The sequence below is a fragment of the Sturnira hondurensis genome, unplaced genomic scaffold (assembly GCF_014824575.4).
Source record: "Sturnira hondurensis isolate 20B ecotype Veracruz unplaced genomic scaffold, ASM1482457v3 Scaffold0018525, whole genome shotgun sequence".
Taxonomy (NCBI): domain Eukaryota; kingdom Metazoa; phylum Chordata; class Mammalia; order Chiroptera; family Phyllostomidae; genus Sturnira; species Sturnira hondurensis.
The window spans coordinates 3,156,543-3,278,438 of record NW_028091156.1 but is presented as its reverse complement, the minus strand read 5'-3'; the positions used below and the strand labels follow the sequence as shown (position 1 = coordinate 3,278,438).

The following is a 121,896-nucleotide window of genomic DNA, read 5'->3' as shown; positions in this document are numbered from 1 at the left end:
AGTCACCCACATTTTAAACTGTGCAGTTCAGGGGTTCGTTTGCATATGCGGGGTCCTGGGGGTGCGACAACCATCGCCATGTCCAAGTTGAGAAGGGAAGTCACTAAAAAAATAAAGCCTTTAAAAGAAAAAATAAAGTCCCTAAAAGAAAATCCACACCTGCCCTTAGAGTCGCTCGCTCCAGAGCACACGCGGAGCCTTGGAGAGCCTTAGCCTACCCGGGGTCCCTCAGGTAACGACAGAACGTCCCTGCTGTCCTGGGCCCAGCTAGGACCGCCCCACGGAGGGGGATGAACCTGGGCGGGGTCAGCGGTGGGGCTCGGGAGACCAGCCGCGGAAGTCAGAAAACCGGGAGCCAGAGGGACAGCGTGCAGGTCTCCGCGGGAGCCTGGGAGCCTGGGAGCCTGGGAACCAACTACCGAACGTAAGATCCCGGGACGCGCAGCTTCAGGGGGGGCCCTGCGGCCAGGCAGCGCTCCTGGGGAGCTCGGGCGGGGTGGGATCCGCTGCGCGCGCAGGGTCGTGAGGGAGGGTGACAAGGCCTGGGGGCCGCGGGCGCGGGACTGTGTGGGGCCGCACCGTCCGGCAGGCTGGTGTCGTGTGCCGGCTGCCCTCCCCACCCGCAACTGCGTCCAAGATGCTGGCCCTCACGTGCCCGCGCCTGGTACCCAGCCCTCCTTTTGACTCCGAGGTCGGGCAGCGACTTCCACGGCCTACACCCGCTGGACATTGTCCCTCATCGGACACTGTCCCTCGTCGGGCACTGTCCCGGAGAGGAGTGATTCCATGGTTGCACCTAAACTTCGCAGTGTCACGCACGTGCTTGCCCCCAAAATCCCACCACCTATCTCATGTCTTCTAGTTGCAATGAGCTTTCTTACCATCTCTGCCCAGTGAGGGGGCGGGGGGGCGGGGAGGGGGGGTCCTTCTCCTGATTCTCGCTCTCCTCTCCGGAGGGCCCACCAGCCCATTCACCCCGGCCTGGCCCAGCTCCCCGCCCTGGCAGGGGGGCATTGACCCAGAAGCTATGCAACTTGGCTCCTGGCCCTTCGTGTGCCCCGCCCCTTGTGAAGCAGTGAAGCAGCCTGGGGGGCGGGAAGGTGGGGGCTCCAGCAATGCTGAAATCCTAATCTCCACGACTTTTTTCTTCAAACTGGGTCCCCTCTTCCACCACCTTCCCCTCCCCTCCAGTGTATAAACTTCAGGCTCCCCCAAACCCCTATGTACCCCTGGTGCGGGGATGGACAGACAACCTCTCCCTTCCCTGACACCCCAGCTCTGCCCTGGCAGCTCTGGGGTAGGGTGGGAGGTAAGGAAGCCTAGGCAGTTGGCATCTCAGCTCCCAGGGAGGCACCTTTGCCAGATTTGTGAGCTGTTACAGGAAACGGTTGAGGACATTGCGATCTATGCCTGATTCTGGGCCACTGCAGCCTCCTCTGAATTCAGTGTGGTTTAAAATAAACGTTTGAGAAGCCCCGCTGACGCTGCTCCAGAAAGTACCGTCATCTTCGGTGCCCTGGTTACTTCCTTTAGGGACGCTGGGCTCGGGGGACTTTGTGGGGTGCTTCCCCTGGCCTCACTGGGCCTGATTCAGCAAAGGGCTCTGGGGCGATCAGCAAACAGTTTTTCTTTCCCAAATTTCCACGCCTAGGAGGGCCATGGGGAAGGAAATAGCTCCCTCCTATTTCCCTGGAGGAGGTGAGAGTGAGGCTTAAGAACTGCTCTCTGACCTAGTCTTGGGGTCTGCAGTTACGTGGGGGAAAGATGGACACTAAACAAGATAAATTCGTGAAATGTGAAGAATGCTGGAAGCTGTGCGCTAGAAGTTCATCCTTTCTCCTTCCTCATCCAGCCTGAGAGGGAGAAGACTCCAAACTTTCCACCACCTCCCACACAGTCCTGGGACAGGAAAGTTGCCCACGGAAAATAACTGCTGTGCAAGGCAGCCAGGGGAACCTCAAAGCCACCTGCTCCAGTCCCACCCATCCGTGGGATCCCACCTGGCTCCCACTGTACCTTGAGCATCTGGTTGGGCAGACTTACAGGAGTGGATGTCATTTATGGGACCTGACTGTCGTTGGGCAGAAGGACCTTTAGAGAAAGGACATTTAGCCACTGAAGGAGGTGCAGTGCCTCCCCCACCCTCTTCCTGTGGTGTCCTGGTGTGTGCCTGATGTCTAACCCCAGCACCAATCAGAGCTCACAGGGAGCCCCCATGTGACCAGGGCCCCTCCGACCCACATGCCCAGGCTTAGTGGCTCCCCCCTTCCAGCATCCCGGCCAGCCCAGCATGGGCAGGCTGGAGCTACCCAGAATCCATTTCTTCAAAAGTCACAGACATGGACCATGGCCCAGTGTACAAAACACGGAAGGGCTAAATGTGAGCTGGAGGCCACTGCTGAAGAAATAGCTCCGAGCGCACTCACCAAGGCAGGAGCAGGCCCAGAGCGGGCCCAGAGCGGGCCCAGAGCGGGCACGTGGTGACTTGCGGGGCTTCTGGGAGCTCATGCTCACGCCCACCTCTGACAGGGCCCAGACCCCACCCTGAGGGACGCATTCCTTTGAGAGGTGATACAACGATGAGGAAAGAGAACTGGCAGAGAAGGCGGACCCAGCTCTCTCATCCCAGCTCTGCCCTTCGCGTCACCCTCCCAGGGTCTCATCCACACAAGGACGAACTCGGGCTGTCCGAGTCTCTCCAAGACTCTCTGCAGCTCTGACATGTGATGGTTCTGTGCTTGAGAAGTCCAACGGGATCTCCGGGAAGGGAATTCTGTAGGCGGGGAGCATACAAAACGCTGCTGGGTGGGCCCTGCAGTGTTGGCCGGGTCCACTGTGGGCAGCTGAAATACAGTGCAGGCCCCAGCCCCAAGGTGCAGGGGGCAAACCTCGGACAGAGAGCCCAGGCCCAGAAGAGTCACTGCCCGGCCCAGCTGGCTCCCTGGGTCACCCTTGGGTGGGCTGCCTGTGGGTGTTCTTGGCCTAGGCCCGGTGCTTTAGGCTAAGGTGGAGCAGGCACCTCAGTACTTCCCCCAAGAGGGAATCAAAGTTTTGCCAAGGAGGCAGCGGCCCCTTTCCCTGAGGAGGGAGGAGTGGTGGGTGTCAGGAGAGCTCCCGGGCACCAGGCTAGAACGGCGCAGTCCTAGCCCCCATTACATAGTTGACCCTCGAACAACACGGGGTTGAACTGGGCAGGTCCACTTATGCATGAGTCTGTTTCAGTAAATATACTGGAAACATTTGGGGAGACTTGTAACAATTCGACGAAACTCGCAGATGAACTTTTAGATTTTTTTAGTAGTGTTTTCTTTTCTCTAGCTTACTTTAGTGTAAGAATGCAGCAGATAACACATAAAACACAAAACAAGTATTCTTCAACAGCCTTATGTCTCCGTAAGGCTTCTGGTTCACAGTAGGTGTTACAAGTTTGGAGGGGTCAACGTTATGTGTGGATTTTCAGCTGCGCCAGGTGTGGGTGCCCCTGCCCCACCTTGACCAAGGGTCAGCAGCACACCGAAACACACAGTTATGCAAACAAACCCAGTTCAAAGGGAAGCAGCCTCTTCTGCCCTGGAGGTCTGTTTGTCTTTCTGGGAGCGCGGGTCAAAGTTCATTCTTTCTCCTCCTGCAGGGTTACTTCCCCTCTCTGGAGTCCCACCTACCGAAGTCCTCCAGATGGGCTCAGAGACCTGGCGGGCAAGGTCTTCACGCCCACAGGTCCCCACCCTCTGCCTTTGACTCTTGTTGCCTGGTGGGTGGGTGCGGTTCTCCCAAGGAGCGGACTTTGTGCTCGGTCCAGGCGCTGAAAAGCCACACCCGCCGGGCTCTTCAAAGCCTAAGGGAAAGTGCTTGTGTAGGGGGGTGGGGTGGGAATGTTCTTCTCTCTGAGGAGTTCAGAGACTCTCCAGAAGAGTCTAGCCGACCCAAAGAGGAGGGCCACAGGCCTGGTCCCTGGATAGGAATAGAAATTTTTCAGATGTTTTCTTGGCACTTACTAGTGGGGTTAACTCACGCAAACTACTCAGCCTCTCGAGCTTCATTTTAAATCTCTTCAAATGGAAAGAATACTCCTTCCTTCTCGGGGTGATTGTAGCACATAAGACAATGTGTTTAGTGTCCCCAGCCTCGTGTCACAGTCCAAGGATTCCTGGGGCTCCCTCAGGCTGTGGTGCCAGACACATATGACACCCTGGAAGGTTCTGAGTGTCCCCGCCATGGGCCAATCTGGCTGGCCTGAGCCCGGCTCTGGCCCACTGTGAGCCTGTGAGGGTGGCAGGGAGCTGATGACAGGAGCAGGAGGCCGAAGTGTCTGTGGCATCAGAGAGCCAGGCAGTGCTCCTCAGAGACATGGGACGGTGGGCTCTCCACCCTGCCCCAAGGGCCAGCACCTCAGGGTGCCCCTGGCAGCTCAGCCTGAGACTTGCCTTTCCCTGTGGAATGAGTGACCTTTGCTACGCGGAGTGGTGACTTTCTGGTGCATCCTCTTCTGTTAGAACTGGTGACTCATGAACCTTTTAGAAAGTAAGAGAAACAGTTTGGTGCGGGTGCCAAGCCCCACGTTTAACCCCTTAGTGACGAGGGCAGCTCAGGAAGTCTCTTGCCAAAACGGATATCCCTTCCTGCTTTCTGGTTTTTCTGCCTGTGGACACCATCGTCCCTGGGAGGCGGCAGGAGAGGCAGGCCCAGACACCAGGTGGGGGAAGCCCCACCCCCACCCCGTTGCCTGGTCTGTGCCTCCTGCCCATGGGCAGGGCTCCTCCCAAGGTCATGGTCATACTCTGTCAAGAGGGTACATCTTAATTTCAAAGCTGCGCCAGGACCTTTGGTTGAACTCCACAAGCATCTCAGCCTTTTGTGACTCACTCCGTTTTGCAACCTAGATGTTGCTGCAAACAAGCCAGCCTTGCCAAGATACCAGGAACCCAGAACATTGCTCAAAATGCCGACCCTTGTCTTCAGGGCTGTTCCCATGAAGCACCGGCCCTTTCACGGTGTCCCAGACAAGAAAAGGGCTCAGGTGACTGAGCCAGGGCCCGCCTAACAGTGCGATCCTGTTACACACTATTGAGGAAGCTTCCAGACAGGGAGCTCACGGCTGAGGACTAGCCCACCTGGGTGGAGGAAGGCGGGGTGGTGTGGCCCATGGTGGGAAAGGAATCAAGTGGGTGTATTATACGGCCCGCTCCTATTCTCCCCTGAAACCGGAGTCCTTCTCTACTCAAATAGAGAATTGGCAAGTGTTGAAATTCTGCAGAAGGTCATGCATTTTTCTCACAGGTAGTGAATTGTGTTCCACTTGAGTTTTTTTCCTCCTGTAACTTAGAACCCATGGAAAGCTTGCCAGCTCTTATTTGAATTGGCAGAATGTGACACAGAACAGGACTTCACACGAAACTCCCCAACCAGGAGCACATGGCCACTTCTGTGTGGGGAAAGTCTGCTCCCTCCTTGTGATACATAATTTCAGGCTGGCAGGTCAGGCAAATGAGTCGGGAGGGGGGCAGCGCCCAGCTCAGGGGCGTTTCTCCTTATCCCAGGCCATGCTCCCTTCCCACACTTCTGCCTTCCAGCCACACTGGGACCCTCTGCCCTGCCCTCTCACGAGGATCACCGTGTAACTTCCCATCTTGGGTCAGATGGCACTTCCTCAGGGAAGGTCCCATCAGCTTCAGACTAGGCCCCCTCCCCCCTTTATCGTGCCGTGTGCTGGCCACTCTACCTGAGTTAACTCATCAAATCCTCCCAGCTCTCTAAGGGAGGTCCTTCATTCTCCCATCTTACAGATGGGGAGACTGAGGCCTGGAGGAGTGGAGTGAGTCACTGCCCTGAGATTACGTGGCTGGCAAGGGGGCCACAGATTCGAGGTAGCCAGGATTCGGGGTAGCCAGTTAGTGCCTGACCAGCCAGCAGGATGGCTCCTGTCTCCCTGAATGGTGCCATCAGGCCAACAGTCTCAGGTTCTATCCTTTCTGTCCAAACAGCATATGGAGGGTCGGGGGGACAGGGCAGAGTCCCTCTGAGGCAGGTGGTAATGTCCCTTCACTCAGGCCCCAGAACAGGGCTCCCCTAAGAAGGCTTCCCCCTCACACTGTTTTTGGTTCTTTTACTCCCCTGCCTTTTTGCCTCTAAACCATTTTCCATTTTGCCTGGTGCTGGTGCCAGCCAGTGCTCCCAGGGCTGGGCTCCAGGTCCCACAGGGCAATAAACAAGGCCCTCATTGGTGTGGAGCCTTCAGCTCAGCCCAGCTCACCTGCATGCAGCCTCACCCCACGGTGAGTCCTGGATCGGCCACTGGGGCGCAGGGGAAGTGGCTGTGCGTGCAGAGGCTGGCAGAGGTCTGGGCTGCACAGGTCAGTGAATGCCCCCGCCAGGGTTCCCCCCATCTGTGGTGGGCCAGCCTGCCGCCCAGAGTGGGCTCTGCTCCAGTGGGTGAGCCTGGGAGTTTGAGGACTCACTTCTGGGAAGTCCCTGGGAGCCCCAGGGCCTCGGTGGCTGTCAACAGTGTTTTGGCGCTGGTGGCGGGAACGTCCCTTTCTGCGTCGCCTCGGCAGACTGGCCCTTGGGATGGATGGGAAGCCATCTTTTTTTCCCTTTTCTGGATGGTCATTTTACTTTCCCCAACGAGGGCGAGGAGGGGCCCAGGCCTGAGGAAGCACACAGACCCCTGTGCCCACCTTGCCCCCTGGCCTGGCATCCCAGGGGCACGCGGTGCCACACTTCCCCTTCCTCCCTCTGCTCCACCAGGTTCTGCCCAGGCAGGCTTCCTCCAGAAGGACCTTGTGAGTCTGACTCACAATTAGGACCATGGCAGCTGGCAGGGCAGGGAGCAGAATCCTCACGAGTATGACATGGGCCTTTCTCAGCAGGCTCAGGGCTGCGTCGTTCTGAGACATGCAGAACAGCTGAGTTGTACAGAGGTGGCAGTGGCAGCCACTTTCACAGAAAGGGTGGCCCCATTTGGGCACAGGTTCTCTGGCAGCCTCGCCAACTTTGTTTACCCATTGTCACACTGCCACCAGGACTCTGGCCCTCAGATGCCCACATGTTCCCACATTAACCATTGCCCCAAGCGCCTCTTGGCCACTAGAAAGTCACGCAGAAGGGGCCCTGGCCTCAGTTGCTCGAGTGTGTTCTGCGCAGCTCAGGAAAGGTGAGGGTGGCTGGAGTGGACTCACAGGGTCTGTCACCACTGTGGTTTCGCATATTTTTAAAAAATGCATAATTACTCTGGTTTTGAGTCGACAGTACATGCACTTCTAAAAGTGATTTTTTTTTTTAAGTGCAAAAGTTTACTCTGTGAAAGTCTATTCCCTCCTTGCGGGCAGCTCCTGTTGTGAGCATCTGGGTGGACTGCAGGGACAGCTTGCACCAGGGACGTGGGGCCTCCAGTGACCACTAATCCTGCCCATTTCTCTGTACCCCGCTGTTTTAACTTAACTATGCGTCCTAGAGATTTGTCCCTATCGGCATATAGGTTTGCCCCCTTTTTAACTCTATCTCCGTAGAATTCACCGCAGCACGAGGCCGCTGCTTATTTAACCAGTCCCCGGTTGGTGAGCATGTGGGTTGTTCTGAATCTTCTGCTTTTACAGAAGAAAAACAAAAGCGGTGAATATTCTCATCCCCATAATATTTTATGTAAATGTAAATTCAGTATTTTAAGGAGAGAAGATCCTAGAACTAGAATTGCGTCGAAGGCCATCTGTATTTTACATTTTGACGGGAATTACAAAATCGCTTTTCATTCAGGTCTGAATACTTGCAGCCAAGTGGGACCACACTCTTTTCTGTCCTCAGTAAGAAAGTGTTTATCATAAAGTATCCCAGAGATGGAACATTAATATGGCATTGAAAATGCTAAAGACCAAGCATTGTTCTTGAGAGCTGGTCCACTGGGGGACTTGCTCTATTTTCTTTTCCCCTTGACTTTCTCAATTAGCTAGGGTTATGTTAGGCTTTATAGAATAGAAAACTCAAAATAATAGTGGCTTAAACAATATAGAAGTTTATTTTGCTGTCATGCAAAGGGAATTTGAATAGTCCAGGCCTGGGCTGGTGGCTCCACAGTGAACCCAAGCTCCTTCTTTCTCCATCATCATTCTAGCAAGGACTTCTATCCTCAAGATCACTTCATGGTCCAAAGTGGCTACTGAAGTACAGCCATCATGCCTACATCCCAGATAGCAGAAAGAGGAAAGGGAAGGACAAAGGTGCCAGCTCCCCAGCTGAGTCAGCATTACATAATCTTCCACGCATGTGCAGGGCCCTTGTACTGCTGGGCAAGCTGCACACTGGACAATGTTAGGGGATGCCATTGCCAACTTGACAAATAAAAGCACAGGCTGTAATAAAAGATAAAAGGTGTTTATCTGAGCAAAGGAGGAATTGCAATCCAGGGCACAGATTTATGTAACAGCCTAAATTGCGCTCCAAACCTAAGTACACAAAGGTTTGTAAAGGGCAAAGTCCTAAGACCTGTGTTCATTTCAGTCCTCCACGAACATGAAGGACATTGGCTAGGTCAGCTGGGATTGGTTAGGCCCATTATGTAAATGGATGGATTCCTTCCAAGGTGAAGAGTACAGACGGGCTGGAGACCATGATGAGAAGGAAGTCAAGTCCATATATGTCCATGGAGCAATCATGGATCCAAGATGTATGTTGTCCAGCCTTGAGCTGAGTTTAGCAATAGGTCAGAGTTGAGTTTAGGCAATAAGATTAGAACTTAACAATAGTTTCAGAACTGACATGCCGAGGTCCCATTTCCTCAGTGACCTCCTGACTCCACTTGAAGCGACTCTCTTGGCCATGCTAATTCCATTTTACTTTCTCCATCATCACCATTCACATCGTCATCATCATTCTTTTTACTTACAACTACTTTCTAGTAGCTGGCAAGGAGGTGTCTTGTAACAAAGGCAGTATATTAGGCGAATTTTGGGAGAGTCTGTTGAGACATGGCTGTTTTTCCTAATTCACGCAAAGATAAGGCCTGGGCTCTGCCTCAAGCCCACATACAGCCCTTTATCATCACTTAATCAGTTTGTCAGACTGAGCTGCAAGGAAGGCAAAGAAACCTAGTGTTTAGCTGGGCTTCTCTAACTAAAAAATTCCGCTACTAAGAGAAAAGAGGGAAACACAGCCGACCGTCCGCCATGCTATTTCAGCCTGTTGGAATGCGTGCGGGAGTGGTCAGCTTCGTCAGGGCAGCTGGGGTCGAGCGTGGACTTGCGCAACCTGCCGTCCAGTCCTTCTTTTCCACACGCAGCCATGAAGTCCTCACATCGCCAAGTACGTTTCCTTAGTTTACTCACTCCTGTTGGCATAGACAGATGATCTGAATTGCAAACACAATTTTGAAGTTAAAACTCCTGGTTCAGCTCCATCGTGATGGAGTGATCATTTATAAAAGACATAAGGGGACTCCTTTCAGCTAATTCAGAAATAAATCAGAAACAGCTGCCCTCCTCCAAGTTCCTGACTGCCAACTCTGACACCGAACACAGACATGGGTTCTTGCAGTTCTTCACCTACACCACGCACTCTCTTTCTTTCTTCCGCACCTTGGCACATGCTCTCCTTGCTCCCTGGATCTGCCCCCCATTAAATTCTGCCTGGTAAACTCCTGTTCATTCTTTTTTTTTAATATGTTATTTATTTATCTTTAGAGGAGGAGGGAAGGAGAGAAATATCAATGTATGGTTGCCTCTCGTGAGTCCCCTGCTGGGAACTGACCAGCAACCCAGGCATGTGCCCTGACTGGGAATCGAACCGCGATCGTGTGGTTCGCAGGCCGGCACTCAATCCACTGAGCTACACCAGCCAGGGCCTCTTCATTCTTAAAAACCCCACTCAGTGTCCCGTCCTCTGGGAAACCTTTGTGGTATAACTGCTCCTGCTTCTGCATACTTCTCTTCCACATACCGCCATGTGCCTCTTATCAATGGAGCTGTGTTCAGAGAAATGAGCTGCTAGGCAATTTCATTATTGTACGAGTGTCACGGAATGTATTTACACAAACCTAGATGGCACAGCCTATTGCTCCAAGGCAACAGGCGCGTGACTGTACAAAACAACAAGACATTAAATCAAGCACAGGAAATTATGCAGTCAGGAAGTGCAGTAAACATTGTGTAAGGTGATGAGCCGTATGAGGCTGCGGCTGGCGCCCACGGCATGCTGTGTTACAGCAAACTTCTTTTTATAAAGAGTACACTCTAAAATAACAACGAAAAGCACAGTATAGGGAACACATAAACTAGTAACCCAGTCATTTATTATCAAGTATTATAGGACACACACATAATTGCATGTGCCCTATACTACAGGCAGAGCAGTGGGGTTGTTCACACCAGCACCGCCACTAACACATGAGCCACGCATAGCACTAGGTGACAGACATTTTTCAGCTACACTACAGTCGCGTGGGATCACCGTCATTCACGCGGTCCTTCGCTGACCGAAACATCCTATGCGGCACACATATTTTGTACCAGTCGGTAGAAGAGTAGTATTTGTTCATCTGTTTGTCCTACTGGGGCGCGAACTCCTGCAGGTAGAAGGCTGTGTCTTCCTCCCTGGGTCTGCAAGGACCCCTGGCCACAGTCACACACAGGGTTTGCTGAACCACCCCCTGCCCTGAAACCAAATTTATACTCGCTTTTCCAAGGCACAGATCCAAATCTCGCATTGACTTTAAAAAACAAGTGGCCCCTTGATACTCTAAAGACCACATCCAGATTACAGAAAAAGAGTTCACTGGAGCTTAAATGAATCCTATGTTTTAAAACTTGTAGTTTTGCCCGAAGCATAACAAGTTATCATGTTCGGTTATGAAACCGATACGCCTTTTAACAGTGCCAGAGAACAAAGCACCCACTTCATTTGAACTCCTACATTTAAAATTGTCCTTTGTCAGAGCCAGAGAGACTAAAGTAAACTAATAAATTGCTTTATTTGTGTCATTTGTCACTTTCAAATAGTTTACATTTAGTTGGCCTTTTAAGGGTAATGGCCAATCACGTTGCTCAGCTAGCTTTTCAACTTGAACTCATTCCTGACTTTTTTTCCCATGTTTTATAAACGCTTGCCCAGAACTTGACCTCACTGTAGAACAGGGGGAATTAAACTGCATAGAATCTCATTTCTTATCTGAGTAGTCAATTATGGCGCCTCATGTTTCCTTATAAGCTTAGCCTCCTATAACTCAATGACCACTGTCCTCTGGTTGGTGTGTTTAAAAAAAAAATAGGGTGTTTTACAACAAAAACCACACTTTCTTTACTAGGCAAGCTAATCACTTTTTTTTAAGGAAGCGTATTGTGGTTCCAAGAGGAAAAAAAATGCTTTCATACAGAAAGACTGCCCCCCACCCCAGCACCCACCCTCCTCGGCAAAGTACTTCGTCACTATTCTGGAAAAGTACACTAAAAAACAAAACCACAGTCTAACTGGATAAACTGTTTCTGGAACTTTTGGGGGGCGGGTCAATTAAGCTCTCATTCCAGGTGCTGGTATAACAAAGCAGGCACTCTCAGTTTGAAGCGTACTAACAGTCCTTGTGGGTTTTCCGTAGTGTCTCCTAAACGGCAATATATTGAAGTGATTGGAAGTCTTTTCTACCCCAGCAGGAGTGGACCACATGGAAGAGATAAATATAGCTCTCCCTGGAAAGGCAGAGGCCTGGCAAACAAAATTCTGCCCCTAATGCTGAGAATATAATTTTTATGGGCAGATAGGAAAGAAGGGCTGAGCCTGCTCCCAGGGACATGTCTGGGAAAGGGCTGGTGGCCAAAGACGTGCATGGCCTGTGCTGTCCTTCATCCTCCCGTCAGTCCTTGGTGAGGACACCTGGGAAGGACAGCAGGTGCCCCAGACCACAGGTGTCTGCACCGTGCACTTTCTTACTTCCAGCCTAACAGTACACAAAAACTGAGACAGGGCTGTGGGCCGTGCGTGGGCTACATAATCTACCAGGGACAGAGTCTCTCTGGCGTCTCTTCCAGCGCAGACACAGCCCACATAGCAAGTACGGGATCAGGCAGAGCACCGGCTTTGAACCAGGCAATCTTCGTAAACAGCCTGTGAAGTTGGTATTATCACCATTTTACAGGCAAGGTCATAGACGCTCAGTGACTTGGTGACTTGCCCAAAGCCCCCCAACTAGTAAATAGTGGAGCAAGAAGCAAGCTGGAGGTTCCTTCAGTATAAACTCCAAGGTGGTCCAGTTTTAAAGCCAAAGGTAGTCAGACTTGCTGTTTGGGGAGGGAGGTATCCCACGGAATGGGGGTTGTACATGTAAGACAGGCTGGCTCCTCAGAAGATAACGCCCAGGCAGACCACCCTGCTTCCCCAGACTCACAAGGTATTTGCATAAGACTTGCTATATAGTGGACTGGGAGGTAGATAACATGTTCCCAAGTGACCCAACAGTTACGTCTGTTTGTGGCTGACTTCTGCATCGGCAGGTCTCCCTGATCAGAGCCCAAGTGGGTTGTCACAGTTGAGGGGCAGCATACAGGTGGTGGGGAGGCCTGTCAACCGGGGCCACCAAGGCTCACAACAGAGCATCCCGGCAGAGACCACTCAGTGCACCTCTGAGCCGTGTCGGTGCACCTGCCCAAGTCTCAACCTTCAGGTCTCTCTTTTCTGGGCTGCACACCAACCTATCAGTCCCCTTTCTGTCTATTGTAATCACCGGGGACTTTCCAGTCATTATTTCTTCAAATGGATTCTCAATCCCTTGCTCTCTCTCCTTCTTGTGTCCCTATGACGCAGATGTTGTTATGCTTCCTGTTTCTTTAGAGGTCCCTTAAACCATTCTCATTTTAAAAATTAGTATTTCTTTTCTGATGTTTTGATTGGGTGATTTTTTTCTACTTTGTCTCCCAAATCGCTGGTTTGATCCTCTGCTTCATCTAATCTGCTGTTGATTTCTTCTAGTGTATTCTTCATTTCAGATATTGTATTCTTCACTTCTGACTGGTTCTTTCTTATGGTTTCTATGTCCTTTTTTATGTTTATTATCTCTTTGTCGAAGTTTTTCACTGAGTTCAGTTGTAGTTGAGTCTTGGTTGCTGTTGGCCCGTCTGTGAGTGGGAAAGGTTGACCCTCAGGCTGGCTAATTATGATTGACCCTGACCACAGTGTTCAAGCTGCTCTGTGGAGGCTGACCATACAAGCAGAATTGTCCCCAGCAGAGAATGGTGCCTGCCAACAGGTGTGTTGGTTCTGGGGCCTTCTGGGAGGGGATCCAGTGCAGGTCAATGTCAGACACTGACTGTGACCACCCCTGAGCTGTCCGTTAGGAGCTACAAAGCGATCCAGTTTGCGGCTGCCTCTGCTGGGCCTGGGTGTGTGCAGGAGGGGTCAGGAACAAGACAGTGTTGTCCACTTTCACCACTCTCATTCAACATAGTAGTGGAAGTCCTAGCCGTAGTGATCAGACAAGAAGAAGAAAAAGACATTGGAAAGGAAGAAGTAAAACTGCCATCATTTTAGATGACATGATACTGTACGTAGAGAACCCCAAGGATTCCACCAAGAAACTGCCAGAACTGATCCATGAAATCAGTAGAGTAGGAGGATACAAAATATATATTCAGAAACTGGCTGCATTTTTATATACCGATAATGGACTATCAGAAAGGGTAACTGAGAAAACATTCCATTCATGATTGCACCAAAAAAAAAAAAACCAGATAAAATACCCAGAAATAAATTTAGCCAAGGAGGTGAAAGACCTGTACTTGGAAAATTATAACACGCTGAAGAAAAAATTGAAAATGATAGAAATAAATGGATAGGAAGAATTAACATTAAAATGACAATGCCATCCAAAGCAATTTATAGATTCAATGCAATTCCCATCAAAATACCTATGGCATTTTTTATGGAACTACGACAAGGAATCCAAAAATTTATATGGAACCACAAAAGATCTTGAATAGCCACAGCAATCTTGAGAAAAAAAGAACAAAGTTGAAGGTACAACACTACCTGATATGAAACTATACTACAAGACTATAGTAATCAAAACAGCATGGTACTGGCATAAAAACAGAAAGATACAACAATGTGGTGATTGCAGGGAGTACAGGGGTGGTGGGGGTAGAAGAGGGTATAAGGGGGATAAATGGTAATTGAAAAATACAATAAAAATAAACTATTAAAAACCAGACACACAGATCAATGGAACAGAGTAGAGAGCCCAGAAGTAAACCCCACACCTGTATGGTCAATTAAACTATGGCAAAGGGGATAGAACATATAATGGAGTAAAGACAGTATTTAATAAATAGTGTTTGGAATATTGGACAGATACACATAAAAATGAAACTAGATCACCATCTTACACCACATGAAAGAATAAACGCAAAATGAATTAAAGACTTAAACATAAGACTTGAAACTATTAAACTACTATAAGAAAATGGGCAGTAAGATCTTTGACATTACTCTTAGCAACGTTTTTTCCGATATATCTTCTCCGGCAAGGGAAGCAAAAGAAAAAAATAAATGGCACTATATCAACCTAAAAAGTGCTTGCACAGCAAAGGAAACCATCAACAAAATGAAACAACCGCCTACTGAATGGAAGAAGATATTCACCAATGATGCACTGATAAGGAATTAATATCTAAAATTTATAAAGAACTCATACAACTCAACACCAAAAAATCCAATTAAGAAATGGGCAAAGTACCTACACAGACACTTACTTCTCCAAAGAGGACACACAGATGTCCTCTGAAAAGACATCTGTAGACCTATGAAAGGATGGTCAATATATATACTAACCATCAGAGAAAGGCAAATTAAATCACAATGGGCTATCACCTCACACCTGTCAAAATGACCATGATCAATAAATCCACAAACGACGATTGCTGGAGAGGATGTGGAGAAAACTGTCATGCGCTGTTGGTGGGAGTGCAGATTGGTGCAGCCACAATGGAAAACAGTATGAACATTTCTCAAAAAATCAAAAATGGAACTGCCTTATGACCCAGGGATGCCACTTCCGGGTATACATTCAAAGACACCATGGATGCACAGTCCGCAAGTTCACCTTCCCCAGAGGATCGGAACCAGAAGGGCAGCTGGGGGTATCCAGCCTCCCACGTGGAACCAACTCACCAATCTGCGGGCAGAGAGGGACTCTGGGGTTCTCTGTTCGCCTGTTACCTTGGAGACGGAGTTTTCTCCTTGCCTTTCTTCTTGATCCTGCAGAAAAGCCGGGGTTCCTCCCACCTCAGGCCCAAGTGTTCGTTCAACAGTTCTTGGTGGGCTCCCCGCACCTGCCAGAACTGGGCTCGGTGCTCACTGGAATACCTTGGAGAGCAAGACAGATGGACAAGCCTTCTTAGGGTTTACAGTGCAGTCCTCCGAGTACGGTTCCCAGCCTAGCAGCAGCCGCCGCACCTGGGAACCTGTTAGAAATGCAAATTCTCTGTCCCTACCCCAGACCCCTTGGATCAGAAACTTGATTTAACAAGCTCCCCAGGTGACTCTAACACATTCTAAAGTTGAACCACTCATCTACAGCATGGGTCCTCACCTGAGGGCAGCTGCTCGCCCCGGCCCTTCCCAGGAACATTTGGCAGCATCTAGAGACGTTTTCCTGCTTTTTGGGTTTTCACAACTGGGGGAAGAGGGGTACTGTTGGCGTCTAGTGGGCAGAGGCCAGGGATGCTGATAAACACCCTGCAACGCACAGGACAGGCCTCAGAGTAAAGAATTACCTGGTTTAAAATACCAGTTGTGCTGAGGTTGAGAAACCGTGCCCTACAGGCAATAGAGGGCAGGGAGGGCAGTGACTCTTTTCTCCTTTTATTCCAGATTTGTCGCAACTGGGGGCGGGACGCTTCCCCCTACCCCCACCTCAGCTGTGAAGTGAAGGGGTTGGACTCAAAGTTACTGATCTCCTATCGGCTCCAACCAAGCGTCTGGTCTGCCCCCTGGAGGTTGGGCTGATTCAGCCCTCTCCCTCCTCTTAGGTGCCAAGAGGCTGAGAGGGGCCTTGGGGTGAGGGGTGGAGGGCTCTGTCACCTGCTTAGTACTAGCCCATCCCCAAACCAGACTGCTGCTACCAGGGTCCAGATGGCCTTGGGTTTCCTAGTGAACAGTCCCTGCTCCCCATTGTGGGCGATGTTGCTTCCACCGGCCTAACCCCAAGGAGCCCACGAGAGCCCAGAGCTGGCCCAGCACACTCACCTGCTTTGTGCAGGGAGTGGACAGGCAGAGCAGCGCCCTCTCTCCTGAGCCTCAAACCTTCGCTGGTCATACTCTAAGTAAAGCAGCAGCCCTGGCTGGGAGTTCCAGGGCCCTGAAGTCAGCCGCAGCACCCTGGACCCCGAGGACCCGAGACGCTGCCCGGCTCAGTTCCCCTTCCTAGCCAGGGGAGCTTGAGGGCGGAGTTAACCGAGCTGCCCAGCTCTGATTGGTCGGACTCCAAGGCCCCGCCTCTTCTCGGGGCTAGCTTACTCGCCACCTCCTTACTCATTGAACAAACCTCTGCTCCAATGGGCCAGGAAGGGGAGGTTCTTGTTTATTATCATTTCATTGGGGGGGGCGGGGGGGATAGATGTGCAGGCCTGGGGGGAACGCTGGGGCAGAAGGCTGCGGGTACCATGCAGTCGTGGCTGAAAAAACGAGGCAGAGGTGACACAGGACGGGGAGGGGACATGCAGCCTGCTTGGTGACAGGGGATGAATGCTTTGGCTACAAATTCTAATCTTCACATTTTCAGTGTGATTTGGGGCCAAACTCTTGCCTGCCCTGATTCTTGCCTTAAGTACATGAAAAGGAAAAGTCAATTTTGATTAAATTTACTTCCCTCCTGGGTGGCTTTGCATGGACGGTGGTTCATGACACCCCTCGAAACCCCACTGGCCGACAGTCGACGGCTGTTACAACGGGCTCACATAGAACACCTCACTTCGTGTGGATGTAACACTGTTAAATAAAGAGCTGTTAGTAGGTTGCCGCATTAGCACACGGTAATAAAGCCTGCTTCGTACGTAACCCGAGATCTGTGGCTCTGAAGTACTTGTGAGCCGAGTAGTGACCCAAAGTGGGAGAGGGACGCTTAGTGGTTGATGTACTGAGGATGGTTCCTAACAAGAATGCTGCCCTGGATTCTAAGAAGTATACCAGTGGCCAGAGAGATGAGGTTGGGAAGCTGTCACAGTCGTCTAAGTGTGGGTGACAGGGCCCTGGTTCAGAGGAGGGGCTGGGCATGGAGGGGCCTGGATCTGAGTGGCATTGGGACTTGGTGATGGGGGTGTGGGAAAAGAATCCTGCTTCTGGGAGGAGCAAACTTCAGGGCCTCGGCAAGCCCCCACCAGGGTCCTGGGGGGAACTGAGGGCACACTAGGGTGGGTTTTCCTCACAAGGTCCTCCCCTCCTTGGGTTCCCAGGACAGTCCGGTGGACCTGGGGAGGCTGTGCTAGGCCTTGTCTGAGCCAGGGTGCTTTCTCCTCCGATTGCCCAGCAGCACCTCCTCTGGCTCTGGCATGGAGACCATGTCCGTGGTCATGCACATTTTTCTGAACTTGAACCTTCAGTGGGTTACTTCCCTGGGACTGTGAGAGATGAGGAGCCAGGAGGCAGCAACCATGGCCCTGTCTTCCTGGTACTGGTGTGTAGGGACTAAGCTCTTCTTTCTTCCCTTCTGAGAAAAAGAGACATGGGAGTCAGACTCCCTCCCATGGGGAAGGGAGTCACAGGGTGGAGAGAAGCTTCTGGAACCAAAGGGCCCTCAGAGAAAAGGAGCCTCAGAAATGCAGACCCCACACCTAGGGCTGGGTAAGAGCCAGCTCGGGTTCACATTTTCTCAATCTGAAGAATGAATTTCATAGCCCAGAAGGATTATGGGTGATTCTTGTCTCTTTTTCTGTTGTTTTTCCAATTTTCTATACTATACTAGTATCATTTTTTTTAGACCAAAAGTACATAAAATCAGAGGGTGGGTGGGAGAGGTTAGGAGTGTAGCCTCCGACCTGGGGTCAGGGCCTGGCTGGGTGGGACTGTGGCTGACAGACTTGTGCCCCCTCTGCAGGAGCCATGTGGCTGGAAATTCTCCTTTCCGTCGTGCTGGGCCTTGTCATCTACTGGTTCGTCTCCTGGGACAAAGAGGAAACCCTTCCACTTGAAGATGGGTGGTGGGGGCCTGGGCAGAGGCCCTCCACGGAGGATGAGAGCATTCGCCCTTTCAGGGTGGAAACATCAGACGAGGAGATTGAAGTAAGGCCCCTCTTTCCCAGCAGCGCTGAACAGCGGGGAGGCAGGGAGGCCTTCTGTGGCTTCTCTAAGGCTGGGACTGGGGAGGGGTCAGAACTTGGGAAATGGCCCCTCCTTGGGAGTGCCCAGGTGGGAGAGGGGGTGCCAGCTGGACCCAGTTTTGTGCATCGAAGGTCACAGAAAGCAGCGGTTTCGCCTCCTTTGTGCCCCATCTGAAACCTGGGGACGGATCATATAGGAGAAAGTGAACTGGTTGTCGTCGGGTCCCAGCGGAGATCTTAGTGACCAGCAGATCATAGTGACAGAAAATGCTGAAGCGCAGAGAACCTGCAGCGGGGCCAGCCTTGGCGAAGCGCCCACTGCGTGTCAGCCACTCGTGGTCCCCTTCAGGCCCCGCAGTAACCCTGCAGGGTCAGGTCTATCTATTGCTCTCATCTCCCAGTTGCAGAAACGGAAGCTCAGAGCGTTAAAGCAGTTTATCTGAGGTGACGCGGATCACAAGGCAGATGTAGCTTCAGATCTGTCAGACTCCAAAGACTATGTCTCCCTGGGCACAGGGAGGGTGTGACCCATCTGGTGGGCTGATCTGAGAGGTGGGCTTGAGCAGTGCCAGGAGGGGGGGTGGGGCCTTCGGTGTCCCCACCCGTTCTTTCTTTCCTTCGTGGGTATCAGAACACCTGCTGTGGCACAGGCTAGGCTGGGTGCTTGGGAGACAGAGCTCCTCCCCTCACAGAGCTCAGAGTTCAGTAGTTGAGGAAAGAAATGTGCACAGAGAAACGTTAACTAACAGATTAACTAGGATAAATGCCGTAAGCAGCTCCCAGTAAAATGTCCTGAGAGTTCTTAAAAAAAAGGGATTTCTGAAAAGCAGAACTGGGCTGCACCCATTAGAAAGCAGAAGCAGCTCTCCTGATGGGACTTAATCAGGCCTCGCTGTTTAGGACACAAGCTGAGCCCTGAGGATACTCCTTTAGTGGGTTCTGAGACTCAGAGCCTGATTTCCAAAGTATGTTTGGGGGTAACTCAAATGCCCGGGGGGACACTCTTCAAAGGACCCATGAGCTGACCTGAACTTTCTCCAGTTAGGGCTGGTCTCTCTCGGCCCAATGGACGTCCCTTGGACTTGTGCCCTCTCTCTGGTCTGTGATTTGTATCCTGTCTAAGTTATAATATATCATTCGGTATCAGCAAACCACACCTCATGGGACATATCCATCCTGTCACCTGTTTTCATACAGTCCCCATGCCAAGAATAGTTTTTATATCTTTAAATGATTGGAAAAAATCAAAAGAAGACTATTTCATGATGTGAAAATCATGACATTCAGTGTCAGCATCTATGAGTAAAGGTTTGCTGGGGCACAGCTGTCCTCCATGTGCTTTCTGTCCGTGGCTGTGACCACACCCCAGGGACAGTGTGCAGTGGTCCCAGCTTGAAAAGCCTAAAATACGGGCTATGCAGCCCCTTCTCATAATGGTTTGTTATCTCCTGTACATAGAAGCGTAGATAAATTAGAGGTGTACACTGTTCATACGTTTAAAAACCAGAGCATGAGAAGTAAACCAGAAGTCAAACTGAAGAACCTATGCTTTGGGAGCGGCCAGTGTCGTGGTAAACATAGAGGTTTCTTCTGGGATGAACTTGACGACCCAGAGCTACCGGCAGCAGACCAATGGCCCTCTCCGGCTTCACCTCTGCTGGAGGGCCGTGTCTGGCAGCCTCGGGGGTCCGCTCCATCTTCTGGAAACAAACGCTGCTCCCTGTGCTCTGCCCCGCCCACCCCTCTCTCCGCCCCCTCCTGCCTGTGGCTCCAGGATTTACACCAAAGGATCAGGAAGGCGCGTCTGACCCCACCCTTGGAGGACAGCCGCTTCCACTACGGTTTCAACTCCAACTATCTGAAGAAAGTCCTCTCCTACTGGCAGAACGAATTCGACTGGAAGAAGCAGGTGGAGGTTCTCAACAGATACCCTCACTTCAAGACGAAGATTGAAGGTATGTTTCCAAAACACCGGCTGGAGGGGGGCGGGCGTCACAGGAACAGCCTTTTCAGACGCTCGAGGTGACTTAGACAAAGCTGGGGAGACCTGGAATCCCGTCATTGGTCACTGATGTGTATTTAAAAGCATGACCTCACCGGAATGCAGAACTAACTCAAAATTGCAGCCAATGCAACATCTGGAGCCCAGGGTCACGCGCTGCCTGCCCAGCCCCCACTGTCTCAGCCAGCTGCCTCCCAGCCCAGGAACCAGCAGGCCTCCAGCACGTCTCTCTTCCCAGCTCCCTAGCCCGGGGCTGGTCCAAGAAGGCCTCCCTCCACACCCTACAAATGCTGCTGTCCTCCCAGCCCCTACCCTGACCCCTGTGTTCCGGGCTGCCTGAGGTTCAACCTCTGACCCCCATCCCAGTGTTCAGTCTCCGTGCTCACTGGCTTCCTCACTTGTCCTGTCTGGTCTGGGGTGGGCTTCTGGCTCTAACCCCGGTGACGAGCCACACCCTGCCACAGATCAGTCTCTGCAGAGGCCTCCAGGGATGTCCAGCCTGTCCCCTCGGAGGGATGGAGTGAGCTGCCCCAGTCACAGGGAGGTGGGGGGTCAGGGCCAGGTCCCCTCTCTCCAGACGTCCAGCCTGGCCCAGCTCAGCCCCAGGCCATGACCTTGCCCCACTGCCCCCCTTCACCCCCTACCAGGCCCAATGGTGGAAGCAACACTGCCTCTGAGCCCCCTTGGCTCCTAACCCAGCCACCTGGGCCTGGAGCCTCCTGCAGGCACCGCCAACTGACAGAGAAACCAAGAGAACGTTTCCCCCTCCAAAAGCAAACAATGAGGAAGGGGCTTCTAGCATTTTTCTTAATTTAAAAAATTCAAATATTTAAAATTCAAAGAGTGCAGGATACCCAGTGAAAAGGAGTCTCCCTCTCGGCCCACCCTGCCAGCCTGCAGCTTCCTCCCCAGCGCCAGCTTCTCTCACATCTCCTTCCAGCAAGCGTCCATGCACACGCAAGCACGGACGCTTAAGCATGTGCATATACATGGGTTTTGTGTTTTTTTCTAATTTTGTGCCCACAGGGTAACAGAATAGAACTTGAATTAAAAATAATCACCCATCATGCAGTGTGCTCCCCAGGAGGTAAGGTGATCTACTAAACTATAGAATGGGAGCAAATTTAGCAGCACAGAAAGATGCCCAGGATATATTGTTAAGTGGGGAAAAAAAAGATAAGGCTCCAAAATAGAAGGTATGTAGGGTTCTATTTTTGTTCAGAGGGAGTTCTGTTCTCTGAGCATTTTTGAAAAGTCTGAACCGTCACGGCAAACAGGAGACGGGACAATTAAACGTACTGTGTCCTGGATGGGACCTGGAACAGGAAAAGGACGTTCGGTGAAAACTGAGGAAATGTGAGTGGCATTCCATTGGGTGTATATGCACTATCCCAGGCGAGCCCTGAGGGCATTACGCCAGCCCCAGAGGACAAATGCCGTCTGGTTCCGTTTCTACGGGACTCTGCCAGCGTCAGGCTGGGAGAAGGGGAAACCGGGAGTTGCTGATTAATAGATACAAAGTGCCAGTGCCCAGAAATCCGCTGTACCACACTGAGACTAGAGAGGGGAAGAGTATTACACTTAAAATTCTGTGAAGAGGGTCAGTCTTAGGTCAAGTGTTCTTAAGGCCACCAAATTTTAAAAACGCGCACTTATAAATACGGACTGCAGTTATTCACGGGTCAGTCCAAGTTCACTGATTGTAACACATGTGTCGTACTAACACGGGATGTTCTGAGCAGGGAAGCTGGGTGTTGGTATGTGGGAACTGTCTGCGGCAGCTTTACTGCTTTTCTAGAAATCTAAAGTTGTTCCAAAATAGTATCTTTTAAAAGCTTTGGAAGACAACCCAGCGTTCTCGTCAGATAGTGGGATCGCATGTGATTCGTTTCACCTTTTGATGTGTATGGTTTTCTACCACAAATGCGTATCATTGGTATAATGAATTAACAACAGACCGAAATTAGCTCGAGTGGGCTGTCAACCCGCCCTCCAGGTGGAGGGCTCCAGCTGTGACGGCAGCCCTGCCGGTGCTGACCGTGACCCCCCAGGGCCACCCGGGCCCCTGGTTTGGGCAAGAGCTGCCTCCTGAGAGTGTCCACATTGGAGGAGCCCGGGACCCATCCACCTGCCCTGGCTAGGACGGCGCTCTACCTGTCCCGCACTCTGCCTTTAAAAAAAACTTCTCCACTTACAGAAAAAGTCACACGTCTTTTTCTACGATGGATGAATGCAATAGACGTCCATCGTGGAAAAGTTAGAAAGTACATGGAACACAAAAAAGAAAATGAGAAAAAGGAAAAGAAAAGAAAGCTCCTGGAACTCTCCTGCTCAGAGAGAATTATTTTCTTTACATTTTTGTAATTCATCTTTCCAGCTCTAAAATGCATATGCACACAGTACACGTGTGTACACACCTGTGGCTGTTCACAAAAACCGGGCCAGACAAGGGGCATGTCTTGGCAGTCTGCTTTCCCCACGCAGCGATCCGCGCTGCTCTGCCATCCGTCAAACGAGTACACACCTGCCCTGTCCTTGCAGGAAAGCACCTCCCTTACAGGGTGGCCGTGACGACTGAGCAAGGACACCCACAAAGCAGGAGTGTGGTCAGCGCCCGGCCAGTGTTGATGGTTATAATGGTCATTACTGTGGTGGACATGGAGGTGGCGGCAGTGGGGCTGAGGTGGCAGAGCCGGTGTCTGACCTCCGGAGGGGGCACAGCCTCACCAGATACCCTGAGACCCACGACTGCGGCCTCCCCAGCTGCAGGGTGCTGTCCCCTCATCCCCCATCCTGACGATGCTCTGTCTCCCCAGGGCTGGACATCCACTTCATCCATGTGAAGCCCCCCCAGCTGCCCTCCGGCTGCACCCCAAAGCCCCTGCTGATGGTACATGGCTGGCCTGGCTCCTTCTACGAGTTTTATAAAATCATCCCGCTCCTGACTGACCCCAAGAACCACGGCCTGAGCAACAAGCACGTTTTTGAAGTCATCTGCCCTTCCATTCCTGGCTATGGCTTCTCGGAGGCAGCCTCCAAGAAGGGTAGGGAGTGGACCCATCCCCTGGTGGACCCTCCTCGCCTGTGCAGTCAGGTTGGCCCACCGGACTCTCCTTCTGGGAGACAGTCAGGGAGTCGGCAGGGGCAGCTTCCTGCAGAGCCTGAGGAGGCGGGGAAGGAGGACAGAGAAGCGAGGAGGCTGTTCCCATCACGCAGAGAGCCCACGCGTCTTTGTAGGATCTGAGGCGTGTGGTGGGCCAGGGACCGGGCAGAGTCAGGACTCCCAGGGTCGAGGTCACGACTGTCCAGTGCTGCCTCGGGGGCCTGGGCTGGATGCCCTGAGGAGCTCTCCTCTCCAGAGTGCCTCCACCTCTGGGTGGGCCCCCAGAAGCTCACCTGGGCTGGCCGGAGCCCGTCTGTCCACTCACTCCCTGACTGCCAGATAGGCACTGGGCACCCCATTTGGGCCCCACGATTCCTTCTCTGTGTCCGAACCGCTGTTACCTAGCCCAGGGCAGGGGTGTGAAAATATTCACAGGACGTGGGAGGACCCAAGGAGCGACCTCGCCGTGACTCTGCTCTCTTCCCCTCACAACCAGGCTTGAATACAGTGGCCACCGCCAGGATCTTTTATAAGCTGATGCTGCGGCTGGGCTTCCAGGAATTCTATACTCAAGGCGGCGACTGGGGGTCCCTGATCTGCACCAACATGGCCCAGCTGGTGCCCAGGTGAGGGCCACTTCCAGGTGTGTGCGTGCAGCTGCAGGCACGGCATCTACAAGCAGAACATCCAGTGGGAACGTACGGTCATTCACACCGGGCCCTGCCTGGACTTAGTGTCTGAGCCTGGGAGCATCCTCTTGCCAGGAGGCTGTGAGCGAGGGGGGAGGAGGGAGGTTCCCTGGTGCTGAGCTCAGCCTGGGGCACTTTGACGTGGGCCTTCGAGGGAAGGTGTCACATGAAGTTGGTGACTCTGGGCCAGCTAGAGGAGGGGGAGGTCAGGAATAAACCTTTCTGATGGACAGAACAACCCTGAGCAACCTGATTGGAACTTTCTAGAAACTATTTTCTCACCAACCTGCCCCTGCCGTTTTACCTCGTTGGGCCACCCTCGAGGGGCTGATGCTGAAGGGGGCTGGCCCTGGTGGCCTCCTCCTCCTTGGCAGCCGCGAGTCTGACCCGGCCCCTCTCTGGCCCCTCTCTGCCCTCAGCCACGTGAAAGGCCTGCACTTGAACATGGCTTTCATTTTAAGAAATGTCTACACCCTGACCCTTTTCCTGGGACCGCGTTTCCAGAAGCTTTTTGGCTACACCGAGAGGGACATGGAGCTGATGTTCCCCGTGAAGAAGAAGATTTTATACAGCATCCTGAGGGAGAGCGGTTACCTGCACATCCAGAGCACCAAGCCGGACACCGTGGGTGAGCGAGTGGGAGGCGGCCCAGTTCAGCAGCCTTCTCCGCCAGGGGCGAGGGGCGGCGGCTTACGTCCATTCCACTCAGGAAAAGGCCCACCCAGGGGAGGCCTCCCCGGCCCCCAGGAACAGGACGACGGCCTCTTTCGAGGACCTCAGAGCTCTTTGACCCTGACACCACATTTGTCCATAGAAATGAGTTGGTGTGTGGTCATCAGATTCCCAACAATTGCATTTGCAGATTTAATAGTCCTAGTGGACTTGACCTCTGATCCCTCTACCCCTGGGATGGAAAGGGGTGGGGCAAGGAGGAAGCCTGGGGGCTTGGTCTCTCTGGGACTGTGGGGGCAGAGAAGGGGGTGCCCCAGGACCCAGGGGGAGACCCCATAACAGCAAGGGAGAGCCCAGCAACTGTTTCTGCCACCAGGGCCCTGTAGAAGGGTCACTTTAAAAAAAAGGCAAAAGCAAAAATAAAAGACAAAGACAAAAGACAAAGACAAAAATAAAATCATACCAATATAGAATGAACACATGTCAAAGAGTTTACTTAACTCATTATTACCATGTATTTTGTCATGTATCACGCACACTTTTCGCCCACATTTTTTAGGGGAAAATTAAGGTGTGTATTATACATGGGTCGTGTCTGAAATACCTTGTATCTGTTCTTGTGTTTAGTAGTTATTTATTACAGAAAATGGCTTGTACCATAATATGTTCAAAAATAAATGCCAAAATTCCTTTAAAGTACAAAAAACAACTATCTAAATATAAATAAATAAATAGTTGAAGCGGAAAATTAAAACGAAAGATCTTCCCCCCCTGAAAGTTTGGGCCAAAAATGTAGGTGCGCATATACAGGGCGAAATACGGTAACAAAGACATCAGTAGAATGTGAAGCAGAACAGTTCAAAGACCACGAGGAACACTGAAGTTAACGGACCAATCGCTGCAAAACATCAAATCCAGAGCAGTAATCAATGAAACCTCCATTTGCTTCTCTATCAACAAAATCGCTTGCACACCTGTCTGCAGGTGTGCAGACACAGTTTTCTATAGTTCACAGAGCTATCAAACAGCTCTAAGACAGGGAAGACAGGACCCTTAGGGAGTCAGGTGACGCTGGGAGGGCCCACAAGGTGACTCCCCAGACCCCACTCGGAAGGCACCCAGGAACAGCTGTGCCCATTTCAAAGTCTCTCAGAGCTTCTCGGGCAGCCCCATGCTCCACACACTTCAGGCAACTCATGATAAAAACAGCACTTCGTACCCAGGTTTCCCTTGGATTATAAAAGTAATCCATGCTCACTCCCAAAAAAGTGAAAGATGCGAAAAGCACAAACCAGAAGTAACAGTCTCTGGCCACCTCTCATCCTGCCCCGCCTGCCTCGTCCCCAGCCTTGAAACAAACTTGCTAACATTTTGGATGATGCCTTTTGACAGGGGGAACCTGTCGTATAACCAGAAACAGGGCATGACCCAGCAGCCCTGAAGCTCCCCCCCTGCACCCTGCCTTCCGCAGAAGCAGTCTCCCCAACCCTCCAGGGTACCACCCTGCTGACTGGAGACAGACAGGAAGTAGAATTCTAGAGCAGGAACCTCTCGGAACTCTGGCTTCTTTTGTCTAATATCACGTTTGGGAAACCCCCACGCTGCTGTCCCCACATTTTTCATGCCTGCCCAGCATTTTAGCTTGTGCGTGGACCAGTATTTATTTGTAACTGATCCCTAATGTTGGACTTTGGGGTTGCTTCTCGTTTTTTCACTAATCATAGCACGTAAACCTCAAAACCCCACCTTTCAGAAAACAGCGCTCATCTATGTCTCATTTGGATCTCCCCAAACCCAGAGCGGAAGACCCTCCTGTTTGATGGAAGCTTCCCGTAGTGCATGGGCCCCCATGAGGCTGTGGGGAGGCACTACCTCTTCCATCAGACGCGAGGACCCCAAGGCAAAGGTTAAGGGGGGTTGGGAGCCCCCACAAGTGTCAGGGCAGCACTGCGCCCCACCAAGGGCTCCCTGACTGCAGGACCACTCTGTGGGGCCTGCACCACTCCTCGGTCCTCATGGCCAGCGCCCTGTCCGGGGCCTGAGCCATGGCGGCTTCTTCCACCAGGTTGTGCCCTGAATGACTCTCCCGCGGGACTGGCGGCCTACATTCTGGAGAAGTTTTCCACCTGGACCAACACAGAGTTCCGAGACCGGGAGGACGGAGGCCTCTTGGGGTGAGACCACCCCCATGCACCTCTCACCCCAGCAGCACCTTCCTTACCCATCACCCTTTCTCCATCCTCGTTGGGTGGAGGCACTGAGCCCCCAAGTCGGGGTCCAGCAGAGCAGGGCCTGGGGCAAGCAGCTGCTGCATGGGCTTGGGTTTCCTCAAGGACGAAGGCAGGGAAGGCAAGAGGCTGGGGGTGGGCACTGAGGGTCAGGACCCTCTGAGGAGGCGGCAGCCGCAATTCAAGAGCATGGATTTGTCACAGACCCTTCAGCAGGGCTGGAGTGCCCTCAGGTCTGTGGACTGTCAGGTGGGTCCAGGTGGCACAAGGGTGTGGCGTAGGGAAGGGACACTGAAGGGGTGTCCTGGAAACTTGAGGGTCTGGGTGGAGTGGATGATGGGGTGGGGGAGAGTAGTGAGGAAAAGTGGGGGCCCAGGAGGCACAGCCAGTAGGCACCAGTGGACAGAGGGGAGGCCATGGAGGGTTCCAGGGCTCTCTGGGTACAGGGTGGGGTTGGGGAGCCCAGCACCGGGAGAACGTGGGGCTTTCCAGAGCCCATAGACCCATGTGCCAACAGTGAGAGCCAAGTGACCATTTCCAGAGTGTGGCCCTGCAGCATGGGCAGGGTCTGCCTGCTCAGCAGCCCCAGACCAGAGGAAAAAGGGGTGTCTCATGTTGAGGGGGATCTCTGCAGGGCCCCATGGCTCCCTCCTGGGGTGACCCAAGTTTGGCAGGAGGCATGTGAGCAGGCTGGGGGATTGGTGGATAAGACCGCTCCAGGAATGGCGGGTTCTGCCCCACTGCTCCCGGGGCCAGACTGGGGCAGGTCCAGGGGCTCTGAGGGCTGCCTTCAGCCCAGGTCTGCCCAGGGCCTGGCAGGGGATGTCCCATCTGGGATGGTCTGGGGGCGGTCTGCACGAGGACACAGGGCACCGCCTCTGAGCTAGTGAGCTCTCAAGGCCCCTGGGCCCGGCTGACCTCGCCTGCTCCTTCCCACCCGGGTGGAGCCCCTGTGGGTGGTGGGGGAAGGGGTGGCGAACACCACCCAGGATGACGGTGAGAACCAGCATAGCCTGCCTCATACGTGGCCAGCCCTCTGCCTTCATCACCTGTCATCACGGTGGAAGGCGATGCCTGTGGCATGGGGACAATACCCCTGACCTTGCAGCGAGGTCTGAGGAAGCAAGCCAGGTGGGCACAGGGCCTGGCAAATGCTCGCAGCCGGAAGCGGCAGCTCTTGTTCGCCGTCCATCCGACACTGAGAGGGGCCCCTGCTCTCCCAGGAAGTTCACCCTGGACGACCTGCTGACCATCATCATGATCTACTGGACCACGGGCACCATCACCTCCTCCCAGCGCTTCTACAAGGAGAACATGGGGGGCAACTTCTTGACTGACAAGCACCATCGGTGAGCCTGCCTCTGGGGGGCAGCCCTCCGAGGCAGGGAGCGGGGGGCACCTAGCCTGGAGCTCAAGGGCGGACATTCAATGCCGGAAAAGTGCAGCTTGGCCTGCAGGGTGCCCTGGGTGTGCAGGGAGAGAGCTCAGGCCCGGGGGTGTTCGGGGGAAACCCCTCTGCCTTCAGACTCTGCTCCTGGAAGGAACCCGGTCTCCCCAGGGCCAAAATGCTGGCCCTGCGTGGCACTGAGGGCTCTGGGACCTCAATGTCAGTCTTTCCTAAACTCATACGGAGACCCTCAGGACAGCTAGGGAAAAGGGACAAAGGTGGGAAGTGAGGCCATCCCATCCCTGTCTCCAGCCTGGGCAGCCCTTCCAGAAAAGGGGGTTCTTAGTGGGCTAGAAGTGAGGGGGTGGCTTTATGGCTCCCTGTGGGTGGGCCAGCTGACCCTCACCCCGTCTCCTGAACCCCCTGCTGAGGTGGACAGGCGGCCAGGCCACAGCCGACCCCCTCAGCAGTATCTCTGTCCCTTCCAGGGTGAAGGTCTACGTGCCCACAGGCTTTGCTGCCTTCCCTTGTGAGTTAATACATGCCCCAGAAAAGTGGGTGAAGGTCAAGTACCGGAAACTCATCTCCTACTCCTACATGGCCCGTGGGGGCCACTTTGCTGCCTTTGAGGAGCCGGAGCTGCTCGCCCAGGACATCTGCAAGTTTGTGGGGCTGGTGGAGCGGCAGTGAGGCCCCTCTGTGGCAGGCTCCCTCGCTGACACCTGCCCTTTCTCCCGGAGGCCGGGTACCACTACCCTCGGAGCAGGGCTGGCAGGGAGCAGACTCCACCCTCCTCGGTGAAGGTGCCCCTTCTCTGAGGACTGGGTTTGCTCCCACCCCCTAACCATCCGGGACCCCCCCACCCAGGACCTCCCCACCCCCCACCTCTGCGCACATTCCCCCACATACGTGTTAAGCAACATGGCTTTGACGATAAAGTTTTACTTCGAACAGCAGCTGAAACCAAGTGACATGCTTGTGCCTCGACCCCAAATGGAGTTCCCCTTCTGGTGCCCAGGGTGGCAGGGCAGAAGCCAGGCTACTAAATGATGCCCCAGTTCCAACCCTGCCTGGCCCACCTCTGGGGATTGCGGCAGACTCCCCACTGGGCCCCACCACCCGAGGGCCCACTGGCAACTCTGGCACCCCCTGGAGGCAGTAGGAAGGCGGCGTCTCCGGCAAGTGCCCACAGGTGTCTCAGCCCCAGGCTCCCGTGGGGAAGGAAAAGGCAAGGGACTGCCCATCCTTCCTGTGGGGTCACAGCTCAAGGGCGGTGCAGAACCCTGCACCCGGCCTAGGGACCCCTCTTCCTGTCCCTGCCACAGTCCTCCCTTGGCCCCAAAGGGAGCCGACAGATGACGTGGAGGGCTGGAGGTGGAGCCCCACGTACTGGCCCTGAAGAGGCAGGAAAGGCTGGGTCTCACGGGTCTGGCTGACGAGGCACTTTATGAGTCACTCGAATGTCCCTGACTGCTGAGGGGTGGCCTGGGCCAACCACAGTGTCACCGGCAGCACAATAGGAAAACAGGGAACCACTGCGGGGTGCAGAGGTGCGTGTGACCCGCAGGGCCTGCCCTGGCAAGTTCTGTCCCCCACAGCTGACCCCTGGGACAGGCCTGGGGTGCAAGGCTGAATACATCGGGTGGTGAGGGGCCGGAATGACCCTGACCACCTTCTGGACCCAATCCCAGGCCTGGGCCCACCACGGCTCTTTGGTTATCAGTTGGGAGGGTGGTGTCTGCGCGCTCAGAGGGGAGGTCTTCTACCTGCCACATTCTTCCCGTTACCTGAGCCTCCACAGCCAACAAGCCGGGAGGGGCGCCACTCCAATATGTGATCTTGCTAAAAATCTCCCGATGGCAGCCCTGCCCCAAACCAAGGGCCAGAGTCCTTTCCTGGCTGGTTCCATCTTTGCAGGGCGGTGGAGCTTTAAAAAGGTGGACCCAAGTCCTGAACTTGGTCAAGGTCAAGGTCAATGTCAAGTGACTTCTCCACCTGTGCCTTCTCACCTCCCAGCACCCTGAGCCCAGCCCACCCAGCAGTTTGCCTGCCCTCAGGCCTCCTGGTAGGCAGCTGCCACGCTGTCCGCAGGGCTCTGGGCCAGGCTCTGCCGGGGGATGGTCCCGCTGATGTTGTGGATGGCTCCGTACGTCTGCTGCTGCTGTGGGGACAGGGCAGTCCTCTCCGAGGCCAAGCCGTTCAGAATCCGGGGCACATAGGGCTGCCAGCAAACGAGAGTGTTAGCGCCTGGGTGGGGCAGGCACACAATGCTCGCGAAGGACACGCAAAGAAACAACGTCAACTTAGGGTGTCAGGACCCAAAGTGTGCCCACTGCAGAAGTTCCTGGCAGCCAGAGCAAAACAGAAAATGCAATCACAACCAGTTCTCATGATCCTGGAGAAAGAAGTACACACACCCGTTTCTCAGGAGAAACAAGTTTTCATGGCCCTGGATCCTAGTAAAAGTGCTCCTTTGATGAGGGAAGCAAGCCTGTCTGCACAGGACAGGCTTAGAACACCATCAATGGGACGTCAACGGAGACGCTGAACCAGTCAGCAGGCAGAGTACTTCTCTCTCCAGCCCCAGGCTCCCGCTACTGACCCCAGGGGCACAGCCCTGCTCTGCTCCTCCCCAGACCCAGGCTGAGAAGGGGTTTCCGCCATCCATCTGCCCTGTCTCTCCCCATGGCTGGCGGGCCCAGCCACAGGCGTGCCTCTGGGTAATGAGTCTTCCCGAGAACCTTCTCTGGGGCTGGTCCAAAGACAGACACTGGTCCAAAAGGGGGACTGACACCCGGGAGGCAGCCCCGGGAAGGAACACTGCCGATGTGAGGTTCACTATCCCCAGCCCTGGCCCTGCCAGGGGGCTCCCTTTTCCTTCCTAGGAGCAAGACCCTGGAGGCCACAAGTAGGGACAGCCAGGAAGGAAAGGAGACCTGGCGTGTCTCCAACACAGCACCCATTCTGAAGCAGGTGTCTCGTTCATTTGTTGAACTCCAAGGGGAGTTGGTTTTGACCCCACAGAGGACGTCACAGCTGAAACACTTGTGATAAGAGCCGACGAGCCATCAGGCCTGGCCATGTGGCCTCTCAAAAGGCCCAAACTCACGAGGCATCAAATATGCAGAGCAGGAAAGTGAGCAGGGAACTGAAACCAGCGGGGATGGGCACACTTTCTGGCACAACCAAGTCTCTTCTCAGTGAGGGGTCTGGCTTCACCTATGCAAGTTAAAGCACCCAGAGGGGCCAGGGTTCCTTCTCAAGTGACACTGATTCAGCAACCTGCCTGACACGTGACCAAGTGCCCTCTCTGTTAACAAGAGATGATCAAAGCGTGTTTGCCAGGCCTGTCTGGCTGGGGCCGCCGCAGGTGCTGGGTGCCGGGGGAGAACCATAACTTACCGTGTACGGTGGGGGCACGTGGACCTGGGCCTCACTTCCTTTGTCGCTTGCCAGCTCTTCTGTCTGCAGATTACAGCAGAAACTTCCAATGATAAACAGAACTGATCGTCCTGAACCAACGCCCTCCAAACAAGCAGACTATTAACACCCAGAATAATAGTACCAGCTGGCACCAGGCTCCCAGCGGCAGCCTGAGTGGGGGGGGGGGGCTGGAGCAGGGAACAGGGAGCAGGGAAGGGGGTGGAGAGGGAAGGCACACTTATACCCAGTTACCCACACCTTTCCTGTGGACAAATAAAACCTGGAGAAGGCTGTTGATACGGGGCTGGGTGGAGCAGGGGTGCAAACCCACACCTCCTCCCAGTTCCTAGCTGGATGGCGCCAGGCCGGGGGGGCCCTTTACCTTGTAGTTCAGAGGGCAGAGGTGCTTGAAGCACCCAAAGCAGGTGTAGCCCAGGCAGACCAGGATGGTGAGCAGCATGACCAGGAAGGTAAACAGGGTGGCAGGGGCCGTCAGACCTGGGGACAACAGGATGCCAGCCTCAGAGAAGGGGCGGGGAGTGGCTGCCCTTCGCCCTTACCCTGGGGACAGAGGGGCCCACACCTGGCACAGGAACTGTGGGTGACTGCTCCCTCAGGCAGACAATAGAGAGATGCCCCGCCCCCACCCCCTCAAGCAGCCGAGATGGTGTCTTCACAGCCAGGAGCGCAGGGCCCATTGAGCAGCTGGCATTGTGTCCACTCAGATTTCAGGCACCGGGAGGCCAAGTCAGTGGCTATTTGCCAGCTTCCTCGTTGGGTCAGTTCCTTGCAGCCTCCCGTGTCCTGGGTTGGGTAGGGCGTAGGCTCCCTCAGCTGACCGGGGCACAGTCACGCCTCTCTCCTGCCTTTTTCTTTTTCCCAAGAGGGTCGGTTTTGCCTCCAGCAGGTCCCCATGACCTGGAGGAACCTGGTACAGGGACCTGGACCCGTCCACCACTGCCAAAGAGCCATCGGAACCAGCTGCCCCATCTCCTCAGGTTCAGCCCGTCCAAAGTTGATCAAGAGACTGCCTTGTCTCTCAGCCTGTCTGGGGCCATTCGCCTGGCTTTCACCAGAGTTACACTTGAGCTTGGGCTAGCTTAGGTTCTCAACATTGCCCCCAGCCAGCCCTCACCCTGGATGCCACCTTCTGATTGGACAGTGCGTTGATGCGGTTAACGCAGTGAGGGATTTGATAGGCTGGTATGGATACAGGAATGTGAGGCTGAGGGCTGCCCACCCCACCCCGGGTCGGAAGGGCCCCTCACCCAGGCGCAGGAAGGAGAAGAAGTAGAGCCAGAAGAGGCACAGGATGGGGGCAGCCAAGGCCTGGTTCACGGCCGCGAAATGGAGCCTCTTCTCCAGCTTGGCCGGGAGGTAGGCGAAGTAGAGGTTGTGCCGGTCCACCATGTGCTTGAGCAAGATGTAGATGAGGCCTGCAGAGACCGGGCTGTCACCTCAGTCCCCTCCCCCCAGGGGTGGCTATTTGTGCGTGGAACTGGGGCTGGGGCTGCTGTTCGGCCACGCGAACCAGAAGGTGGGCAAAAGGCATAGTGTTCCGGCTGCTGGTGTTCTGAATCTCTCCCCTCGCTCCCTTCTTTCCCCTCCCCCTTCCTGGCCTCCGTCTGACCCCAAGGAGCAGAGGGTTCTGAGACTCCGAGCCTGGGGACCACTGACATTCCAGCAGCATCTCGCAGAAAGCGGCTCTTCTACACTCAGAGGCCCGGTCTCCGCTTCTTCCTGGGCCCCTCTCCTGCTGAGCACCCCCAACCCCTCCGTGCTCGCACCTGCCTTTCCTTCTCCCCTGCACGCTGCCCTCCTGCCCTCACAGCAGCCAATGGGTGCCAAGGATCTCAACCCAGGGGCAGTACCAAAGGGTGCTGCCTTTTATGTCAGGTCCTTAAAAATGGCTGGTTTGGTTTGGGAAGAGTAATACTGCATTTTAAAAACAGTACAAGAGAGTGGACAGGAAAAACTAAAACTTCCTCCTATCCCTAACCCTTAGCCATCCCTGCCAATGGTCTCTTGGGTGTTCTGTTTCCTTCTAGAGTCTTCCTTTTGCCGGCCAGTTCCTGATGTTTTATTTCAGTTGCAAGATCTTGGCCTATGAAATCGAACAGTTCTAAGTTCGAATTCTGACTCTAACCCCCACTGACACATATCTGGGGCATCAGCTGTGAGAGGGGACAGAAACCAGACCTGGCTTGTAGGACTGTGCGAGCATTAGTGTGATCGTCCCCCGGGGAGTGCAAGGGTGACCGGCCAGAGCGACAGCACACATGACAACCTTGATCGTTACCGCCCCGGCGCTGTGGAAGAACCAACCGGCAAGGAAGTGGTCAGCTGGCCGAGAAGCTCAGACCACGAGAGGCACTAAGTGAGCCCATAGCTTGGAAGGCTTAAGAAGTGAAGTTACACTGGGTGTCACTGGTGGCTCTTTGGTAGCTTGTGGCTCTGTGGCTCCCAGAGGTCCTCTGTTTGTGAGGCTCCACACTGCCCTATGGTGGCTAACTTGGGGTGCCACCCCCCACCCTGGATCAGCTGCAGGGCCACTCACCAAAGGGTGCGATGATGGGGCAGGTGATGCTATAAGCCATGATGACGGTGAACACACACAGCATCCACGCGTACATGGCTCCAAACTCAAACTCGAAGGCCTGGTTCTGGGGGAGGAGAAGGCAACAAGGTGCTTACAGGCCTGTCCCACCCCCAAACCCTGTCTGGTGGCTCCAGGTGGGGAGCGCAAAGCTGGGTGAGAAGGACTTTGGAAACAGGAGACTCACAGCTCCCTGGCCCCCTGGGGTCCTTTCTCTCCTTCCACAAGCCTCCTGGAGCTTCACTCAGCTCACACCTTGAACCCCCAAGGTGCAGGGATTCATGTTTTCTTAGGGCGTCCTGGGTCGGAATCATGTCCACCCGGCAAGACCGAGAGCCCCTGGAAGGCAGAGATGGGCCCCCGAGGGCAGACTGTGAAATCGTCCCACACAGATTTCGGCGTCGGACCCAACGTCAGCTCTGCCTCTCCTGGCCTGTGTCCTGGGCCACACACTTAACCTCCCTAGAGCTTAGTCTGCACGCCTGCCAAGTGAGGCTCCAGTGGTGCCCAGCTCCTGGGGCACGCTGGCCGTTCAATGAAAGAATGCAGCACGTCTCTGCATTCCCTCTCATGGTGCCCAAGGAGAAAAAAGAGAAGCCAAACCACCCAACTCAGGGAATAAATGCCACAAGCCCCAAATTCTGTGGACATTTGGAAGAGTCTTAAAGAGTTATGCAAATGGCTGCCTCCAGCCCTGGCTGATATAGCTCAGTGGATTGAGCATGGGCCTGTTCACAGGCAAAGGGTTGCCAGTTCAATTCCCCATCAGGGCACATGCCTGGGTTGCAGGCCAGGACCCCAGTAAGGGACACATGAGAGGCAACCGGACATTGATGTTTCTCTCCCACTCTTTCTCCTTCCCTTCCCATTAAAAAAAATAAAATAAAATAAACAGCTGCTTCCGAATTAGGAACGTGTTGTTAGCTCTGTGTGTGTGTTTGTGTGTGTGTGTGTGTGTGCGCGCGCGCGCGCATGTGTGTGTGTGATCTCAGACTGGTTAAAATGCAAAAAATCACACTCTCTCCTCCAGCCAGTGAGTGGAGCTTTGTGAAGACATGCCACTGTCACGCAGGGTCTTCGATTCGACCCTCTGCCCCCCACATAGGTGGCCCTGCCCGAGGGGTGAGAAGCACTTCGCTTTTCAGGCTGGGGGAAAGGCCCGAGGTGGGGGCGCTCAGGGGGGAGTCAGCGCCAGCCCCGCCCCGCCAGCCCGCACCTGCTTGACGTTCCTGCGGTCGGCGGCGGTCTTGGCCATGATCATGCGGAAGGTGTAGAGGATGAGTCCGGGCAGTCGCAGCAGCTCCATGCCGTTGCCGATGAAGGCCGAGGCGATGACGTAGTTCACAAAGAAGGCGCCCTGGTCGGGCAGGAAGACACACCTGGGGACCCGGGGAAGGGGTGTGAGCTGAGACCCGGGACAGCCTCGTTCCCGCCAAGGGAGGGAGGGGACCCTAGGCCCCCTGAGGCTTTGTGCTTGGTCCTCCATTCAGTACGTGCATGCGTAGCGCACACACTGAGGGAGAAACAGAGCCCTTGACCCTGCTCTCATGGAGTTGGCATCCTAGCTCGGGACGCAGACAGACATGGATGCCAGGAGGGAGGAAAAGGAAGCAGGCGGGCGATGCTCACTGTGTTAGCCAAGGCGGTCAGAGGACCCTTTCTGATCAGGTGATACTGTGCGGTAAAGAGTGAGCTCATCTAGAAACCACGGAGAGAGCATCCCAGACAGGAAATGACAGATAACGGCTCTCGGAAGTGTGCCTGGCCTGTCCATGGGACAAAAGGCAGGAGCTGGAGAAGAGCAGCCTGGCTTCAGGCAGAGGGCCAGCCCTGTCATCTGTGAGTGGCACAATGGCAGTGGTGGTGGCGGAGATGAACACGGTGGCGTTGTGGATCTAGACTGTCAGGATTTGCTGATGTTAGGACATGTGAGGGAAAGAGGGGAGACAAGCAGAACTTGAAGGTTGTTGGGGTTTTGTTTTGGCCAGAACAACCAGAAAAACGGTCATGGGTGGGGAAAACTGTGGGACCAGCAGACTTGGGGATGAAGTCAGGGGTTTGGTTTTGGGCAGGTAAAGTCCGAGATGCCCAGCAGAACCCCAAGTGCGGCTGTGGTAGGCAGTGAAGTACAAAGTCCAAAGGTGCAGACTGGGGATAAAAATGTGAACGCCATCCACACATTCTAATCCAGGGTACTCAGGTGGCATCAGAGCCGTGGGCCCAGCTGGGGTCACCCAGAGAAGGGGTGTGTACAAAGGGCTGGGCCCCTGGACGGCGACATTTATTTAGAGCCTGGGAGATGCACAAGAGCCCGCCCAGGGGGCTGAGATGGGAGAACCAGGAGAGGGGAGAACTGAAGCCTGTAAAGACAGTGTTTTAAGGAGGAAAGCACGAGAAATGTCTCAGATGGTGCTGACAGATCACGTAGCGTGAGGACGGAGAGCTGACCGTTGCACCTGGCAACCTGGAAGTCACTGTCCACCCCGACAGGAGCTGGTTGGGTACATGTGTGTCCGTCTGAGGCTGCCAGCTCCCGCATCACCGGAGTACCCAGCAAGAACCCATTAAAAATAATTCGCCCTCTCCTTCCAAAAAAGTCGCAGCCAGCCTTCCCTATAAACAGCTCTTTGGAAAACTCCATCAGGAGCCTGAGAGACTATTTCAGGACCTAAAGTTCAGTGCAGTGGGGGTGGAGGCTGCATCCCCGCTCAGTCTCTTAACTAGCTGGGGAACCCAGGGCAAGTTTTTCCACATCTCCTGGCCTCAGTCTCCTCATCTGTAAAATGGAGATGATGCTATTTACCTCCTAAGTCACTGTAAAGGTGAAATGAGAAAAAGAATAAAACACTTAGCAGAGTGCCTTCTTAAATAATGAGTGCTCCTGCTGAGCGGGCGTGGTACAAGCTAAAAATACTAACAAGGACACATGTCAGAAATAGGTCTAACTCCATTCCCCTGGCAAAAATACTCCGCAGTCCAGACAGCCCTTCTGGTTTCGATGTTAATAATTACTCTCCACTCCGGCTCTGTGGTGCCCCAGACAGCCAACAGTTCCTGCTCCCCGGCGGCTCTGTTCTCGGTAAATAAGTTTCAGAGAATGAATGAGCCTGAGACTAATTGAGCCCTGTCCTAAAAGATTAACCACATTTTCGCACACGCAGCACAAAATGGGCCAGCTCCCGCGGTGTGCGCAAAGCTTCTGCCTGGACTCAGCCCGGCCAGGAACCTGGTGGGGGGGGGGGGGAAGCCCAGGCCCTGCAGTCTCAGGGAGGAAGGTGTGTTGCGAGGCGCGGACTGCCCTCCCACGATGCAGCCCAAGCCCCCGTGGGACATTTACCCTGGCCCATGGCTCCAAAACAACCTTGGCTGATACTTACTCCAACCTGATAGAGGCCTCCGAGGAAGTTTTGTCAAAGAGCCACCGGAAGAAAAAGTCCAGACTGGAAGACAAGTGAATCCTGTGAGAATTTACTTCCAACGCTCCATGTGATCACTACACACAGTTCCTCTTTTTTCTGCTCTAAAAACATGCTGAATCTACAGATCCACGCTTATCTTTTAAAATGCCACGCACTACAGAGTAACATTCCAGGGCCTATTTTAACGGAAACCTCCTTTCTGGAGATAAACAAAGCCAGGATCAGATCCTCCCCCTAAGTGGAAGGTCATGATAAAACTGGTTCTCGAGCTTTTTAAAGATAGTGTATTTGCAAAGGAAGAAAGAGGGTGTCTCCTGGAGGACCCACGGGCCTGCACAACCCAAGTGGGTGATACAGGCTCGAATGGGGGCAGGGATTTGCATCCACCGCAAAACTGTTTCCGTCCTCCTGGGGCAGCGCTCTTCCGATGTGACCCTGCTTCTGAATCAAGAGCAGGAGGAGGTGGCGACACGTACCTGGTGAGGCCGAGGGAGGGCAGAATCAGCACCATGAAGATCAAGAATATGTACACTTTGGTCATCATGATTCGGTTTTCCCCTGACCTGCAGGAAGTCAGAGGTGAGCACTCACAGGGGACTCACGGGGTCCCCGGTGGCCCCAGTAGGCCCTGTGCCCGCTGCCCCAGGGCACGGGGGTCGGGGCGCCCACACGTACTTGGTCCAGTGAGACTCCAGCAACGTTGAGTAGTAGACAATGGATGGGAGCAGGGCTGAGAAGGACCACAGCAGGAGGGTCGGGAAGAACTGGCTGATGACTGGGTCCTGGAAGACAAGGTCCACAGCAGAGAGCTGGGGGCTCGGAGGCCGTGACCGACTGGCGTGGTGGCTCAGTGAGCTCCCCGAGTTGGGGGTTGGTCATCCTTGACCCCCAGAACTAGCGCTGTGCCTGGTCCATACTCTCGGTTGAACAGACAATAATAGCACCTCACATTCGTACAGGAGAGCGCTTTAGAGTGAGGCAGTGATTTCACACACAATTGAAGTCCCCTTGCCTTGCTCACCAGACAGACAGCCTTCTGGGCTCCCTGCAGAAAATCAAAGGCCGTGCCCGATGGAACGCTGCAGGCTCCCTCCCCAGCTGGCCTGCCCCCTCAACTCCCAGTGGCCCAGCCGGGACTTACCAGGACTTCCCGTTTGTTCCCAAACCTGTCTATGCCCATTGCACACGTCACTGTCATGACATGATCTGATGAACTTACTACTTTCCCTGATCAAATGAGCACAAATACAGAGAGAAAAATTCTTCGAAAATTAAGTCGGATACTTTGGAAAGACTCGATAAAGGCCAATTTCTTTAAAATGCTGTTGAATTAGGGGAGGATAAATAAACTGTAAAAGGCCAAGGGGAATGGAATCTTGGAGGGTTCTGTCTTCGGAATGGCTTTGCAAGTATCTTTAAGTCCTTGCTTTTCTGTAAGAAACCAAAACTGGAGCCCTGGCTGGTGTGGCTCAGTGGATTGAGCCCAGGCTGGGAACCAGAGGGTCACCAGTTCGATTCCCAGTAAGGGCACATGCCTGGGTTGCAGGCCAGATCCCCAGTGGGGGGCACATGAGAGGCAACTGCACATTGATGTTTCTCTCCCTCTCTTTCTCCTTCCCTTCCCTTCTCTCTAAAAATAAATAAACAAAATCTTAAAAAAAAAACACCTGGAATCACAAACAACGAAATAAGGGCACAGTTTGTGTAAAATTGACAGTCAGCAGATCCATCCTCAAAAGGACAGGCCTTGACCACACATCGAGAGACTGGCAAGGAAATGAACATTTCTTTAAATCTAGACAAGACTGCCTAACGTACACCATGTGTTTTTTTAATGCTATATTGAGTCAGGTGAGACAGCTTCAACCCCACATCATTATCACTCCATCACCATCACCACAGCCTCGTGAGCGTATCAGGGCAAACGTGTTGACTCATTTTTAGATGAAAACCAAGGCTCAGAACTCATCAGCCAGGGAACGACAGGCCGAGGACCGAGGACCTCAGGCCTCCAGCCCCGTGCGCCTCCCAGACTGTGAGTAACTAAATGCCAAGCGGGATTGGAGAAAAAATATATGTATTTAGGGTGATATTTCACCAAGGCCAACATCTTTGAAAGTAGATGCAATTTAGGGCATGTTTAGCTGTTTTCACATCGAGGCATCTAAAATCTATAAAAACCATTCATGGCCTACCTAGAATCAACGACTTTACAGCAAGATTATTAGAAACTGAAACGTAAAAGGAACAATGAATTCTAGGTCCTGCCACCCCAACCCAAGAAGCTGGTCTCATTCCCTCCCACTCCCTCCCCGTGGCACCCATCGCATGCCCACATCGATGGCTGCGCCCACTGCTCAGGGACAGTTTACACTCAGCTTTTCTCACAAGTCCCCAGCGTCTGCCACGAGTCTCTCCAGTTTTTCATGGGCACTGGACACACTGTCAGACCCAATGTACTTCATCCAACTCAAATGAGGCCTACTGGTGGGTATTTAGGTTAATTCCACATATATATAATTATATATTCATTACATATGTATGAGTGTATTAAGTATAATTATATATTTATTATATGTGCTTTATAGATCATGAACACCTATGTGTGTGCATATATATATATGTACATATATAAATGTCTAAATGACTAGAAGACATTATACTAAGTGTGACCATGTCTGCTTAGGGCTTCAAAGCAAAGACACAATCTATGTGTCAATTAAACCTCAATTAAAATACTTATTTGATGTTTGAAGAACAGCACAGACACGAGCGGAGCGACATGATGTCCTGGTTTGTTGTCCCCACACCCCTTGGCCCCCGTCCCTCCCCCACCCACTGTGCCCTATTGCACCAGCCCTCCTGGGACAGGCCTTGCAGAATGGTCACTCACATTCAGTGCATGGATGGGTTTGGTGACGTTGAACTTGTCCATGGTGGAGAGGATGATGGAGGGTGTGGTCAGGAAAAACAGCACCACAAAGAGCGTAAAGTTGATGCCCAGCCACTGGGACCACCAGCGGAGGCCCTGGACGGAGAGGTTCTTCCTACGGAGCAGAGGGCCCGGGCTCTGGAGGCTGCTCTCCCGGGATCAGGCCACCAGCCATGAGATCCCCTGGCTTAGTGGGTGTCAGAAGGTCCCAGTGAGACAAGCCAAGACACCAGCCTGAGGGCTCTGGCTCAGGGCTCATTTCGACCTGGGAGTACAGATGAGGTCTCTGCACTGACCTTCGGCTACAGGAAGGTCAAATTTCAGGGCCCCATGACCTCAGGGGGAAAACAAGTTATTCACTGCTGTTGAACTGATAATATTTTAGATCTACAGGGAGAGGCAATAGTATTAGAATTATTTTCAACTCTTCTTTTTACCCTTTTAATGTGTCTCCCAGGCTAACGAGGCAGGTGACACTAGACGGAAGGCTGCAGTGTCATCCCCGAGCCATGAGACACATGTGGCTACTGAGTGTGGAAATGTGGCCCTTCCCGGAAGGCGGGTGCTCACCAGCAGATGTCCTCGGGGTAAGTGGCAAAGGCGACTGTCCACTTGGAGGTGCAGAGCTCTCTGCTGTGGGAGGAGGGCTGCGGCTCCCCTCTGCACCCAAGGCCCTGGCACTTGCAGGCATTGAAGTCCTTCAGGATACTGTGGGGAAAGCAGACCTGGCTGGGGGCTTGGAACCCCAGGTGCGTACGTACGCACACAGGCCCAAGAAAGCCTGGGAGCCCCACAGTGCCCAAACTTTGTTTTACTGTTGTTGTTATTATTAATTATAATCAATGCTGTGAAACAGAGGACCTGCTTGGCACACTAGGGGGAGGATTTTGTTTAATCCTCGGAACCACCCTGCAAGCCAAGCATTAGTTATTCCCATTTCGCAGACGAGGAAACTGAGGCTCTCCGAGGCACTCTCTGCGCCCCAACTGTCTGGCTCCAGCTGCCATGCTGCCTGCACTGCCCTGTACACCGCCCCCACCACGGGACCCCGCTGCCAGGGGCTTCACCCTTCAATTCGCTCACTTACCCCCCAGGCCCCAGAGTTGTCGTCAGACCACGTTACATGAGGCATGTCCGCATTCCGATTCAGGACTTCCCTCCCTAGGATTCCCACCTCCACCCTCGCCAGCTGCAGGGTTCCTCCTCCGTCCTCTCTGACTCTCATAAAGTACCCACCCCTGCTGCTGTCTCAGAACATTCTTCCTCTTTCCGCTGGCCTCCTCCTGGCCCCAGCCTCACTTCAGGAGACCCTCCCCTGGGTCCAGGATGCCCAAGGCAAGGTAGGTTTTTGCTTGTCCACCTCTCTCTCTCATATCCCTCTCCTGGCCCCAACCCTCTGCTGTTCCCAAGGATGGGTGACACAGACATGCTGGGCATGAGTGTGCTTTATGAACCAGACCCCAGGCAGAGGTGCAACCCCTTTCCCAGGGGTTGCACAGTAGTAAGCGGCCTGGAGGGTGCAGAGGTCAGCCCAGGAGGGGCCTGGGACACTTACTAGGTGGCCATGGACTTCTCCTGGAAAGTGACAAAGGCCATCCCCAGGGGCTGGTACTGGACCCTGCACTCCTCCTCTGAGATTCTCTCCGTCAGCCTGTCCTTCGTGCACTCGTAGTAAGCGATAGCGTCCTCCTACCAGAGGGTACATCCCTGTGATGACGTGGCCCTATGCCTGGGCAGGGGGGGCCCCAGCGCCCACGGGCCTGGCCTGGGTGTGGGCCCTCACCCACTCACAGCCCTGCACTTCACAGCAACAGAACTGGCCGCAGGGCTTGGGGTTGATGAGTGTCCGCTGGCCCGTCTTCACCTGCAGGTTTGTGTAATAGGTCAGACTCTTCTCAGCCTTTTTTCTGCGTTTGGGGAGGAAGGGCACAACCCTCAGACTCTCAGTCCCGTGGCACGAACCCCACGTCCTCCATTCAGCCACCAGCCACCACCAGAACTGGGATAAGAAAAGGGCAGAGCCCCTCCTCCTCCCTTCCCAGTGGGGGGATCCAAGGTGATCAAGGAAGGAGGGTGGGCATCTCAGAGGGGAAGAATCACACAGGTGCAGGCCAGCTGAACCCGTGCACGCCCGCCCACGCGCCACCTGCCCTTACCTCTCCTTGCACAGGTACATCAGCTTGGCCACGTTGTAGCACAGCTGGACCTCCACCACCTCACACGTGGGATACGCATCCCTGTGTCCAGGGCGAGCCAGAAGCAGAAGACGGCATTGGAAAAGAGAACCCCCAGGCAGCCGAGACCCCCCCACACCCAAGGTCAGCAGAGTGACTGCGCCAGGCATTCCCGCGTGAGTGACTTTTTCTCATTCTCTTTTAGCGCCAGCAGAGCCAGCGCAAAGCAGCCGGTCAGAGCTCGTGGGGCAGGATCTCGGATTTCACCCAGGGGCCAAAGTGGAAGGCGTACTAAGGCACTCGCCCAAGGCACCTGCCCCGTGGGACTGTGTGGTCGGTCCCACCTGGAGGGGGTCCCACCTGGTGGGGCTCCCTCCCCTCCCGGCTCCGGCCCCGCTCACCGGAAGTGGCTCTCCACGGTCTCCTTTGTGGCGTGTCTGGGGAGCCCTGTGATGAACAGGGTCCGCCTCACCTGCCAGAGAAACACCCCAGAGAAGCAGGTCACCAGGGCGAGGCAGTCTCAGGTGTTCAGGCCCCTCCGTCCTCGGCCCAGCAGAGCCCTACACAGCGCCCCCTCCCAGCTGCACCAAGAACATTCCCAAAGCCACTCTACGAGCCTCCTTCGCGTGATTGGGGACTGAGACAGCACCCAGAGAGGGGAACTGACCCAAACAGGGACACACAGCAGGTCAGGGGAGGACCCAGGCCTGAAACCGAGTAGCAGAAACTGCCTCTTCCCTCAGGCTGTGGATCGCACCAGGGGAGGGAGCTGCTCTCAATCCGAACGTCTCGGAAGCCACTTAGAATCAGTAACGACAAGCCCCACGTCCTCCAACTCTGAGGGCTCGTTGACGGAACGAGGGGAAACTATCTACACCCTCCAACAGCCTATCAGGAAAACCTTTCAAAGAGATAATGCCAAGTTTGGGTGCAGATACGCAAGCCAGGTTCCACAGGGGACTGCCCCCCACCCCAAGCTCTCTGCTGTCACGCACCTGCAGAATAAGCTGGGGTGGGGACACTCCTCTCCAGCCCCAACCTGGGACCCTCCCCAGCGCCTGCCCCACCCCAGCCTCACTCACCAGGTTCTCCTCTTTGTACTTGATGGACTGGGTGTGGTGCCGCATGAAGCCCACTGTGAGGAAGAGGTAAATGACGGCGAAGACGGTGTGCAGCCAGAGCAGGTTGTTGCTGGGGGGTGGGGGAGGGAACACCGCCTGCCATCACGGGGTGGCTCCCAGGCGGGGGGCTGGGACCTGGCTACCCTTATGGCACTGAGCTGAGGGCAAATGGCTTCATCACAGAGGCTGTGTGGCCAGTGCCCTCTGAGAGAGCCTGGGCACCTGGGCCTCCTGCTTTCCCAGAACCGCCTCCAAACGGCGGCCGCTTGTGGTGTGTCCCTGTCTGGAGCCACACACTTGCTGCAAAGGGGCTTTCAGACATCAGCCTGCCCCCTTTGGGTGACCTCTGGCCCATGGGGGCCCCAGAATCTGCCTTCCCCTTGGTCTGGCCCATCAGCACCCTCACACCCTCCTCCCTGCTACTCACTCAGTGCGTAGGTTTGCTATCGTCGTCCTCCCAAAATTGTAAGCGTCTTTGCCTGCGGAGAAGCGCAGACGCTTAGTTCCGGGGTCACAGTGGGGAATGCAGGGGTCATAAAACCAGCCTCCCCAACCAGGAGGGCCACAGATGGGGGGCCTGTCAGAGGACAGTGACGTCTGCCCCGTGTTCTAGAGCTACCCCAGCCAAGGCCTCTGTTTTACCCCCAAATTAAATGCTCCCTGACCACTTCTCAACCCATCACGCGAGTAAAATCAAAGTGTAGATTCATCTTGCTTTGAGATTTTTGTGGTATTTCTGGGGAAACCTGGAAAGATCCTAAGCTGTCCCCAAAACCCAGGTTGGTCATCAACGACTGGGCGTAAGAAGTGGAACTGGGGTGGCATTTGGGAAGGTGGAGTCCTCTGGTTGCTTGGAAATAATAATTCTTGGCTCTAATTTTGACCTTGGACCAGGCATGTCTTCTGGATCCACTGATGGTGGCCTCCTGGTTCGGGTGGGGGCAAGGAAATACAGAACGCTCTTGGAAGCCTATGACTCTATAAACCAGGGGGGGCGGGTTTCCTCCTACTTAGAGCTACAAACTGATATTAGAGGCCCCAGAGGTGGAGTGGGTTCCTCTCTGGGTCTTTAATCAGATGGAAAAGTCAAGAAAGTCACCCCGAGACCCTCTCACATCTGAGTGCGAGACCCACCACACTGAGCCCCTTCCCCAAGGCCCCCTGGTCAGCCGGGGCCCAGAGCCACGAGGATGGCAAGAACAGCTCACCGAGCAAGTCGCCGGAGAGGTTGACGGGCAGGATGATGCATAGGGACAAGAAGCTGACCACCACCAGCAGGAAGATGATGTGTCTCTGGAAGGACAGGTAGTGGATGGCATCCTCCCCACACCACTCCAGAATCTGGTCGTCACTGGGCAAGACACACGCATGGAATCCGAGTGAGTCGTCACAGGCCGGGCCCTCGGGGTCTTGCTGTAACCCTCCTGGCCATCCCGCCAGGCGAGTTCTGATTTTATCTCCTTTTCACATCCCTCGAGTACACAGAGGTATGGAAGGGTTTTATAATCGCCTAGCTTCTAACAAAGGAGCAGTGACGAGAACCTCGGAGCCTGACCCCTGGGCCCCATACCCGGCACCTGGGATGAGGAACCCACGACCACTCCGTCTGGGGCTCTGGGAACATTAGTGCCCTCCTCTGCGTAGGGCTGAGGGGTGTACATACAATGATCCCAAGCCCTTTCCTGTTTCTAGTAACAAAGCCACCAGCAGGAGGGCTGCTGGGAGCCCCCTACTGAGGCTCATAGCTGGAGCCTTGCTTCTCAGCCCTCAGCCAAGCTGGGAGAGAGGGGCGAGGGGCGGAGACACCGAGGCTCAGCTCATCCCGCCATCCTGGCTTCTCCCAGTGTCCCTGCCATGACCCCAGAGACGGGGGGGTGCCTTTTCCCACCCTCAGCGCTGTATTCTGGAGATCCTCCGTCATTTGGGGACCCAGAAAATTCAGGGTTCTGACAGCCACACTTCCATAGAAGGGGTGTCTCCTGAGGCTCCTGCTTCCGGAAGGCCAGGAAAGTGCCCGCCCTGGGAAGAGCTCAGAAAGGCAGAAAAAGGCAGACCTGACAGGTGAGGAGCATGGGCATAGCAGTCAGCCAGGCCACAGTGGAATCCAGCTCTGCCACCTCCGGGAGCAGTCACGGGACTCACCTAAAGCAGGGAAGGGACTACGTGCTGGCTACCCGGGGACTCAGCTGGGGCGCTGTGCCGGCACCCAGCGCACACTCAGGGGTGTGCTTGCTAAGGTTACTTCTTTTCACTGTTTACTGCAGGACAAAGCTTTGCCATTAACTACACTGTTTTCCCTTCTAAATAAACTACCCACAGGCACATAGTTTGCTTACTACACAAATGTTGGTGAAGATGAAAACCAACAGATGAGCAATGTCCACTACGGTTTGTCCTGAGACACCCTTCTGGCTCCCCTATCTTGTTGGGGAAAGGCAGTTCGGAAGGAAACTGGGAGGCCTCTTTCAATGTTGTTGCAATATTGGCTGTGAGCAGCTGTTAAAATTTAATGGCAACGTTAAAAAAGCCAAAAGGTACTGCCTTCTGGGGCCAGAATGGAAGAGAAAAACATGGGGGGTCAAAACGCAAACCATGTCTGATATAGCATTAGAATGACAAAGCGGAATACACAGCTGCACCCACGTGACAGCCGCACTCCATGAGAAACCAGTGTCCCCGTGGAGAGGACAGTTGGGGACATGGAACAATGAACACAGGGGAATGGAGAGAGGAGCGACTTCAGTGCCAGTCTGTTGAGCCTTTGTCAGTTACCACGAACATGCTGCGTCCAAGTTTCTGGTTTTGGCCCACGGGGTCCGGGCTGAGGGAGAGCAGGGCCCACGGCCCGGAGAGGGGACGGTGGCCTGAGCCCAACCAGCAGTGGCAATGGGGAGTGGCTGACCCAAGGGAGGGTCACAGGTGACTTAAAATTTCTTCCTATTGATTCTCGTCTGTACGTGCTGGACTTTTTGCAAAATGCATGTATTACTTCCGTACCAGTGGCGGGGGGGGAGCACTGGAATGTGTCCTAGTGACCCCCCATTTTGTGCTGGGCATCTCCACCTCTCCCACCCCTGTCCCCTCCCCCCTTCCTGACACGCCTTCTTCCTACTCCAGACCTGTGTTCCCTGGCTGCTTGCATAGAGACGCCACCTCCTGCTAGTTCCCCCGGTAAAACCGGCCCCCGAAGAACTCTACCATTTATACAGCATGTATTAATTCATCTCCATTAGGCAGAATGGGTGTCCTCCTCCACACCTTTTTTATAGTTGGGGAAACTGAGGCCCAGAGAAAGGGACTCGCCCAGTGTCCTAAAATGACCACATCCCCTGATGCAATTTTAGTGATCGAATCTGACTTCACAGGCCGCGTTTCCTCATTGTCGGGACTGTCAGATAATGTGCGTCCAACGCCACAGCTCCTTGGATTCGATGGAATAGGCAGCGGGTGGCAGGGCCCCTGACTCACACCTGGGCTCCCTCCGCCGCCTTGGAGGTGACTGGTCAGCTCACATCACCAAGTACCTCTTTGAGGATGTCTCTCCACAGGCCCCAACTTAGGGGGAAAAATGCAAACTTTTCACCCAATGAGCTGCATGTATTATCAAGCAATCATTAGTCCTCCACTCTTCACTGGAGACACGGAAGACTGTCTAGAAGAGCTTCTGTCCAAGGACAGCCACGGGAAATATGAAGCAGATCTAATTCCTGCCCGAAGCAAGGTATGAACTTTATTTAATTAGCTTATGCAAAGGTTGCCAGGGACACCTGTGTTCTCAGCCCCCACCTACTGCTTTGAACCTGAACTGAAAAAGTGCCTGTGAGACCCTATCTCAAGGTCGGGCAACCTGGCTCTTTCCTCCAGACTGACCCTGCACACATGCACACATACACGTGCGCACACGCACACACATGCTGCTGCTGCCCACGCAGTACTCACTGCAGCCGGAAGATCGCTGTCAGCCAGGGGCAGCATCCCTGTGAACAAAGCAATCGGAGATTAGCTTCGAGCGAGGGTGTCTTTAGGAGCATATAAAATCATCGTCTTTGATGTTCACAGACACCTCATTTCCCCTGGTCTAAAAACAGCCCTTTTGCCCCCAGTTCGGCAAGCCCCAAACAGGACCGAGTCTGCGTGTTCCCAACCCTCCCCGAGGTGCACTCCACGTCTGGAATTCCCGCAAAAGCCTCTCAGACTTGACAATCTGTGGAATTACGTGGCTCCAGGGTCGAATCACAAAACTTGAAGTGACCGTCGCGGCAAACTCAGGGAAGCTCTGGGGAGACTGGTGTACGGGGTTCTGTTTGTTTTCAAAGGGGCGAATGGGACTTGGCCCCGAGAGCCCTGCGGTCAGGTTTGGACAGGGAGGCGACTGTCTACAGATCTTACCGTCCACTGAACTCCCTACAGCTGGACTCTTAGCCACCTTTATGCGTCTTTATTTGAAGACAAATATTTGCTCATCATTCACTTGACAATTACTAAGCATTTACTAACAGGTGTTGGGATGGCACTGGGTAAGACAGGGTTCCTGCCCACATTTTGCTCACACACTAGCCGGCAAGTCAATAATTCATTGTAACACGCGGGGATTCCACAGCCCTCTGTCTGAGGGTCAGTCGAGTCTCAGGGTCCCGGGTCACCACCCAGCTGCCACATCCCCCACGCCATTTACCAAGTCCAAGGGACCTTGTCCGTGCAGAGTGCCCTGACCCACACTTGCCACTCAGGACCCAGAACAGAGTTAGCACCCGAACAGGACACCGCTGCAGTCCCCCCGCTGAGTGGTTACCGCTGGTCCCCCCTTCCCCACTCCCCGCCCTGCCGACCACGGCTGTCCCTAAGATACCAACCAGCTCACTCTCAAAGTCTTGCTGCCCTGTGGCGGAAGACGACGACAATCTCCGGAAACTGGACTCGCTAGAAACACAAATGGGAAAAAATTTAGATAATTCTTTTTTATTTTTTTAATGATTTTTATTTTATTTTTATTTTATTTTTATTTTTTAAAGATTTTATTTATTTATGTTTAGAGGGGACAGGAAGGAGAGAAGGAGAGAAATATCAATGTAGGGTTGCCTCTCATGCGTCCCCTGCTGGGAACTAACTGGCCTGCAACCCAGGCATGTGCCCTGACTGGGAATCGAACCGCGATCCTCTGGTTCACAGACCCGAGCTCAATCCACTGAGCTACGCCAGCCAGGGCCAGATAATTCTTTTTTAAAAATCTTAGAAATGTATGTCCAGTATCTTGCTGCCTCATAGAGCTCAGGACCAAAGCTACTAGCCCTCAATGGCTGGGACCAAATGTAACTCACCCCGTGGAAACTACAGATGAGGGCACTGACCACTCACTCCTAGGTGTGGAAGACATAAAAGTCTATCATATGCTAGTACAACACGGGTCACCCCGGACCCTCAGCACCACGACTGGTTGGCCTAACGTGACTTCAGAATGTTGCCTATTTACGAGACATTTCCCAGTGCGGCAGATAAAGCTGTCATCCTCCTCTTCAGTGGATGTTGAAAGCCCTAATTATCTAAAGGAACAAGATTTCCTGCTCAGCTTGAAGCCAGCAAGGTTCACGGCCACACTGAGGCTGAAGCCCCACCAGAGAGTTGGTATGTGGGCCTTGGTCTTCTGGTCGGCACAACGACAGTCACGTGCGGACCTCCTGGGTCTGCAGTGCGGGAAAGGCAGACGTACTCAGTGAACGTGATGTTATACCAGCATGGTGTGTGGGTGCATCGTGGATGGGTGCTGTCGGGGGGTCTCCGCAAGCCCCCAGCCCACGCCAATCCCTCTGTCTCTCCCTCCCCCCCTCACGCATTTAACTCATATCCGAGGTGATGTTCTTTTTTACCTGCCTGCTTCTGACACCAGGGCAATGCGCCCATAATCCCAGAATCTTCTTCTTATGATGGAAAACACCAATATTAAAAACTAAAAGTAGAAAAGAAACCAAATATAAGTATCCTGAATGGCTTCTAATGAGAAGACACCACTGCTTCGCGGCGAAACCCACATGCCTAGAGCTGGCGGGGGCTAGAAGGGCCTTGGAGGTTATCCACACCCAAGAGCACACTGAGCTGCCCTCAGCCATACGGCTCAAAGGTCCCCCACCCCAGGCCTTGTCGCTTGTCCCCAAGTCACAGAGGCTGTCAGCGCTGACGCTGAGCTTGTCTGGTGCCCCCCTGGTCAAGCACATTGGCATCGATGGCCTTGACCTTCCTCGGCCCCCATCCGTCCTCAGCTGCCCCTGAGCAGAAAGGTCTGGCCTCCCAGGAGCAGCTTTACTTCACTTCTTCCTTTTCCGTAAAATTCCAGTTGTGATTACAGAACCCGGGGAGCAGAGCACTCAGGCAGAGCCGGGAGTTGGGGACTCGTTTTCAAAGGCCGGTGAGTCATGTTGGAGGACAAAGCGGAGGCTGCACAACCAGGGCCCGCCCTCTCCGTCCCGACTGCTGCTGCCTGCGTCCAGGTGGTGTGGACATTTCCCGGGATTCCGGGTTTTCCAGCCGCCCAGGAACCCTGGCTCTTCTGTGACCCGCCCCCACATCTTCCTGCAATAGGATTCCACCCCCACCAGCACACTCTCCTGGAGAGCAGCTCTCTCTTCTCAACCTACCCTGCCCAGACGTACCCCACCCAGCCCCCAGGGTCCCTGCCCAACCTCCCTCCCCGGCTTCCCACCTGGGCCCCAACTCTCCCCTCCCTGAAGCCGTAAGGCTTCCCTCATGCATGAACCCCCACACCCTCAAATCCACCACCACCCTCCTGCCCACTCTTCCCTCTCAGCTAGGACTACTCTGTATGACCGATGGGTTTTAGCTACAAGACGAGGGTGATTTGACACTGAAGGAGCCCTTTCCCATAGCAACTGAGTGGCACGCAGGTAGCCACGTCAGCCCATAAAGGACCAGCAGTGGAGCCAGACTCAAATGCACAGGTTTAGACCTTAATCCTTGGGACCAAACTGGAAAGGGGGGGACTCCGCCTGCCCTCACCCGCTGGACTGCTTTTATGCCAGCAAATGTGTTTGATGCCTGCCTCTTTCCCTTGGGAACTGGGACGCTCATGCTACCCTAACTCCCCCTCCCCCAAACCCCCACCTGGCCTCTGGCCCAAAGCCACCCCAGGGTGTCAGCTCCCTTCGCCCCCTTCTCACCCCATGCACTCACAGGGGTGTTAGGAGGAGACATCGGGAGGGACCAACCATCCCGTCAGCATTTGTGAACAGAAGGAGCCCTGTGGCCCCAGAAAGTTTTGCCTGGCCAGTGTGGGGCCCGTTCAGGGGAGAAAAACGGCGCATTTCAAATTGCGGGGAAATTTAGGAACAAGAACAGACTGACAGCTCGGTTAGGATGGTCGTAATCAAAGAACAGCAACCTGTGTTCCTTCCACACCTTGCCTCATGTGATTTCCTCTAAACTCGCTGAAGTAAGAATCACCAGCTCCATTTCACAACGTAGAAACCCAAGGCCCACCCTATGTACCACGCCCGAGGTCACAGAACCATAAACCTAGGGGAATCTGGCTCCTCACCTGCATTTCGCAGAAGGCGAAATAACTTAAATAAGCAAATAACTCCAGGAGCAAGGAGGCAGGCGAGGGCCTTGAGTCACAAGGGTCTTACCAGGAAGCAGCTGACATCTAGGAGCAAAACAACGGGGATGCCACCGAATTTGACCCCCTGGAGCACGGTGCTGTTTTTGGCTGAGTTGTAGCAATAGGAGTCACTGGGCTGGTCCCGGGGGCCCAGTCGACCGCGGATGGACACTGGCTTGGACTGCCACAGCTCCAGGAATGGGGAGTCGGTCATCACGCCTGTCACCCCTAAAGAACAGGACCAGGCAGGTGGTCAGAGCTCACTCTGCCCGAGTTTCCCCAGCTGGCCCAGGGGCCGGTGGGGCACAGGGAGCCGGCAGCAAGGTGTCGGGGAGAGGCAGACACCAGAGCCGAGTCTACAGAAAATAGCTGCATTGTGGGAACAGTCCCAGGGGTCAGAGGGATGAGGCGGATGGCTCCTACAAGACACAGCTGGCGGCCTCCCGGAGATGGGGGTGGGGGTGGGGGGACAGGAAGATAGAGAAGGACGGGAGCTGCTGTGTCTGCCTGCTTAGGAGGTGCCCACGGGCCTCCAGCCTCCAGGACCGCTGCTGGCAAGGAAACTCCCGCGGGAGCCACTGGGCGAGCTAGCAGGCAGGGAGGGGAGAGGGTGGAGAGGGACAAATAAGGAAGAAGGGACATCGAAGATGCAACAACTGCCGATCCATGGAAGCCACCGACGGAAGAGGCCCTGCCCCCATCCCAAGATTAAAGAACTGGTCCTGGCAGAATCGAGTCTCAGACCCAGACTCCTGACTCACAGAGGCCAGATCGATTTCTACCACCCCACACACCCTCTCCGTCAGCTGGTGGACAGACGTGGGGGTTCAGTAAGAGATTAAAGGGGTGGCCAGAGGGAAGACGTGGGAACAGAGAAGACAGAGAGGGAGGTATCCCAAGGGAGAGAAGAGAGTCCTGGGACTCCAGGGACCTCCACAGGGACCCCTGAGTCACCCAGTGAGCTCCCCCAGCTCCGCCCTCTGACCCCTGCATTCCTGAAGTCCCCTTTGGTCTAAATGGAAAGCCTGAAATGTCCAAAGCAAACAGTGCCCCAGGCAGGCTGCTGACGTCTTCTTTCCTGGCTCCCGGTACCCCTGGGGAAGCTAATGAAAAGCTCCAATGTTTGTCTCCTGATGCCGGAGACCCCAGAGTTAGTGCCCAGGTTCTGGCCCCTTTTCACTCTGTCTGTAGCTACAGAGTCAGGAGAAAAGCTCAGCAGCCCCTCGTCCAGCTCCCACCTCCCCAGATCCACTCACACCAGATCCCCAGGGGATGTTTGCCAGGTCTGGCCTTTTACCTGCTGCAGGGACAAGAAGGAGATACAGAGAACCCAACAGAAGTTTGGACTCCTGGTGGAGGGGTTGTGTGCTGGGTGGCGGGTGGCTCCCAGTTCTGACCCCTGGGACTGCCGGGCTGGAGACAATCTCACGCACACAGAAGAGCAGGCAGGGTGTAGGGGAGGTGGCACAGAGCCATGGAGTTGGTGGCTCTGAACAGAGTCACAAAAGTGACCTCTGGGAGGAAGAGTATCTCCTTTACACCTCACCCAATGGCACCACCCCAAAGGAACACCCCAGCTGGACGCCGGGAGGCCAGGGCCTGCCTCCTCCACCGTCCTCACACTTACCAGACACCAGGGGATGGAAGGACTGTGGGTGTGTCCCCTGGAGAGGCCCTGGGTTGGAGCTGTCTTTGGCAAAAGCAGCGGCAGCCCCAGCCACCTCCCAAGCTGCCTTGGGCCCACCGCTCATTTCCTGCCGGGCCTCCCTGACCACAGGGTCATGGGATACCAACGTTCACAGACTGCCCTGGGGGAGCACAAACAACCAGGGTCATGTGGAAACTGCCTCTTCCAGTTCAGGAGTTCTGACCTGACACCCTCCGGCACATGGCCCCCCACTCACACCCTCCACAATGTCTCTGGACTCCTGCGGACGCTCTGGTTCCTCCCAATGGGCATCCTCCGGCCCCGGTCTGCCCACCAACTCTCAGAACTGGTTCCGGGCGCACGCTGCTCTGTGCCACCCTGCTCCGCCCTCCTCCCCCAGCACCACCAAGGGCTCCAGTCCCTCCTCTCTTCCCCTGTGGCTCGAGGCCTGGCTGGATCCTGGCTGGATCCAGAGCGTGGCCTGCCCCCCCCAGTCCCCAGCACTAGAATTGGTGGGACTGAGTTGAGGACCTCACATGGCGAGGGTGGCTGCTGCCCGGGACAGCACAGAACAAACAAAGAAGGCTTGGAAAGTGAAATGGTCAGAACAAAAACATCCTCATGAAATGCTCACAGAGGCAACATTGTCCCTTGAGAGAGGTGGCAGCTGCTGTGGCCGGGCTGGGGGCGGGACAACCCTCACCTAGGCTGCTCCACTCGGAGCTTTAGGCAAGCAGAGCCCCACGGGAGGAAGGCATTGCGGTTCCTCTTCCCCCTCCAGCCCTAGTCACACCTCTAAGCCCCTTTCCTCTTGCCAAACAGGATCCCTCGGCAAGTTTCACAAAGTTTGGTAAGAATTCAGGGAGGTCAGCCAGCCAATCCACCAGCCAGGGACGGAGCCCATCCCCGCCTGCCCCGTCCAGGGGAGGTGCCCAGGTGTGAGCACAGCTCTGGGGGCCGGCAGTCTCTCCCAGACCCTTCAGCTCAGCTGCAGCCTGTCCCTGACCATCACACATGACAAGTCCAGATTCTGCTGAACCAACATGGTCCCTCTCGGGCGGCCTCTCTACATCTTCCAGAATAGGCACCTCTGAGAGGAGAGCTCTTCCAGGAGGCGGGGGGTGGGGTGGGGGGGGGAACCCAGCTGGTGGTGATCAGGAGGGAGCTAGCTCAGCAGGTGAAAAACTGATAGTTTTGGGCAGGGACCAAATGAGCAAGTATGCCCTGTGGTCACAGGAGCCCTGCTTGGCCACTACCTTCGCAATATCCAGTCATCTGATATGTGATTGATACGCATTTGCAAATACCTCGCACTCATCCATGCCTTCCAGAGAAGTCTGTAGCCATCGCCTCATTCCCAGCCAAGACCCTGAGCAGTAGGAGAGCCAAGATTTCCTGCGGGGCCAGGGAAGCAGCAGGCGGCTCCATCCCCCAACTCAAAGTTCAGCCCACGTGCACCACAGAAGCTGACCGTGGCCAGTGGGACAGAGGGCCGGGCCCCACGGTCGGTATCAAACTTGCCGACACTATCACCACCAACACTAACGCACTGCCCATGGGAGCTGGCAGCAAGGACGGGCCCTCGTACACACTGGAAGATCTCTGTCTTTCAGAAGCGCTGGCAGAACGTGGCAGGAAGTGTGTGAGCACCGCTGGCACTCACAAGAAAGCTCTGTGCAAACTCGAGGTATTTTTAACATCACCAAATCTCCCGATTCTGTTACCATGCCCCCAGGACTCCAAGCGGCCCCAGCCCTTCTGCCGCAGGAGCTCACTCTGACCTTGATGCAGAACAAAGCTGCAAAGTAAACACCGACTTCTGCTTAAAGCACCACCGAACAGGACCCAGGAACCTGGACAACTGTTGACCTGCACACGCATCCGCCCTGGAGCGACAATAACCGGCACAGAGTCCAGCGTGACGAGCATTGCGCCCAGTCCAGTGCTGAGTCCAGTGCGCCCAGCATTTCCCCGAACAGGATCTGGAGTTAGGGTCCCGGGCACCATGTCGCCTAGACAAGTGGCTTTAATGACTCTGTGCCTTGGCTTCCTTCTCCATAAAGTGGGGCCAATAATGCTTCTCTTACGGGGCTGCTGGGAGGCCCACCAGGGAGGATGCCCGTGAAGGACATAGCCCAGGGCTCAGCCCTGGGAACACGCGAAAGCCAGTTTGCTTTTAAGTCATCCTCCAGCAAATGGGGAAACAGCGGGACCCCTTCTGATGTTTTCCCTTAGAGCCCAGGGAACAAACAGCCAAGGGAGACCTTTGTCCCAACACTAAACAAACACGAAGGTAGGTGGGGGAAAGGCGGCATATGCTTCTGTTCACATTGACCTCAAGGCAGAAGCAACTTTGGGGCTCCAACAGGTGTCTGGGGAGGCGAGAAGAGAGAGAAAGGCAAATGAGACAGGTTCGGGGAGAAAGGGGAAACTGTCAGGGATGACCTGGAGTCCTTCCTCAGCCTCAGTGGGAGCCAGAAAGGCCCAGGGTGCCTCCCACAATCCCCTTGTGCCCACCAGGCTGGACACTGGTGAGCACAACCCACTGGCTTCACTCAGACCCTAAGGCTGCAGGGGCTGGGACACAGCCACACCATGAACTTCATGGTAGAAGGCAGTTCTGAGGTGAGTGGCCCAAACCCGATGTGGACTCCTGCCCCTGGGCACACTGCCTGGGACTGACGTAAGGAGGCCACCCCAGGGTCTCGGGGAGCCAGCCTATCTTTATCAGGTATTGAAACTTCCGTGGCTTTGGTTTCGTAGCAGAGTTCTCCTCACTCTCCCTGTCCCTCCCCCAAACTCCCAGCCTTCCTCCTCGGGACTCCACCAGGGCTCCAGGGAGTGGCCATTGAGGGACAGACCCGCGATGCTTTCAACCTCTCCCGCGGCAGGGGACTCAGGTGCCTGAACCTCTCCCAGGTCTGCCTCGCCTATAGTTTGAGAAGAAAAAGCTGCGAGGCAGTGCGACCCGGGGTTGGGAAGTCGGTTTCCAGTTGACAAATCCCCACAGACAGGGAGGGACTAGGGGACGGATCGGCGTAAAGGCGAAAAGCTGGCGCCAGGGAGAGAAGTCCGGAGGAGCGCCAGGGGCAGTGGGGGCACCGGGGCTGCGCGGCCCGGCCCAGGGACTGACCCTCTGCTCCCGCCCACCTGCCCACCTTGCTGCGTGGGGGCTGCAAGGACCCGGGGCTGCGTCCCAAAACCTGACCCTTGACGTGGCACCCCGGCGCAGAGCCCAGGTTCCAAACGTCCGGGAAAGGCGAAGGGTGACATTTCCCGTGCTCCGTGACCCCTTCCCACGTTACCTGCGGGGGTAAAGCAAGTGGCGCGACCCGAGGAAGTTGTCCGGCTCCCCCACGTCCCGCGGAGCAGCGCCCGGAGAACTTGAAAGTTACTAAGCCAAAGGCCGGCGCCTCCTGCACATGCGCAGAGCGGCGGCCACTGCTTGCCAAATTTGCAGCAGCCGCGGGCGCTGGCGTCCACCCTGATGCCTCCACCGGCGCCAGGGCCGTGCGCCCCTCGGTGGTCCTCGTCCCTGGGCCCCGCCAGCTCACTTCCAGGGGCCAAGGAGGACGTCGCCAGGGCTAATTCCCCTCATCAGCCCCCCCCCCCCCCGCGCGTCCCCGTACCCCGCGCACCTAGAGAAGACCTAGGCCACGCACAGGTGGTCGCGGCCTGGGGACGTGGAGGGAGAGCATCTGCAAACGTCCGTGGTCGACCCTGTTTTGCACTTTGTTTCCTCGACGGCTCCTAGGGCGCCCCGGGGAGTGGGAGGGTGCAGAGCTCGGCCGGGCTGAGCACCTCTGCTTCCGGCGGTCCGCGGGCACCTGGTGCGGCTGCGAAGGGCCCCCAGTGGGAGCTCAAGGCGTGGCCCCAAACAGAAGCCACAGGATACTGCCCAGGCCCGGGTTGGGTACCAGGGTACTTCCTCTGAACTGGTCTGAAGGCAGGTGTGCACCGGGCAGGGCCTTGGGACGGGGCCCGGGAAGGACGCGAGCCCTGTGAAGCCAAAGAGCCCCGCCTGCCTGCCTGGCGCGCAAAGGGCCCTACTTCGAAGGCTTGGTTTCCGCATCTGCAAAACCTAGGGGTTGCTCCGAAGCTGACTTCCAGGTCCTTCCTAGCCCTGAAAATCGGTAATCCTGACCAGCTCTTCCCACACACACGTGCAGCCTTGCGGGTTCTCGGCCCTCTCTTCCACTTTCGGGCTCTCATCTCCTCTTGTGATAAACAAAGGTCTCCTCCTGACCTCCTGCCCACGATCCCAGCACCAGCCTGGGGGGCTCTGGGAGGGTGGGCAGTCTCCTCCTGCTCCTCTGACTCTTCTTTTCCGTCCCATCAGGCTTCCTCCTTCTCTGCCTCCCACAGACCCTGGCCTCTAGTCATTGCCCACTGTTTGCCCTTGGCCCCTGGGCTCAGCCCTTGTCCCTCAGTCCCTGGCCCTGGCCCCCTCTCCTCTCCTGCTGGTAAGGGCCCTGCACCTGACCTCCAGGAGGTTCCTGGTGTGGCCCCAGACTTCCCCCCAGCTCCCCAGACTGCCCTGCCCACTCTCTCCCCACCTGCACACCCCCACCTGCCAGTCCTTTTTCCTTTCCTGCCTCAATGGCGCCACCAAGGAAGAGCAAGGTTCTAACCCCAGTAATGAGGATAAAGCCACTGACAAAAAGAAAAAGTTAGGATCTTTGATTTCAGAGAGGGAAGGGATTTCTAAATCTGATTTTTCGTGAGTGACGTTTATTTTAAAGTCGATAGATGTCCAAAATAAATCAGAATGTGGGTTCAGATTACCTAAGCCCTGTTATATAGCATACAGGTGTGGAGTGCTTGTAAAAAACATTATTTCCTCAAAGCTCCAGTGAATGTATGGGGGGGTTTCGTACTTGACAGAGAAGGATATGGAGGTTGAGAGGGTATAGCACTTACAGCCAATAAGAGCTGGGCAGACTAACAAGGAATCCAAGACCCCACACCCTGGGCCAGCCTCCTACATCAAAGTCACAGTTTAAAAGCCCCTGTAATCTTGGCATTTGAAAATGTTACATCTACACTTGCTCGCTTTACCTTTACCCCCAAATATAAAGGAGTGACCCATATTAATGTAGTACTGATGAGTTTGACCAGGTTTTCTTATTTGATAGAAAGCAGCATTAAAATAAAGCCCACTCACTGAGCCCAGAAAAGTAAAAATGTCGACAGCAAGGACAAAAAGATTTCTGCTTCAGTTCTAAAAGGATGGGCACCCCAGAATTCGAATGCATTTCAATCTTAGCTTCCTGATTTCCTTAACTGAAACCTCAACCATGCCTTTTTTTTTTTTTTGTAGCTCTTTCCTTAGTTTTCTAAACAGGTTGACCTCACCCTCAGAGAACCTTCTGTTTCCTCGCAATTGGCAGGCTTCTGTGCAAAATACAGAAATAGAGAATAAACTGGGTTTTATGTGTTTCTTGCAAAATGTGCTGAATATCTGAGCTGGGAGCACACAATCCATACTTGACCAGGGTGGCAGCTGGGTCTCCAGCCCAGAACTGTGACAGGACAGGGGAACAGTGACAGATTGGAGTTTCTGCTCTCAGATGACAAGATCTACACAGGTAAGTGCTTAGGATCAAAGGACAGAGAACACTGGGCGGGGGCTACAGAGTGACCAGGGAGTCTTGTTCCTGGGAAGCAAATATTATGGGTGTGCTGACGGGTCGCAGGAGGCAAATCTGAAGCTCAGCACAGGGCACAGAGCTTTTGCCCATCAGCAATCCCCGTCTCCGCTGGCACCTAGAGCATTTCTGACACACTCAAGAGCCCAGTCCCATGGTGGCCCTGTCCAGCGCCTATGGCTCCAGCTTCCGTGGCACGGGCGCCCCGTCCGAGGCGCAGCTGCACTTCTGCACCCTCATGTTGGGCAGGCTGACCACCTGGGGCCGGCGCCTGCCTCCTTCCTCCATGCTGACAATCACGGGCAGCGAGGTTGTCTCTGAGGCAACGCACTGTCTTGGCCCCAGAAGTGGCCACTTGAAGGTCAGGGCCTCCGGGGGCTGCTGGCAGGTGCCCACACACTCATAGGCCAGGAAGCCCGGGGGCTCCAGGACCCAGTTCTCAGCCCATTTCATGCCCTGCAGGTCAATGTACATCTCCTGGCGGCAGCAACGGGTGCCCTCGCTCACTGGCACCTCGGGGTCACAGTTGCCCTGAGCTCTGTGGGGGCAAGGAGAGATGGAGTCAGAGGTCAGCCGGGAGAGCTGAGGACGGGAGACCCAGGGAGGACCTTGGGGGGCCTTTGGAAGGAAGATGTATGACCCATCTCTCATGATGCTAAAAAATAATATGTGTGATAAATGATGAATGAATAAACATCTAAAACATAGGCACTTCACATATGGTATCTCAGATGGCACCTGCGTTTATCCTGACATGAGCCTTGCTGAGGGTCCAGCATTATCCCTATTACACATGAGGACCCTGAGACCCAGAGACATGAAGTGACATGGCACAGGCCCTGCAGCTAGTAGAAGGCAGGAACCCAGGCTGTATGACTCCAAAGTCCTGTTACATGTTCGCTGAAAAAGAATTCACGCCTGGCTGGTGTAGCTCAGTGGATTGAGCACAGGCCTTCGAACCACACGTTCGCGGTTCGATTCCCAGTCAGGGCACATGCCTGGGTTGCAGGCCAGTTCCCAGCAGGGGACTGACAAGAGGCAACCATACATTGATATTTCTCTCCTTCTCTCCTTCTCTTCCCCTCTAAAGATAAATAAATAAAATCTTTAAAAAGAGAGAAAGAATTCACGGATGCCGGAAGAAAGCTGTTCAACTTAGTAACAGCTCACGATAACATTTTTCAAAGAATTAATTATGGAAAAGGGTAAAATGAAAATAGATGATTAGAACAATGTATGTGTCGATGACAACACAGAAACCCACTGAAAATATCCGAAGGTGTTTTTCAATAAAATGATTGAATAAAGCAAATGTCCACCATTAGAAACTGACAAGTGGGGGGAGTGGGTTGCATCCTGGGCTGTCTGCACCCACCCACCCAGTTAGTCCTGGGGGTCGAGGGCCTGGACCACATAGTCCGCTTCTGCCCGCTGGGACCTACCCGAACTCGCCGAGGTCCAGGGTGTGCAGCTCCAGCTGCGGCTCGCCCTCCCCGGTGCCCGCTGGCCCCTGGGAGGCGAAGCGGACCAGCCTGTGGGCGCTGGAGGCCAGCCGGCCAGGGTGCTCCCTCTGCACTGACACCTGCAGCAGCAGGGGCTCCCGGGCCCGGCTCAGCTGCTGCCAGAAGTTCACGGCTTCTGTCACGTCGAAGGCTTTCCAGCCGCTCTCGCGGATGGACACGGGTCTGCGACACCAGGCGGAGACAGAGGCTTGGGCTGAGGGCTGGAGACTGGGGGAGTCTCTCCAGCCCATCCCCACCCCCCTCCTATTCCCCTCCGCAGGATGCGCCAGCCCCTCCCACCCCTCCCCCGCCCCTGTGGCCCACTCTCTCCCCACACACATCCTAGCCAGGGCTTCCCCACCTGGAGTCGATGAGGAACGTGCGGTTGGAGCCATCATCCCGGACTTGCAGCCACTGGATGGTGACCCGGGCTCTGTCGCTGCGCGGAGAGAGCAGCGCATGCCTGCGCAGCGCGGCCTCGGGGAGCGGCTCCTGGAAGAGGCGCAGCACCGCCTGCACCAGCTCGCTGTTGGGGGGCAGCCGCTGCTCCATGCTGAACACCAGCAGGTGCGTGGAGGCCTCGGACGCCAGGAACCTGCCGGCCACCTCTGGGGACAACAGCAGGGTCAGCGGGGCCTCTCCGGGCATCAGGGGACCTCTGAGGGTAATAGGACCACTGAGGTGCTGGCCAGGTGGAGAGAGAACCAAGCCTAGTTAAGCAGAAAGCTCCCTGGGGCCTGTGTATAGCCTTTTATAACAATCCCCAGGAGCAGGAAGGGCGGCCCTTGGGGCCTGAGCTAACAGGGTCAGCTGGGATGTGGAACATCAGAATCCTCAACCTGGGCACCTGGGTCTGTCTCTTGCCACCCAGGGGGCAAGTCCCAGCCCCAGAAGCCTTTCCAAATGGGCACATCCAGTTTTAGCCCCCTCCCCCCACCCCAAGTCCCAGAGTGCAGCAGGCGGGGAGGCCTCACCTCGGAAGTTCTGGCTGAACCTCTTCCCTCTGGAGGGGGGCCCATGGCTGCGCCTCAGCAGGGCCACATACTGGGCCCTCACGTGGGCAGGCGTGACCAGCTCCTCCGCGTCACTCTCGTCCAGGACGGGCACCTGGCTGAGGCGCAGCTGCTGCAGCAGGCTGCTCAGGATCTGCTCCTCCGTCACGGCCGCCCCGGGGCCCATCAGGGGCAGCGCCCAGAGTGCCCAGCAGAGCCACAGGGACCTCATGGTGCCACTCAGGAGGAGGAGTAGAGCAGTGTCCCCCAAGGAGGGTCTGGGAGGGTCCCAGGCGGGTGTGTTGAGAGCTAGGCTGGGCCAGCTTTATAGCAGCCCTGGGCTGGGCCTGCATGGTGAGGGGGGGAAGGTCACACCCCTCTTCTCCTGGGAGCTCTGCAGCCAGACAGGTCCCTAAGCCCTGAGGAGGGGCTGTCTGGGAAGGACACAAAGCCTGCCTGGATGCCACATGGCGGGGGCCTCTGGCTGCTGCTGTCTGGCAGCTCCGTAATAATCTTAGTGCCTATTGAATTTCCCTGGCTCTACCCCAGTCCTAGTCTAAGAAAAACCAAGACTGTTCTGCGGAAAAGTCCCACTAGCCAGAGCCAGCTGTGGAAGTCCCTTTCCTGGGGGCCAGTCTGGGTTTGCTGGCGGAGAAGGAAGCAGGGAAAGCGGTCTGCATTCTTGTGGTCCTGGGCCAGGCCTCGCTCAGGGCATTCCCCAGAAGCCCCTTGAGTCATCTCTCTCCGGTCCCTGCAAGCTCCCCTCCTCTCCACAGTCCCTCAGGGGCGCTGGTCCTCCCTTATGATAGAAGGAAGCTTGATGCCGTCTGGACAGAAATCTGGCATCTGGGCTCTTTGGAAGTGCCCAGGAAAGAGATGCCTGCAGCATCTTGGCAGAGTGAGACTGTGCTCTGCAGGGAGCCGGGCCTCTGGCCCTCACCACCAGCACTCGGTCCAGGCCCATGCCATGCCCGGAAGGGGCTTCAGGGACAGGGACCCAGAAGGCAGAGGCCAGAGCTGCCCAGAGTCCTGTCCTGTCCAAAGCCACAGGTTCTGGGCTCCGTGGAGTGGGTGGGAGCCCCCCTGGGCCTCCTCCAACACACATTTTGTTTAGGCTGGGCTCACATATGCTGCTCGCTGGCCATCTGACCTGCTAGCAAGTTCCGTCCCCACTCGGTGCTTCAGTTCCCTCGTCTGCAGGAGGGGCGATAGTAATGGGCTCTGGGACAGGGCTGGCAGGAAGATTCAATGCAGTTGCAGTGCCTGGTGCGTAGTAAGCCCATGCAAAGGTTCACTGCCATCAGCACAGTTTCTTTTCCTGACATGGTGACAACCGGCAGAGCTAACTGGGTGCCAGGTGCCGCTTGACGCTCTGGACGTGGACTCACAACAGCCCTAGGAGGCAGGTGTCGATACCCACCTGAAGCAAAGTCACAACAGCACATGGTGAAGGAACCCACCCACACCCACCCAGCAAGTGGAGGGCTGGGGAGGTCATCTGTCCCCAGCGGCCCCTCCTGGCCCAGGAGATTCAAGGATGTGCCGGAGGAAGTCCTTCCCAGAACCCATGTCCTGCCTGTCACATGGGAGGTGAGCAATGATGGTGAAGGCAGACAAGGAGAATTGTGGGTGAAGGGGCCCAGTGGGCAGGGAGCATCCCCCTCCCCCTTCCCAATAGGGGTGCTGTGTCACTGGCAGGTTTCTGGTGCCCCCCCCCCCACGACTGTGCTCCTGACACATCCCAGGCTGAGGCAGAGAGAACCTTCTGGTGCACCCAGGTGGGATTCCTCCTGGATGAGAGCCCGAGGACATCGTGCATAAATTGCCGCCGTATGCGTAGGTGGGTGTACTTTGAGGGGCTTCAGTAATAAGGTGGGGGGCTTAGAATTTGTGGAAGGGGAGGAATGATAACAACACTGGTAATATTCATAATGGCTAACAGTGCTTATGGGCTGTGCACTGTTCTGAGTGTTTTACATACTTCAACTCTTTATCCTCACAAGTTGCCATTATTGTTCCCATTTCACAGATGAAGAAACTGAGACATTAAACTTTACCCTGTTGCCCAAGGTTCTACAGCTAGCAAGTGCCAGAGCTAGAGTTGCTTGAAGAACAGGAAACAGAGATCCTGCCAAATACGAACACAGGACCAGGTAAGAGGAAATACCGAGATTTTGACAGTTGGACCCAAGAGGGAAATCTCGGGCGGGGGGGTGGCGGGACTGGGCCACCACTGCTTCCGGCTCCCCTCTCCTTTCCTCTCCCTCTTCCGTTTCCACGGAATCGGTGTCATTCACAAGGAGGGTTCAAATCCCATCTTGGGGCCCTATCTCAGAGTTTGAACATTCTGAAACTATAAGGTGCCACCTCTGTGCTGGGCCCAAACAGGCCCTCCCGCGCTCTCTGTGACAAGTGTAGCCTTCTTCAAAAGAATCATGTTGCTTTTTTTTTTGCAAGTGATGATTAGCAGGGACAGGGCTTGATGCAAACATTTGGGCCTCAAGTCAAGCCAAAAGGTGCAGAAGTGTCCCATTTACAGGAGGCCCAGGGCCTGTGGCCCTTAGCCCCTTGAAGCGGTCTTCTGGGCTGGTGTCCCATAAATATGCAAAGTCCGCCAGCCTGGGCGCTGGGAAAGAGGAAGCCCTGTAGCTTATCACCGGCCAGGGTGGTGCCAAGGATATGACGCCCAGGCATGCCAGGGGTCCTTTGACAGTCCCCAAACACCTAGACCCCCGGAGTTCACTGGGACTGGCTTCAGCAGGAACCTGCTGTCACAAGAGAGGGGCCAGGCCCCTGGGGGCTGCTGCTCCCTGACTGATACAGGCTCCTCCCACCAAGGAGCTGCCTCCCTGAGGGCGGGGGACCATGGGAGTCCCCAGCAGTCAGGAGCCCCTTCTGCACGGGGCATAACTGACCAGTTAACCGAAACTTCATTTTCCAGATGCCCTGCCACCCTCACCCCCAGACGTCTCCTGGGTGCTCCTGAACTGACCCCCTAGCATGGAGCCCCCTAGAGCTGAGTGCTCAGTGGGGACTAGAGCAGACCAGTCACCCTCAGCATCGCTGACTGGTCCCGCCGACCCGGGTGGGTTTCCGGAGCTCCAAGGGGCCACCGAGAGCCTGGGCAAGCGGACCACCACTGGGAAACGGAGAACCCTTCTCTATCTCGGGGACCTCCCTTAAGGGGGTGTCCCCCCAGCAAGGTGCCATACCCTTCACCTCCTCCCTGTTACTTTGGAGAATCAGTACAGCAAGTCCCTGAATAGGTCTTTTTGGTTCCCAGCCATTTTGCTGTAACGCTGATGAGGAAAAAACAAAATCACTCCCTGGCCACGGCCACGGTCCACGCGGAGCTGGATTAGAATCAGCGGATTGGAAAACAATGATCTTACTGGCGTTTATTCATCTTTCTTAAATATGTTGTAGAGCTCACATTTCTCTCCATGTTTAATACTAGAAGTGTTTTGGCTCTCTGTTTTTATGACCAGAAATATGCCTAGGAATTTAACATTTCTATCAATTAGCCTTGCGCAACATTGGTTTCGTTACACGTCATTTCCCTTGAAGTCGCAGTTTCTGAGGACTTTCTGTACAAACAGTTCTGATTCTTCATAGAATCGGAGCTGAAATGGACTCTCCAGAGCATTGTCCTGCTCCCAGTTTTTAGAGCTAAGAAACCTAGGCTCTGAGAGGTGACGACCCCCACCCCCCCAGGCTCACACAGGTGATGCCTGCGCCGTTGTGTCTTCCGATTCCCAGCCCTGAGTTCCTTCTGCACCCTCCAGCTGTTCCCAGTGCACAGTGTTGCCCAGCCTCCTGAAGCTGGTGGGAAGCGGCCATCAGCTCTGGGTGGGTGGGGGACCCGGTCACCCCAGGGTCGGGGCAGGGCCGGGCTGGGAGGTGTCAGCAGCAGGCAGACAGACAGAGGATCAACTTCCAGACTCCTGTGGCTTCCTGGACACAGGCTCCCGGTCCTGGATGTGGATTTCAGGCGGCCTGAAGTTTTGCTCAGAGGAAATAAAATAATTGGGCAATTAGCTAGTGGCCAGGAGAAGACTGGAGTGTGGATTGGGAGACTTTTTATGGACCCGTGGTCAGGAGGGGGGAAGCTGCCCTTTGTCATGCAGAGAGCGGGCCTCCCCTCTGTGAGAGTTTGGGCCTGGAGTCTGGTGGGTCAGTTGTGGGGTCAGGGGGCCCCTGAAAAGCAGAAAAACTGTAAACAGCCGCGTCTGGCGTGGGGGAGGGAGGACCGTGTATAAAGCCGTCTAGCTCATCCCCCTCCCTCCCAAGGCTTTCTAAGGCGGATGAAGCCCATGCTGTTCACAAACCTATGGTGTGAGGGATTTTCAAATTTTCTGAAGAGGTTTTCTCAGAGACACTATGTTGCGGCTGCTCCGCACGTCCCGTGAGAATGCTGGAGGAGAATACAAACTCAGGGCCCAGCAGACNCTTCCAGACTCCTGTGGCTTCCTGGACACAGGCTCCCGGTCCTGGATGTGGATTCCAGGCGGCCTGAAGTTTTGCTCAGAGGAAATAAAATAATTGGGCAATTAGCTAGTGGCCAGGAGAAGACTGGAGTGTGGATTGGGAGACTTTTTATGGACCGGTGGTCAGGAGTGGGGAAGCTGCCCTTTGTCATGCAGAGAGCGGGCCTCCCCTCTGTGAGAGTTTGGGCCTGGAGTCTGGTGGGTCAGTTGTGGGGTCAGGGGGGCCCTGAAAAGCAGAAAAACTGTAAACAGCCGCTTCTGGCATGGGGGAGGGAGGACCGTGTATAAAGCCGTCTAGCTCATCCCCCTCCCTCCCAAGGCTTTCTAAGGCGGATGAAGCCCATGCTGTTCACAAACCTATGGTGTGAGGGATTTTCAAATTTTCTGAGGATGTTTTCTCAGAGACACTATGTTGCGGCTGCTCCGCACGTCCCGTGAGAATGCTGGAGGAGAATACAAACTCAGGGCCCAGCAGACGCAAGGCCTACTTGCGTGGGGTAATAATATGGGTGTAATAATTTATAGTTTTAACTTGAACATTTTGCCTAAAATGTCTTACAGTGTGCTTGAGTGGGATATTGTTATGTCACAGAATTACATGCTTGTGATTTTGTAATAAAAGAGAGGTGTTATTTGTGCCGGACCCCAGTACTTCGCTCCCCCACACACACCTGGGACGGAGGACACTTAAAGACCGGTCTCCTCCTACCCGGCCCGCCTCAGCCTTGAGGTCGCCCAGCCTTCCAGCCGGCTTTGTTCTCCCTGGGAAGGATGCCATGGTTCCCGCAGTGGTGCCCCTTGGCCTGGGTCACTCCACACAGTTTGGCCGTCATGGAGCCACAGGGCCAGCTGCCCCTGAGCTTTGGGGTAGGACCCCCATTCCTCACCTCCCCTCAGCCCGAAAGCTTTTCCACGAGCCCTGCCCTGGCACCTCCCACCTTCCACCAGGTCTGGATTTGTCCCCGGAGGTGGTTATTTCTGCCTGGGACCACTGAGGAATCCTGGCCCCCGGCCCAGGCCACCTGAGTGGGCTTTTCGGGGGGCAGGGGGAGAACCTGGATGTTAATGCTCCTCACATTGGGAAGGGGCTTGGGAAGGAGCATGGGGCTGCGGGGATGGGGGGATGGGGGGGATGGGGGGGAGGACCGCACAGCCTGGCCCATGAAGACAAAACAACCCGTCATCCCACAAAGGTTGTGCTTCTGTCCACCCAAGCCGGGCCAGAAGATTCCTCGGCTTCCTGACTGGCTGTGAAGAGAGGAAAGAAAACAATCAAAAGGAAAAGGAATGGGCCTACACCGGCTCATTCATTCTCCGAGGCCTAAAAGCCCTCAACTCTCACCTGCGCAGTGTTCGCATCTGGTCAGTCTCAGAAAGACCTTCCTTCCTTCGTGAAAATTCTCCCCTCGTGTTCTGACCACCCCATCAGTCCCTGCCCAGCTCACCGCTGTGAGCTCTGGGTGCCCGTGGTCCCCCGTGAGAACAGCTGGATGACACTCCCTGTGACCTTCTGGATACACAGGCTTGTACGCCGTTGTCAAGCCAGGCACCAGCTGAGCGAGGGATGGACACCCTCCTGTTTGAGTCTGTAGTCATGCCTGGCTCGGAGCTTAGACAACATTTGGAGAGAGAGAAATGGATGGATGAGCCTCTTTCTGCTAAACATTTTGAAATTTGAATTAAGAGACATGAGATCACAGTCCATGGTAAGGCCAGTATTCCTTCAGGAAGCTAGTGGTACACGCATACAAGGTCAAGGTTGAAAGCCACATACAGTTGGCAGAGGGACAGACAGTGGCAAGTGCCTCCTACACTCCAGCCTAACCCCTGTCCACTTTCCTGGAGCAATGCTATGTCTCGCACACACTTCAGGGTGGTCCGAACCTACACGAGATCAGCCACCTGATACCACTGGTATACGTAGCAATTTTCGACCTTTTCCATCTCGTGGCACACATCAGCTAATTACAAAAAGTCCGCGGCACACTCAAAAACACATTTGACCCCGATCCTGACCAACACAAAGGGTGTCGTTTTCATTCATTCACACAGGAGAGCTATTGGTGGGCTGGCTGCTGTTGTTTGCCTGACAGTCTAGGGGGAGAGAGGTCAGTGCCCCCAACTGGATAGGTAGAGCGTGGTTTTAAAATTCTTGCAGCACACCAGTTAGAAACTGCTGGTCCACGGCAACAGGGAGACACGGCCAGGAGCGCTGAGAACCAGAGCTGGGCGCCCATACTCCTGGCCTCGCACGACTTCTGGAACTTAGGTCTTTGGGATCTCCCCGTTCTAGACAGAAAATTCTTTTTTTTTAAAGATTTTATTTATCTTTAGAGGGGAAGGGAAGGAGAGAGGGAAAAAAATATCAATATATGGTTGCCTCTCATGAGTCCCCTGCTGGGAACTGGCCTGCAACCCAGGCATGTGCCCTGACTGGGAATCGAACCATGATCATGTGGTTCGCAGGCCTGTGCTCAATCCACTGAGCTACGCCAGACAGGGCTCTAGACAGAAAATTCTTAAAGACCCGGGTCGCATTGGGTTTTCGAGGCTGTAGGTACTGAGAGGAGGGCCCTGGGATTGACACTGAGGTCACTACTCCATGCTCCAATCTTCAGCCGGCTAAAGCCAGGTGGGAAGAAGGGATTTGCACATCCTGAGAGGTAATTGGAAAGGCGGGCTGAGTAAACAAAATACATAATAATGAGCCTGGAGTCATTTGAAAATCAGTAGGATTAGCCCTCTCCTGCTGGGATGGATCCTTTTCGCAGAAACTTAGCATTTTATCAAAGGCTTAGCGCCCAGCTATCTCGGAAAGGAAACGAGCTTTTGCCGTCCACTACTGGTGTTTCACCCCCTCTCTGCATGTGCAGTGAGGGAACGTGACACTCCAGCCACCACGCAGCCCCTACACCTCCTGCAAACACTTTCTGCTTCCTCTGCGGAGCAGCTCTAAGCCGTCCCTCGAGCATTTGGCTGGCCTCTTGGTCTCCAGGCTCTCGGAGAGGCGCCTGTTGGGAGCTGATGAGTTTCCGAAAGAGCCTCTGCGTGTGTGTGTGTGTGTGTGTGCATGTGTGTGTGTTCAAAGACATATTTGACCTTATTCACCAATGTCACCCCCATGCATTTAATTTTTTTAAAAAGACATTTCTATCGTACAAGATCAAATAGCAAAGAGGGTTTATAAAGAAAAGCACGTCCCCCACACCACCCCTTTCCACTCTCCGGGCCTCTCTGCTGATGCCTTCCCTCCCAACAGGGATGGTCTGGGTCTGCCTGGTCTCTTTTCTTCCATCCTCCTCTCACTTTCTTAATAAACACGGGGGGTCCTTCTAGTTCTTTTTGTCACTTTGGCAAATGTAAACAGTATACTAAAACCTGTATTTCTTGCTCCTCAAGCTGGAGGCAGTGTTCATTGAGGAAATTAGTAACCAACACACACACACAAAACTTCAGAACTGCGACGGCCGCCTACCTTCTCCCTCCCCGACTCCCGGCCGCTACCAGCGGCACCCTACCCTTTGCATTGTCAGAACTGGTAACCTGAACGCATCCTTTGTTTATACGTTGATTGTAAATGCTGAAAACCAATAAGTGACATTTATGTTATCATGATTATATAAATACTATTTATTGTAGTGCCGAAAAGGATGCTGAGATGACTTTTGTAAACTCTGGGTCCAAAATAAACCCAAAGAAAGCAGTATGGAATTTTCTAAGAAAACTAAAAATGGACGTGCCTTTTGACCCAGCAATTCCACTGCTAGGAGTATATCCTAAGAACCCTGAAACACCAATCCAAAAGAACCTATGCACCCCTATGTTCATAGCAGCACAATTTACGATAGCCAAGAGTTGGAAGCAACCTAGATGCCCATCGGTCAATGACTGGATCAAAAAACTATGGTACATTTACACAATGGAATTCTATGCTGCAGAAAGGAAGAAGGAGCTCCTACCCTTTGCCACATCATGGATGGAACTGGAAAGCATTATGCTGAGTGAAATAAGCCAGGGGGTGAAAGACAAATACCACATGATCTCACCTTTAACAGGAATCTAAACAACAAAACAAGCAAGCAAGCAAAATGTAAACAAAGACACTGAAATACAGAACGTGCTGACAGGGTCCAGAGGGGAGAGGGGAGAGAATCACAGGGGAAAAGGGGAAGGACTCACATGAACAAGTATAAAGGACACATGGACAATAACTAAGGTGGGGGGCGGAGATGGGAAGGAGGTGGGGAGCACTGGCGGAGGGCAGGGCTGGGAATACAAGAAAGAAAACTGTACTTGAACAAGAGTTAAATAAAAAAAATAAAAAATAAATAAACCCAAAGAAAAGTGTTTCTGGAATCAAACACGAATGGATTCACTTTTCTTATATAATCTGTCAATTATTCCTAATACCTCATTTTTAAAAAAGATTTTATTTATTTTTAGAGAGAGGGGAAGGAAGGGAGAGAGGTAAACATCAATGTGTTTACACCAATGTGGGGTTGCCTCTCATGCACCCCCTACTGGGGACCCGGCCTGCAACCCAGGCATGTGCCCTGACTGGGAATCCAACCAGTGACCCTTTGGTTCGCAGGCCCACGCTCAGTCCACTGAGCCACACCAACCAGGGCCTCATACCTCACTTTAATCTGCTTCATATTTAGATCATGATTTTCTTGTTCAGCCTTTCATTTTTTCTTGGAGCTGCTGATGACTTCTTGTTGACAAAATAACGTGCCTTCATCATATCTTCAAAATGATTCAGCCTTTTTTTCATCTATTTCATAGGAATTTTTTTTTCTAGCAGTATCTTCCCTTCTTCCAGAGACGTCTGTTCTCTGGCTGAAACTTAGATAAGGGTCTTCTCGAGGCCCACTACACCGCTGTTGTTGGTGTCTCCCCTCACTGCTTATTTTGGGTCAGATCCACTGTGTTCTACCTCTTCTTTTCTCCTTTATTTTGCTGGAATACATCTGCAAGTAACTTTCTCAGAAAGGAAGCCTAACTGTCTACAAATGTCTCTATTCTTTCCTTTGACTTGATGGGCATGGGCGTAGAATTCAAGCTTCAGAAAGGACTCTCAGAATGCTACGGCATTGCTCCGCTGACTTCCAGTGAGCAGGGCAGGTGGGGTTGCTCATGAAAAGTGAGATGCCATTCTAATGTTCTATAATTATTTAATGTTTTCTCTTAAAGCTTTTGGATCTTCCACGCTGAAATGCAAATTTTTTAGCCTTCTTGTTTGGGAACTGTATATGGGTATTCCTCTAATGGTATTCTATTAGTATATTGTTATATTGTGTATATATGTTAATATGTATTTATATAAGGAAATATGAGATATACGTCTATTTCTCTAAGATAAATACTGAGAACTGGGTAGAAGAATGTGCATAGTTTACAGTTTTATCAGAATCTGCCAAGTTGCTCTTCAAGAACTCCCTACTAATTTACAGACCCTACTGTATCTGGGAAAACTAGCGTCTTCTCATCCTCGCCCTCTCTTAATTAGGCTCCTACATTTTGCTAATTGAATATGGGGCGGGAGGGGGAGGGAATCGTACTGCCTTTATTTCACACTCCTCTGGTTAATGGTGAGATTGAACGGTTTTTCCAACATTACTGAGCCGTGTAGATTTCCTCCTCCAGTTTTTTTTGTTGCTGTTGTTCTGTGCTTTGTCGTTTCCTCATCGCTTTGCAGCAACTTTTTCTGCATTCTGGATACAGATCCTCTCTTGACCAAATGAACGATAATGTAGCATCCCAGGCCGTGGCTGGGATGCTCCCTTTTTTATGGCTCCGCTTTAAGCTCATAGTGCTTTGTACTTTCTTAAAGTGAGATTTATTCATCTTTTCTTTGTTGCATTTTATTTAAGAATGCCTTCCTTACTCCTGGACCTGTGTGAGCCCTTTTCATATGAAGTTCTTTAGTATATTCACACCCTTCATATAATGTATACATGCACTTGACATGTACTCTCTATATACACATATGTGTGTGTACATATCATACACCCTGACTTTACATTGTAAAATATTCATGACTTTTTAGTCTAGCCCTTATGTCACTGGTTTTTACATAAATTTTGTATTTTAGAACAGTTTTATATTTACAGAAAAATTGCAAAGACAGCACAGAGAGTTCCCATAGATCCCACACAATTTCCCCTACTATTAGGGNACTGAGCCGTGTAGATTTCCTCTTCCAGTTTTTTTGTTGTTGTTGTTCTGTGCTTTGTCGTTTCCTCATCGCTTTGCAGCAACTTTTTCTGCATACAAAAGTTTTTTCTGCATTCTGGATACAGATCCTCTCTTGACCAAATGCACGATAATGTAGCATCCCAGGCCGTGGCTGGGATTTATTCATCTTTTCTTGGTTGCATTTTATTTAAGAATGCCTTCCTTACTCCTGGACCTGTGTGAGCCCTTTTCATATGAAGTTCTTTAGTATATTCACACCCTTCATATAATGTATACACGCACTTGACATGTACTCTCTATATACACATATGTGTGTGTATATACATCAAACACCCTGACTTTACATTGTAAAATATTCATGACTTTTTAGTCTAGCCCTTATGTCACTGGTTTTTACATAAATTTTGTATTTTAGAACAGTTTTATATTTACAGAAAAATTGCAAAGACAGCACAGAGAGTTCCCATAGATCCCACACAATTTCCCCTACTATTAGGGCATCTTCCATTAGCATGGTACTCTCGTCAGGATCACTGAGCCAATGTTAATATCTTATTCCTAAGTTAAATATGTACTCAGATCACCTTAGTTCTCACCTAATGTCCCCTGTTTGGTCCAGGACACCACTCAGGACACTGCATTACATTTCACCGTCTCGGTCCCTCTTGGCTGTGGCAGTTGGCTTTGGATTTCACAAATCACGAGGAACCGGGAGCAGATGCGACGGCTGGAAACTCCAGGAAGCTATTTCGGCTGGAGGAGTCAAACCTCTGGGCATCATCGGTACACAGGCAGTGCCATTCCTGGTGACAGAGAAGAGGACACTCGTGCAGCCTGGTGGAGAGGTCTGCCAAAATCTCTCCAGAGAGAGAGAGAAGTTGCCATGTAACAAATTATCTCCAGACTCAGCAGTGAAGACACCAAGTCTGCTTGCACTTCCTACCTCACGGTTTCTGAGGGTCCAGCACCCAGGAGCAGCTCAGCGGGCCGCTTCTGACTCAGGGTCTCTGGTGAGGCTGCGGCCAACAGGAGGCATGGCTAGACTTGCGGGACCCACACCCAGACTGGATGCTCACACAGCCGTCGGCGGGAGGCCTCAGCCCTTTGCCAGGTGGAGCTTCCAGAGGGTTCGAGAAGCAGCTAGAGAGCCTCAATGTCTTTTTTTATTAATTTTTTTTCAAAGAGAGAGAAAGTGGGGGAGAGAAATATCGATTTGTTGCTCCATGTATTTATGCATTCATTGATTGATTCTTCCATGTGCCCTGACTAGGGATCGAACCCACAACCTTGGCATTTCGGGGTGACACTACCCAGTCAGGGTGTAGCCTCCACTTTCCCTCAAGGGAGGAAGTCAGGGTTTGAACTTGAAATCTGAGAATTGCCTAACAGAAGTAATATGTGACATCAACCAAAGCAAATGTTTCAGAGACTTTAAAAACTGGATTCTCTGCTCGTCATTGACTTCTTGGCATTAATTTTCATTTTTAAAAATACTCAGTGTGTCTCGCGTGCAGTGGAACGAAACGCGTGGGCCTGGTGACGGTGGTGGCTGCGGTGCCGGTGGGGGTCTCGGCAGCGAGCGGCAGAGGGAAGCCATTGTCTCTCTTTGACCCCGCCCCCACATACAACGTCACAACCCAGAGACTGAGTTGCCCGGCTCTGGTGAAAACCTAGGGCTCCGATCCTGCTACTTAACAGGCACGAACAACCCAAAAGATGGCGCAAGAGGAACTCAAAGTCCCAGAGCCAATAACTCTAAGCGACCGAAATTGCCAGCCTCTCAGAAGCCCAATTTAAAACACTGTTTATCAGGATGCTCACAGAATTGGTAGATTACAGCCACAAATTAAAGGAACATATGAAGGCTAAACTAATTGAAATGAAGGGAGATGTCCAGGAAACCAATAGCGATGGAAAGGAAACTGGGACTCAAATCAATGGAATGGACCAGAAGGAAGAACAAAACATCCCACCAGAAAGGAATGAAGAAATGAGAATTCAAAAAAATGAGGAGAGGCTTAGGAACCTCCAGGACATCTTTAAACGTTCCAACATCCGGATTATAGGGGTACCAGAAGGGGGAAAGAAACAGCCACGAGTGGAAAACTTATTTGAACAAATAATAAAGGAGAACTTCCCCAGTCTGGCAAAGGAAATAGACTTCCAGGAAATCCAGGAAGCTCAGAGAGTGCCAAAGAAGTTGGACCCAAGAAGGAACACACCAAGGCACATCATAATTACATTAGCCAAGACCAAAATGAAGGAGAGAATCCTAGAAGCAGCAAGGGATAAGGGGACAGTCACCTACAAAGGAGTACCCATCAGACTGTCAGCGGATTTCTCAAAAGAGACCTTACAGGCAAGAAGGGGCTGGAAAGAAGTATTCCAAGTCATGAAATCCAAAGACCTACAGCCAAGATTGCTTTATCCAGCAAAACTTTCATTTAGAATGGAAGGACAGATAAAGTGCTTCTCAGATAAGGTCAAGTTCAAGGAGTTCATCATCACCAAGCCCTTATTATATGAAATGCTAAAGGGACTTATATAAGAAAAAGAAGATGAAAAATATGAACAGTGAAAGGACAGCAAACACACAGTTATTAACAACCACACCTAAAACAAAAGCAAACCAAGAGGACAGCTAGATCAGGAGTGGAACCATAGAAATGAAGAACACATGGAGGGTTAGCAACAGGGGGGTGGGAGGAGGAGAAGGGGGGAGAAGGCACAGAAAATAGCATAGATGGTAGGTAGAAAATAGATAGGGGGAGGGTGAGAATAGTGGGGGAAATTGAGACACGTGGTTGTAAACTAAGTGGGGGAGAATGGTGGGGGAGGGAGTGTGCGGGTGGAGGGGAATGACGGGGGGAATAGACCAACTGTAATGGTATAATCAATAAAATATATTTAAAAAAAAAAACTCAGTGTGTATGCCCTGGCTGGGGTAGCTCAGTAGATTGAGCGCGGGCCTGCAATCCAAAAGATTGAGGTTCGATTCCCAGTTGGGGCACATGCCTGAGTTGCAGGCCAGTTCCCAGCGGGGGATTCCAAAAGATTGAGGTTCGATTCCCAGTTGGGGCACATGCCTGAGTTGCAGGCCAGTTCCCAGCGGGGGATGTACGAGAGAAAACCCTGATATTTCTCTCCCTCTCTCCTTCCCTTCCCCTCTAAATAAACAAAATCTTAAAAAAAAAAAAACCCTCAGTGTAGATAGTACTTGATTACTGAGTTTCTGGAAGCTTCCTTATTGAAGTGGCCTCACTGACCACAGCCAAGTCTGGCCCTAGAGAGAGCACAGGGCCCCAGTGGGAACCAGGAAAAAGAGCAAGGGAGGAAATGTCCAAAAGGACACAGCAGAGGTGGGACCTTGCTTCTCAGACACCCTGTTCCCTCCACTACTTTGTCACATCACTGTGGTTGCTTCTTAGCTCCTGAAAGGTGGGAGGAAGGTGCAGAGCGCCCGGGAGTCCAGCCTCGGCCGTGTGGGACCATCCCAGGCAGATCCCCAGCCATCTTTGCCCCTCAGCTTCCCGTCTGTCACATACTTTCAGTGTCTACCCCCAAAAGCCTTTGGGAAGGGAAACTGAGACCAAAAAACACAAGCTACTTTTGTCCACAGTCAGGCAGCCTGATCATAGGAGACCCCACGGGGTTTGAACCCAGGCCCAGGCAGAGCTGTGGAGACACAGGCAGGGAGCCGCTCCCAGGGCACTCACCTCGGTGCGCAGGCGGCCGGTGCACGCGGCCCAGTCCAGCTACCACTGTGCTAATGGGGGTTCTCATCAGTGAGACCCCCCCACCCCCCAGCGGAGTGGATTTTACATTTCCCTTCCTCTGGGGCGTGGGAGCTTCCATGCCAACTGGACAGAAGCAGCCCTGCCACCGCGGGGTGGGGGGAGGCCCCGCACAGTGACTCGGGGTGTCTATCCTCCGGTCCTGGCTGCGCCACAGCCTTGACTGCGAAGCAAGACCAGCCTCGCCACCCTGAAGGACACTGGCCAGACAGCCTGTAGGCCCCGGTTAATGCGAGCAGGCCGGGCAGCAGAGTCAACAAACCAAAGCTCAGGGTCCCTTACTTGGGAAAGTGACAAGGTCTAAAAGAAATGAGGTGCGTCAGGGAGTGAGTGGCTGAGACCCAAGTCAGGGGTGCGGGCTTCTGCCCATGGCAGGGACCCCTGTCTCTCCAGGTGGCCCCCCGCCCCAGTCCCTGCTCCCAGGCAGTGCCGTGTGCTGGGCAAGCCTGTGGGGTGCAGGCCGAGTGCTCCTTCTCAATTGCATGCAGATCACATAATTCATTTGTAAAAATGTCACACTGCACATTGCTATACAGTCCCTATTCCATATGCATGTTACCGTCAATAACAGGTTTATTCTAAGAGCTGCTAGTGAAAAGGCAAGACAAGGGTAGGAGGAGATATTTGCAACACACAAAAAATATGCTCATATATCACTCAGATTGTTCCCTGAGCTCAAAATTAGTAAGAGCTTCTCTTTTTAGTGTCTCTTCATCTTTCTCAAACTATGTATATTTATGTGTTTCTACAAATATATGTAACTTGGAAATAAATTACTTTTTTGTATTTACCAAATACATTTTCCCCCACCCCAAACTTTTAAATGCAGATGAGTGCAATTCTCCTGTTTCTCTGGACAACTTTTCCAAGTAATTTTATTTATGTTGCCCTTGGCTTCTTTTTTCCTGTCGTTACCAGATTGGTTACATTTCTCTCTAAAGCTCTTCATTGTCCCCCAATATTCTTTTTTTTAACATTTTATTTATTTATTTTCAGAGAGAGGGGAAGGGAAGGAGAGAGGGAGAGAAATATCAATGTATGGTTGCCTCTCGTGTGTCCCTTGCTGGGAGCTGGCCTGATACCCAGGCATGTGCCCTGACTGGGAATCGAACTGCGATCGTGTGGTTCACAGGCCCATGCTCAATCCACTGAGCTACACCAGCCAGGGTTGTCCCCCAATATTCTTAGAGCCTCTATCTCCGCACAGAACTGCGGGGCAGCACGGGGAGACAGATGCCGTCAGCACCACCTTCTGCAGCCGTGTGGAGGGGAAAGTCTTCACTCAGTCCAGCTGAACGGTCGGGAGGCTGTGGGCGGCCGAAAGGAAGGGAGAAAACCAGATTCCCAACCATCTAGTTCAGGCCCTTTCGAGGCCATGCACCACCTTCTAAAATGAGTACTGTTGTTATAAATGAGCGTTTAGGGTAAGCGAGCAAGTGACAAGCCCGGCCACACCCTCCAGACAGCCTGACAGAACCCACTCCTCGGCACATCGTAGCTGAGCCCCTCCCAACACTGACCCAGACACGGCAGGGCCTGTGTCTCATGAAGCCCGTTGCAGAGAGGAGACAGACGATAAACAAGCCGTCAAGAGGACAGATGACGGGAAGGAAGGAAGTAAACGGGAGGATGAAAGACAGCGTGAGCCAGGAGACCCCAGGGCGGAGGCGACAGTCTGGGGTGAGAATGAACCAGCTTGAAAGGGAGTGGGGAAGGTGGCGCCCAGCAGAGGGAGCCTCGCGTGGGGGGCTGAGAAAGGGCTTGGCATGTCCTGGACCAGGAAGCAGTCAGTGTGGGTGGTGGGCAGAGGGTGAGGGGCAGAGGCTGGAGGAGGGGGTCCCGGGCCACAGAAGGGCTCTGACTCAGGGAGCCGTGGAAGGCCACCAAGGGGCGTCAGGCAGAAAAAAGACATGACCTGATTGGCATCGGAAAAGGCAATCCTAGCAGAGAAACACAAAGGGTGGGGGGGCGCACACACGATGGAGTATTATTCGGCCTTCAGAGGGACGGACATTCTAACATGGTCTTAAAGACACGGTGCTGAAGTTAAAGAAGCCAGGCTCAAGAGGACAAGCATTGTGTGGTTTCACTCTCAAGAAGCCATTAGAGCGCCCAAATTTACAGAGACAGGAAGTGGAATGGTGGGGACCAGGGGTAGGGAGGTGGGGAGATAGTGTTCCATAGGGACAGAGCTTCAATCTGGGGAAGTGAGAAAGCACTGGAGGTGGACGGTGGTCATGGGTGAATGTAACGCCACCAAACTGCACAGGTAAAAATGGTTCCAGTAGTACACTTTATATTATTTTGCCACAATAAACAGTGTTTCCAAGACAACCGTGCCTGCTACGGGGGGGTGGGGGGGGTGGCGGACAGAGGGCTGGGGCCCAGAGGGGAAGCAGGAGACCCTCAAAGGCCACAATACTCCATGGCCTGTCCAAGGGGCTGGGGCTGTGGCTGTGGGTGTGGGGAGAAGTGGGCAGATCTGCCCCCCCAGTCACTAGGACTGGGCAATGGCGTGGGCTGGGAGGAAGAGGAGGAAGGAGAGGTCACCGTGTTTGTGACCTAATAGCAAATGAGAATCACAGGATACAAAATGGGGTAACTAGAAAGCATTCCAGCAAAAGGTGTGTTAGCATGGTATGAAGCATCTTTGAATTTTCAGAACTGTGTTGCATACTTTTGTATTAAAAATGATATCCATCACTCTTCCCACAAGATTTAAACACCCACACATAAGGTCACCGAGAGTCTCCAAGCCCAGGCGGTATCAGGCTGCAAGACACCCAGCACCAGCCCCGTCTCAGGGAGACTCAGATCCCTCCAGCAGAAAACAGCAGCAAATGATTAGAAAAGAGTTGTTAGTTGAGAAGCATTCATTTTATGGGATATTCAGCCAGCCTATAAATGATTTATTCATGTCCAGTAGATCGAAAGCCAGAGTGAAATGTGAGAATGCAAGAACCAGAAAAGACAGAACCTGGTCAAATTCAGACCTAACCATCTGTCTGCCACTTACTTGGGGGGGGGGACCTGAAAAGGGATGTCACCCAGCTCTTAGGGACCCCACTCAGCTCTAAGGGAGTCAGTGACCTCCTCCCACCCTCTGAGCAGCTGCCCAACCTGCTTGGCTTCTGTTCCTTCGTTAGTGCCTAGCGCCCTCTACTGGCAGCAGGCAGAGTCTTTCTCCACCCCCGAAATTGGCAGCGTTTTTTGATGGTTGGCAGGTCAGCAGCAAAGGAATGCCTTTCTATAAAATCACCATTCGAGCCTGCACTTCAATTGCTCTCAAATTTTTTTTTAAAGCAAATTTCTTTTTTTTTTTTCAAGATCACTTCCACCTAGCGTGTGTGACACTTAGACAGAGGGAAGAGAGAAAGAAAACAGGAGAGAAACATCAATGTGAGGTTGCCTCTCATGCATCTCCTACTGTGGACCTGATGTGGCCCTGCAACCCAGGCACACGCCCTGACTGGGAACTGAACCATTGACCTGTTGGTTTGCAGGCAAGCGCTCAAGCCACTGAGCTAAACCAGCCAGGGCTCAGATTTTACTTTGGTAAAACATTCAGTTCTAATCATTTTCCTCATTAACCATGTACAAGCAAAGGTTCTCAGTAGGTCTACGCATCCCAAGGGACCTGCCGTGTGACACACTGATGAATGGTGACTAACCTGGACTTCTATTTGTTTTATAAAATACACCGTTAGTACAGTAGTCCATTTCTCCAGTCAGGAAGTATTTGTTGAGTACCAATTTTAGTACCAGGCACTAAGGAAGGAGGCAAAAATCTAGGCTCGGATGTAGATTCTCCTCCGGGTGGGGAGAGGCACATTCCATAAGCAAATAAAATAAACAGTATGAAAACTGGCAGTATGAAAAAGATAGCCTTGTCCTGCCTGGTGTGGCTCAGCGGACTGAGCTCCAGCCTGCGAACCGAACCAAAGTGTTGCCGGTTCAACTCTCAGTCAGGGCACATGCCTGAGCTGCAGGCCAGGCCTCCAGTAGGGTGCACACGAGAGGCAACCACATATTGGTGTTTCTCTCCCTTTCTCTCTCCCTCCCCCCCCTCTCTAAAAATAATTAATCAATTAATTAATTAATTAAAATCTTTTTAAAAAAGCCCTGGCTGGTGTGGCTCAGTGGATTGAGTGCCGGCCTGCAAACCAGGGGGTCACTGGTTCGATTCCCAGTTAGGGTACATGCCTGGGTTGGGGGCCAGGTCTCCAGTGCAGGATATGTGAGAGGCAACCACACATTGATGTCTCTCTCCCTCTTTCTCCTTCCCTTCCCCTCTCTCTAAAAATAAATATATAAAATCTTTGAAAAAATAAGTAAAATCTTAAGAAAAAAAAAAAGGCAGGGAAGAAAGTTAGGGATGTGAATGGGGGGGTGTAGCTGCCATTTTAAATTACAGTGAGAAGTGAGGCGGCCTATGAACATCTGGAGAAAGGGTGTACCAGGGGAGGGGGCAGTCAGTCAGCTGGGAACTCTGAGCTCAGGGCCTCGGGTGAGTTTGGTCTGTTCTGTTCGGACACAGAAAGGCGCCACCTCGGCCAAGGTGGAGGGAGGCAGAGAGGTGAGGTCAGTGTGCAGGGTTTGCAGGCCCTTACTCAGAGGGGAACACGAACCAAGTGGAGGGCTCCTAGCAGGTGATGTCACAGCCCAGGGTGCACACCCCCAGACAGACAGCCGCACATGGTGCATCCGGCTCGGAAACCACAGGTCTGCAGAACAAACTCCCTAACAAGCCCTGGTTCCTCTCACAGCTGGAGGAGGCAACACGGGGGCTGTCCTGAAAATGGGCTTCACAGGCAGAGACCTGACGTGCCTTCCTAGATGAACTGTCCTTCTTTTAATTTTTTAAAACATTTTGTTTATTTATTTTTAGAGAAGGGGAGGGACAGGGAAACATCAATGTGTGGTTGACTGTCATGAGCCCCCTACTAGGGACCTGGCCTGCAACCCACACATGTGCCCTGACTGGGAATGGAACCAGCGACCCCCTGGTTTGCAGGCCGGCACTCAATCCACTGAGCCACACCAGTCAGGGCTGAATTGTCATTCTTATGTTAAGCCAGCCTGACGTGCCCCAGCACTGGGGGCCACCTTAGTACTTACTTAACACCCATTTTCACTATCCGTTAACATCCCTAATTCCTCACTACTTTCTCCTTTCAAGATGCTGTAGTCTTAAAGGGCCTAATTATTACCCCATGAAAATAGAAGTCATGCCCTACAGCTCAATTCACAGGTGTAAACAGAGACTTGGAGCACTTTGCTGGGAGGTCCCCCAGCCCTGCAGCAGCAAACCCAAGCCCAGGATCACAAACTACAGCTCTCCTAGTTAGCACAGCCCCCGAGCCAGGCCAGCGTGTGTGTGTCCCCACAAGGAAGTCACTTCCCCCTAGCACGGTGCCACTTAACTGCACAGGGGGGCTCCCTTCTGACTGCCCGCCAAGCATGCTGAGCCCCACAGAGCCTCAGCCTGATTCCGCCCCAACTCAGCTCTGCCCGCTGGTTTGGGTCACGATGACACACCATCTGCTGTGTTCGCTGCCTGGCCTGAGAGGTGCTCAAGAACTACAAGTCCGAAACAGTAGCCAAAAGTCACGTGGGGCTCTTGAGCGCTTCTGTGTGGCTGGCCTGAATCGAGAAGCACTGTAAGTATAAAATACACACCAAATTTCAAAGACTTCGGGCAAAAAAATGCCCCTAAACTGTAAATTGCCTTTACCAATTTTCTTACAGTGTTTTGGATATCTTGGGTTAAATAAAATGCACTGTGAACCTGTTCCTTGGAACTTTTCAATGTGACAATGAGAACATGTCTGATGACATTTGTGGCTCACATTGCATTTCTGTTGGTCAATGGCTGGTCCTCCCAATGCTCCGACAGCTCCCATTTGTCAAGCAGCGCTCAGCTGACTGCAGAGCGCTGTGCCAGGTAGGTGCCTCTCGGAAACGGTCTCACTCAACCCTAACAGAACAGACGTGATCCCCCCTGATCGCAGGAATAGGGAACTGCTGCTCAGGAAGGTTTGGGGACTTGACTGAGGAAACATGGTTAGAAAGTAGGAGCCCCGACCAGTGTGGCTCAGGTGGCTGGGCATTGTCCCGCAGAGTGAAAAGCCACCAGTTCGATTCCCGGTCAGGGCACAGGCCTGGGTTGTGAGTTCTGTCCCCAGTGGGGGCACATATGAGAGGCAACGGACTGGCGTTTCTTTCCCTCTCTTTCTCCTTCCCTTGCCCTCTCGCTAAGAAAATAAATAAAATCTAAAAAACAACAAAGTGGAGAACACCAGGTTGGACCCAGGACGGCGCCTGCACAGCCCTTGCCCTCAAGCCCACCACACTGCACGGCCTGCACTCCGGGGAAATGGCAGTCATCTCATGCCACGGCCAACGCTTGGATTCAACCCACCAGTGTCGTGTGACTCAGGGCCACACCTGCGAGCCCCCAAATGCCTGGGGTGACCCTGAACCGGTGACCCAGACATGGTGTGGAGGTAGGCTCATTTCATCCGGCACCGTTAGTGCCTGTTCTCCAGTGGGGACCAGATGAAAAGAAAGGGTGACATTAAGCAGGACAGCACCTGAAAATTCACATCAGCTCTCCAACACCAGGGCTCAGAGCAGCACGGCCCGAGTTTGGCATCCCCCCTGAACAGGTTGGTGGGTGGGCAGCCGGCTCATAGGAAGAGCCGAGCGACAACGTGCTGCCTCCTGGCCCCCACAGCAGCCTCTCCCGTGTTCTAGTTCAGACGCACGAGCGGTGCCACAAAATCTGATGGGCAGTAGCTCCCTAACCTTGATCAGAGCCCGCCCAGAACTGTTAATGCTGGGGGTTCAGTTCCTGGACTTTCTAGGGGACACTTTCCACCTTGAGAGCCCCCTGACAGGCTGTGGTTCAAGGCAGAAATCCAAGCACATCTATTTAACTCTCTCTTGCCAACATCCACTGAAGTGACCAAAGAAGCGTAACGAGGAAGCTCTGTATTAGCACTGGAAACCGGGGACGGAGCAAGGCTGCCACCTCCAGAGTCAGTAAATGAAACGGACCCACAGCAGAAGCCCATTAACACCCCTGCCCAGGGACCAGCGAGGGCTGGACCAGCTGCAGCCACACGTGAGGCTAGCGAGACGGCCAGTCTGTGTCCAGTGGGAGCCTCCTCGCTTCCAGCCTTTCATGTTACAAGAAAGAAGCCGCTGCAGAATCACAGTCTTTCTGCTTTGCCAGTCAAAGTCCATTTGCCTGTGGGGAGCGGGGCGAGGACTGCTCACTCTTCTGAGCCGAGGGCCGCAGGGCCTGGCTGGACCCGGCGAGCTGAAGGCACCAACGGCGCCAATTAGAAAAGGGGCACCGACTCGGCCAGCAGCTCGCTGCCACAACAGAGAAGCGCCTTGGGCACGAATCTCCCGCCAGTGAAAAAAACCCTCTAATTTCACAAGGTAAACTTCCTCTCCATCTAAACATTCCCCTTCCCCTTCGAGTGCGCTTTTTAAGATTTGTACAGATAGCCACATCACTTGAAGAAAACTGTTCTCAAGCGCCCAAACTAGAACAATAATCCTGGGCAACAGAGAAGCATCCTGTGGCAGCCACGCACACTCTCCATGTCCCCCACTGCGGGGACCACAGTTGACTGATGGTCCCACCAGCGGCCCTTCTGGGTCCACTCAGTTCACACCCAGGCCATCCCATCTAGCCAATGGGCACGGTGGGGGTCCTAAGGCAGGCGCATTCCCATGAGATGCTGGACTCCAATGGATGACTGGTTTGGGGACCCTCCTTCCCTCGTGTTGAAACTTCCTTGTAACCATGATGCAGCCTGAGACTTCCTGCCCAGTCCTCTTTCCTCTCCTGCCGTGGGTGTCCATCCTGCTTTTCCAGACTCTATCCTCTGCACTGGCCCTAAAAAACCCCGTGTACACCCAATCCCACCCTAGAAGGTCTAAACTCACCACGTGGGAACACACTTAAAAAAGAAATAATTGTAAAGAAATCAATTTGAAGAATCAGAGGAAATGTGTCCCTATGAAAAAGAAATAGAAGATACGCAAGGTCCTTAAGGCATATACACACCAAGTTTCAAGGGAACACACCCACAACACAGAAGCAAGCATGAGGAGGATGAGTCTGAGAGAAAGACTTTTTAAGGGAAAACCCAAGTGTTGTATTGATACATCAAGGAGAACGGCAAGTAGCAGATCTGATACAACAGAAGAGGAGATTCCACGAAAATAGAGAATAAAAGCAACCATCAATTAAGTAGCCCTAGCAAGGTGGCTCAGTTGATTGGAGCATCGTTCTGTAGACCAAAAGGTTGTGGGCTCAGTTCCCAGTCAGGGCACGTACCTGGGTTGTGGTTTTGCTCCCTGGTGGGTATGCACATGTTTCTCACATGGGTGCTCCTCTCTTTGCCTTCCTCTCTCTCTGAAATCAATTTAAAAAATGTAAATGTGTGTGTGTGTGTGTGTATCCATCTTCAGGTGAAGACTAAAATACACTTCTTTTTTGAAAGTCTTTTCCCATGGACATCTAAGATCAAACACCAGTCTGTACCACTCCGACAGATTAAGCCAAATTCGACCCTGTGTATTTATTTTCCTCTCACTTACAAATTCCCACCTGCTGGAACCTACAGCCGGCAAACTGGCATCACAGAAGATGTTTTTCTTTCTCTAAGACTTTAAGCCCTGTGATCTCTTTGAAGAGCCATGCAATTTCTGAAATGACTACTCACTGCCCGCTTTGCCCAAGACCTTCCACTGACTGGCTGTTTTCTGTGCGATAACCATGCCTGTATGTAAACAGACTCCCTACTAACACCGTGAAGGGAACCGATCTCTCTCCCTCTCCAAGTTACCACCGCAGGCTCTACGGGAGTCGAGTCTGCAGCCTGGGTCAGACAGATGAATTCCTTGAAAATGTAACTCACCTAAATGACACAAGGTAAAACGAAACATCTCAACAGCTTTATGTTTATTAAATTAAGTTTGTTTGTTATTAAAAAACCTTCCCACAAAAACGTCAGGCCCAGGTGGTCTCACACATCAATCCCGTAAACGTAATCATGGGAAAGAGGCCACTTAGAACTGGGTTAGTAAAAAGTCAGCTCTGGGAGCATTTGAGATCTTGCTCCCTGGCCTGTATCTTCAGTTTGACTCAAACTCATAAAAATTCTCCAAAAAAAGGAAAAAGATCAGCTTGAGTATCAACAGGAAGAATGGCCGAGAGTCAAATTATGCAGGTCGTGAATGCCAGACTGGGAAGAACTAGGAAATGAGCTCGGCCGGAAGTCATTTCCTCTTCCCTTTCGAAGGCTTGGCAAACAGGGCCGGGGCGATCTGCTCCCTGGCCAGGCCCCTGACAGAGAACAGCCGTGCCGCCCGCTCCTGGAGGGTCCCCCCACACTTCAGCCCCAGGGCCGCCAGCGCGCCCTTGAGCTTCTCCAGACCCAGCACCTCCATTTCTGCAGCAGAGGAGAAGGCCAGCAAATCTAGAGATTCCTGATCAACAGCCTGAGAAGGGGAAAAAAGAAAAAAGAAAAAGAAATATTTCAAACAGGCTTCTTTTTTCTTTCTCTGAATAAGGCTTTAACTGCCAACTACATTCTATTTCTCAAGGAATTTTCTGCTATTCTGCCTTCTCTCGCTATTGCATTTCAATAATGATCTAAATGCTTTTCCACATACATCCTCGAGACGCATAATAACCCTTCATTTCCCATCTGTATATTTAGAAACGAGCATTTGGAAGAGTAACACAAGTCACAGGATTCCTGAATGGTCTTAACAGCACACATATGGTTACATGACATTCTTTTCTGACTTTCCCAATAACAATTAAACCCAGAAAACACACCTGACCTGCCCCCACACTCTGACCACAGGAGAGAGCAGCTCCCAGTAAAGCTTCCCTCTAACGAGGATCCCAGGCCTGTGAGTCCATCGTCCCACACCCCTGACAGCTTCTACTCTGTGTAATCAGACTGGGTGTCCGAGTCCCCACGTACAGAACACAGCGAGTCCAGACGCTGCTCAGCAGACCTGCGACTGCTCTACCCACTGAGACCCTCTACGGACTGTGAGGCAGAACTAACACTGCCAATGACGGGAGGTCTGCGACGGGTGCACACAGGCACATCCAAGGGTTTTCACAGAGCAGTAACTCTCTCACAATAACTTATTTTGTTTAGACATTAGAGAGAGCTAGGAAAAGGCTTTTTAATCTTTCTATTTAATTTTTTTAAAGGCACTTTCTTATATTTCTGAAGAGAACCTTGCTTGGTTTCACTATTTGTGGCCAAATCCTAAAATACCACTTAAGTGTCTTTGGAGAATCACTCCTGGTTGTTCTGAACACAAGAGCTACTGCTTCAAGGTCAACAACAAAACGCTCGGTGGTTAAAGGCTCCAGGACTGAAAGTCAAATCAGGTTTTACATCATTTTTTTAATTCGTTTTTCCAAGACTTTGGTCAGGACAGAGCTCCTAATATATACAAGTAACGTAAAAGTTACGTGTTGTAACTCCGGGGAGGGTGTGGCGGCCGACTGGCGGCCCTTAACGCAGAGAATCCCACCGCCCTCCCGAGAAGAGGCAACCTGCATCTTTGCTTCTTCACTGGGGGTAAGGGAGGCGCTGCTTAAACAGACAACAGGCTTCATGTTTATTAAAGGAAACCAAGTTATTCGAGTTTTATCTGCTGTAAAAAGCAGATTATTAAGTCAAAGAGTAAACATTCCAGTAAAGATTTTTTCTGGAAGTCAGTTCATGGAAGACGGCAAATAACCAACTATTAGAGGGAGAATACATACAATGAAAATAAACGTTTAAAAGGCTAAATGGGGGATGTAAAGGTTTAATGATAAATTAAAAATGAGCCCTGGCTGGCGTAGCTCAGTGGATTGAGCACAGGCCTTCGAACCAGAGGATAGCGGTTCGATTCCCAGTCAGGGCACATGCCTGGGTTGCAGGCCGGTTCCCTGCAGGCCAACTCCCAGCAGGGGATGCATGAAAGGCAACCATACATTGATGTTTCTCTCCCTCTCTCCTTCCCCTCCAAAGATAAATAAATAAAATCTTAAAAAAAAAAGAAAAAGAAAACTGATGAGCAAAAAAATTTTTTAAAAAAATGAGCTGCTCCTCTTCTATAGCGAAAATCTTCACATCCAGCTGACAAGCATGTTCAAATACCACCACAGGAGAAACACTGAGCAACTAGTCTTATGATATGAAAATGAGTACATTCCACCAGGTCTAAAGCACCACGTACCTCAATATGCCTCACCATTGTACATATTACTAAGAAAGAATAATACAATTGTGCTCTAATGTGACACAACCAAATTCAGAGATTAAAAAGTAAAAAATACACCTCAGAATTAATGAAATGACACCACCTAGTGGCAAAAATATATAAACTCAAGCTAAAAAAAACACACAAAGGATTTTGAGGGGCAAGGCAAGCTTAGCCACCCCCACCTGCACCTCCCTTCCGACTACTGCACAGGCTTTGCACTAAGCAGCTGATGGGGAAAAGCGCATTTCCACTTCCGTGACTTACTGTGGAGGTTAAACTGATTTCGCGTTAGACAACAGTCCCCCAAAATGACTTACTGTGCTTCCTGACTGGCTTTCCTCCAGTTTGGCAAGGGGCACGTCTCCCCTCTCTTCTCCGGGTGCTGCCTGGGCAGCTCGTCCCCCCTGGGCTGTTTCTTTTGTCCCTCTCTCTTCCTTCAGCCCAGTCCCAGCTGCTTCCTCCTCCACGCCCGCGGGTCCTCTACTCTCCGCCTCCGTTTCCTCCTGGGTTTTCCCTGTCTGTGCCTGCACCTTCCTCTCCGCACGCTGCTCCTCGGCAGTCACCTCTCCTGGCCGAGCGCATGAGCCTTCTGCAATCCCATCCCGCCGGTCAGCCACACGGCTCTGCGGTTTTGCTGGTGAGCTACAGTCTGCACTGAATACTCCTGCCTTCTGAGAACTACTGGGAAACTTGGTGGCCGTCGCAGCGTCGCCACTGCCATTTTTTGGAACAGGAAAGCTCGTTCCTGAAGTTCCGGGTGCTTCTTCACTGTCATCATCTGAGCTTTCGGAGCCAGACCCCTCCGCTGCCTCCAGTCCGTCCGTGCCCAACCTGCCAGACACAACAGCACGGGTCAGTCCTACTCACAGCTTCTACTTCAAAAGAGGCTGCAGACTGTTCAGGGATCAGACTCTGACTGCACACAAATATCAGCCAGCTTGAGACAGAGAGTAGGTAGGTTTCAGAAAAAGATATTCCAGAAGCATAAACAGAAGGGAAAAAGTTCAACAACACTGGAACCAACCACTCCAAGGATCCGAGAGGATCTCCTTTTTAAAGTTGTGACTCTCGTAAAATGAAATGGATTTTATTTAAAGCTTCTTTCCCTATACTGCATGGGGTTCAAGGGTTAGATATCATCCAACTGGACATGGATAAACAACTGTGGTACAGCCCCACTGTACAGTAATACTTGGCAACAAAAGGAATGAATGACTGATACATATAACCCCACCGATGGAGCCCAAAAGCATTCTGGTAAGTGAAAGAAGCCAGACACAGAAGGCTACCTGGCATTTCGGAACAGACAGAACCACAAGAACAAACACTGCACCCGTGATCAGTGGTTGCCAGGGGAGGGGGCAAGGGAGGGAATTAACTGCAAAGGGGCACTTGGAAAATTTTTAGGGTGATCTCTGGTTAATAATGACCTTCCTATCCCCACAGGGGAGGCCTACAAGAAAGCAAGATCCATTTGGAGTTATCCAGAACGTGGCCCTAGGGAGCTGAGCTGGTAACCAGAGGACCAGCGGGAGGGGCCGGAGAGCTACCAGAAGAATGGATAAGAACAGGTACTGATGTGCTTCTGACCCACAGTGCCAAGGTGGTGTGGGCAGGTCTGGCAAAGTGGCCGCAGACCTCAGTTATGACTGAGAAAACCCCAGAAAAAGCAGAACCACTTGGAAGGTACAGCCCCGGTATCTCCGTCGGGGATTTTTGAAAGTTAACTCTTTTGACACCAAATAGTAACTCAAGTATAAAGCAATTTTTGTGACAGTTCGCTGTCCTTTAGACTCTTAACGGCACTCACAGCAGAAACCATTACTGGTGTGTACAGGGTGGCGGTCGCCAACCTCTGAAGGCTGAAGCACCCAGGAAATTTGAGCGCCCATCAAACATCACTTAGAGACTGTTTGTGCCAGAGAGGCACGGAGGAAACACATCCTGCGAGTCCTCAAAGAGCCACTGGAATGAAAAAGGAACACACTTACCAAAAGCACTTCCTTTTCCCTGCACTGGCCCCTCTGTCTGTTTGTGATTTGTTGGGCCGTTTCCGAGTCTCACCGAGTTCTGCTGACACCACCTTGCTGGAGGCAGCCTGCATACCTAACCAGAAATTTTAATAAGTTGCATTAAAGAAGTTGTTAAAGAAGTCTAATTAAAGAAATTATAACTGCCCTGGCTGGTATAGCTCAGTGGATTGAGTGCAGGCCTGTGAACCAGATGGTCAAGGTTCGATTCCCAGTCAGGGCACATGCCTGGGTTGCAGGCCAGTTCCCAGCGAGGGACACATGAGAGGCAACCATACATTAATCTCTCTCTCCCTCTCTTCTTCCCTTCCCCTCTAAAGATTAATGAATAAAATATTTTTTAAAAATTATACGTAATCCGGATTGCAAAACAGCTGCAATCTAAAGCTCTAAATTTACATTTCTGAAGATATCAAAATTTAATACAGCTAAAATGAGATGAATCTCAAATTTACAGATTTAAAATAAGAAGCACTCCGGCTCTGCCACCAGAATGGTAGGCACCAGCATCCAGTCTGTGAACTTCAAGGCCGCCGGTTCGAACCCAGCCTTCCCCAGGGCAGTGCTTCGTCTCCCCGTGCTCATTACTTGCTCCCTTGTGGTGCCGTAACCTTTGTGAGGGAAAAGAGTCCTCCTCATTCAATTGACCCAGCATAATGCTCCGGACTCAAATGAAAGTTCATGACAACCACTGTCATTTAAAACCATTTAAAATACTTACCTAAAACTGGAAGCACGTATGTTGAGGTCCAGGCACCTCCTAGAGACGTAACCTACCCCCATAGAGCACATCCAGTGTTCTGACTGGGGCCCATGAAACTCAGGCGGCAAGTATACTAAACGCTGTGTGGGTCTGTTGTCTTTTCCCCCTAGGCTGCGAGACGTACTGTGCTCAACAGTGCGGGGAGAGGTTTTCTACAGCTCTCAGCAGATTCTCGGAGGCCAGGGATGCAAACAAAGCTGAAGAACTGCTCTCTGGGTGCAGTGGAACAGTCTGGAACGGCCGGCTTCGGGGTGCCAGCTAGCCACAGCAAGGAATCCCGTCCTCACCTTTGAGGACGGAGTCCTCCAGACGCTCAGCCATCTCGTGGCACTGCTGCAGGTAGCTGGGGCTGGCGAAGCAGTGCCTGGGCTCTGCGAGCTTCCGCTGCAGCCGTTCTAGGCGCTTCTGCTCCTTTTCGGCTTCTCGCTCGGCTTGTTGTTTTACCCATTCAGCCATTCTGGGGATGGGAAAGACATGTAACCGAGTGGATATTTGTATCTATATAAACGCTCCCCCAACAAACTAACACACTCTTTCTTTCTTTCTTTCTTTTAAAACATTTTATATTTATTTTTAGAGAGGGAGAAAGGAAAGGAGAAAGAGTTAGAGAGACATCAATGTGTGGTTGCCCCTCACATGTGGGGGAGTTGCCCCCTGCAACCCAGGCATGTGCCCTGACTGGGAATCGAACTGGTGACCCTTTGGTTCACAGCCCGCGCTCAATCCACTGAGCTATAGCAGCCGGGGCTAACACACTCTTTTTTTAAACAAAGATTTTATTTATTTATAGAGAGAGGGGAAGGGAGAAAAAGAGGGAGAGAAACATGGATGTGTGAGAGATACACTGATCAGCTGCCTCTCACATGCCCCCAAATGGGGGCCTGCAACCCAGGCATGTGCCCAGATGGTGAATTGAACCAACGAGCCTTTGGTTCGCAGGCTGGCACTCAATCCACTGAGGCACACCAGCCAAGATCGCACTCTTGCTTATACTGTGATATTCCCTCAGAAACTGTGCCACACTTATACTAACATACTAGAATGGACTTAACTAAGACCCAAAAGTAATTATATTATGGAAAAAGTAGTATCTGATAACAATACATTAGAGCACAAATATTTCAAGTTTACATTTCTGATATGCACGGCATGTATATAATCACCACTGACAGAAGTTTGTTTTTCTCTTTAAAGAAAAAAAAAAGCAAACAAATGGCATCTTACGCTTTCTCATGATTGACATCTCGTAGTCTCCTTCCACTGAGATCCCGGCAAGCTTCTCGATTGGTTGTCTTCTCAATCTGAGCACCGAGCGCTCTGAGCATAGACCCAAAACCTGAGCAAATATATTTGGAGAAGGCAGGTTTGAAAGTGCTCGAGGATGGCCAAATGCCGAACTTGTGAAAACAGTAATCTATCACAAGGTTAGAGGTGATCTCTGGCTTTCGTCTTTTTAAGATTTTATTCATTTATTTTTAGAGAGAGGGGAAGGAGAGAAAAAGAGGGAGATAGACATTTACTGGTTGCCTCTCGCACACCTCCCCCAACTGGGGGACATCACCTGCAAACCAGGCATGTGTCCCGCCCAGGAATTGAACTGGCAACCTTGTGGTCCATGAGAGGATGCCCAACCCACTGAGCCATACCAGTCAGAGATCTCTCTCTTTTCTTTTCTTTTTTAAATGAAGGAAATGAACATCAAGACTGGACCCCAGGGCGCAAGGGTTCCAACCTGATTCCACCTCATGCCTCTCGTGCTCCCTCTTGTATTTCTGAACTATTTTACCTGCACCACTTAGTTATTTTAGAGGGCTCTACGTAGGGCCAGAAAACACCAGACTCCCAAGTTAAGAGGATTATAAAGCATATGGTGAGACTTTATAGTGAGTTTAAAAGGAAGGCAATTTTAAGCTGTCACTGCCCGATATGACAAACTTCATTCTCACTGACATAGTTGCAAACAGCAAGATGATGATGATCTAAGATATCAGTTCTCTGAAAACCGACCTAGTCACTGTAGATTTTGAGAAAGCTTAGGGATTGCACTTTGGTACATCAGGAGAAATACTAAAACGGCTCATGATCAGTTTTTGCTAGTCTAGTTTCTTCTCTTTCCATAAGATGTGTTAATGTAACCAAGACCTTAACCTACCCCAATAGATAAACACAGCTGTATTACATAGTGACTTTGGACCTCCCTTGGAAATACAATGAGACCAAATGTTGATGAAAGTAGATTTCATTGTTTTTACACACTTTCCTTGGCAGATTGGACAGAATGATGATGACCATCTCTCTTCATCTAATCTTCCCCAAAGCTTTAGCACCTAGGATACCTCAGAGCTATCCAGCTGGAGAAGGTGGGCACAGTATCACATATATCTTCCTCAAAAAGAACGAAAGAGAAGATCTTCAAAACCAGGTAAGAAAATAAAGGATTCGGTAAGGGCACACCGGAAGGCTGGCATGCTACAGAGACCCAGGAGTTTTTTAATTTAATACATCTGGCTAAAGACTGCAGGGGTGTCACAGCTGGGCAAGCAGCTGCGTCCACGACCCACCTCCTTTTCCGCCGCGAAGCCTGGGCTCCAGGCTGTACACAGCCCCATGCTGCACTGCGTCACCGGCGTCGATCAGCGCGCCGTTGCACTTCACAAAGAAGCATTCTGTGGGGACATCCTGGAGACAAACGGGATTTTTTAAATGCTGTTAATGTAGTACAAGTTCCTACATGACAAGTTCCTTGCAGAAAGGGTCCTAGCTTATTTCCCTTGTATTACTCCAAGGACAGGCAGGTAGTGTGTGTTCAATGAATATTTGTCTAATTGAAAATGAAAACTACTGCCCTGGCTGGTGTAGCTCAGTGGATTGAGCGCGGGCCTGCAAACCACACAATCACAATCGTGGTTCGGTTCCCAGTCAGGGCACATGCCTGGGTTGCAGGCCAGTTCCCAGCAGGGGAAGCATGAGAGGCAACCACACATTGATGTTTCTCTCCTACTCTTTCTCCTTCCCTTCCCCTCTCTCTAAAAAATAAATAAATAATTGTTTTAAAAATTTTTAGGGAACACTTTTTTAAAAGATTTTATTTATTTATCTTTAGAGAGGAAGGGAAGGAGAGAAGGAGAGAAACTTCAATGTACAGTTGCCTCTCGTGAGTCCCCTGCTGAGAACTGGCCTGCAACCCAGGCATGTGCCCTGACTGGGAATCGAACCGCGATCGTGTGGTTCTCAGGCCCATGCTCAATCCACTGAGCTACACCAGCCAGGGCCAATAAATAAAAAATTTTTTAAATGCTTAAAAAAAAAGAAAATGAAAACTACTAAAAGAAAATAAGTCATTTCGCATGACGTATTCTGGGTGCAATTTTTTCTGATACGTAATCATGATATATACCAGCACTTTTTGTCTTTTGGATGAAAATAGAAACTGCTTCTTTCTTCTTCTCTAATAGCAGGTCAGAGTCACAGCAGAAGACTATAAAGGGCACAGACCCAGTAACGCTGGAGGTCCTAAGCACATTTCCTGACTTTTCCAAAAAGGCAATTCAAGAGTAGCCCCCAAGGTTAAAAGTGAAAATATACATCCTGAAAAGTGTAAGTAGAAGGACAAAAGGGGGGAACGGAGCTAAGGTACGGTTTTTAATACACCGATACAGGCTTTAACAGTTTCAGGACAAGATCTGTCTCTTCCCCTAGCATCCACCCGAGTCACAGCCAACCACTGTAGAAGCCTGACTGCCCCCAAACCCACTCTGTGTATTTTAAAAATCCTCAGATCAAGGGATGAAAAGAAACTGTAAAAACGCTAAGTCTTTTTGAACAAGTTTCTGATGCTCTAAAATTAAGACAGTAGAGGAGAATTCTCCAAAGTTACATGGGACCTAGGAGGTATATGATTAAATTTACAGTGTCAAGAACGAAGAGATCGCAACATCAATAGAAGGACACATACACTACTGGTCTCTTCCTGAGGTGGAAACTATGAACATTCTGAACCATATCACACAATTATTTCAATGGGAACCATTCATTCATTCAACAAATATTAAGTGCTTACTATCTGCCAGGTACTTTTCAAGTGTTAAGATCCTACAGTGAATAATATAGTGAACACAGATCCTGACTCATGGAGCTCACATTCTAATGGGGCAAGACAGGTAGGTAATGAACAAATGACATGAGGGCTGTCCAGAAGGCATCCTGCCACCTACTATGAAAAACAAGAGACATTTATTGACCATACAAGATACAAGAAACATTGTACACAGAACACTGATGCCTCAGGCCCCTTCAAGGTAGGCACCTTGGGCCCTTACACAGCTCTCCCAATCGCCATCAGCTGCCATGTCATATTTTCCTGACTCTCACTGATGGTCTGAAATCTCTTCCCTTTCAAAGGTGATTTTAGTTTTGGGATAAGCCAGAAGTCATAGGGCACCAAACCTGGGCTGTAGAGGGGCTGAGTCACCTGAGTGATTCACTATTTCACCAAAAAACTGTTTAAGCGGATTAAGTCAACTGATTTAAACTGACTGCAGTTTTCCCAGGCAAACGGGGAGAGCAGGAGACAGGAGCAAGGAAGCTCAGGTTATATGCACTGATACGATTAATATGAAGGACTACTCCTGTCTGCCAAATACTAGCTACTTTAAAGGGCTGCTGTAAAGATTAAATAAGACATGTAACACATCTCATATTTGTTCAATGTGTGTAACTTAAAAGCTACTTTAGTTTTTACTCTTTTATATTCCCCATGGCTATGATATTTCCAAAATTCTAAATAACTTCAGAAGACATTAGGAAGGAAGGAAGGCAGGAAGATCATGGTTCATTTCCAAACAGAACTGCCTACTGAACAAGACAATTGAGCAACAAAATTGCACTTTCTACTTAAGATTCTTTTTAATTAACAACCTAATAGAAAAGAACAAAGAAAAATTAGCATCAATGTAACCATTTGTATGCTATAAAGCACAAAGTGTTAGGTGTGTCTCAGAGACGCCAAATGTGCCTAGGGCCACCAGAGACAAACCTGTAGTCTATCAAAGTCAAGTTTACAGACTCATTTCGAGGAGGGTGCCTGCACAGTGGGAGGAATCAGGAAGTGTCTCAACAACAACAAAAACAGAGATATTAAAAGACCAGGGGAAGGGTGGAGTTAGGTGAAATTTAAATGAAAGTGTTTTTTTTTTAATTTTTAAAAATATTTTTTAAATTTATTTTTAGAGAGAGGGGAAGGGAAGGAGAAAGAGGGAAAGAAACATCAATGTGTGGTAGCCTCTCATGTGTCCCCTACTGGGGACCTGGCCTGCAATCCAGGTATGTGCCCTGACTGGAAATCGAACTAGTGACCCTTTGCTTCACAGGCCTGTGCTCAATTCACTGAACTACACCAGCCAGGGCTAAATGAAAGTGTTTTTGAAGAACTCAAAATGAGGCAGAGCTATAGAAAAAGGGGAAACACCACACCTAGGCCGTTAAGCAGACCCAGGCTCTGGTTTCCTCAGAAACCACAAAGATAAATGTGGAATGTTGTGTCAAAAACCCCTTATCTGAAGCCCCTGCACCTGGGTTGGAACTCAAGTGTGCTGCCCTTTATCAAAGTGACAGAGTCTCAGGCAAGGGTGGGATGCTTCATACTTTAGCAATACAATTTCAAACAATGAAGTTTCTTATAGTCTGTGATTTTGGAGATCAAGGTCACCCAGTGAATAAGGCAGACTTTCAAGGGAGTCATTACGATATTTCACCGCTACCCCCATGTCCTTGGGAGAAATTGTTTCCCACTAACCTTGCAGCTGGCTTTATCTGAGTCTGTTATCCCAGCCAGATAAACAGCAGGGAGCTACCACTATCTTTACCATGTGTCAGAATAGTTTTGTTTTAAAAAGCTAGGGTGTGAACCTGGTCTATTTTTATTTGTTCTAGTATCTAATCAAGCACCCTTTTACATGTTTCCTGTTCATTTTTGTTATGGTCATGTTTCTTAAGTGCCTGGCTGAATTCATTCATTTATATTTCTTTTTTTTAAATAAAAAATTATTTCCCCCCATAGTCCTAATAATTAAGATTCCTCTTTTTTTTGGTCTCACCTTTGACCAATTGTCACTAAGTCTGAAAATTGTACTTACGAGATAAGAATTACTTTCAGAGATATTAAAATCCTATTATCTTGGAAAAGATTTCCCCATTTAGAGGGTCAAAAACAGTTCTGACAGTTTTCAGACTGGCTTGCAGTGTGGAAAAAAAAATTACAGGGGAAGCTGAAAAACCACATTATTTGCAAACACGCACTACTTCTACATGGAACCAGCCCAAGCACAGATCTGGTTGGGACTGCAGTGGTAACATGGATTAAGCTTATAAATATGAAGCAGAGAAAACAGCCTAAGGAAGAAAAGACAAGGTACGGTTATAAAGAAACAATACGTGATCAAGTGCCAACATTAAACTCAGATTCAGAGAGACTGCCCGATTCTTTAGATAACTGAACGGGTTTAATACCTTAGTTGGTAAAAGTTTGCTTGCTTGACAATTAAGGAAACTACACATGTAACTTTGAAAGTCTATAACAGGTTTTGAAAAATATGCATTGACAAATGAGACCACCAAACGTCTAGATGACCGGCCCTAAGAACCCGTGCTCTCAACAGGTCACGTGTGTTTGGCCGTCCCAACCAGTGAGCGACCAGATGAATCCACTCCCCTCGTCAACCATCCTTTCGCCTGGGTTTGGATATGACATACTTCTCTAGGCTAAATGGAATGTTTGATCAGTGGACATAACTATAAAATGAATGTAACTAAATGTAAGGAAATGAGCCTTAAAAGTCATCTGGTCCAGCTGCCTCATTTACGGTTGGAAAAAAACAGAATACCAAAGTGTCTTCTGTTTCGCCAGACTGAGGGCTGGACGAAACGCCGAGGGGTCTGGGAGTGGCGTTTCCCCCTTTCTGTGAGATGACAAAACAACCACCACCCAAAACAAAAGCAAAAGAAGGCCTCGGCATGAGTTTGAAGCACCTTACAACTGAGGAGCCCTCAGCCTGAAAAACCGAAAACCTCCAAGAACAGTCCCTCTCCACGCCCAATTCTGTCCCCTTCTTTCCCCTTCCTTCCCGGAACCGCGAATCTCACCGGATCTTGGAAATGGTGGTGTATAAAATCTCGGACGGAGCAGGGGGCCAAGGAAGTCCTCACTGCCCGGCACCCGAAGCCGGGACCGCAAACCCACACCAGAGCCACCGCCTCCGCCATTTGCCCGAGTCCCGGAAACTGCGATTCCTGGTGCCTAAGCGCCAACACTGGCCCACCCGGCGCCTATTGATGGCGTCATCGCTCCGCCCCCTGCCTCCCGCTCGCTCCGCCCCTCCCCTGAGGTGGACCACGTGATCAGCGCCGCGGGGGCGAGCTGGCAGCGGGAGGGAAACCGGAAGAGCCTGGAGAAGGCCGATAAGACCGCGGAGCACCAGGGCGAGGCGTTGCTAGGGGAAGTTGCTAGGGCGGGGCTCCAGGGACCCTCTATAAAAGCCTGGCGCTGGGTTAGGTTTCCAGCTCTCTGGCTGTCAGCGATAAGGCCGTAACTAAGCACCGCCCCCCCGTGCCGCAAGCTTTGGCCCTTTTCCTTACATCTGTGCAGTTATTTTTGGGTCGCGGGGAATCGTGGCCTGAGAAGGCACAGCTCCCTGGGGGCGTGCGGGGAGAGGCTGCAGGCCCGGAAACGGTTTGGGGGGGGCTGCTTCCTCAGCCCTTGGGGACCTCCCCCGACCAGAGGGGCGAGGGAACGATCTCAAGAGGTCTCTAAAGAACAGCCCCCAGGTGGTTTTTTTCCCCTCCCTGTTTACCACGCGTCCTCTTCCTTTGGAGAAACTGCCAACCTCTCGTTTTCTGCCAGACACGCTCAGTTTATTCTTATTTCCGCCTGTTCGCGCTCTGCGTTATCTCCACTTCAGCTCTGTTTTCAAAATATTTCACTGCAAGTGGGCCCTTGTGAAAGGCAGTGGCAGGAGTGACGCTCACAGGAATGCTGCTCCACAAAACCCTGCCATAACTTTTATTCGGCACCATGGAAACACACTCGTGCAGATTGGCATCGCCTAACTTTAAGGCTCTGGGAATCTGGAGCCCCTTAATATTTAATACGCTGAGGTTATGGTGTTTCTAAAATCCTGAAGAATTTAAAAACCACTAGTGTGAAGAGAGGAGGGTTATTAGGAGAGAGCTGCGTCTGCTAACCATAAATGTATTGGCCTGTAGAAACGAATTCTCTGCTAAGATACTTACTTGGCAGAATGAGACTCGGTGCCAAAGGTAAAGCAACCAAAAATTCAGAAATCATTTAATGGTGGCGGTATGCACAGAATAGAATTCAGAGGCCTGTGGAATTAGAGAGTCTAACTGTTGTCTTTATTTCACTTACGCAGGGGGCAACATGGGAGAGAAAGCGCTTCATTGTTTGCTACCAACACGGTATCTAGTCCTTCCAAAACCTGAAATCTGAATGAAGCCGCTCACTTTTTATCTCTTTGGTGCCTTTAAATGCCTACTTTAAAAAAAACCTCCCAAATATTGAATAGGCATTTGTCATTTAAAATACGAAATAACTATGGTTATTAACTTTCAAAGACACAAATTTCCCGAGGAATCTATGTAATCTGTTGCTAATCCTTCACAACAAGCACATAGCACCATGCTGTACACAAACCAGACATTAAATAAATATTAGATACTTCATAAATTACTAAGGTCTAATTATTTCTGTTATGCATCTGAAAAAATTTATTTTGCACCAGTGTAACACCTTGTGTCCTAAGGATGCAGAATTCAACTTGTCTTGGTCATTATTAAATTCGTGTAAATAGTGCAGAAAGTGAGGTACTGAAAATGAGGGTTATGGAACCCTCATTTTCAAGAACACTGTGCACATCAGTGGAAAAAAATCTAGAAAGACAGCTGATTATCTGGGTGGCTGAGAGTTTGTGGTGGTGTCCAGTAGACAGATGGTGTTATGTGGCCAGGCTGGTCCGTGGTTATGGAAAAATCGAGACAACTGCTGCCACCTTCCCCACCGCATAGTGTTAGGTAGGGAAGGGCAGGAAGTCACATACGTGTAGGAGTGTGACAACTAAGTGGGGAGTGGGTGGGGGCCAGTTCCTGTACTATCAAAATAGGGTAGCTATGCTCCCAGGTTTATTTCCGATAAACCACACTGGCTTTGTTCTTGCCCATTTTCTCCAAGAGATAGAGGCTAGCTGTCCATTTGCTTTTTGAGAACTGGTTCAGCTGCCACAAGGACGCTGGGAGAGGCAATGTGGAGTAATTGTTCACCACCAGGAAATGACAGCACCGGGGTTTGTGTGGCAAGCCATGACAGGGACTCCATTGAGCCTAGATGTCACACTGGTCTGCAAGGACAGGAAGCAGAGCTCTGCACGCTGGCAATTTCCATAGATGACAGCAAAGCTTCTAAACTAGTGAATGCAGAGTACAACCATGTGTAACGAGCAAGCTGCACTGCTGTGTTTTCAGCCACGTTCAAGCTCAGAGATGAAAAGAGGTGGTTAATGGCATCTTTATGGCAAAAGACAACAGTGCAGGCTGGCTTCTCCAGTGGCACCAACACCAAATTGCTATAAATGCCAAATTGACAGGTGTCACCATACAGATGGCTCCAGCCCCCCAAAACGACGGGGCCAGCACCCAGGAGGAAAGAACATCATCTGGGTAGGAGCTGTGTAGTCCATACTGGGTAGTGGATGGTGTGGGAGGCGGAGCCTAAAGCCAGGACCTGAGATGTTTGGCAGCCAGAGAAGGCACAGCTCCACCCCCTTCCTTTATTGGGCAATAGAAAATANCAAATTGACAGGTGTCACCATACAGATGGCTCCAGCCCCCCAAAACGACGGGGCCAGCACCCAGGAGGAAAGAACATCATCTGGGTAGGAGCTGTGTAGTCCACACTGGGTAGTGGATGGTGTGGGAGGCGGAGCCTAAAGCCAGGACCTGAGATGTTTGGCAGCCAGAGAAGGCACAGCTCCACCCCCTTCCTTTATTGGGCAATAGAAAATAAGACCGGTCAAGGATGAGGTGGAGTTGAGATATAGAAGAGGCTTGTGTTTGGCACTGATGCTAGGAAGAAACCTGGAAGGCAGGAAGAGAAGTCTAGAGTACAGGTCCAGAACAGAGGTAAAAAAGCTGGTCAATGCCGAATGAGCCCACTTCTTTGTCATATCAGCGAGAAGAGAGGATCTCCATTCAGCTTGGACTTAAATCAAGAAACTCTACCACCTCCAATTGCCCCATATCTTACCTTGTTTGAGTTATCACGACAACACTAGTTTCCCGAGGCTGATTGGTTGCCATCACTCTTCCATCACCACCAGAGAAGGTCACTGCATTGGGACTTGTTCATTCCCGCCGCGCTGATCACTGTACTAGAAGCAAAACTGGCATAGCACCTGTCTTCCAGAAATTTAGGACCTCAGCGCTGGAATTTTCTCAACATTGAAATTTGGTTCTCTCTGGTCAATAGAAATCCATAATTCTTTTTTTTTAGAATTTTTAAATTTATTTATCTTTAGAGGGGAAGGGAAGGAGAGGAGAGAAATATCAACGTATGCTTGCCTCTCATGCATCCCCTGCTGGGAACTGGCCTGCAACCCAGGCATGTGCCCTGACTAGGAATCGAACTGCGATCATCTGGTTCACAGGCCCATGCTCAATCCACTGAGCTACACCAGCCAGGGCCATAATTCTTTATAAATTGTGTATAGCCAAGCCTTCCAAAAGGGAATTTTCCTGTGGGAGAAGTGACAGGTCTTTGGGGTTATTTTTTTTTTCTGTAATTACCGGACATTAGAATCTGCCCACTGTGCTTACTAGTCAGGGTTCCCAGAGAAATGGAACCAGTAGGATATGTCCATGGTGGGGCGACAGTAGGTTTACAGTTGTGAGTCGATGCAACACGGTTTATTCTTGTGTTATTACTTACTAATTATTGTGTTCTTTTAAAATATTTTGTTGTTCAAGTACAGTTGTCTCCATTTTCATTTTCTATATGAACAACTGTAAACCTAATTTTGCCCCGCCCTGTACTTTTTCATTCTATGCAGGCCTTCAACTGATTGGATGAGGCCCACCCACACTAGGGAGGGCCATCTGCTTTATTTAGTCTACCAGTTCAAATGCCAATCTCATCCAGACACACTCTTACAGGAACACCCAGAATAATGTTTAATCAAATATCTAGGCACCTCCTCGCCCAGTCAAGTTGACACACAATACTAACCCTCACACCCACTAACTGGGGTTATCTTTGTTAAGGAAATAACCTTCACTATTTCGTTTACTTTCACATTGACAACCAAAGAGGAACTGTTATTCGGTGAGTGGAGAGAGATTGGATAAAAGTCAGCGTTGCTTACTCCCCAGAAGTTCACTGTGTGGACCCAGGAAGCTCACTGCGCTGCTCTACGCACCTGTGGCTGGGGGCTAAGGTGCTGTACGTAGCACAGCTGCCAGAATTCAGCTTTTCGCCTCCAGGCGTGGTCAAAGTTCACAGCTGTAAAATTCCTTAAGATTCTTTTTTGAATGAACGTTGTATGCCTTATCAATGAAAACATCAGGAGTCATCAGGCAAGTGAATTCGGATTCTGTTTTGAACAAATTAACTAACTTTATTTTAACAAACTCAGCTGCCTGGCTAACTCACCTACCTGGAACATATTTTTGAAAAATACAAAGAAGCCCAAAAGTTCCTACCCAGCTAACGTTTGTGCATTGTTTACCTATAGAACCCTAGGATCTCCTTGGTTTTTTTTGTTTTTTGTTTTTTAGATTTTATTTCTTTATCTTTAGAGGGGAAGGGGAGGAGAGAGGGAGAGAAATATCAATGTATGGTTGCCTCTCGTGAGTCCCCTGCTGGGAACTGGCCTGCAACCCAGGCATGTGCCCTGACTGGGAATTGAACCGCAATCGTCTGAGTCGCAGGCCCGCGCTCAATCCACTGAGCTACACCAGCCAGGGCAAGGATCTCCTTGTTTTAAAAAGGATTCTAACAAGGCTGGTGGTCTGCTTAAGAGCCTATAGAGAACTGGAAAGTTAGTAAGAAATGAATTATTGAATTCTAGGAAGTGGAGAGACAAGAAGAATGGAGGGCAAACAGGGGCTGCAGAGGTCTGGTGTGGAGACAGGAATGAGAAGTAATGGTTGCAGCCGGAGTGATGGTACAAAAACATAATACAAAGCAAACACGGCCATTGGGGGAGATTTTCTCTCGGGTCAAACACACCACAGAGGCCCGAGAGCACAGCAGAGTGAGAGCATCGGTGAAAATCCCCAGACTCCTGAATCCTGAAGGTGAGGCTCCCTCGGGCTCAGCACACTCTAGTTGAGGTATCAAGGCAGTATGACCCACACGCTAGAAAACTGTCCCCTGTCCCCTTTGTTAAGGGCAGGATTCTGAACATTCACGAATATGGAGGGTGAAACAGTTCTGAAAAGTCAGCTGTGCAGAACAACACATTTCCAGAAAGTTCCAGGGAGCCAGTCAGCCTCAGTTGTCTAGACTCTCCACAGAGAACCTTTGCATTTTAGTGTATTTCACACAGAGGATAAGACCAACCGCTCTGTGTACTAAGAAACAGTTTCCTCCTTGCAGCTGTAATAGGACATTGATTTCAACATACGACTCCTCCTTTCGTTACCCAGAGTCTTGAAAAACAGACAATCTTTGCCACTGTGGATAAGAAGACAAGGATGGAAAGGACACAAAAATTCTCTCACTTCCCACAAGTTAGCAGAGGGCTTTTCTTTGAATATTTACTAAAAGTTTACAATCCACACGTAAGGGCTACATAAGGGATTCAGAAAGGACACGAATGCATATTCATCCTGTCATCACTGTCGAAATCCTCTGGACATTGATAGGAGTGACGCAGATTTGGTGCTGTTATTAGGTGACGCCAGAAATTCATGGACAGTCTCAGAATGATATCACCATTAAATCACATCAGTGCTCCCCAAAGTGTGTTTCGGGAAATACTAGGTCACCCCAATGCACTGTTATAAAATAAGTCATTTTCAAATACATTTGGGGGCACCCCCATACATATGCCCTGAGCCAAGACTCACAAAGTCCATTAGCATGATGAAAGCCCTGAGAAACAAGAAACGCTGTTATCATTGTAAAATCCAGTTTTCCGTAAACTTATTTGACTATGGAGCTTCTTTTTGAGTCATACCTGTTAGCAAGCATGCCCTGGGATTAGTATTCAAAAAAGGCTGATATTAGCCCTGGCTGGTGTAGCCCAGTGGATTGAGCGCGGGCCTGTGAACCACACGATCGCAGTTCGATTCCCAGTCAGGGCACATGCCTGGGTTGCAGGCCAGTTCCCAGCGGGGGACTCACAAGAGGCAACCATATATTGATATTTCTCTCCTTCCCCTCCCCTCTAAAGATAAATAAATAAAATCTTTTTTAAAAAAAGGCTGATGTTGAAAAGTCTGAGGTTAATTACAAGATTTCCAAACAAAAAGCCCAGAGGATACAGCCTGCCATTCTTGAGGGCATATTCTGGAGCTCAATTCACTTTAAGTCCCAAAAACAAACACACTTTTTTCCCTCCACTTGACCTTACATATTTTTCTTGTTAGGACCAACGCTGGTGAGCTGAGTCTTTCTTCCTTCCGCCTCTTGGAGGGTGAGGCAATGGCCCAACGCGAGGACATTCCCTGTCTTCTTCATGCCGTGTGCAGAGTCAGGAAACACAAGGGGATTCGCTGTGTCAAGAGGAGCCCCTGTATCATCACAGCTAATGCTGGAGACTGAGAGGCCTGCTCTCTGCGTGGGTCGTTCAATTCGATCGAACGTCTCTTTATTTCTCACTTCCTGAGTGCCGGCAACGCGAGATGAGACAAAGGAGACTGGGCAGAGATGCCAAGCTTCCAAAAGGTAAGGGCCTATTCTCTATCTAGATGCTCTAGAACCATGATAAATAAGAATCATTCTTAAAGCACAGCAGCCCGATAAATGCTGTAATAGCCATTATAACAGACAGACACACATCACACCCTCAGGCAAAGAGGGCAGAGAAAGAGACTGAGCGAGAGAGGAGACAGGGCAAGACTTTGGGTTTTGCGTGGATACACATTGGATAGGCCGATTGGGTCAGCGCGTGCACACATCGTAGAAAGGAGCAGATGAGGAGAGCACAGGGTTCAGGTGATGGCAAGAAGCCTGAGCTACTACAACAGCACGTGTCGCCAGGGGAGGGGGTGGAAACCATAGAAGACAATGGCTGAAGAGTTAGAGAGGGCTCTTAACTCCAGGCTGAGAGTCGAAACCTCCCTCAATCGCTGTAGCTTGTGGACAAACAAGAGACATGATCAGATCTGTATTTTAGAGAAATGACCCTGGGGAGCAATTAGAAGTGTAAACAACAACAGCCACCCACTCTTGAGGAGCTATCCCTACATTGCTAGTATGGAAACAGGCTCAGAAAGGTTAAGTGGCTTGCCCTAGGCCACACAGCGATTAGGTGTCAGATCCAGGATCACAGCACAGTGGTGGACTGTCAGGTCCTGCAATGAGGCTACTGCCAAGGTCAGAGGGAAGGAAGGCGGGCAAGCGGTGGCCACAGAGAATAGGTGGGAGACCCAGAGGAAGCAGAATGGGGAGACGGCTCCCTGTCTCCTCAAAGTGACTAGTGTCCTTACAGAGACGTCACATAGTCCAAGAGAGAGACCATGAGGAAGACACAAGAAGACATTGGTGAATCACGAGTGTCTTCCTTTTGCCAGAAACCCTCATGGTCGCTGCTGAGCCATGAGCGGCACTCAGGGACTCATTTCTGCTGTGTCTTTCTCTTCGAGGTACTTCTTGTCGTATTCCTTCTCTCTGCCTTTCCCAGTGGGTATCTGGGCCCCATGTGCAGCCTGTCAGTGTCTGTTATGAATTCATAATGATACTCTATTATTATCTGCATGAATCTGGAAAATGCTCGTGTGCGTGCGTCATCGATCTGTGTAAACAGAAACCCCAATGAGAGGGGCTGGATACTGTTGTGATATTCATGAAATGCAGACATTAGGCCTGCACCTGTGCATTCCTTTGTGTGATTATTATAATGTTGAATATATACCTTGTTTCTGCAACAAAATTAATATTGATTGACCATGAAATAGGAGGATCTACGTTATAATTTTGATACTGCCTAAGAGTTCCTTTGGGGTAAGAGTGACTTCCTGGAAACACCATTATCTTTTCCTCGAAATTTCAACACTCCCAAAGATATAAGACAGAAAGATGAGATTTCTCCATCAGGTATTCTTAACTATTCCATCCCTACTGGCTTCTTTCTCAAAACCTTGATGCCTAGTTCTGTTTGACACATCTGAAACCTAAAAATCGTCCTCAATCCTGGGCCTGCCAGACACTCCCATTCTTAGTCCCCTTCCTTCAAGACGTCCCTTCAGGGGTGTTCTCTGTGCTTGTCCTACCCCTTGGGTCGGCCAGCCTCTTTCTCAGCTCTCTGCCATCTGGATGTCCCCCATGCATCTCAAGGCCAATTACCTTTCCCCGAAGCTTGTTCTCTCTTTTGTATTCCCTAACTCAGTGACTACCATCTATCCACCCAAGCTTAATCTGTAAAATTGAGAGTCCTCACAGATTCCCATGCTTTGTGATCCATCAAATCTGGTCAGTGTCCAATGCTTCACACCTCTCTCCCAGCCCTTCTGTCCCTAATGCTCATGTGTTTCAGCCATCCTGGTCTCAGGACCGCAGTGAGCTCCGGTCATGGCTGCCATTGTTGACCTCTCCACCCATACTCCACACTGCTGACGGATGACCTCCCCGAAACCAAGTTTAAGCCAAGTTTAACAATGTCATCTCTTACCCCCAATTCCCCAACAGCACAGAGCAGCCTCTAGGGGAAGTTCAAAGGCCCCCAACTGGCCCCTGGGGGGTGGGTTCATGGATGCTTGTTACATGATTAAAAATAACTACCTAAATAAAAGGCATGCTTGAATAACAAGGACATTTTAAATCCACTTCCAAGGTTAAAAAGTGAAATAAAATGAAAGCTATAGAAAGGGGCTTTGAGAAAGCATATCGAGCTCTAAGTGTTCCAAGGCCAATGGTTTTGCTCCTGCGCTTTCAGTGTAATTGAAAAGGCTGCTCAGATAAAGAGAAACACGAGCAAGAGTGTGGTGATGGGGGTGGGGGGGCCGGGAGGTGGAAGGGGATGTGGGGGGATAAGAAGACATGGGGAAAATTCCATTTCATTTAAATACATAAGTGAATTAATTGAAAGCTACACAGAAGCTGCTTGACAACAATATTGTAAAGGCAAGCAGACCAATGCGATTTTTAAAAAACCATACTGCTGTTTATGCCCAGATTCTTTTATTTAATATGCACAGATTACAGTTTGGGGGAAAGTAATAAAGGACTTTCTGTTCAGCCTCCTTTCTCCGCCCCTTCCTCCTCCAGGCAGCCCCGGATCCACCTTCAGCCACCCTGCCGTGGGGCAGCCCCACATTTGACATCAGGCCCCCCTCGATCAGGGCAGTCCCACCCCCTCGCCCCAGTGAGCACTGGAGGGAGGGACACCTGATGCAGACTGGCTGATTGGAGTGAGGTTGGACTCCTGCCTGCCGGCTGAAGGAGAAGTGTGCTCTCCCCGCAGACCTGACCTTGGATGCACGTAACCCAGCCTGTTGCTCCTGGGCATGGAGAACAGAGATGACACCTCAGAGACCGGGGCCCCCATCCAACCATTCCTGAAGCCCAAGTTTCCTCAGATTGTTCAATTTCACGAGCAAGAAAGCCCTCTCACTGCAGAAGCCAACTGCACCGGTTTGAAGTCCTTGTGATGGGAAAACATCCTCACCCAGTACACCCACCCCAGGGGGCTACCCACTGGGCGCTGTGGAGGGCTCAGAAACCCAGAGGAACGATGACTCACCCGAGCTCCTCTGTGTATTGTGAAACCTGGTGGGGGCGAGGGGGAGGGGATGTAATGACTACCATAAAAATATGAAAACACAGTGCCCTGTGGCTGGGGAACAGGCTGGAAGGTGCTCTAGGGAGGAAGTGGCATTTAAGGTGAACCCTGGAGAAAGGGGTGGGGGAGGCACGGGCAATGTCTGCGTCTGTGGGGGCTGGGCAAGGAGGGTCCCACAGAGCAGAAGGCAGAACCAGAGGCAGCCGTCGGAAGGGGCAGGATGGGTCTGGGCACCGGAGTCTTCTTCAGTGCTTACTACACACCGGGCACTTCTTCTTTGGCCTCACAAGGTAAACACCACTATTCCTGATTTTTCTTTCTCCCCGTGGAAACCTGGGGCTCAAAGAGGTTAGGTGATTTTCTCTGGTTCCAACGCCTAGTGCATCCTGAAGCCTGGCAGTCTGCATGGCCACGCCTGACCATTGGACTGCACGGCCTTCCCAGTGTCTCAGCCAGCAGCCGACCAGTCTCCACACACAGTCAGTGCTGAGGGACTTCACTAGGTCCGGGGGAGGGGGGGGGCGACACGGACACCAGACAGGGTTCCACAGTCTGAGTCGCGGCTCCTTCCTCAAGAAACCCCAGCTGAATTTGTAGAAGGCAGAAAGATAAATGGGAAAATGTCACTCGTGGGTAATAAAGAAATGCATGCTCTGTGAAGAGTCTTTATCCTAGGCCTTTCCCCTGCCTTACCATGACATGCTGCTAACAGCAGGAAGGCCACTGAGGATGTTTGTCCTGGCTTTGCCCGGGGTGGGGGCCAGGGGCGGGGGCAGAAGCTCCGCCCCTCTGACCATGCGTGACCCAGGTGTTTCCTGGGCTGGCGGCCTGCCCCGAGCGAGGGCCAGGCGGGATCCTGGAGCGCACTGCCAGATTTCTTTTCGGTCAGGCCGCAGCCAGGCCTTCATCTCCCTGACCTCAGCTGGCCAGGGTTGCTTGGAACTGCACGGGAAGCTCCTTGCCTGGGGGCCTCCAGGGCCTGGGACTGGCAGGAAGACCTCTCTCTGAGCAGAATCTGGATGGCACCATGAGATAAAGGACAGGTAAAAAGAGAAAGTCCAAATTTAAAAAAAAATTTTTTTAAACCCTGACTGGTGTGGCTCAGTGGATTGAGCGCAGGCCTACGAACCAGATTGGTTTGATTCTCAGGGCACATGCTTGGGTTGCAGGCCAGTTCCCAGCAAGGGACACATGAGAGGCAACCACACATTGATATTTCTCTCCCTCTCTCCTTTCCTTCCCCTCTAGAGATAAATAATTTTTTTAAAGATTTTATTTATTTATTTATTTATTTATTTATTTACCGTTAGAGGGGAAGGAGAGAGGGAGAGAAACATCAATGTATGGTTGCCTTCTGTGCATCCCCTGCTGGGAGCTGGCCTGCAGGGAACTGGCCTGCAACCCAGGCATGTGCCCTGACTGGGAATCGAACCACGATTCTCTGGTTCGCAGGCCTGTGCTCAATTCACTGAGCTACGCCAGCCAGGGCAATAATTTTTTTTTTTAACTAAAGAAACAAGAGAAAGTCCTGCTACTGCATCCTCCTCCTCCTCTTGTTCTCTTGTTAAGAGAACAAGTTCAGGTCATTTCTGATGTTCACATGAAAAAATTGAGTTGCAAAGGGACAGAAATGGCTATTTACATAAACACTAAGCACGCTCAAGGTAACCTGCCCCCCATCTTCATCCCTCTGGAAACATATGTTTTTCTTAGAGACCAGTGGTGCTCAAACTGGAGCACCACCCAAAGGAGTCGTTAAAATGTTGCAGGGCCCCAGCCCCAAAGTTTCTGGTTTGGGAGGTCTGGGATGAGGCCTGGGGATTTGCCTTTCGAACAAGTTCCAGGCAAACTTCTAACAAGTCTGGCTTCCAGATAGTCAGGGACCACACTTAGTGAAGACGCTTCAGGCTGTGGTGCTATGACAGGCTGTGACACCAGGCGTGGCACTTTGTCAGCTGTGACAAAGCATTTGATCCCTTTACCTTGGAGCATTCTAAGCGAAGGCACTAAAAGCCCACCATTCAGCTGTATGATCTCCAAAGTCTCTCCCAGGATCTGACTCTCTGATGAGGATCCAGTCTGTAGTTTACTGAGGGCTTGTGTTCCAAAGGGTATGAGCCGGTTGGGATACCTCCCGAATCATTTTCCTATGAAAGCAAAGTGAGCAGGAGGAGGCATCAATTAACTTATCACTCACGGGTCACCTTCACCCAGAAGAGCGCCCTCCTTCTGTGACCGGAGCATATTCTGAATTGGGCTCAAAGGGCAGTTAAAGACTCAGAGCCAGGGCCTCCCTCTCTGCTCGTTTGTTTTCCTAAAGTCTGAGTCAGGAATCAAGGGCCACCCACACTGATGTCCCTGGGCAGGGAGGGGCAAATGCCAACAAGGAGCCTTGGAGACCACAGCAGGGAGCCAGGGAGCCAGGGAGCCCTGAGATGCCAGCTCACTGGTGGCAGAACCAGATTCAAAACCTACGCCTTCTCATCGAGGCTCTGGAATGGATTCTTTTTACGAGAGTTTTGTTGCTGTTTTAATTAAATCGCAGGCTTTCCTGGCACACCAGTCCTAGCAGTTTGAGGACTTCTAATCTCATGCATTAGTGGAACCGAAGTCGCTCCCCTGCCAACCAGGAAATGGTTTGACCCGATCTTGCTGCGAAGGAGGGAATTAGCATCTGGTGTGGAATATAACCCGGGCTCTCTGCACATTGGATTGTTCATTCTGGCTTTACGATCGCGCCAGGTATAAGCCCTGTCTGGTCAAGCTTGACCAAGCTATTCCTTTTTTTTTTTTTCTTTTCCCTTGGCAGGTGAGGACTTTGAACTTTTTTCAGCACATCCGAGGCAAGCTCGAACAGCACCTCGTAGTGATTTACTGCTTAATGATCATCGTGCCCAGGTCTGCCTGGGCCCGTATGACTGAGTATTGGCGCCCTTTCCTTTTCATCTGACATAGGCAGTTATAGCTGTGGATTCAGAAGAGACTTTTCTTTTGTGGTGGGTGAATGGTTTCTCAAGTGGTACCAAGCCAAGTCAACCCAAACAGGGATGCAGGAGTAAAGCCAAGGGGTACGCTGTTATCCAGGAGAATGGAGGCTAGAGAAAGAAACCCGCACTTAGAGGCTGAGTAGCACTCCATTGATCAACAGACCACTTGAACTATTCTATGTGAGGGAGGGACACCGAGATCCACAATGCTCCCTGAAGAACACGGGCCAAAATCTATGCACTCAGCTCCAAAACGCCTTTGAGCTGGAGGAACGTGAACATGGAGGTTTTAATCCAGGTAACAGGCAGAAAGAACCCAGATGCCCAGGAGCCCCTGAGTGAGACTAAGGAAGGGAAGGAACCGACCCCGGAGCCCGACATCTCTCTGCTGGAGGGTGAAACAGAGCATCTTGGCTTCGGTTTTGCTCAAGAATCCCGGTGTTCGTTACGCTGAAATTTTCAGCACCTCCAGCTTTATTTTAAAGTTGTTTTCCCTGAACATCCCAAGGGGTGTGGGGAAGTCACGTCTTAGCCGCTATGGGAGGAGAAACCCTGGACTCTCTGCCCAATGCGAGAAAACCCGAGGGAGCCCTGAACTGTGGTGGGAAGCTCTGAAAGAGTCAAAAGCATCACCTTCGTGACTCTGGACTCCTTTCAAGCCCCTTTCATCCGAAGGTCTCAAAGAGCTGCATACACAGTAATTATTCTCCAAGCAATAGATATTAGTATTTGATTCACCTCTCACTGATGCTTCCACCTTTGTACACATCAGGTCCCACCCCATTATTTATCTTAGAGGAAAAAAATATTTCCCCACTCCCCAAGTTCATGGGGAAAATGACCTCACCTATGAAGTACACAGTTCTGGGCCCAAGTCTGTGGGCTGTACAAAGAAGTTCTGTATAAGCACAGCCCCTGCCCTCAAGGAGTTCCGTTTATTGAAGAAATAAAATGCATGTGTATAATTAACAATAATATAAAATTCTTTCAAGATAGGATATAATTAATGTGAAATGAAAGGTTCTCAGTGGGAGCCAGGAAGAGCTTGGTGGTGGAGGAGGAGGGATTTGGACTGGACCTTGGATCCTGTGTAAGTGTGTGTGTATGTGTGTGTGTGTGAGAGAGAGAGAGACAGAGACAGAGACAGAGAGAGAGAGGATGTATGTGCCTTCCAGCAGCTGGAAAAGACAACATGGGCAAAGGCACCAATGCTTGGCTTCTTGAGAGGTCAGGTAGCCTGATGTTGCTGGAGTCAGGAGAATAGCCAAAGGTGAGATGGGAAAGCTGGGCACATCAGGACCAAAGAATGACGGGCCTTAATAACAAATTCTCAACATTTTTGACTTTCAGGATATGCCAGAGTAAAAGAAGTAGGGTTAGCCACTGGTCCATGTGAGCAGCTGAAACTCGTGCTGGACTTGAAATAATAAAGGAAATGGAATTGGCTGAATTAAAAATAAACCAGGAGGGTCTGGAAGAGATGGTTCTCAAAGCACGGTCCGGGGACCAGCAGCATCAGCGTCAAGGGGGAACGTGATAGAAGTGCAATTTCCTGGCCCCTGAGCAGAAGTATCCAATCAGAAACTGTAGGGTGGGACCGGCAACGTGTTGGCTTGCACGCACAAGTGTGAGAACCCTTGAGCCACGGCAACAAGTGCAGCCGAGTTCTTGCCACCCAACTCATGCTGTGCTTACGCAAACAAGCCAAAAACTGTTACACCAGTCCTTTGAATTTGTCTTTTATTTATTTTTTAATTTTTTTAAAATATTGTATTTATTTTTAGAGGGGAAGGGAAGGAGAGAAGGAGAGAAACATCAATGTGTGGTTGCCTCTCATGTGTCCCCCACTGGGGACCTGGCCCGCAACCCAGGCATGTGCCCTGACTGGGAACCGAACTGGCGACCCCCCGCTTCACAGGCCCACGCTCAATCCACTGAGCCACACCAGCCAGAGCTGAATTTGTCTTTTAAAAAAACTCACACAAAAGTAGACAGGAAGAGCAATAAGCCTACACATACCCTTCACCCAGATTAACAACTAGCAAAACTTTGCTGCACTATCCCTTTCTCTCTGAATTATTAACACTAGAAATTATTTCAACTCATTCCTCTGTATTTCAGTGGGCATCTCTTAAAAATATACTTATGTTCTTATGTGACCATGTTAACATCAAGTGAACAGAAAGAAAAGTACTTCTTTGGTTTCTTCTAATACCTACACTCTAATCAATTCTTTTTGAATGTATTTTTAAGATTTTATTTATTTATTTTTAAGAGAGGGGGAAGAAAAAGGAAAGAGAGGGAGAGAAACATCGATGTGTGGTTGCCTCTCATACACCCCCAGCTGGGGACCTGGCCCACAACCCAGGCATGTGCCCTGACTGGGAGTTGAACCGGCGACCCTTTGGTTCACAGCCCACACTCAATCCACTGAGCCACACCAGCCAGGGCTAATCAGTTTTTTTGGATGCCTGCCATAGAGTCTAATTCTGTTGTACCTGGCTATTTTCTATACTACACCTACCATACCCATCTACAGTAAAATTGAGAAGGATCCTGAATAAGAAGAAAAAGACTTTAGACATTTTTCTTTGTGAAATATCACTAAAAAAAAGAATATTCCTTTTTAGGTAGAGATAAGTTTGTAAGTATTTGAGGGAAGTTCCTTATTATCTATGGATTACATAATATTACCTGTGAAACGAGTTTCCACTTCAGATGCTGTGACATCATGCTAGTTGTCAGGAAAAGTAATTAACCAGGATGAATCTGAGCTGGAGTAAGCATAGCTTCCTGCCGTATGTCTACCTGCCCCTCACACTGTATTGTCAGCATGAATGGTATTGGAGTGTGCGGTGCTTCCTGAGTGGCTTTGGAAATACCTGTGCTGTACGGGCATTAAAGAGACTGTAAAATATTCCCATTGCCTCCAAAAGAGTCTTAGTTCTCTCAATTTCTAGAGTCAGAAATAATAGTTGTACCCACTACTATGGTGCTTGTAAGCAGTTTACCTATACTAACGCTTAATTTTTTTCAAAGATTTTATTTATTTATTTATCTTTAGAGGGGAAGGGTAAGGAGAGAAACATCCATGTATGGTTGCCTTTCTTGCATCCTCTGCTGGGAGTTGGCCTGCAGGGAACTGGCCTGCAACCCAGGCATGTGACCTGACTGGGAATTGAACCGCAATTCTCTGGTTCTCAGGCCCGCGCTCAATCCACTGAGCTACACCAGCCAGGGCCTAATGCTTAATTTTTTTAAGTCATTAGGAAAGAGTTTAAATGATGCCAAAACAATGTTCAACAGTATGAATGTGGCCCTGGCCAAGTAGCTCAGTTGGTTAGAGTGTTGTCCCCATGCGCCAAGGTTGTATGTCTGATCTCCATTCAGGGCACATCCAAGGAGCAACCAATGAATAAGTGGAACAACAAATTGATGTTTCTCTCTCTGTGTCCCTCTCTCCCCCGTTCTTCTCTCTCTAAAAAACATCAGTAAATTTTTTTAAAGTTTTAAAAGAAGAATGTAGCCATGAGAAGATAGTTAACCAAATGTTTAGGTGATAGGAAATTTTTACATTTAATTCTCTTGGACAAAACCATATGATCTCACCTTTAACTGGAACATAATCAACAAAAGAAAAAAGCAAACAAAATATAAGCAGACACATCAAAATTAAGAACAATCTAACAATAGCCAGAGGGGGGAGGGGACAGTGGGGAGAAGGGTTTTCAGGAACTACTTGTAAAGGACACTTGGACAAAACCAAGGGGGAGGGTGGAAGCAAGGGAGGGAGGTGGGTTTGGCTGGGGTGGCGGGGAGGGGTGGGGAGAAAATTCTGACAGCTGTAATTGGACAACAATAAAGTAATTTTAAAAAATAAATTTAATTCTCTCAAGTCATTTTTTCTAAATATAGGTATGTTCTGTCATATGCAGCCTGTTATTTGTAAGATGACAGAAACTTGATATTTATCGGGCAGTGAGTTTCGTTAGTCTATGCTCAAGACACACACACACACTGGGCATGTCTGTGCGTCTCCTTTACACTCAGGCAAACATCACCTGAGTCGGGCAAAATACAGCAAAATACAAAGGGTAAGTTTGGATCACAACTGAATTGCACCACCCTTAAAATCTGATATGCACTATGGATTTTATGTATTTCCTTTCCTTTCCTGACCTTTCTGGGGAGAGGGGAGGCCCATCCCTCCAGCTGGTTCTTACCACCTGCTTCCTTCCTCCCTCCCCTCTAGGCCGTCTCACAAATGTGTCACTTTATGAAATTTTATTTCGATGATTGGTAAAGTTAGAAACACTACGAACAAGTTGATGAAATGTACAGTGGATTGCACTGGAGATAAGAACAATTCCAAAAATAGTTGTATGCCTCTCTGTGTTTCTGTTCCCCTAGCACGGAGGCTCGCTGACTTTAATTATCGTTTGAGACACAGTGTTGAAATATTTAATCTCTGAGTAATGACTGGATTTGAGTTTCCTAATTGGCATCTGCGTGGTTAGCATCCATGCCAAGCAGGAATCTAGAATGCACTCACGTACAAGACATGGCCTATATGTAAACAGTTCTGACACCTGCCACCTTCCCTACAGGGCAATAATGTTACAACAAAAAAAAAGAGAGAAGATAAATACCATATACTTTATGATTCTATATATATATTTGAATTGCTAAGCAACAACCTGTTTACAAGTCAAACCAAAAATCCAGCCCTGGCCGGTTCAGTGGGTTGGGCATTGTCCCATGAACTAAAAGGTCGCTGGTTCAATTCCTGGTCAGGGCACATGCCTGGGTTGCAAGTCCAGTCCCCAGTCAGGGCGCATATGGAAGACAGCCAATTGATACTTCTCTCCCTCTCTTTTCTCCTCCCTTCCCCTCTCTCTTAAAATCAAAAAAATAAATAACTTGTAAAAAAAACTCTGCATGTGGTCTGCACATAGTGTGGTGTGATTATGTCTCTACACCCTTGGTGTTGGGACCAGGTCTTGCTCACCCTCGAATGGCATTTCAGTTCCTGGGAGTAGTTCCCAGAAGATAATGCTCCACCCACAACGGCGTGACTTATTTAAAACCTTGTGAAACCGGCTTGAAAGGACTGAAAGAACAGCTTAGGTAGAGAAGTTATCAGCTTGAACTCTGCCCACCGATTTGCGTGTGTTTCTCCTACATGAACAATCCACAGGAGCGTCCCATGGGCCTCTTCCTGGGAGGACTGTTAGCTGCCTATTTTTTGAAATGGTATGAAACTCAGTATCTGCAACACACCTCGGGGGAGTGCATGACGCGGGCCATGGGCGTGGGACCGACACGCTCGAGTTTCCTGAATAATGCATGTTTCCTTGGGCGGTGTTTGTTCAGCCTCCAGTTACACGTGGGTGAAGGTAGAGAAAGAGGTGGAATTACAGAACCCAGCTGTTCTGCCCATTGAGAACGTTTCTAGGATGAAAAGCCAAGGCATGGACTGATGACACGGGCTGGGGGGCAGGTGACACAATTGCCCCTGCAGCTTTGGAGAGGGAGAAGCGACTCTGACGGTCTCATCTAGCTAACATGGACAAACACCTCCCTGTGTGTCTTACAGCAGCATCTGAAGCCTTTTTGGCTTAGGGCGGGTTGTAACCAGTTCCCTTAGAAGTTTGGGAGCTCCGCCGAAACTGATATACTTATACGAACTCATGTCACCCCAATAAGTTCAATAAAAAAAGAAGCCTTGGAGCTCCATAAGCACCTGGAGGTCAGGGTGTCTGTGTTCCCCAGAGAAGGAAAACTGACCTCCTTCCCCAGGTTACACCGTGTGGGCCTGAGACTGGCGTCTCCCCTCAGCGAGGTGATCCAGTGGATGACTAAAGGAGGCCACTCCCAAATACCGAGCTGTCATTATTTACTTGGTGGGATCAAAACAAAGCCAACTCTCACAGCGACAGGCCTCTACCAGCCCCCCGGGGAGGGCGGAGGCCCATGGAGCACACCGGCTGGTGTGGCTGTCAGAATTTGATCTCGCATCATCTACCTCCTCCCCCAGGCACAACCCAGACACAGAACCTTTGCTCTCTCCAAATTCAGACAAAGGGGATCCAGCCATGTTCGTACACGGCACCCAGCGCTTTCACCGAATCCCCTCCACTGCTTGGTTAGGGCGGTCCTTTCCTCTCACATTTACAGAACAAGAATTAAAGCTTAAGTAACACACGGCCGGGAAGAGGTAGAGCCAGGAGAGGAACCCAGGCCCATCTGACTCCGAAGGTCACGTTCATTCCACTTCCTCATTTTCCACCAAAAAAGAAAAAAGAAAGTATGTTTTACAGACAAACAAAGGCTGCTGTCCATCTCCACCTCGGTATTGGCAGGTTCTAAGCCTCTCTGGGATGGAACTCATGGGGCCTGATAGGTTCTGGGTACAGGTGACAAGTACGTTGATAACATGAGACTGTAAGATCCCTCGCCTCTCAGGATTCACTAACTTCAACCAGGCTGGCGATGATGAGTTGATGATGTTCTTTGGACCCTTTGTCACAGCCAGGTACAATTCTGTCTGGAGTAGACAGACAGGCTGGCGTCACCACTTGAAAAGGCATTTGCTTCCCTTTCAGGCCCTCCCTCTGTAGCTGGAAGCAACTACCTGAAGTTCATTTAGCTGGAAGCAACTACCTGAAGTTCATTTAGCCACATGCCCTCCTCCAAAACAGACTGGCGGAGAAGTGGGGAAGTGTCCCAGGGAAGGTCTCGGCTTCAGGGCACTCTTATTAATTCTGCTGTAACAGCTCAGGGGCACTGTGAGCCCTTCACCCCAGCTTCACGTATTCCCACGCCCACTGTCTAGCAGAGGGCAGGGCTGCTCAGGTGGAGACCGGAAGCAGACTGCAGCCCCACACCGCCTCTCCGGGACCAGGTGGGCCTGGGAATATGAAGCCATGTGTTCCCGGGGTTAGATGTATATGATGTTTGTGCCTCTGCTTTGACGTCCTCTGGTCCACGTCACTGGCTGCAGTTCTGCTCTGGTGTTTGGGAGGACAGTGGGAGAAAAGTGGGTAAGTTGGTGCACTCATTGCCGTTTCTCCACAGTGACACAGGATGAAAACTCTGTGAGGTTCCCTCCTGAATCCACTGCCTAAAGGCCAAGGTGTTCTTGGCTTGAATGAAGTCAAAGTGGCTTAAATAAAACTCATGAGCCCTGGCTCACATGGCTTCATCGGTTGGGCTTTGTCCTACAATTCAGAGGGTCACTGGTTCAATTCCTGGTCAGGGCTGGTCCCTGGTCGGGGCATGTGAGACGCTTCTCTCTCACATCAGTGTTTCTCTTCCTCTCTTTCTCCCTCCCTTCTCTTCTCTCTAGCATTAATAATAAGAAAAACATTAATTAAAAAAACTAATGATACTTGGTTTTGGACATTGTAAGACTAAAAGTCCCACTTTTATCTAGAGCAGAAAGGTTGCTGTTATTTAATCAACAAATGTATGAGAGCCTATTAAGAATCAAGCATTGTTGCTGTAGATTCAATGATGAGAAAACACGCTCTTCTCACGAATTTATAGTAAGTGGGAGAGAGAAATGTCAAGCAAATCCAGGCATGCGCCACATAACAGTTCAGTCAAGGATGGACCACGCATGCAACACTGGTCCCATAGATTATGCTGGCGCTGAAGAAGTCTTATCACCTAGTGCCATCGTAACCACGTAATGCCATAGCTCAATGCGTGACACTGGCCCGTGCCATTCAGTACAGGTTTCGGTCCTCAGTCAGGCTCCTTGCCCTCCAGCTTCCAGAATTCTCAACCCAACTAATGGGCAGGAGGAGAGAGGCAAGGCTTGCCACTCTCAACCACGACTCTACTCTCTTCACTTGAAGGCCCCCATTCTCTCAGGCAGCCCCTCCTCAAAGTGCTGACTCTCCCCTTTCCCCTCCGCCAGGGGTAGTTATAGCTCCCTGCTGTTGCTTGTGCCCAAGGCCCTTTCCTACCCTGTCCACACCCCTTTAGTTAAGTCCTAGCCATGCTCAGCAGCCACCTCCCCTTGGCCAGGACCTGATGTGTCTGATGAGGCAAGCCCCTGGAGCAGGTAGGAGGGAACCAGCTCCCTGAGCCTGAGGGAGGCAGGAGAGGGCGGCCCAAGGGCGATGTCTGCAGGGAGGAAGCCTCACCCCTCATGCCCGCAGTTTCCCTAATGAACTAAGATGCAGTGACTGACCACTCCTTCTCACAACCCTGCTTGCAGAATGAATAATCTTATTCTTTATAGAAGAAAACTAAAGCTTTTTCACTGCTCTTTTATTTAGGCTGCTGAGCATTACTGGATTTGATTATCACAAAAAACTAATACGGGGTTAAGAATCTTGACTCTGGAGCCAGATTGCCTGCTTTGAGTCCTCATTATCACCGTTTTGTGATGCTAGACAAGTAACCCAGTCTCCGTGTCTCAGCCTTCTCATCCCTGGAATAGGGGTGCTAATAACAGAACTTGCTTCCAAAGTTTCAGGAGCATTGGAGGAGTCCACACAGGTAAAACCCCGAGAAACTCAGCACAGCCCACATTGTACACTCAGTGAATGCTGGCTACTGTTACTGCCAGGACAGAGAGGCAGTGGGCTAGGTGGCTGGAAAAATGGAGAGCCAGTGTGAGGGAGGAGAGAGACTTGAGCAAGGATAGGTAGGTGAAAAGTCCCTGAGAGAAGTCTTGAGAGCCCGCCAAGGTTAGAGCAATGCATTCCATTCGCTCAAAGCCTGTCTTCGAGTGTTTACCATCTGCCAGGAATGGTGCTCGAACCATAGCCGTAAGCAAAGCAGTTTTAACGGGTGCAGACAGGGATAGGACAAGAAGGGGTGGGTTTGATCCTTCGGTGGGGGTTTCCCCAGGGGCTGGGCAGCCCAGGGAAGCACGAGATGCTTCTCCAAGCCAGCTGGTTTGGGTTGCAAGAAGTAGGTACCCACTGGAGCTAGCTCAGCCCAAAGAGGGCAGGGTGGGTGGGCTGTGCGGGAGGACTCAGTGGCAATTACTGATGCTTAGATTCAAGGGCAGGAAACAGGGTGACGCAGGTGGAGCTTTGGGGGACCAATGGACAGGAAGGGTGGCTCCTCTCTGCTCTCCCAAGGCTTCTGGTTCCTTCAGTTCTACCACCGGTAGCCACTCTGTTTCTCTTTCTTGACTGGTGTCGTCTTCTTACTTTTCTTTCCTACACAAAATGACTGCAGCTACTTCACAGGAGAGCTGGTGGATTGCTTGGTCTTGCATCCAGATACCCAACCCTGGTCATCAGCCAGCCGTAGGCAGGACACCCTTTCATCCCAGCGAACCCCTTACAAAGCTGGCATTCCTGTAAAATCAGTTTGCATCTCCATTGTCAAGTGCCAAAGTACAGACAGACATTTGGGGTGATTTTTGTTGAGGGGTTTAACGCTTAGTGAAAACTTCCTCTGGCCACAGAGGAACTGAATGAAAGGTGACAACGGCGACCTGTGCTTTCCCCTCAGGCCATCTCAAAAATCTCCCCAATTTCCCCCTTTCCAGAGCCCCTTTCCCACATCTGTTTCAAAATTATGTTATTCTTCTGAACTTCCTCTTGGCTCCTCTCAAGTCTCTGCCCAGAGGAACTTCAGTAACTCAAAGGTGTAATTCCCCACCTGCTTCCTTGGAAAATGAAATACGAATGAATTTCCCAGACCTGACCATTCCCCTCCTCCCCAATCCATTTGGCCAAAATGGGGAGTTGTGGGGGGAGTGGTGGGAGGAAAGGAGGTGAAGAGGGAAAGGAAGAGCCTAGAAGGGGAAAGAGTGAAATTAATGCTGACGAAGGAGAACTTGGAAGCTCATCCCCTCTGCTTCCCACCTCCTAGGCCGGAGAAGATTGTTGCTTGGTCCTCTCCAGAAATCTTCCCAAAGTCAAGAACAGGACAGCTAGACCGCCTGAAGGCCCACAGACATGCGCTCAGTGGATGAAGAGGTAGCCTGTTCTAGTGCAAGACCCTGGAAAAGCCGCTCCTGAATTAGCAGAATTAGCTGCTAAAAGGATTAGCAGCTCCTGCTGACCCTGAGAAGAGAATATTCTTTTCAGGTCCAACACTTGGGAATTTGCTCAGACTAATTCTTGGTAAGCATCAGCCCTCGAGCATCGAAGAAATTTGCTACCTAAATTCCTACAAAGCTTCCTAGGCAGGTGGCCATGAACACTCATTCTCCTATCAGTCGAACCCCCACAAAGGGGCCCAAACTCCAGAAGTGGATTCAGAAAGGAAAAGCGACACTACTGTCCCTCACTCAAGAGACAGATACAAGCAAAATGGTCTAGCACATGACGTTTGTCCTCCATGTCTCCTTCCCCCTTTTAAATCTCCTTCTAAATGTCTACCTCATCTCACTGCACCAGTCGCCAGCCCCCCAAGGCCTCCCTGGGGACCTGCCTGTGAGGACCACTCTCTGCCCATGATTCCCCACATCTGCCCTTCCCCCGCTGAGCCCACTGCCCCGGGAACACACGGCGCACCGCACACTGATCACAGACCCCAGTCTTCCTCGGAAACGTCTGTGGCTCTGATTGAGCCTACAAACTTCAGGGGGAGGGATGCTTTTCTGTGCTCTTTAATTCCAGATGTAATAGGTGGCGCCCGTTTTAATGATCCTTTCATAAGTAAACGACTGACCGAATTAATGAATTGTCAGGACATTCGGCAGTAACTTATGAAAACTTAATTTAGAATTTATGTAATAGGAGAGACAGAGAAACCAGAAAACAACATCTGATTCACTGCCCAGGTGCCATCTTGGACGAGGCAGTCCACACAGGGGTAGGAGGAAGGCTCCTCCCAGGAGAGGCAAGGTCCAAGTGCCAGCAAAGGAGAAAAGCAGCCGAATGTGGGCATCTGACCCCATCAAAACGCTTCTAAGTCGTGGAGAAGACACGGTGACACTTTTGCACCGGTATCCATGCTAGTTGGGACGTCCTTCACATGGAACAGTGACGCCACCAGCACAGCAGTGACCTGGCTGGGACATCTGCTGGAAAGACTCATTGTTTCAGCCACAGCAAGGTATCGATGGTATTTGGTTCCCTAACACCTCACACTGCCGGGGACTATGGCACTGTAGGTGGCCTTGAGTCACCTACAACATAGTGCCTGGAGCGGTTGCTCCAAAGAAGCCACCGGGTCACCCTGCTCACGCCAGGCTCACAGCGTCCACTGCAGCTCCTGGGCACGTACGTGTCCTGCGTCTGCGGGAACACTTCCGACCCCAAACCCTGTGTCTTATGGCCGGATCGTAAGTAAGGTCACGTGCTCTGGTGTTCCTAGGTCTGAAGGTTCTCATTGCCCTTTTAAAGAATTTTTTATTTTAAAAATTTGCACTCCAATAATAATACATTAAAATGTTGAAAATTAGGAAGAAAAACTACCACCCATAAAACCGCCGTCCTGGTGGATAGGTACACACTGGTGTACAATTTTCCCAGCATTCACCTGAGTAAGTATATACAATTTTGTATCCTACTTTCTCTAACCAATATTACACTTAAAAAAAATTCCTAACAAGCATTTGTAAAGAAAGCATTCTAATAGAAAGGTAATATTTTATTCAGGTTACTAAAATATATAATCATCATTTTTGTTTATAATTTTCATTGGTATTAATCTGCAATAAAGATCACTGCATATATATTTCCTATGTTTTTACTTTTTCCTTAGTTTAGATTCTAGAAGTTGAATTATAGGCTCAGAGTATGAACACGCTCACCACTCTCAATACACACTGCAAACAGCTCTCTGAAAAGCTGTGCCAGCAATCCGCCATCCGCAACGTCTGAGTGCGTCTGTTCCTTGTACCTCATCACCAACAACAAACCGATGTGCTGAGATGAAGTTTTCATGTGCTTCTCCTAACAGTTCCATTGAACA

At 51.4% G+C, this 121,896-nt stretch overlaps 4 protein-coding genes and 1 long non-coding RNA gene across 10 annotated transcripts; 1 reads left to right on the top strand and 4 right to left on the bottom strand.

Moving 5' to 3' along the window:
* Positions 1-345: 345 nt before the first annotated feature.
* Positions 346-29,316, top strand: EPHX1 (epoxide hydrolase 1). 2 transcript variants are annotated; one of them, XM_037069437.1, is made up of 9 exons: positions 346-424; positions 18,062-18,246; positions 20,059-20,239; positions 23,103-23,330; positions 23,886-24,015; positions 24,498-24,706; positions 26,816-26,924; positions 28,202-28,327; positions 28,854-29,316. In XM_037069437.1, the coding sequence occupies exons 2-9, from the start codon at positions 18,067-18,069 to the stop codon at positions 29,053-29,055; spliced, it is 1,365 nt and encodes a 454-aa protein (XP_036925332.1). In that variant the 5' UTR covers positions 346-424; positions 18,062-18,066; the 3' UTR covers positions 29,056-29,316. The 2 variants fall into 2 exon arrangements, with proteins under 2 accessions (XP_036925332.1, XP_036925331.1); XM_037069436.1 differs by having other exon boundaries at positions 348-420.
* On the bottom strand, positions 7,986-16,544 carry LOC119003204 (uncharacterized). Of its 4 annotated transcripts, none has more exons than XR_005069897.1 (3): positions 16,216-16,544; positions 15,139-15,333; positions 7,986-9,337 (listed from the first exon to the last, which is right to left on the bottom strand). It is a non-coding gene; the product is annotated as an uncharacterized LOC119003204 (long non-coding RNA). The 4 variants fall into 4 exon arrangements; XR_005069900.1 differs by having other exon boundaries at positions 7,986-9,316; XR_005069898.1 differs by having other exon boundaries at positions 15,187-15,333.
* On the bottom strand, positions 29,292-57,103 carry TMEM63A (transmembrane protein 63A). 2 transcript variants are annotated; one of them, XM_037069434.1, is made up of 24 exons: positions 56,593-57,103; positions 53,267-53,447; positions 51,668-51,867; positions 49,895-49,974; positions 48,884-48,950; positions 47,970-48,007; positions 45,239-45,381; positions 44,458-44,509; positions 43,992-44,100; positions 43,311-43,381; positions 42,892-42,972; positions 42,519-42,642; positions 42,291-42,424; positions 41,306-41,443; positions 40,697-40,850; positions 38,479-38,585; positions 38,280-38,366; positions 37,762-37,824; positions 35,601-35,763; positions 34,346-34,451; positions 33,057-33,224; positions 32,171-32,286; positions 31,768-31,830; positions 29,292-30,586 (listed from the first exon to the last, which is right to left on the bottom strand). In XM_037069434.1, exons 2-24 carry the CDS (start codon positions 53,388-53,390, stop codon positions 30,419-30,421), a joined length of 2,556 nt encoding a protein of 851 aa, XP_036925329.1. In that variant the 5' UTR covers positions 53,391-53,447; positions 56,593-57,103; the 3' UTR covers positions 29,292-30,418. The 2 variants fall into 2 exon arrangements, with proteins under 2 accessions (XP_036925329.1, XP_036925330.1); XM_037069435.1 differs by lacking the exon at positions 53,267-53,447.
* A 1,806-nt stretch (positions 57,104-58,909) lies between these two features.
* LOC119003203 (left-right determination factor 2-like) lies at positions 58,910-62,329 on the bottom strand. The gene is made up of 4 exons (XM_037069438.1): positions 61,412-62,329; positions 60,799-61,045; positions 60,378-60,620; positions 58,910-59,473 (listed from the first exon to the last, which is right to left on the bottom strand). The coding sequence occupies exons 1-4, from the start codon at positions 61,659-61,661 to the stop codon at positions 59,110-59,112; spliced, it is 1,104 nt and encodes a 367-aa protein (XP_036925333.1). The 5' UTR covers positions 61,662-62,329; the 3' UTR covers positions 58,910-59,109.
* A 22,544-nt stretch (positions 62,330-84,873) lies between these two features.
* SDE2 (spliceosome associated SDE2) lies at positions 84,874-97,325 on the bottom strand. Its single transcript, XM_037069428.1, has 7 exons — positions 97,146-97,325; positions 92,567-92,684; positions 91,230-91,341; positions 90,293-90,462; positions 89,204-89,318; positions 87,530-88,043; positions 84,874-85,430 (listed from the first exon to the last, which is right to left on the bottom strand). Exons 1-7 carry the CDS (start codon positions 97,263-97,265, stop codon positions 85,209-85,211), a joined length of 1,371 nt encoding a protein of 456 aa, XP_036925323.1. The 5' UTR covers positions 97,266-97,325; the 3' UTR covers positions 84,874-85,208.
* Positions 97,326-121,896: the final 24,571 nt, after the last annotated feature.

What these genes read in the sequence shown, in the direction of transcription:
- EPHX1 (XM_037069437.1), top strand. Translation starts at nt 18,067, where the DNA reads ATGTGGCTGGAAATTCTCCTTTCCGTCGTGCTGGGCCTTGTCATCTAC. An exon ending in ATGGCCCAGCTGGTGCCCAG is followed by an intron (nt 24,016 to 24,497) that starts GTGAGGGCCACT and finishes CTCTGCCCTCAG; the next exon opens with CCACGTGAAAGGCCTGCACT. An exon ending in GAGGACGGAGGCCTCTTGGG is followed by an intron (nt 26,925 to 28,201) that starts GTGAGACCACCC and finishes CTGCTCTCCCAG; the next exon opens with GAAGTTCACCCTGGACGACC.
- TMEM63A (XM_037069434.1), bottom strand. Translation starts at nt 53,390, where the DNA reads ATGAGCGGTGGGCCCAAGGCAGCTTGGGAGGTGGCTGGGGCTGCCGCT. An exon ending in ACAGCGATCTTCCGGCTGCA is followed by an intron (nt 45,382 to 47,969) that starts GTGAGTACTGCG and finishes TGTCTTGCCCAG; the next exon opens with TGACGACCAGATTCTGGAGT. An exon ending in ACCGCAGGAACGTCAAGCAG is followed by an intron (nt 34,452 to 35,600) that starts GTGCGGGCTGGC and finishes CTCCTCCCCCAG; the next exon opens with AACCAGGCCTTCGAGTTTGA.
- LOC119003203 (XM_037069438.1), bottom strand. Translation starts at nt 61,661, where the DNA reads ATGAGGTCCCTGTGGCTCTGCTGGGCACTCTGGGCGCTGCCCCTGATG. An exon ending in ACGTTCCTCATCGACTCCAG is followed by an intron (nt 60,621 to 60,798) that starts GTGGGGAAGCCC and finishes CTGGTGTCGCAG; the next exon opens with ACCCGTGTCCATCCGCGAGA. An exon ending in CTGGACCTCGGCGAGTTCGG is followed by an intron (nt 59,474 to 60,377) that starts GTAGGTCCCAGC and finishes TTGCCCCCACAG; the next exon opens with AGCTCAGGGCAACTGTGACC.
- SDE2 (XM_037069428.1), bottom strand. Translation starts at nt 97,265, where the DNA reads ATGGCGGAGGCGGTGGCTCTGGTGTGGGTTTGCGGTCCCGGCTTCGGG. An exon ending in GATGTCAATCATGAGAAAGC is followed by an intron (nt 90,463 to 91,229) that starts GTAAGATGCCAT and finishes TCCCATCCCCAG; the next exon opens with AATGGCTGAATGGGTAAAAC. An exon ending in AAAGCCAGTCAGGAAGCACA is followed by an intron (nt 85,431 to 87,529) that starts GTAAGTCATTTT and finishes TCCCCTTCTCAG; the next exon opens with GCTGTTGATCAGGAATCTCT.